This window comes from Opisthocomus hoazin, chromosome 18, assembly GCF_030867145.1.
Source record: "Opisthocomus hoazin isolate bOpiHoa1 chromosome 18, bOpiHoa1.hap1, whole genome shotgun sequence".
In the NCBI taxonomy this organism is placed as follows: domain Eukaryota; kingdom Metazoa; phylum Chordata; class Aves; order Opisthocomiformes; family Opisthocomidae; genus Opisthocomus; species Opisthocomus hoazin.
This window is the reverse complement of record NC_134431.1, coordinates 18255512-18394753: the sequence shown is the minus strand read 5'-3', so window position 1 is coordinate 18394753 and position 139242 is coordinate 18255512. Positions and strand designations below refer to the sequence as shown.

General features: G+C 51.8%; 4 protein-coding genes across 7 annotated transcripts; 2 read left to right on the top strand and 2 right to left on the bottom strand.

Moving 5' to 3' along the window:
* Window positions 1-5075: 5075 nt before the first annotated feature.
* Window positions 5076-25754, bottom strand: GMEB2 (glucocorticoid modulatory element binding protein 2). Of its 3 annotated transcripts, none has more exons than XM_075438882.1 (10): window positions 25640-25754; window positions 21407-21570; window positions 16744-16841; window positions 14377-14507; window positions 12329-12432; window positions 10125-10282; window positions 8429-8500; window positions 7727-7864; window positions 7102-7224; window positions 5076-6919 (listed from the first exon to the last, which is right to left on the bottom strand). In XM_075438882.1, the coding sequence occupies exons 2-10, from the start codon at window positions 21535-21537 to the stop codon at window positions 6279-6281; spliced, it is 1596 nt and encodes a 531-aa protein (XP_075294997.1). In that variant the 5' UTR covers window positions 21538-21570; window positions 25640-25754; the 3' UTR covers window positions 5076-6278. The 3 variants fall into 3 exon arrangements, with proteins under 3 accessions (XP_075294997.1, XP_075294998.1, XP_075294999.1); XM_075438883.1 differs by having other exon boundaries at window positions 14377-14504; window positions 25640-25753; XM_075438884.1 differs by lacking the exons at window positions 21407-21570; window positions 25640-25754 and having other exon boundaries at window positions 14377-14499; window positions 16744-16823.
* A 12625-nt stretch (window positions 25755-38379) lies between these two features.
* STMN3 (stathmin 3) lies at window positions 38380-50949 on the bottom strand. Its single transcript, XM_009945541.2, has 5 exons — window positions 50673-50949; window positions 40700-40795; window positions 40057-40232; window positions 39179-39370; window positions 38380-38470 (listed from the first exon to the last, which is right to left on the bottom strand). Exons 1-5 carry the CDS (start codon window positions 50689-50691, stop codon window positions 38411-38413), a joined length of 543 nt encoding a protein of 180 aa, XP_009943843.1. The 5' UTR covers window positions 50692-50949; the 3' UTR covers window positions 38380-38410.
* Window positions 50950-56781: 5832 nt separating this feature from the next.
* Window positions 56782-108193, top strand: RTEL1 (regulator of telomere elongation helicase 1). Of its 2 annotated transcripts, XM_075438753.1 has the most exons (36): window positions 56782-56833; window positions 57230-57347; window positions 58978-59176; window positions 59545-59638; window positions 60570-60651; window positions 61269-61329; window positions 61578-61653; window positions 62360-62444; window positions 63546-63611; window positions 65388-65541; window positions 65875-65913; window positions 66556-66634; window positions 67315-67412; window positions 68708-68763; window positions 72370-72444; window positions 73318-73399; window positions 76703-76835; window positions 76988-77101; window positions 79440-79480; window positions 81233-81318; window positions 82047-82124; window positions 82861-82938; window positions 84888-85031; window positions 85862-85977; window positions 86762-86885; window positions 87957-88110; window positions 89723-89877; window positions 92778-92873; window positions 94109-94319; window positions 95598-95735; window positions 96282-96398; window positions 98303-98545; window positions 100102-100278; window positions 100859-101044; window positions 101568-101671; window positions 107320-108193. In XM_075438753.1, exons 2-36 carry the CDS (start codon window positions 57246-57248, stop codon window positions 107392-107394), a joined length of 3918 nt encoding a protein of 1305 aa, XP_075294868.1. In that variant the 5' UTR covers window positions 56782-56833; window positions 57230-57245; the 3' UTR covers window positions 107395-108193. The 2 variants fall into 2 exon arrangements, with proteins under 2 accessions (XP_075294868.1, XP_075294869.1); XM_075438754.1 differs by lacking the exon at window positions 101568-101671.
* An 8218-nt stretch (window positions 108194-116411) lies between these two features.
* Window positions 116412-124652, top strand: TNFRSF6B (TNF receptor superfamily member 6b). Its single transcript, XM_075438679.1, has 5 exons — window positions 116412-116452; window positions 117058-117134; window positions 117645-118023; window positions 120152-120349; window positions 123737-124652. The coding sequence occupies exons 2-5, from the start codon at window positions 117093-117095 to the stop codon at window positions 124012-124014; spliced, it is 897 nt and encodes a 298-aa protein (XP_075294794.1). The 5' UTR covers window positions 116412-116452; window positions 117058-117092; the 3' UTR covers window positions 124015-124652.
* Window positions 124653-139242: the final 14590 nt, after the last annotated feature.

Below are 139242 nucleotides of genomic sequence, written 5' to 3'. Positions count from 1 at the left end.
CCCACACCAAGGTAGAGATGCCACAAACCCTGTCCCACACCAAGGCAGAAATGCCACAAACCCTGTCCCACACCAAGGCGGAGATGCCACAAACCAGGTCCCACACCAAGATGGAGATACCACAAACCAGGTCCCACACGAAGGTGGAGAAGCCACAGACCCTGTCCCACACCAAGGTGGAGATGCCACAAACCAGGTCCCACACCAAGGTGGAGATGCCACAAACCCTGTCCCACACCAAGGTAGAGATGCCACAAACCCCATCCCACACCAAGGTAGAGATGCCACAAACCCTGTCCCACACCAAGGTAGAGATGCCACAAACCCCATCCCACACCAAGGTAGAGATGCCACAAACCCTGTCCCACACCAAGGTGGAGATGCCACAGACCTCGTCCCACACCAAGGTGGAGAAGCCACAGACCCTGTCCCACACCAAAGTGGAGATGCCACAAACCCTGTCCCACACCAAGATGGAGATGCCACAGACCTCGTCCCACACCAAGGTGGAGATGCCACAAACCAGGTCCCACACCAAGGTGGAGATGCCACAAACCCTGTCCCACACCAAGGTGGAGATGCCACAAACCAGGTCTCACACCAAAGTGGAGATGCCACAAACCCTGTCCCACACCAAGGTAGAGATGCCACAAACCCCATCCCACACCAAGGTAGAGATGCCACAAACCCTGTCCCACACCAAGGTGGAGATGCCACAGACCTCGTCCCACACCAAGGTGGAGAAGCCACAGACCCTGTCCCACACCAAGGTGGAGATGCCACAAACCAGGTCCCACACCAAGGTGGAGATGCCACAAACCCTGTCCCACACCAAGGTAGAGATGCCACAAACCCTGTCCCACACCAAGGTAGAGATGCCACAAACCCTGTCCCACACCAAGGTGGAGATGCCACAAACCCTGTCCCACACCAAGGTGGAGATGCCACAAACCAGGTCTCACACCAAAGTGGAGATGCCACAAACCCTGTCCCACACCAAGGTAGAGATGCCACAAACCCCATCCCACACCAAGGTAGAGATGCCACAAACCCTGTCCCACACCAAGGTGGAGATGCCACAGACCTCGTCCCACACCAAGGTGGAGAAGCCACAGACCCTGTCCCACACCAAGGTGGAGATGCCACAAACCCTGTCCCACACCAAGGTGGAGATGCCACAAACCCCGTCCCACACCAAGGTAGAGATGCCACAAACCCCGTCCCACACCAAGGTGGAGATGCCACAAACCCTGTCCCACACCAAGGTGGAGATGCCACAAACCAGGTCCCACCCCACGCTCAGATGCCACCTCCCAGACACCCTGAAAGAGGATCCAGGAGGCCCCTCCAGCCACCCCCCTTCAACCCAGCCACCCCCGCTCCACCTGCAGCCCCGGAGAACCTTGGACGGGTTTGTCCATCACGAGACGGCTGGCGCAGGGCGCTCAGCCCGCAGCTCTCGAGGGCTGGGCGAAGGCACGGGCGCCGCTCGGGGAAGGCATCGCTGCGGCCGCGGAGGACCCTTCACTCACCGCGGGAAGCAGAAGCAGAGCCCCAGGTCCCGGCTCAGCAACGCTGCTCAGGCTGGAGAGGCCAGACGAGGGTTCTCGGCGATCACGACGCTTTCTGTGTCCGCGGGCTGGCACACGAGCGCTGCCCCGAGCGGGAAGATAGCGAGGAAGAAATGACTGCGATATCTTAACAGCGGGCAGCCTGGGAGGGGAAAGCCTCCGCTTCGGCAGGACGCTTCCTAATCAGCTGTGGCCCCGGGTTCCGCCTCGGCCGAAACAAAACAGAATCGAATGCCTTGGAGGAAATAAACCATTTTTTTCCTCCTGCCTGCGTGTCGGAGCTCGGCTAGAGGCAGCTGGAGGAACTTGGTGGTTATCAGCGCTGGGTGCAGCTGGGTCCGCCCCGGTCACGCCACGGACGCCCAGACTTTGGAGCCACGTCTCAGGCTGTGCCAGCCCCACGCGCGCACCCTGTCCACGCCGGGGACAGCCCAGCGCCGCGCGGCACCCCGAGGAGCGCTCGGCTCGGCTCCAGAACCACCCGGTGCTTCCCCAGCACCACCGGTGCTTTGCGGGCAGGATGTGATGGGCAGCGCGGCAGCCAGCGCCGAGTTCACTGTCGGCTTTGGGAGATGGAGATGGCACCCAGCGCCACGAGCAAAGCCCAGCGTCGGCCCTGCCACCCTCCCAGCACCGTGCCAGGATGCGGATTTTGGTGTAGGGGAGGTTTTCCCCGGGTTTCCTCTGAACAAGGGGCAACGGGCACAAACTGAAGCAGAGGAAGCTCCAGCTGAACCCGAGGAAGAACTTCTTCCCTCTGAGGGTGACGGAGCCCTGGCCCAGGCTGCCCAGGGAGGCTGTGGAGTCTCCTTCTCTGGAGATATTCCAGCCCCGCCTGGCCGCGGTGCTGTGCAGCCTGCTCTGGGTGACCCTGCTTGGGCAGGGGGTTGGGCTGGGTGACCCCAGAGGTCCCTGCCAACCCCGACCAGTCTGTCATTCTGTGTGATGCTGTGAGGGATGATGCTGCATCCAGCCACATCCAAACCCCATGCAAAGAGTGGAACAAATAAACCACCACCAAGTGACCTAAGCGTCCCTGGACAAGAGCAGATGCGCAGAGCCCATAAAAAGCAACCACTCAAAGACACCTAAGCCACCTCCAGCGAGACGCTGCTGCTCGGGAGGGGACGCAGAGGCTGGACTGGTGAGACTTCGAGGGCCTCCCCCCTCCACTCGGCACGCAGGCGGGATGGACAGACAGACATCCCTCTCCTGCTTTGCCCACCTCACCCCAGCACCCTTTCAAACTCAGCAGGTCTTTGGAGGCAACTCTGTCTCCTCACACCTCCAACGAGCTCCCTTCGCAACGCTTCCCCTCCTGACGGCCACATCCCAGGGCTGGGTTTGAAAACAAAACTCCTTATACGAGAAAACTGCCGAAAACCCCTGAAAATGCCAAGCTGCTGAAGCTACGGCAGCTCCTGCCCTCAAGAGAAGATGCAGGAACCTTCACCCAACCGCAGAGGCATGGAGGAGCCTCCTCCCCGTCCTCCACGAGCACCAAGGAGCTCGGTGCACCCACTGGAGCACCCAGTGCCACCGAGCCACGTCCTTGCCCACCCGGCTCGGTGACCACAGCTGGAGGGGCTGCAGGGCAGCCACCACGCCGGGGCAAACCCTCCACCACGCGCAGCTCCTCGAGGAAGGACCAGCCTGGCCGTGCTGTCCCCCTCCCCAGGGTGAGGAAGGAGTTAACCCTTATTTACCAGGAGAAAGTCAGCATAGACAAAGCTGGCCTGGCAGAAGAGGCAGAATTAGCCAATACTGGGTTGATTTACTGGTTTCCCTGGGGCTGTGACACACAGAACTAGTGGTTTCAGAACAACGACCCTGCGGGTAGAGAAAAGGGGCTTGGAGAAACGGGCTCTGGCTCCACATGGACACACGGCATCCGTCCATCTGCTGCCACGGCCGAGGGCCAAGCGTCCGCTCACAGCAGAGCTGCGGCGCAGCCAGCCCCGGGCTTCATCTCCGGGCACGGAGATGAGCTCTGAGCTCCATCCCCTGCTCCCGCGGTGCTACCCCGGAGCGCCGGGACACGCCGGCACGGCCACGGCTCCCACCTCGGCCGGGATGGAAGATCTGCGTGACCGCTGCTCTCACCCAGCCTGGTGGGGTGGAACCAACCCTTCCAGTCCCTGGAATTAGAAGCATCATCTGCAAAGAGAAGACAGTAACTGCTGTTATAGCATGAACGCGTTCGGGTAAAGCTGCTCCCACGCACGGAGGGAGCACTGAAATCGCTCAGACTCACGTGTCTGGCAGGGGCCGCACCAACGCCGAGGTTTTTCCTCCTCCCTCCAACAGGAGAATCGCCCTCTCCTAATGCAAAGCTCCGTTCTTCTCACAGAATCCCAGCATGGTCGGGGTTGGCAGGGACCTCTGGGGTCCCCCAGCCCAACCCCCTGCCCAAGCAGGGTCACCCAGAGCAGGCTGCACAGCACCGCGGCCAGGCGGGGCTGGAATATCTCCAGAGAAGGAGACTCCACAGCCTCCCTGGGCAGCCTGGGCCAGGGCTCCGGCACCCTCAGAGGGAAGAAGTTCTTCCTCGGGTTCAGCTGGAGCTTCCTCTGCTTCAGCCTGCGCCCATTGCCCCCCATCCTGTCACTGGGCACCACCTAAAAGAGTCTCTTCCTTTAACAAACCCTGAGGGTTTCTCCTCAAGTCCCACTCCTCCCAGCATTTAACCAGAGCAGCACCCCCAAACACAGCCAGCAGATTCAAACAAACAGAACCCCCCCCTCGTCTTCCCTGTGGTTAACAAACCCCCAAACGCAGCGCTGCGTCCCAGCCCAGACACTCCCCAAACACCCAGGACACAGCCGGAGCATCACAACGTGCCCGCGGTCCCCACCATGCTGGAGCACCTTCGCCCACGCGCAGGCAGCAGCATGAGCCCCCAGCATGGGAAGGACATGGATGTGTTGGAGTGGGACCAGAGGAGGCCACAGAGATGATCCAAGGGCTGGAGCACCTCTCTCACGAGGACAGGCTGAGGGAGCTGGGGCTGTTCAGCCTGGAGAAAAGAAGGCTCTGGGGTGATCTTAGAGCAGCTGCCAGTGCCTGGAGCGGCCGACAGGAAGGATGGAGAGGGGCTTTTCACAAGGGTGTGGAGCGACAGGACAAGGGGGAATGGCTCTGAACTAACAGAGGGCAGATTTAGATGAGATATTAGGAAGAAATTCTTCTCCATGAGGTGGTGAAACACTGGCACAGGCTGCCCAGAGAAGCTGTGGCTGCCCCCTCCCTGGCAGTGTCCAAGGCCAGGTTGGATGGAGCTCTGAGCACCCTGGGCTGGTGGAAGATGTCCCTGCTCATGGCAGGGCGGCTGGAACCAGATGGTCTTCAAGGTCCCTTCCAACCCAAACCGTTCTCTGATTCTATATGTGTGCGGTTACATCTAAATAAAAGTGAAAAGCGTGCTCCTGCCCCAACCCAGCCCCGCTTTGCAACCCCGGCGGTCGCGCCCAGCTGCAGAAATACAACCAACCAGCAGCGCTCTTCCAAAAAAATATTTATTAGCTCATTAAAGTGACCTGTCGGCGCTGCTGCTGCCAGCTCAAGTCTGTAGAAACCCCAAGACTCCCAGCACCCGACTCCTTCCAGCCGGAGACAGCGTGCCCATGGCTGCAGCCGCGCCTGTGCCCTGCGGCAGCGAGCCGAGCGGTCGAAGGAGTGCTGGGGGCTGCCTGCCCCGCCACGGAACGGCTGCCCACCCGCAGGTCGGGGAGCCCGGAGAGACACTGGGGACCAGGGACCGGCCCGATCCTGCACCAGGGTCACCCCTCGTTGAAGTAAGTGCAAGCTCCTCGGAGCGCTGCCGTTGCGCTCACCTCTGCGCCTTCAGCAGGACGTCTCTGCCTCACGGCACGATCTTCGCACCCAAAGGGCTTGGCTTAAAAATCACCATTTGCTTAAAAAAAAATCCCAAAGAACGGATTTTTTTCTTTTTTTTTTGAGAAAACTAGAAAGACACCCTAAGTCTTCAGAAGTGACAGCTCTTCCCAGCCCTCTGGGTTTCTCTCTCCCCACTCCTCCGTCCCCCAGCAGACCCAGGCAGCCCACCGTGACCACCGCCACGAGAGCTCCCGCCCGTTTCCACCACCCGAAGCCAGCATCCCCCGCAGAAGCCAACGTCCCGGGGCTCGCGCCCGCGCTGCCACGCAGAGCCCCTTCCCGGTCTCGATGACCGCACGCATCCCGGTGACAACCGGGGTCCCCCGGGCCGGGGAGCAGCCGGCTCCCCGGCACCCCCCGTCAGCTCACGCCAGGCCCCTCGGCAGCCGGGTCGGTGCCTGCTCAGCGCTTCGCCTGCTTCTCCTTTCGCGACCGCCTTCTCCCTGCCCTGCGCCCTGCTCCTCTAACGGACGCTGCTCCAGCTACGCCTGCAGACGAGGCAGGGCTGACGAGCTAGAACGGAGTAACTATTCCAAGAGAACAGGGGAGGAAAGCTTTATAAAAGAATTAAGCTTTTTTTTTTTTTCCTCCTCCAAACAGGGCACAGCATTTTGGCCTTTCCCTTCTCTGAGCATCCTTCCTCCCCCTCCTTCCCTCTGACCTGAACCTCCTCGTTACCGACGTGAGCTGCTCTGAGTCTCGTTAACCTGTGCCCCTCGTTACGCCGCTCCTCTTCCCGCAGCACAACCAGGGAAAAGGCAGTTCCACCCAGAGCGGCACGGCCAGCGTCCCTCCAGGCAAGTCCCCCTTTCACTTCTGCTCCGCCTCGTCGGCCACTGCGGTCACCTCGATGGCGGCGTGCTCGTCCCCGGCGGCCTCACCGGCACCGGACGGGACGGTCACGACCGTGCTCCCGCCAGGAGCCATTTGTGTCACGTTCTGGATGGTCGTGCCCAGTCCCGGCAGCGTCAGCAGCTGGAAGGGGCTCACCACCTTCACGACCGTGCTGCCGTCCTGGACCGCGGCCGTGCTCAGCACCGTCAGGTTGGAAGCGTCCGGGTGGATCTCCACCGTGCCGGGGAAGGTGGAGCCGGCGGAGGCCAGTACCGTGTACCCCCCCAGCAGCGGGGAGGCCGGGGAGCTGGCGGCAGGAGGCTGGGACGGGCTCTTCCCCAGCACCGAGGGCGGGAGGGCTGAGACCACTTTGCCGAGGGGAAGGCTGGCGAGCTGGGAGACGGGCACGCTGGGGGTGACGGCGAGCTGCGCCGGCTGGGACAGCACTTGGGAGGTGATGGCAGCTGGTCCGGAGGTGGCCCTGGTCAGCCTGGGACGTTTTAAAGGCGTGGGGACGGAGACGGGCGTGAGGGTCATCAGGACGTTGTTGAGATGCTGCGATTTGTGCTTCAGCTCCTTCGCTCGCTTGCGGTGCTCGTCACACTGCTGCTCCAGAGCTGGAGAGGGAAGAGGGCTGGCTCAGCCCGGACCCGGGACGAGCTTCCCAGGGACCACGGCAACGCCTGGAGCCGCAGCAGCCAGTCCCACCGCGGCCGGTTTAGCATGCACCAGCTTTAACAAAAACCCCACTTTCTTACACAGAGAGAAAACCCGCTGGCAGTGCCAGCACGGGCCATACCTGCCAAATCCCGCGTGTACTGCTCCCGCGAGCGATCCATCTGGCACTTGTGGCTGGCCAGGACCTTCTTGACCAGATCCAGCATACCGAAGTTCTGGACTACGTTGTTGAGTAAAACAGCATCTTAAAAACAAGACACGGATCTTTTGAGGAAAGCAAAATTCCCCTACGCAAAGTATTTCTGGCTTGGTAAGAAGCCACACGACAGCAAACACATTCAGCTGTGTTTCTGCGGGAGGGTAACGCAGGAGGCTGGGGAAGAGGAGAAGACAGGAGACGTCATGAGAAAGTGCAAGAGGTCACTGGTGTATAAACAGCCTTCTCCTGCTCAGCAGGGGTGATAAGAAATCAGCTGGCACGGTAGCTGGTTGCCACATCATTATCTGATGGCCTAAATTCCACCCCAGTTCCTGAGCCAAGCATTTGTCCAGCCCCAGGCACAGGGAATTGGAGAACTGAGGCCACCCAACGCGTCCCTGAGCACAGCCGAGAGCCCACCTGGGGAGCAGCCAGAAATGGGGTTTACTAATGATGAACTGTGTCCCTACAGTGCCATCCAGATACCCCTAAGGAGGAAAAACTCCCCGAGCCCCTCTCCCGCGAGCACCCGTGCCCAGGCCCTCACCACCCAGCTGCAGCGGGGGATCCTGCGCTCGCTGCTGCAAGCCCTTCATGGTCTCCACGAGCTCCTGGTGGAACTCGTGGATCACTTCTTCCAGGAGACCCGTGTCCTTCAGGCCTTGCCAGAAAGCAAAGGTGTCATCTGGAGAAAGAGAAAGCGAGGGAGAACCTTAAAATCCTCGGAGAGGGTTTCAGTGGTGATCTGCTCTGGGTTCCCCGTCCAGCCCCCCGAGGGTGAGGTCCTGCCAGGCTGCAGGCACAGGGTGCTGGGGCAAAGCCCAGCCGGAGCACGCACCCGCAGGAGGGCAGCTGGGCGAGGACTGCTTTCCCCATCCTCCATCACGCACAAGCAGGACACTGAAGCCACAGAAAAGCCCATTGCCCAGAGCACGCCAGAGGAGCAAGAATCATTTTATGACCCTCCTGATATTATTTTTTCCCCCCTACAGCCACATCAACCACCTGGCCGACACTTTGACACCTTGGGGCTTAGAAACAGTTTCACCCCGAGCCGACGCTGCAGTCAGACCGCACGCAGGCAGGACACACTGCAGCGCTGTGCTCCGGTGAGCGGCAAACGATCGATCCCAGGGGAGCCTCGAGCAGGGCCCCGTTCCTCATCCCTGCCCTTTCCCTCTTTCCCTCCACCCCCTCCATCCTCCCTCTGCCCCGGGAGCGGGGAGCCCGGCGGGATCCCAAGCCGTACCTCCGACGCCGGTGCTCCAGTCGCCGGCATCCTCGCACGTTTCTATGGTGATCGTAGCCGGGGATCCGTTCACTGCAACCAACAGCAAAAAAGAAAAGAGGAAAAAAAAAAAACAAACCCAAGTCCTGATTTTTCTCTGTATTTTTCACGGGGCTGTTTCTGAGGGAAGAACCCCCTCGCTGCCTTCCTGTGACTTCTTTTCGTGGCACAGGAGTGCTTTTATTCGCACGGAGCTCTCGAAGCTGAACTCGGCGAGACGCCCTGCGAAGCCGCAGGCGGTTGCTGTGCCAGCAGTACTTATTTTTCCATGCTAGAGTGCAATACCCCGGGGATTATTTCTGCAACCCTTGCACAAGAACACGTGCCCAAGAGCAGCGTTTCCCTCCCGTTCCCCCCTGCGTACACCCTCGTACCGCTTAGGGCAAAAGTCAAACAGATTCAGAGACTGATTTGTTTTTGCAATCCTTACAGCTTGCAGGACTGGGATGCCCGGAGGGTCTCCAAAGCCTCGAAGGGGAGAGCATCCCCCCGCCGTACGGGGATGGAGGGGGCCTCCCTCCCTCCTTCCAGCTCTGCCAAATCTCAGTGGTTTTGTTACCACAGAGCCAGGGGAACCGGTGCCACTGGAGCCGTGCGCAGGAGCGGGATGAGCCAGAGCCAGAGAGCCGCCGCGCTGCGCGGGACCTTTGCAAGGCTCAGCCGCTGCCATTGAATCCAGTGACTCCACTCCTGCATTCCGCAGGCTGCAGGGCTCTGGCTGGCCCAGGGCAGGCTGCCCGTGTGAGAGGCGGCTCCGTGTTTAACGGGAGGGCTCGGGACAGGCCGCACCGCGCATCGGCTTCCCACCCGCCCCAGCACCGCGACGCGGTGCCGAAGGCGCTCGGCAGAGCCGGCCCAGGGGCTCGCCCCGTCCTTGCTCTGCTCCCAGGCACTACCAGGAGCACGGGGCTCTTCTTGGCTCTCGGAAATATGAGTACTCAGAAAGCTTTCCAATTAAATAGTTGCCTGTAATTACACACCAAATGAAGTTTAGGGCTACAGCTGCGTGGCCACAACATCATTTAAATCCAGTTTTATAAGCTACATGGATGAGCGCAGATAAAAAAAATCTGTTGTATCCTCTGGTTCTCTTTAATCTTTCCTCAGACAAACCCGATAATAATTCAGCCAAGGAGCCTTCAATGAAAAACCCTAACCTGTTCTGAAAGAAGTCAGGTTCGAGCCGGGAGGAGGAGGAGGAGGGAGCCCTGCCCCAGCACCCTGCGCAGCAGGAGAAGCCGAGCTGATCCCTGCCTCCCCAGACAAGCCCTGCACACTCAGCACCCGACCAGCAGCGAGGACAGAAGGGGACTGTGTGGAGCAATGACTACCATGTTCTTACAGCTTAATTGCAGTCTTCTGCTTCAGCTACACAGTTTGGGGTAAGGCAGGAGGCCGGAAGGGCAGCTCTTCGGGTCATGCAGTGTTACAGAGCAACTAGGTGAGTTACTGCACCTCTGCCGAGACGCTCTAGCAGCGCCTCTGCCTAGCTCTGCTATGGGGAATCCTGCAACAGAGCAGGGAGAGAAAGCAGAGGGTAAAACAGCCCGCCAAGCCAAAGAGAGAGGCAACCCTCAGGAGCGTTGGCCAGGCAGCATTCGTCGTGCTTTCACGCTCCAAAGCCCCTGTTCAGGCTGCGGGGAAGGGCTGGACGTACCATCGGCGGAAGCGGGAGTGAGGGGGATGTACTCCGTCGATGTCTGGCTGGTCAAGGAGACCCTGGCTCCCGTCAGGTCGATTTTGGTGCTCCGGCAGGTGTTGGAACAGACCTTCGTGTGCTGGTAGAAATCCAGCTCTCCCGAGTCCATGATCTTCCTGCAAGACAGGGAGCAAGCCCAGGGACCGGCGCGTCAGCAGGGGCAGAGCGCTCCGAGACGCAGCTCCTGGCAGCCTCCAACCTTCTCAAAGTCCCAGATGAAAAGCAAACGCCAGGAGAGCAGGCGGAGGCAACAGTCCGAATTTCCCTTGGCAAGTCCCGCTGCGTACTGACGTTAGAAGCAGCATTAACTAAGAGTTAATTAAAACAGCATCCGCCGCCTGCTCCGTACTGGCCACACGCACAAATCCACCACCCACCCAACACTCCAGTGGTGGTAAAGCCTTTCAGGAGGCTGGGATGGGGAGGAAAAAGCCCGTCGTGCTGTAGCTGCGGTGAAGGACTGGAGCAGACTCGGTGTCTGGCCCTGCCCTGCCACGGCCCGTGCCCTCCTGTGGGACGGTGGAGGGGAAGCGGGACTTCAGCCCTCTGAAATGGTTCCTCTCCAAGCCCAACCCAGAGAGGATGGATTTTCTTAGTCCAAGAAAGAAAATCTTTGTCTTTGCCCCTGAAGCACTCAACGTGGGCTGAGAGGCTCCAGAGACACATGAGCTTTTCCCAAGGAGATATCCCTGTAAGACTAAACACACCTTGAGAAGCACTGGGACAAACTGCACTGCTCTCTGCGGATCTTCTGCTGGCTAGAAGCCCTCAGGGAAAACGCACGATTTAGAGCCCAAACACTGAGTTCCTGCAATGCCAGCGAAGCGGGGAGGGCTCTTCCCCGTCACCCTGGGCCATGCTCCCGTGCAGCAGTTTTACCCCTGCCCTGTGATGCTGAACAGGGTCCTCCTCCCTGGGGTTCCCTGACCTGTTCTGAGGACATCCCCTGCCTTTGTAAGAGCAACCCACACCTACTCCGAGTGTGCCCACGTGTCTGTGGGGCTCCCCACAGCAGAGGCAGAGCCACCCCGTCCTGCTGCCCTCCCACCTCCTGACAGCAGGGCAACGCTTGGCCTCCAAACCAGCTGGTTTCAGAGCTGGTCCCACCTCCCTGGGCAGGCTCTTTGCACAGGGGTCTGTAATTTGAACCAGGACCCCTTGCTGGGACTGATGAACTCCTGGTTCATTGAGGGAGGAACGAGAAGGTCCCAGCCTGGTCCCACCAGCACCATCCCCCCGTGCACGCCTGTGGCTTCCAGCAGAAGGGTCGGCTGAAGGAGATGGGCATAACCCCATTTATAAACTAAACTAAGGTCTCTCAGCTTAAGCAAAGGAGGTTGCAACATTGGCACATGTGATCTTTCCAGTCTAAGCACGTTGCCTCCAAAGCATCCCCAGGCTTTGCTGGACAACAACAACCTGAGCTGCCCAAGATTTGCTGCCATGGGCTGCTAGGCTTGCCTTCACACACTCCTCGTGAAGTTTTTTTTTCCTAGAAGGACCTGCCTTGCTATGCAAAATCTACGTGGAGCAAAAGCTGCTGGGAAGGAATACGGCAGATGCCTGCACTGAAGCAGAAGGATCCAGGCAAAGGCAAGGTCACCCTGTGACCAGAGTACAAAACCACTGACGAGTCCTGGGGAAAGAGGTGATGCTTTTTTATCCTGCCTACAGGCAGAGACAGGCTTTAATTAAATCACAGTCTCAGGCTGGTGTTCAAGCGACCACAGAAGAATTAAATTACTGTAGTTAAGACTAGAGAAGAGAAATGCTTGCATAAATAAGCTTTAAATAAGTCCTTAGCAAAGAAAAAAAAATAAAATGAACTGCTGTAAAGCAGACCTGCCGCAATGGGAGCATCAGTTGATGGCCAGACTGACTTCCATCTGGCGGGTGACACTGAGTGACCATTAAAACTTCCAGTCACCTTACGCCAGCTGGGAACGGCATTTGCTGCCCCGAATTATTCCCTAGGCACAAGGACAAAGCAAAGCCATGGGGCAGACCCCGTTTGGGGCCAGGCTGGTGAGACAAACGTTCAGGGGCCCATTCCCTCTCCCAGCAGAGAAAACTGTGCCAAAGGCTCTATCCCACCCCACCGTTCTCCCCCAGAAAGAAGAAGTCTCTGCTGTTGCTCTGCAGATACAAACGAAGAGACTAACCGGAGCATGATCCCGTTCATCCGGATCGCCCGCTTCCAATCCTTCAGGGTCGACTTGCCCGCCAAGTGGACAAACTCCTTGGGGCTAATTAGGTGATCGTCAAACTGCAAGAGGCAGAAGTGTGACATCAGCGTGACAAGCCACCAGACAACGCAGGCGTGCCCTGCCAGCGTGGGTCGGCAGCAGGGCCTGGTGGCATCTCCCGGCGCCCAGCAGCACAGCGGAGCTGCCTCACAGCCTCGACGTGCTGCTGAAATAACAGCACCCAAACAGACGGCCGACACACACTTCCCCACCCTAGAGAACACCGATCGAGTTGAAAAAATTAAAGGCCAACACTGCTTTCACGGGTGGTTATCAGCTGCTCAAAGCCAAGGGTGTGTGCAGCACAGAGGAGGTTGCTGAACGCCCAGCCCAGGCAGGACAGCTGGGAGAAACACAGAATCACAGAATAGTAGGGGTTGGAAGGGACCTCTGTGGGTCATCTAGTCCAACCCCCTGCCCAAGCAGGGTCACCCAGAGCAGGCTGCACAGCACCGCGGCCAGGCGGGGCTGGAATATCTCCAGAGAAGGAGACTCCACAGCCTCCCTGGGCAGCCTGGGCCAGGGCTCCGTCACCCTCAGAGGGAAGAAGTTCTTCCTCATCTTCAGCTGGAGCTTCCTCTGCTTCAGTTTGTGCCTGTTGCCCCTTGTCCTGTCGCTGGGCACCACTGGAAAGAGTCTGGCCCCATCCTCCTGACACCCACCCTTCAGATATTTATAAGCATTTATTAGGTCCCCTCTCAGGCTTCTCTCCTCCAGGCTGAACAAGCCCAGCTCCCTCAGCCTCTCCTTGTAGGGGAGATGCTCCAGTCCCCTCCTCATCCTTGTAGCCCTCCGCTGGACTCTCTCCAGTAGCTCCTCATCTTTCTTGAACTGGGGAGCCCAGAACTGGACACAGCACTGCAGATGGGGCCTCACCAGGGCAGTGTAGAGGGGAAGGAGAACACCCATGCCTCGTGCAAAGCATCATTAACTGCTCACGCTCCCACTAACGAGCAGGCTCGCAACGAAAGCTGCGCTGCCCTTGGTGACTTTTGGGTCCGGGGACACGCTACGCCCTGCGCAAGCCAGGGAAGGAGAAGCCCATTTGGTCTTTGACCTCCCGCTACCGAGCCCAACTGCCGATATCAGTGGCACCTCTGGCCTCTCTGGCAGCGCACGCCCACTTCCACGGCAAACCGGCTTTGGGGAGCTGGCGTACCCTGCATACCCCCTTCTTCTATCACCCAGCTGTGCCTGAACCCACACGCTGACCTAAGTATCAGGCAGCCCTCTGAAGAGCTGCTCTACAGCCCATCTCAGCAAGGATTTCCCAAGTGCAAGCCACCTCCTTTCAATGCCCACATCAACCAACGGAGAGCTCCCTCACCATCGCTGCATGAGAAACTGCTGCTCTGACCAAGCACGCGGGCTTCGGAGCAAAGAGAGGACGGATTTCAGGCAGCAGCACCTGTCCTCTGCCCCAGGGATGGAAAGGACCATCTCACCATCTCTCCTACGAAGGGCGAGGACCATCCTTTGGAAAGCCCTCTTGCAACAGAGCCCAGAGGAGAGACTCCCTCAGCAGGGCATTGTTCAGTCCCTGTACAAAGGCCAGCGATGGCTTAGGAGAGCGTTACTCATGGTATGTTCCTGAATTCATGCAAATTTTAACCATGAGTTATCCAGGACACAGCAAAAGCTCTTCAGCAGGTCCCCTACCAATAAGCTTCTCAATAAATGCTCAACTTTCAAACCGAGCAGACACTGGAAGTGCTGAAATTTCTCAAACTCTCCAATAATGCAGTTAAATTGAGGCAGCATCTCTCCAGCCAGGACTGCTCAACTTGGCTGAGAAGGCAAACATCAGGTACAACAGCACCAAGAACTTCCTCCTTCCCCACCACAACGTGGTTCTGATGCAAAGCAGCTCCCCAAAGCTCACTGAAACCAGGACAAGCCAGGTGAGCCCGCAACACGGACGGGGGAAGGCACGAGAGCCCAGCATTGGGGCCCTTGATTCTCACCTGCACACACTTCACGTTGATCCCAGGGCACACAAACTTTCTCCAGATGAGGTTGGCCTTGCTGTCCCCGCAGGTGATGGGGTAGACAATCTCTGCCTCCAAACTGTCCTCATCTTCAGCCATCTTCACTTCTCACAGGGAACAGAGGAAGGGACAGATGAAGAAGAAACGTGAGTCGCAGCCCCGAGGCACGCATACAGTGATAAAGCAACTTTAAAGTTCAGGATTAAAAGAAATGTAGACGATGGATGGTGGGATGGGCTGGGGTTTGTGGCCACCATTCACTTGCACGTTGCTACTAAAGCCTCCAACCACCCACATTTCTCAGGCAGAAGAGCGCAGGCAGATTTCTACCGCTCCGGCGCAGCTGAGTGGGTGAAATCTGAGAAGTCACTGGCCAGGGCTGAAAAAATTCACTTAATAAGAACGAAAGGAACGACGCTGTTCAGGTAATTGCACGTTCAGCTTTGGTTTCGGAGCGCAGCCGTTTCGCAGGCAGCTCCAGCCCAGCTGGTTACAGTCTTTGCCCTCTAAATTCACTTTTCCTTGCAACCAAAGCAGGTGAGTCTGCTGCAAAGCTGACATCCCCGTCGCAAGCTGGAAGGGCAGGAGCCAGCGCTGGCCAGACACAGGGCCTCATCCTGCACCAGGAGAGGGCAGCAGCCACCCAGCCACCGGCTCGCTCCCAGTCACCCAGCCCTGCAGAGTGCCGGGCTCCCCTGGGTGCTGGGAGAGCACCCCCAGGAGAGCACCCACCAATGCTGGGAGAGCATCCCTGGGGCCCCCTGGGAGAGCACCCACAGATGATGTGGACAGCGTCCCCAGGTCTCCCCAGGAGAGCACCCACCAATGCTGGGAGAGCATCCCCAGGGCCCCCCGGGAGAGCACCCACAGATGATGTGGACAGCATCCCCGGGTCTCCCCAGGAGAGCACCCACCAATACTGGGGCCAGCATCCCTAGGGCCCCCCAGGAGAGCACCCACAGATGATGTGGACAGCATCCCCAGGAGAGCACCCACCAATGCTGGGAGAGCATCCCTAGGAGAGCACCCACCAATACTGGGGCCAGCGTCCCCGGGAGAGCACCCACCAATGCTGGGAGAGCACCCCTAGGGCCCCCCAGGAGAGCACCCAAGGATGATGTGGACAGCATCCCTGGGGCCCCCCGGGAGAGCACCCACCAATGCTGGGAGAGCATCCCTAGGGCCCCCCAGGAGAGCACCCACAGATGATGTGGACAGCATCCCCAGGTCTCCCCAGGAGAGCACCCACCAATGCTGGGGCCAGCGTCCCTGGGAGAGCACCCACCAATGCTGGGAGAGCATCCCTAGGGCCCCCCAGGAGAGCACCCATGGATGATGTGGACAGCATCCCTGGGGCCCCCCGGGAGAGCACCCACCAATGCTGGGAGAGCATCCCTAGGGCCCCCCAGGAGAGCACCCACAGATGATGTGGACAGCATCCCCAGGTCTCCCCAGGAAAGCACCCACCAATGCTGGGAGAGCATCCCTGGGAGAGCACCCACCAATGCTGGGGCCAGCGTCCCTGGGAGAGCACCCACCAATGCTGGGAGAGCACCCCTAGGGCCCCCCAGGAGAGCACCCATGGATGATGTGGACAGCATCCCTGGGGCCCCCCGGGAGAGCACCCACCAATGCTGGGAGAGCATCCCTAGGGCCCCCCAGGAGAGCACCCACAGATGACGTGGACAGCATCCCCAGGTCTCCCCAGGAGAGCACCCACCAATGCTGGGGCCAGCGTCCCTAGGGCCCCCCAGGAGAGCACCCACAGATGATGTGGACAGCATCCCCAGGAGAGCACCCACCAATGCTGGGGCCAGCGTCCCTGGGAGAGCACCCACCAACGCTGGGAGAGCACCCACAGATGATGTGGACAGCATCCCCAGGTCTCCCCAGGAGAGCACCCACCAACGCTGGGGCCAGCGTCCCCGGGAGAGCACCCACCAACACTGGGGCCAGCGTCCCTGGGGCCCCCCAGGAGAGCACCCACAGCTGATGTGGACAGCATCCCCAGGTCTCCCCAGGAGAGCACCCACCAATGCTGGGGCCAGCGTCCCTGGGAGATCACCCACCAATGCTGGGAGAGCATCCCTAGGGCCCCCCAGGAGAGCACCCATGGATGATGTGGACAACATCCCTGGGGCCCCCCGGGAGAGCACCCACCAACGCTGGGAGAGCACCCCGGGAGAGCACCCACGGCTGCTGGGGCAGCACCCCAGGGCCAGCCGGCAGCTCTGCACAGCGGCGGCCGGACCCTCTTGACCAGCACCAGCGCAGGGCTGTGCCGCATCGGGGCGGTGGAGCTGGCACGGCACAACCAGGGGCTGCGGCACGGGCTGAACCTACCTAGGACCGCTTCCTTCAGATGCGTGGAGGCTGTGAAGGCAGCAGCAGCCGCAGCAGCCGCATTTTCCGTCTCCAGCGTGTCTTCGTTCATGTCGCCGCTGGTAGGAGAGACGCAGAGACAGAGTTAAACCGCGTGGATGTGCCACCCCCACACCCGACGCCCCGCGGAGACATCGCTTCTAAAGTCGCTGGGACTACATTTTCCCACAACAGCTAAAAGTCAGCTCTGGCTTTGAGAGGCTCGGCTCCATTTTTCCACACGGAGATGCAGAGCCCCGCAGCAGGCAGGACCGCTGCCAGCAGCCCGGCCGGCTCTGCCTCGCCCGCCTTTTCATCCCGGCCCCATGGAGCTGCCTCCAGCGCAGCCCGTGCTGGGGAGCTGGCGTGGAGGGATGCTGTCAGCACGGCCCCTCGCTCAGAAGTCGCTGCCAGCCTCTGGCAGCTTCCCCTGAGAAGATTTCCCCAGGAAAAAAACATGTGTGAAACACGCTGCTGCTGCCTGGGCAATGGACCGGCTGAATCCCCTGGTACACGGGACGCTCCCAGGAGGAAGAGGGGACCTCAGCAGCACCTCAAGGAGCCGCAAACGCGTTATAAAGGAGCTCAACAAACCCTAACAGGGGATCCGTGAGCAGAGACAACGTAACGTGAGCTACAGACCCTCGCGATCCAGCCTCTGAGCCTCTCACAACCCAATACACCCATGATATTAACTAACAGCGGGCGACAAGACTGCTCCCACCCTGCCCACCCCGGAGACCTCCGGCTTCTCCCGGCGCTTTGCCGACGGAGCCAGGCAGCCGGTCCTGCGCAGCGTCCGCACCCTCGCTGCTCGCCCGCTCCAGCTCTCGCTGCGGCGCAGCCCCGGGCCCCTCTAACGAGCTTCGGTGCACGCTGAGATGGGAAGGGCCCTCGGGGCTGTGATCCGGGGCGCGCTCCTCGCCCCGCAGCCGGGAGGGTCTCGCGTGAGGAAGCCCACGCTGGTGCCCTCACGGATCCGAGCGGTGCATCACAGCCGGCTCGCAGCACGGGCCGTTCCTAATGGGTTTGGAGATGGGCGTTTGGTTTCGTGATTGGAGATGTTTAATTACTGTAGGAAGCTTCTCCTGCAGGGGCAGGGGGGGACAAACAGTTCGCTTTTTACATCCTTCAGCACACTCTTCCTTAGGAAGTTTGTATAAGGAGAAAATAAACCTGAAACCTACCCTGGTTTGGTAGCACGGGTGAATTCAGAGCATGGCCCTAGTGACTCACTGGCAACCACATTTCCCACCTGCGGTACCACGGGGACAAGCAACTTCAAGAGCAACTGGTTTTTCCATCCTGGCCTCCTCACACGCAGCTCTGGGGTGGAACCGGAGCTTCAAAGCATCCCTCCCTTGCCAGCTGCAGAGCAGGTACCCGACGGGGAGCAGCACCCAGATAAGGGACCCGGTGTGGGTGGCAGCTCAGCCTCGCCGGGTAACCTGGGAGCTGCTGCTCCAGAGAAGCACAAGCTGAAGGCAGCCCCGGTTGGAGAAGAGCCTCTGCAGCTCGTCGTGACCGACAGCCCAGACCCCTGGGAGGGAAAGGCGAGGGATAAGGCAAAAGGACTCGGAACGGTGAACTGGGAGCTCACGCGTCTGCACACCGGTGAGTGTCACAGAAGTGGCTATTTGACACGAGAAAAATGGAAGAGTTGTAACCCGTTTGCTGCTTGGTTCTCGCACTTCTCCAGATGCGTTTGGAGAAAAACCAGCAGCACCACCTCAGCAGGGCGCCGGGGCTGCGAGGGGCAGCAGCCACCTCCGACGCGCGAAGGCCAGCGCTCCACAGCCCTGCCTCCGCCTGCCACCGGATCAAAAACCTCCACCCACGGACCTCGAAGCAACGCGCCAGCAGAAAGCCAGCACCTGAAACACAGCTTCCTCCAGGACGCCATCGCATTCGCACCGCTCCCAGAAATGACCAAAAGGCAGGACCGGACTGGGGGAAATAACCCAGCCCACAGCTTAAACCCCATCCTCCAGAGAAAAACCAACCAACTTCGAAAGCCCGTATGAAAAATCCAAGCAACTGCAGTCTGTGACTGGGGGGGAAGAGATAACCCCCAGACCAGGCGAGCTGCTCCACACTCCTTCCCCCATCCCATTCCAGAGGGACGGACTGAGGGAGAAGCAGGAGAGAACTCCAACACCCCCCGAGCCCCAGCAGTGCATCCCACCAAGCCGGTCCTGCCTGCGCCGGTTGCCATGACGAAGCTGGGGGAGGACGGCTCTCATCTTCCCCCCCAGGGAGGATCCATAAATCAGATGGGAGGAAGAGAAGAAAGCGCGTGCTGATAAAGCAGCAGGCTTGCGTCGCCTTTCTCCTCCACTCCTGCCTCCCCTGGAAACTTGAGAAGGAAAAGAAGCCTCCACCAGAAAGCTGCGCTGGGGATGCTGACCTGAAACACAAGCGCCCCGTCAGCGCGTCACGTGCAGACCCCTTCCAACCGCAGACGGAAGAGAAGAGCTTCTTGCCCATTATGACTATTTTCCCATTTTCCTCTGCCTTTTCCAGTCTGTCTTAAAAACACATGAACTAAGCCCTTCAGCATGGGTTGTATATATACACTTCTTTTAAAATAGCAAAACCATACCCAAAGGAGCACTAGGAAAAGGCACCAAGCTGAGTTTGGTTTCTAAGTCCCCAAGATGAGTTCAAAGCCGGGCTTTGACTGAGCCAAAGCCGAGGAACCCCAGCCCGTGCTTGCAGCCGCCTCCCTCACGCCAGCTGGGGCTGCAGAGGGAACTCAGAAGGAAAAGGGGAGCCAGCGCCGTGATGGCATCTCCCCGGGAGGAGCAGAGCCCGGCAGAGGCAACGTCCACGGCTACGGAGAAGCCATGGGTGGTGTGTGCTGGCGCCCACCCCCGCCAGCCCTGCTCGGCGAGGCGAGTGCCAGCCGGGCGGGCTTTGCTGCGGGAGATCCACGTCCTCCCCATCGACCCGCGGCCATCCTGGAGCAGGGGGAGCGAGGAGCCTGGCCCTTCTCCAGAGAGCCGCATGGAAAACCCGCCGGGAATGGCTTCATGCCCATAAGATGGGCTCTGCTCACAGCTGCAGCTGAAGAGAAATCCTCTTCTCCCCGCTGGCGCAGAGGTGTCCTGCTCCTGACCACCCAGGGGACACCGGGAGGATGAGCAAAGGTTTCCGAAGAAAAACAGGAGGGGAAATTAGAGTGAAAGGAAACCAAACTGATCGAGCCAGCCTCTGCCACGATCTGTGCTCCCAAACAACGCCGTGCTGCTGCACGTGGGTCGGCGGAGGCTCGGAGCCACATCAAAACCAGAAACTGCTCTGCATCCAGAAAGCCACATCCCAAGTTTCACACCTGGCTGCTCCTCCACTGCGGGAGCCGAGGAGGTCACCGCGGGCCAGAAAGCAAGAGGAGCAGAGCCTTCCCCCCCACCATCACCCACTCTTTCGGCAACGGGAAAGGCTCTCGGAAGCCCTCGCAGACCCGGGACGTGGAGGAGGAGCAGGGCAGCTCCTGCCCGCGGCATCCCCGCTGCCTGGCTCTCGCCCGCTCCCACCGCTGCGGGGTCCGGCTGCCTGCTCCTGCCCGCTAACGAGCTTTATACCAGCTACGGCAGAACGAGGGGCACGGTGCCCGGGCTGTAACAGCTGCCCCCCAGCACAGAAACAGCGGGGCACGTTTGAGGAAAGGAGACAAATGGGTGCCGTGGAGAGCAACCAGCAGCCGCTCGCTGCCCACTTCTTCCAAGGGCAGAGACTTCTGGATCAGATGAACCTGCCCGGATCCAGCTCTGGGGGAAAACTCGGATTTTCTGCCCACGTGAAGAGCAAAGCACTAAAATATCCCCAGGCTCAGGTACCGTCCTGTGAAAGACTGGAGAGAAGTAAAGCAGAGAGCCCATCGCTACACAGGCCTTCATGGTATGGCTGGGCACTTTGGCCGTGGGAGCACAGACCTGAGGGACCCACAGCTGACCAGACCAGAGCCGAGCAAACAGCAGCCCCGCACCCAAAACGCCAGCAGGAACCGTGCAAAGAGCGCTGCAGAAACCAGATCTATATTCACTCCGGGTTTTTTTTGGCCAGTGCCTCTGCATTCGACGCCGCGTGGCTTCAAGGCCACCTCCCTCCCACCCGATGCCAGCGGCGGATCCTGCAGCAAAGCCCCCCGGCCGCGCCGCGCTCACCGCGCTGCGGACGGAGACCCACGTCCCGCGGGCACGCAGCTCAGCTCAGCAGTCATGAAATAAACAGCAGAAAAAACACCGATTTAGCTACTGGTGTGTGTTCCAGCCAGGTTGCGTCCATTCCAACATCCACTCAGAAAAGGTATTTTGGTTTGGGTTTGGTTTTTGTTCTTGTTTTCTCCAAAACAAACTGCTGCTTTGCTTTTTATTCCAGGTAACGCCAGATTAAAACCACCAGTGGTAATTCAGCTTTAACAGCAAAAGCAGAGCCTGCTCTGCGAGCTCGGAGCTGTGGAGCCCACCGCCCTGGGTACGGCCCCGGGGGTCAGCGAGGACCTGACGAGGAACCGCAACTGGCCCGGGCATCGCCGAGGTCCCCACTGCGATGCAGGAGGAAGCAGGAGGTGATTAAGAACACCCAGCCCAGCCGACTGCGGCCACGGGTCGGGGTCTTTCAGCACGCTGACCCCGTCTCTTACCCGTGCTGGGACAGGTTGGTGGTGACCAGCACCGTCTTCACCTCCTCCACGCCGGCCCCATCCACCGCGCCGTCAGGCGTCGTCACCACCACCACCTCCTCCATGTGAACGCTGACGTCCGGAGTGGCCATCGCCGGGCGGGAGAGCCCTCGGTCGCCAGCCGCCTGCGGAGGAACGAGGGGAAGCCACGCATCAGACCCGCTCCCTGCCAAACTCCGTGGGGGACAGCGTCGGCGCGGGGGGAACCGGGGGCGAGGGGGCTGCGGGGAATCCGCGCTCCTCAGGGGAAGGGGATCAGCAAATCCCCAGCCGCTCCCTCCCGGGAGAATCACAGAATCGTGAAGGTTGGAGAAGACCTCCAAGATCATCAAGTCCAGCCGTCACCCCAACCCCCCCATGCCTGCTAAACCACGTCCCACAGGGCCACATCCCCACGGTGTTTGAACCCCCCCAGGGATGGGGACTTCCCCCACTGCCCTGGGCAGCCTGGTCCAACACCTGACCACTCTTTCAGCAAAGTAATTTGCCCTAATTAAAAAAGAGGACGCGGGGAGGCTGGCAGCCCAACACACGCTCCGCAGGCCGGGTGAGGGTGATGGGCACGGGAAGAGGAAAGAGGTGCGAAGGGGCTGGCATCGAGGGGCAGAGCCTGGGAGCGGGCGGGAAGCGAACAGAACGGTCCCGGCATTCCTGAAAAACCCTGGGAAGATGCTCAGCTTGAAGCTGCGCTTCCAAACGTGTTTCAGACTGTCCCAGAAGGATTTCGCGCCGCTGGAGGAGCTCGTCGCTGTCTCCTCCACGGCAGGAACGGGGATTTCCCCCTCCTCCGAAGCCACACACGAAAAAAATCAAATTAAAAAAGCACTTGGCAGAAACAAAGTGACATCTGAGAACTATTTCAAAGCGTGCGTTTCCAATAAATCCGCAACAGATCTCAGGCAGCGCTTTAAGCTTCAGCACCCACCCCAGCAGAGCCAGGATTTCATAAGCAAGAAGAAATCTGGGGGGGGGAAATAAAAAAAAAAATCCCTAGTTCACGCAAGGCCGAAGGGGTCACACGTCCGCGTGCTCAGCCCCACAGCCCCGGCTGCTCCCCAGCACAGGGTCAGGCCCGGGGGAAGCCCCTCTCTGCGGGGACACTGTCACCCACCCCTCCCGCCAGCTCACGCCCCGTGCCCGCTCCCCGGGGACTTCAGGTACCGGTAGAAGTAAAAGCAGTTTTAAGCCATTTAGGCAACAGGAGAGGTCGGCGAGGGAGATGAAGATCCTTCACCCACTCCCGCACGCATAAACGTCCTCCAAACACCCCGACGATCGCGGATGTCGCAAGGACGGCGCGATAAAATCGGCGTGCGCTGTCCAGAGCCACAAAACCGCCCGCAAATCGGGTCCCGACGCGACCTCCAGCCCTGTCCCACGAGCGAACGGCGTCTGCGCGTCGAGGAGGTGGCGACGGCAAAGCCTCTCCCGTAGCACCCACAGCACCGGAGCGGCCGCCGCAGAGACGGGGGGGGGTCTCACTGTGGGGGTGCTCCCATGGCCCAGTCCCAGTGCCCTTGTAGCACCCCGGGTCCGGCCGTCCACCGGGCCCCTCCACTACAGCCCAGCATGAAGCCACCAAAGAACCACAGAATCCCAGAATCCCAGCATGGCAGGGGTTGGCAGGGCCCTCTGGGGTCACCCAGCCCAACCCCCTGCCCAAGCAGGGTCACCCAGAGCAGGCTGCACAGCACCGCGGCCAGGCGGGGCTGGAATATCTCCAGAGAAGGAGACTCCACAGCCTCCCTGGGCAGCCTGGGCCAGGGCTCCGTCACCCTCAGAGGGAAGAAGTTCTTCCTCGGGTTCAGCTGCAGCTTCCTCTGCTTCAGTTTGTGCCCGTTGCCCCTTGTCCTGTCGCTGGGCACCACTGGAAAGAGTCTGGCCCCATCCTCCTGACCCCCACCCTGCAGATATTTAGAGGCATTTCGAAGGTCCCCTCGCAGCCTTCTCTTCTCCAGGCTGAACAAGCCCAGCTCCCTCAGCCTCTCCTCGTAGGAGAGATGCTCCCGTCCCCTCCTCATCCTCGCAGCCCTCCGCTGGACTCTCTCCAGTAGCTCCTCATCTTTCTTGAACTGGGGAGCCCAGCACTGGACCCAGCACTGCAGATGGGGCCTCCCCAGGGCAGAGCAGAGGGGGAGGAGAACCTCCCTCGCCCTGCTGCCCACACTCCTCCTCATGCACCCCAGGATCCCACTGCCCTTCTGGGCACCCAGGGCACGCTGCTGGCTCATGGTCACCCTGTCGTCCTCCAGCACTCCCAGTCCCTCTCCGCAGAGCTGCTCTCCAGCAGGTCCGCCCCAGCCTGTGCTGGTGCCTGGGGCTTCAGTTTTTGAGGCAGCGAGGAGCCGGGTGAGGACAAGGCGCAGGGAACGGGAGGGTTTGCCACCAACCGGTGTTTTAAGGCAGGTGGAAGGGGGCAGGGGCTCCATGGCCCCACGAGCCCCCCACGCAGGGACAGCAGCTCCCCGTGGCACCAGGATCAAATCCCGGCGGTGGTTGAGGGCAGATGCTCAGCCGCGTCTGGTTGAACTCCGGCGATATTTTTGTTGCTCTGTGCCTTTTGGGGTACGGAACCACAGAACCGTGAAGGTTGGAGAAGACCTCGAAGATCACCAAGTCCAGCCGTCACCCCAACCCCCCCACGCCTGCTCAACCACGTCCCGCAGGGCCACATCCCCACGGTGTTTGAAGCCCCCCAGGGATGGGGACTCCCCCCCTGCCCTGGGCAGCCTGGCCCCACGCCTGACCGCTCTCCCAGGACAGAAATTGTTCCCGATCTCCAACCTCAACCTCCCCTGATGCACCCTGAGGCCGTCACCTCTCGCCCTGTCACTGGGTACCGGGGAGCAGAGCCCAACCTCCCATCCCCGCACCCTCCTCTCCAGCAGCTGCAGAGAGCGAGAAGGTCCCCCCTCAGCCTCCTCTTCCTCAGCCGGAGCAGCCCCAGCTCCCTCAGCCCCCTCCCCAGCCCCGCTGCCCTTCTCCAGCCCCCCCATGTCCTGCTGGGGGTGAGGGGCCCGGCGCTGAGCGCAGCACTCGAGGGGCGCAGGGGCCCGATCCTGCGCTGCTCCGCAGCCCACCCAGGAGGGGTACCAGCCCCCCCTCCCTGCGGTGGTCTCGCTGGCGATGGCACCCGGTTTCGGGGCGCTCCGGACACCAGCCTGGGGCGCAGGATGAACCCTTCAGGCGTCTTTCGGGGCGGAACTGGGAGGGATGGGGGGAAACTGGGCTGAAAACGTGAGCGTCCGGCAGCGGCAGGGTGGGGGCTGGCGGGGGGCACCCCCGGCTCTGCAGCGCACCCACCCCAATGGGTACCCCCCCGAGGGGCTGCGAGGGGGCGGGAAAAAAGAAGAAAAAAAAAAGGGGGGGGGGAATAAAAAACCAGCAGAAAAAAAAAGGGGGGGGGAGATAAAAAACCAGCATCGTGCCCCTCGGAGAGATCTGTGGGGCTGCGTTGGGGGGCTGGGGGGGGCACAGGGAGGGGGTGCAGGGGGCTTCGTTAGGGATACGGGGGATGCACGGGGGGGTTCATGGGGCTGGGGGGGGGTTGAGGGGAGGACACAGAGAAAAGGTGGAGGGGGCTTCGCTGGGGGTGGGGGGGTACACAGGGTGGGGGGTGCAGGGGGCTGCGGGCGGCACAGGGAGGGGGCTTCGCTGGGGGTGCGGGGGGGGTGCAGGGGGGGTGCAGGGGGTGCGGGGGGGGGCACGGGGCTGCGCCGCGCGCTTTGCGGGGCTGGGGGGCACAGGGGGAGGGGGCTTCGCTGGGGGTGCGGGGGGGAGGCAGGGGGTGCTCGGGGGGGGGCAGGGGGATGCGCTGCGCGCTTTGGGGGGCTGAGAAGGGGTTCGCGGAGCTCCGCGTGGCGCCGCGCGGGCGGGCGGTGGGTGCTCCCCCCTCCCCCCCCTCCCGCGGCGGCGCGCGCGCTCCCGCCGGCGGCGCGAGGCCGGGGGGGGGGGGGGGGGGGGCGCGTGGGCGCGCTCACGCAGGCAGCGCCGGGCGCGCGGGAGGGAGGGAGGAGGAGGAGGAGGAGGAGGAGGGGGAGGAGGAGGAGGAGGGGGGGGGCGCGGGGCGGGCGGCCGGGCGCTGCCGCCGTCTCCTGCCGCTGCCGTAACGTCCTGACGCTCCGCAGGGACCCGGCGGCCGGGCGGCGCCTGCGGAGGCCCCGCGGCGGGCTGCGCGCCGGGCCCGGCGCTTACCTCAGGCCCGGGGTCCCGCGGCCCCGCTCCGGCTCCGGCTCCGGGCGCTCCGGCTGGGCGGCGGGGAGGGAAGGGAGGGCGAGGGGAGGGAGGCAGGGTTGGGGGGGGGGGGGGGAAAAAAGCGGGGCTCCGCCGCGCGCGGCTCTCGGCCCCCGCGCAGGCGCACGGCCGGGCCCGGCTCTCGGGACTTATTTCGCGGCGGCGGTGCGGCCTGTGAAATAGGTGCCGGGCCGGCGGAGTGCGCCTGCGCAGCTCCCGCCGTGGGGGATCCCCCGGGTCCTACGTGACACCCCCCGGGCCCTGTGTGTCCCCAAATGTGCCGGGGGCTCGTGTGTGCCCCCCAGGCCCGGGCACAGCTGCCCCAGGGGTACGTGTGCACCCCCCCCCCCCGCCCTGGCCAGGTGCCCTGGGGTGCTGGGTGTGCATTTCTCCCCCCCTCCCGGCGGGTGCAGGCTGGGGGTGCAGGGCAGCGCTCGTGGACACTGGATGGGGGCTGCGGGACTTTGGGTACCTGCTCTGCCTCGTACCCGTCCCCGCGGCATTTTGGGGTGTCCCGCATGCACCCCAAGGGCACGCACGTGCTCCTCTTTGCCCAGACCCCCTTGGGCCCAAGCCAGTGGCCAGGCCGTGCTGTGGTGGGACTTGGGGGAGGCACCAAGGTGTCAGCCATGGCCTTCCAGCTTCACTGAGGTGTCAGCCATGGTCTCTGAGCCTCCCCAAGGTGTCAACCATGACCTTCCGACCTCCCCGAGGTGTCAGTCGTGGCCTTCCACCCTCCCCAAGGTGTCAACCATGACCTTCCAACCTCCCCAAGGTGGCAGCCATGACCTTCCAGCCTTCCCAAGTTGTCAGCCATGGCTTTCCAGCCTCCCTGAGGTGTCAGCCATGACATTCCAGCCTCCTCAAGGTGTCAGCCATGGCCTTCCACCCTCCCAAGGTGTCAACCATGACCTTCCAACCTCCCCAAGGTGTCAGCCTTGACCTTCCAGCCTCCCCGAGGTGTCAACCATGGTCTTCCAGACTCCTTGAGGTGTCAGCCATGGCTTTCCAGCCTCCCTGAGGTGTCAGCCATGACATTCCAGCCTCCTCAAGGTGTCAGCCATGGCCTTCCACCCTCCCAAGGTGTCAACCATGACCTTCCAACCTCCCCAAGGTGTCAGCCTTGACCTTCCAGCCTCCCCGAGGTGTCAACCATGGTCTTCCAGACTCCTTGAGGTGTCAGCCATGGCTTTCCAGCCTCCCTGAGCTGTCAACCATGACCTTCTAGCCTCTCCGAGGTGTCAGCCATGGCCTTCCAGCCTCCCCAAGGTGTCAGCCATGGGGGCTGCTTGGCCCCCGATTTGAGAGGCCCAGTAAAAACTAACGAGATAAAGAAGCTCTCTGAGGACTCGGTTACCGTCCTTATCGGCAATTAATTATAAAAGGGGAGACAGAAGAGCTTGGTTTGCACCTGGAGGAGAAAGTGGCCGTGTCCGGGGAGGTGTTTACGTCCGGTGGCGGTTTGTCATGCCAGGTTTACTCCCTTACACTGGACACCCCTCTCCAACCAAGATGTCTGCAAGCTGTCCTGGAGCTTTGCAAGCTCTTCGGTGGGTGCCCCGCACCGAGGCCATGCAGCGACGGAGAGGTGTCGTTGTCCCTGGAAGGAGAGGGGCTGTGCACAGCACCCAGGGGATGCCATGCGCTCGGGCACCGTACGACTGCGCTCAGCGCCGGGCCCCTCACCCCCAGCAGGACATGGGGGGGCCGGAGCGGGGCCAGAGAAGGGCAGTGAGGCTGGGGAGGGGGCTGGGGAGGGGGCTGAGGGAGCTGGGGCTGCTCTGGCTGAGGAAGAGGAGGCTGAGGGGAGACCTTCTCGCTCTCTGCAGCTGCTGGAGAGGAGGGTGCGGGGAGGGGGGGTTGGGCTCTGCTCCCCAGTAACAGCGACAGGGTGAGAGGCGATGACCTCAGGGTGCGTCAGGGGAGGCTCAGGCTGGAGATCGGGAACAATTTCTGTCCTGGGAGAGCGGTCAGGGGTTGGCCCAGGCTGCCCAGGGCAGGGGGGGAGTCCCCATCCCTGGGGGGGTTCAAACACCGTGGGGATGTGGCCCTGCGGGACGTGGTTGAGCAGGCGTGGGGGGGTTGGGGTGACGGCTGGACTTGGTGATCTTCGAGGCCTTCTCCAACCTTCACGGTTCTGTGACGCTGCCGTGCTGCTGTTTGAGCCGGGGCCAGCGCTTTCCTGCCCGTTGCAGAGCCCGGGAGCCGTCCCTGAGCTGTTGCGTGTCAGCACTTGACGCCGTCCCGCGGCTCTGCTCGCCGGGGTTCGCCCCGGCCACCTCGAGCCCGGGCGGGTTTTGGTGTAATTTCTGCCATTTCTGGGGTCTCCCTGCCAGCGGTGCCCGGGCAGCGCGGGGTGCGAAAGGCGCGCAGTGATTTTTCAGGGAGGACTTTTCATTCGACCTTACCACATCGCACTTCTTCTGCAGGAGGGTGGTTAACGCGCTCTGAAAAAGGAAGAGCCGAACCAGAGGCCCCGAAAGTCGTGCACCCCTTTTCGAGACGCTCTCAACCTGTTTTCCTTCCGTCGGCTTTTCACGGCTGCTTGGCGAGTGGCTTTTTCTGCCCGGTGCTCGGCTGCGGTGGCCGGCCCGGCGCCTGCGCGCTTGGTCTGTTAGCAGCATTTCTTTACCTCAATTTGTAACGAACTCGTCTGATTGTGGTTTATTTAGCGCTTATTTCTTCTGAGATTCATCCTTTTCTTTTCCTGCCCTCCCCATCCAAACCATCCCCAGCCCTGCCCGGTAACCAGCTGCCAGCTCTGCTTCCCTCGTCTTCCTTTTCACTCTCCAGTTTACCCAGGCTAAATCAAAGTGGTGTTTCACAAGGAACTGTGCTTCTTTCCCCCTCCCAGATAACCCGCGGTGACCAGCAATGTTCATTCACCCGCTAGAAACGGAGACGCCCTTTTCCACGGAAGCCTCTCTGCGTCTCTGCCATCGCCGCTGCCGGCGGCTCCCCGGGGACCTCCCCGGCGGCTGCGTCCTCGGCACCCGACCGCGGCTGGACGGGGCAGATAAAGGTCCCTCTGCCCCCCGTGACCGGCTCCCGACGGCGCCCGACAGCAGAGGCAGCGTAAAGGTGGTAAGGAGGCAGCGAACCCAGGGCGATGCTGCCCTGCTCCACTTTTCCCAGCAGCCGGTGGCTCCTTGGAACGCAAACCCCTGCTTTTGCTGTCGGGCGCTGGGCGAGGGGAACCCCCCTGGGTCCCCCCAGCACCCACAGCCAGGAGGGATTCACCTCCTGGCACCGTCCCCGCTCCCCGCGCTGCCCCGCTCTCCACCAGCACGGTCCCCGCAGCCGCAGTGCCGGGGGCTTGCTGAGAGAGGACGGCCTCTGATTTTTCAAACCTTTAGCAAGTTTCTCAGCAAAATCTTTTATTTTTTCACCTGCCCAGGTGTGCTTTCACAGAATCACAGAATCACAGAATAGTAGGGGTTGGAAGGGACCTCTGTGGGTCATCTAGTCCAACTCCCCCAAAATCGCTGTTCTCAGTGACAGGACAAGGGGCAACGGGCACAAACTGAAGCAGAGGAAGCTCCAGCTGAACAGGAGGAAGAACTTCTTCCCTCTGAGGGTGACGGAGCCCTGGCCCAGGCTGCCCAGGGAGGCTGTGGAGTCTCCTTCTCTGGAGATATTCCAGCCCCGCCTGGCCGCGGTGCTGTGCCCCCTGCTCTGGGTGACCCTGCTTGGGCAGGGGGTTGGGCTGGGTGACCCCAGAGGTCCCTGCCAACCCCTGCCACGCTGGGGTTCTGGGATTCTGTGATTCTCATCCCTTCCCCTTGCTCAGACACAGCTTGAGCACTTTGTTGGGATCCTTCCCAGGGCGACTTGCGATATTTTGCTTTGCTGGTCTGGTTTTGATCTCGGAAGAGGCATTTTGGTGGGTGCCACAATCCGGTCCAGGGCTGCAGCATCGCGTCTCTGAGGCTTCTCGGTGCTGCCCGCAAGCGCTCGGCCCCGCGGGGCTGCACGCGTGGGCAGAGGCTCGAGGGCGGTGGGAGCGTCTCTGCAGCACCCACCGCTCTCCCGCCCGCCCTCGCCCCAGCGCGTCCCGTTCCTCTGCCGCTCTCTCCTTCGGATCACAAGAGGATGAAGGATCTGACTTGAATTAACCAGTTAGAGGGTGACCACGCTTGGTCTCTCCAATGTATCTCGAATTTTGTGGCGCCGAGGCACCGTGTCTATTTTCCTAACACAACCGCAGAGGCTTGACTTTGCTAAATTCACTTTATCCAGGAGCCCGGGTCAGTGGTCTGCAGCAAACCTCGGAAGGAAAGCCAGCAGCGCTGCGGTTGCAGTTAGGTCGCTATCTCTAAAATCAGGAAGGGCCACGCTGCAAAAATAGAATTCCTGTTTGCGCGGGCGGCAGCGTCCTGCGCACGGGTGGGAAGAGCATCGGGCGCGGGCTGCTCGGCGGCGGCGATGTCCCCAGCACCATCCTGCCCTGGCCATGAAGATGTGCCACCTCCTGCCTTCCCCTCGGCTCGGCTTCTGCCACCCTTCCCTCAGCAGCCGGGGAAGCCGCCCGGCCCCTGCCCTCGGCTCTCCCCGGGGGTTACAAAGCTCCCCGCGCTCAGCTGCAGCTTTTGGGGGGTTTCTGTGTGCCTGGCCCCAGGGCTGTGACTTGGAGCGGTGGCCGTGGGGGGCTCCCGGGTTTGGGTCCTCTCCGCTCCCCCCCACCCTGCCCAATCCGGGGGGAAGGCTGCGTCCTTACTCAGGAAAAGCTCGTTAAGCAAGCACTGGATTTCTTGTAAAAAAGAAGCTCACGTGTTTTCCAGAACGGGGTTTATTGTCTTTGTGATTGTCTGACACCTTTTCCACTCTTCCTCTGTGAAGACGCCGCACACCCTCACCTTCCCGGGAGCAGGGATGGCAGCAGCACCCTCCTTCAAGCATCTCATTATTTTTTTTTTTACTCTGAGAATGGGCATAAACTGGGGGTCTCTGCATCTCTTATGCTGAGTGCAAAGTACTCATTTAGCATACGGACACTTAAAGTCTCTTTCGTTCAATCTTTAGGTCAATTTTACATTTAATGCGTTTTGTCGGTATTCTCACGGCACAAAGAGAAGCCTGAGAACGAAAACAATCCATTCACGGAGAGAGATGGGCACGTCTGGTTTCATACCAAGTTTATTTCTTTTTTTTTTTCTTTTTTTTTTTTATTCATAATCACTTCTTTTGCACAACAACAACCTCAAGTTGACAATGAAATGCACGCGGTAGACCGAAGGGAACCGGACAAGGCTCTGTTAGCGATGGAAAGTCCTTCCACGACACCGTGCCAGCTCCCCACCCGCCTGCCCACCGGCACGAGCGAGGGTGGCCCGGGCTGCGGCAGGAGGAGCGAATCCTGCCCGGGAGGGAGCCGGGTGCTGAGCCCCGGGGTGCCGGCTCAGCCCCGCGGCCACGCAGTCACCTTCCAAACCTCCGCCTGCAGCCCCGCGCCAGGTTGTTCCTCGCGGGGCGGGGGGAAACGTCGCGCACCACGACTCGGGACTTTGGTACTTTCCATTTTCAGAGCGTTTTAGAGACACGGATGCGTTGGCTCTGCCGTGGTCCCCGTGGGGTTGGTGTCCCCTTCTCATGGAGGGGGGGAAACTGAGGCACGGGGGATGCCGGGGCCGGGGTGCCCAGCTGCCCCCCGCGCTCAGGTCCCACCGCCCCGGTGATGGGGGGGGGCAGCTGCCTCCCTGCACCCCGGGGACCACGCAGCACCCACACGCAGGCGTTGGCCGGGGTCTCTTCTGCTTTGCTTAAGGACAAGTGACTGCGCAGGTGGGGTTCCTCGGTCTCGCTGTGCCACCTCCTCCCTAGCACGGGCAGCAGGAGATCTCCAGCACCCTAAACAGCCGCTCCCCGACTCATTTCCCATGGTAGAAGAGTGTAGGTGCGTATCTCGCTTCCACGTATGCACGGCCGAGCGCGGAGCCGCTGCGAGGGGGGAAGGCAACGCCGCGGGACGGGGCGAAAGGAACCCCAGGAGACGGGCTCCGCAGAGCCGGGGCCGGAGAGCCACGCCGGGCTAAGCACAAGCGAGCAAGCTGAAGTCTACATTTTAACAGGAGCAGCGATACCGACCTACCCCCGAGGTGGGGTGCATGCAGTCGTGATCTGCCGCCGGCCCTGGAGGGTCAGCTCAAAGGTAACCCCGCGTCTGGGTTAGGGCAAGGTTTTTTAATGGCTCAAAAATAAGAAGACAAGGAACAGGCTCAGTCCAGCAGCGGTCTGAGGGGCCAGCACCCTTGAAAGCGCCCATTTCCAGACGGAGCCGAGCTCTTTGCCGTAAGGGATAACACGAGCACGGAGCTCCAGTGCGGGGTACGAGGCCAGCGGTCCCAGCTCTCGCGCAGCTTCGCTCAGCGCCCAGCCGTCGCTGCCAGCCGGGAGCTCACTTGGCTTCCGCTTCTCTGCCTTGCTCGAGTCAGGGGCCCTTCTCCACGAGAGCCCTTTGAAAGGTGCATGCATGAACGTGATAAATCACCCCCAGCTCATCTTTCCTCCCTCACGCCGCGGCGGACGCTCGCGGTCCGGGCAGGGATGCTGCCGGCCGCCTCGAGGACGCGCTCCCCACCAGCACGACGTCTCGTGCTCCTACGCCGCTGCGCAAGCGCGGCCGCCAGCTCCTTACTGAGCCCGGTTCATCGACATCTGTGGGAAGCAACGGAGAACCTCAAGCGCTGCCGTGGGGAAGGCGGCCCTGGGAAGCGGGGGGCTGCGCGCCGTGTCCGCGACCGCGGCGCCTGGGAGCGGTCCGGGAATGAGGCTGGGACCGTAAGGATGTTAATGAGGATACTTAATTAAGTCTCAACTAAGGCATGAAGTATGCTGCTGCACGCAACCGCTAGCAACCCTGGGAGATGGAAAGGCATGGAATAACCGCGACCCCGGACCGCGCCGCGTGCTGCCGGTCGGGCACGGCACCGCGGTAGCTGCTGGTGGGTGGGCACCCCGCGTCCAGCCGAAACCGCGGGAGCTGGGGCACGCAGCCAGAGCAAGCACACGTTTCCCTGACAGCGTCCAGTGGCACCGGGCAAACGTCACGATGCTCCCCAGCACCGCTACTGCATTCACCCGCACCGGGCAGACGTCGCTCTGCTACACCTCGAGCAGCTCCGTTACACCTCGAGCAGCTCTACTACACCTCCAGCAGCTCTACTACACCTCGAGAAGCTCCGTTACACCTCAAGAAACTCTGCTACCTCGAGCAGCTCTACTGCGCCTCGAGCAGTTCTACTACACCTCGAACAGCTCCGCTACCTTGAGCAGCTCCGCTACCTCGAGCAGCTCCGTTACACCTCGAGCAGCTCCGCTACACCTTGAGCAGCTCTGCTACCTTGAGCAGCTCCGTTACACCTCGAGCAGCTCCGCTACACCTCGAGCAGCTCTACTACACCTCCAGCAGCTCTACTACACCTCGAGAAGCTCCGTTACACCTCAAGCAACTCTGCTACCTCGAGCAGCTCTACTGCGCCTCGAGCAGTTCTACTACACCTCGAGCAGCTCCGCTACCTTGAGCAGCTCCGTTACACCTCAAGCAGCTCCGCTACACCTCGAGCAGCTCTACTACACCTCCAGCAGCTCTACTACACCTCGAGAAGCTCCGTTACACCTCAAGCAACTCTGCTACCTCGAGCAGCTCTACTGCGCCTCGAGCAGTTCTACTACACCTCGAGCAGCTCCGCTACCTTGAGCAGCTCTACTGCGCCTCGAGCAGTTCTACTACACCTCGAGCAGCTCCGCTACCTCGAGCAGCTCTACTGCGCCTCGAGCAGTTCTACTACACCTTGAGCAGCTCCGCTACCTTGAGCAGCTCCGTTACACCTCAAGCAGCTCCGCTACACCTCGAGCAGCTCTACTACGCCTCAAGCAGCTCCGCTACACCTCGAGCAGCTCTACTACGCCTCCAGCAGCTCTACTATGCCTCGAGAAGCTCCGTTACACCTCAAGAAACTCTGCTACCTCGAGCAGCTCTACTGCGCCTCGAGCAGTTCTACTACACCTCGAGCAGCTCCGCTACCTTGAGCAGCTCCGCTACCTCCAGCAGCTCCGTTACACCTCGAGCAGCTCCGCTACACCTCGAGCAGCTCTGCTACCTTGAGCAGCTCCGTTACACCTCGAGCAGCTCCGCTACACCTCGAGCAGCTCTACTACGCCTCCAGCAGCTCTACTACGCCTCGAGAAGCTCCGTTACACCTCAAGTAACTCTGCTACCTCGAGCAGCTCTACTGCGCCTCGAGCAGTTCTACTACACCTCGAGCAGCTCCGCTACCTTGAGCAGCTCCGCTACCTCAAGCAGCTCCGTTACACCTCGAGCAGCTCCGCTACACCTCGAGCAGCTCTGCTACCTTGAGCAGCTCCGTTACACCTCGAGCAGCTCCGCTACACCTCGAGCAGCTCTACTATGCCTCCAGCAGCTCTACTACGCCTCGAGAAGCTCCGTTACACCTCAAGCAACTCTGCTACCTCGAGCAGCTCTACTGCGCCTCGAGCAGTTCTACTACACCTCGAGCAGCTCCGCTACACCTCGAGCAGCTCCGCTACCTCGAGCAGCTCCGTTACACCTTGAGCAGCTCCGCTCCACCTTGAGCAGCTCTGCTACCTTGAGCAGCTCCGTTACACCTCAAGCAGCTCCGCTACACCTCAAGCAGCTCTACTACGCCTCAAGCAGCTCCGTTACACCTCAAGCAGCTCTGCTACCTTGAGCAGCTCTACTGCACCTTGAGCAGTTCTACTACACCTTGAGCAGCTCCGCTACCTCAAGCAGCTCCGTTACACCTTGAGCAGCTCTGCTACACCTCGAGCAGCTCTACTACGCCTCCAGCAGCCCTACTATGCCTCGAGCAGTTCTACTACACCTCGAGCAGCTCCGTTACACCTCGAGCAGCTCCGCTACCTTGAGCAGCTCCGTTACACCTTGAGCAGCTCCGCTCCACCTCGAGCAGCTCCATTACACCTCGAGCAGCTCCGCTCCACCTCGAGCAGCTCTGCTACCTCGAGCAGCTCCATTACACCTCGAGCAGCTCCGTTACACCTCGAGCAGCTCCGCTCCACCTCGAGCAGCTCCGTTACACCTCGAGCAGCTCTGTTCCACCTCGAGCAGCTGGCCCACGGACGAGGCGCTTCCCTCGGCGCGGCGCGGCTCGGCAGCGGTTTCCTGACGTTACCGACTCGAAACTCTCCCTGCACATCTGCCGGCGCGGGAGCTGACCCTGCAGCATCGCCTTTTCCGGCCGCGTCCGCTGTCCCTCGCGGCACCGACCCGATGGAGGTGAGAAAACGGGTTCCCCAGCGCTCACACCCGCGGGAAAACCGCACGCTGGGCTGCTCTCCTGTGCATTTCCCATGGGATTTTGTGCCAGAGAAAGCTCTGGCCAGGATAAGGCCCCACCTGAGATCCAGGCTGGCTTCAGGGAGGAGGAGGAGGAGGGTGGGCGTGGGGCAGCACAGAGGACCGAGGTGGAAGATCCAGGCAGGAGCCAAGCCCGGAGGCTCAGGAGCTGTTTGGGGAGGACGGCTCTCCCCAGCACAGCCTGCCACCACCCACTCCTCCTTCCGAACCCCCCCGGCTCCTCCGGCTTCTCCCGGGGCTGCAGGGAGCAGCCCGGACCCCCTGGCGCGGGGAGCTTTGGGTGAACACGTACCCCAATGGGAGCATCACCTCTGTGCCACCCCTGCGCCCTCCCTTCTCCTCCCCGCACGAGGAGCAGCCGGGCCCCGCTCTCACCGCCCTGCCCGCAGGACTCGGCTGCCTCCAGCTCCCGACGCCGCGATTTTCCAGCCGCTCTCCGCTCCGGCATCCCACCCCGCCGGCACCCTGCCTTCACCCGGCCCAGCCTCCGACTCCCGAGCCCCCAGCAGGTCGTTTCTCTTGGTTTAAACTCCTGCTCGTGAGTACAACATTTCTGATAATAATCATCATAATCATCATAATTAGTACTAAAAACAGTATTTACAACAAGCTCCAGGTCAGAATTACACACCAAGCAAACACTCAGCACCACAGAGAGTAGGACGGGGTTAATATCTCGCAGGTACCTTCTCAGATCCCACCAACGCGGGACACAGACATTTGACAGTTTCAACCATTTCTTACACACAAACATTTCATTTAAATTACTTTTAAATTATTTTTTTTTTTAAACTTTTTAAAATTTCTGGTCACTATATGGATGAGGTGATGCTGGCGGTGATGCCGCGCTCTACACAGATGCTTACCTAAGACAGCTGCTACTATAAACTGATCATTAGCTACTGTTAAGAAATTCAACCCTCAGTTTCCTTCCCTTTTCCCTCTTTGCTCTAAATCTTATTTTCTTTGTTGTCACTGACAGCGCTGGGGCTTTCTAACAGTCCTGTCCCCCCCCCGGCCCAGGTGGAGGGGTGTGGGGGTAAGGTAGCCCTTGCTCTCGGGAGCAGAGTCCCCCAACATCAACCCGTGGCCATCAAGGGATCCCTCCCGGCTCCGGCTGGGACTTCTGGGGAGATCGGCAAAGAGCCCCGGGATTTCAGCTCCAGCAGCTGCTGCTCTTTGGCTTTCCGTGGGGTTTCTGCCACCGCCTGATGCTTGCCCCTGGCCGTGATCAATTCTTTACCTAATTAGAACACAGGGCAGGCAGAAAACTTCAGCTTCTGACAAGACTCGGTGATGATTTCTTTTTCAGAGGGGAGGAGAGGCGAGGGTTGTCGCCTCTCGTTGTTCCCCGTGCAAACCCTCAGCTGCTCTAGGTCCTGGTGGCTGCCCGGCAGCGCGGTGCAGAGCACGGTCCCGGGGAGCCCCAGCCCGGGCTGTGCCCGTGCCCCCGCCTGCACCCCCTCTGTGCTGGACTTCTTCCCCAAAGCCCACCGCAGGAGCCCCTCCTCCCACCCACAGGACGGCTCTCCGGAGGCACAGCGTGCAGAGGACAGCGCCAATTACTGCTAATTAAACATCTCAGTGCCTTGGTCACCCCTTGGGTTTCTTCTGGGCTCGGGGAGGGCAGCCAGGACGGAGGGGCTGTCGCCAGGCAGAGGGGAGCGGTGCCTGGGGGTAAAAACCCCCAGACCCAGGCACCCCGCGCCATGCCCCGACACGCTGTGCCGCTCGGTTAAAAAAAGAACCACCCAGTAATCTCCAAGCAGTGGACAGGGGGGACCTCTCGTTACCTTCTGCCTCTAATGAGAGCAGCTTCCACCATCTCCCCTGAACAACCTCGCCGCGGGACCGCGCTCCCGCTGGGCTGAGGCCCCGGCACCGTGCCCTGCCGCTTGCCCGACGGCGGCCGCTCCTGCTCTCCGGGTGTGACATCTCCACTCCATTTCTCACGGCAGAGGCAGAGCTGGGGCACGGTGAGCAGGTCCCTCGCGCTGCGCGGCGGCTGCCTGGACCTCGGCTACCCCCGTGAGCCCTGGCTCTAGAAGACTACGAAGCGCGTGGGCTTTGACAGTCACCTATTTAGATCAGATGTTATTGCCAGGCTTGCACGTCCTCTGCTCATCCCTACCTCCAGCGAGAGACAACTTTTTCTTAAAAACAGGCCCTGAAAAGCTAAAGCTAGACGAGGAATGAGCATGGGGGCATCTCTTCACCCTGACTGCAGACTTGCTCCCTGCTCAGCTCCCTCTCGTCGCTCTGGAAATCCCAGGGTGCTGCCCGCGAGCCAGAGCTCCGGGGCTCCTCCGGCGATCTCCGGTCTCGGTGTCTGCCCTGCGCTGGCACCGAAGAGTCACGTCCATCCTCGGGAAGAGGGAAGGATGGTTATTCTGTTCACTCAAAGGCGATTTCGCAGCCGTGCGCTGTCTCTGTTGGATTTGCTTTCCCACTGGAGCGCAATCTTGTGTTTTGGGAGCGCTGGAGAGCCCGCAGGCTGCGCGCCCTCTCCCCGGGCTCCCACGGAGCCGGGGACGCAGTCGCTGTCTGCGGTTCTCCCGGGCTGCTCGGCCGAGGCCCCTCGGTCCCCGCTGTCACGGCGAGAGGGCGGCTCAGCCCAGGGGCTCCTCCGGCCCGCGGCCAGCCAGGGCGTCAGGCAGTGCCTGCTGTGACGGGGACCCTCCGGGATGGGCACCCAGCACCAAGCTCTGGGTGGAGACCCTCACCTCCTCTCACGCGGGCTATCAAAGGATCACCCAGCGATGAGGACTTCGGGTCACTGCCTGCCTGGGCTGGCTCTGGGGACAGCCATGGGATGGGGGGTCTGCACGGCACGGCTCCGGAGCCATCCCTCGCTCTCGTTCCTCTCTCCTACCGCTGGCAAACTCGGGGCTGTTCCCTGTTCCACCTCGGACACAGAAATTATCACTTCCTTCCCGTTATTCTGAAACTGATATCAGGCTCAGAGCAAACATCAAGAGGAGTAAAAGCCCCGGATGAGAAATCCGTATCTCCGTGACACTGCTGGTTGAATTTATTAATATCTTAATTTTTTTTTTTTACATTAGTTTAAGAAATATTTTTTTTTTTTAAAAAAGGACAAAACCCTCCAAAGAAGCTGTCTGATTGACTGATCGATTCTCTATTTCATGTGCACTAGTTGCTATTCTGCTCAGAGGTCCCTAGGATCTGTGAATCCCCACAAGTACTGACGATTAAGGATGCAGAGAGAGAGAAGCGTGTAGCTGGGGGACGAACACCAGGGGAGGGGGGGATGGAGAACCAAATGTCGCGTCTAGACAAACAAAATCAAACGTGTTGGTTGGGCGATTGGTTGGTTTGTTAACAGGAATCAGGTGCTAGATGTGTAGAAAAGCCCTTTATCCAGAGATCTCCTCCCGCTGTTCCTTGTTCCTGCGAACTTCAGCTGCGTGCAGTTCCTGCAAAGACGGGAGAGACGACACCAGGCTAACTCTTTCTGCTCTTGCAGTCTCTATTTCCCTTCTCTCCTGCACGCAGAATTTGCACCAGGCAAAAAGAAAAAAGCGACCAGGTTCCCACGTGACAGCAGATTATGCCTGCAAGGAGCGCAGCGTCTCTCTGCGGGAGCCTGGGGCTGATGCAAACCTACAGCGAACGCGTCCACAGCTCCCCTCGTCTGCAAAGCCCTTCGGCCCCGCAGCCCCCAGAGGCGGAGTGGGCCTGATCCTGTGCCTCTGAGCTTGCACTTACCAAGATCAGCCAGGCGGTATTTTCTGTATTGACCTTGAAGGACACATCTCCCCTCCTCGTGCTGCTCCGGAGCGGAGCTGCTCCACAGCCCGCTTTCCACCAGCAACGAAACGCCCGCTCCCCTGCGCCCATCTCTCTGGGACGACCATGAGGGTGGTGAGGCCCTGGCCCAGGCTGCCCAGAGAAGCTGTGGCTGCCCCCTCCCTGGCAGTGCTCAAGGCCAGGCTGGATGGAGCTCTGAGCACCCTGGGCTGGTGGGAGATGTCCATGCTCATGGCAGGGGCGGTGGAACCAGATGATCTTTATGGTCCTTTCCAACTCAAACCATTCTCTGATTCTATGACCCCACAGGGACCAGACCCCAAACCCCACCATGGTCATCGGCACCCAGCCCTCCCGCGGGGCATCACACTCGCCTTCTCGCGGAGCCGCTCCCTCAAGGCGGCGAGATGTGCTTCACGGATCTCCCTGCTCAGCTCCATCTTGTAGTTGAGTTTCTCCTCGGCCAGGCGGCTGAAGTTGTTGTTCTCCTCCAGCGCCTTGTGCAGCACCTCCCGCTCGTGTTCCCGCTTCTCCGCCAGCTGCTTCAGCACCTGCGCCTCCTGGGTCTGCCGAGGCAAGGCATTGGGAGAGGTCTGAGGCAACCGAAGAGGCTCTTCCAGCCTTCAACTCCCCAGAGAGGCTTTCTGAGCATCTCCTTTACTCAGACCCACGGAGCCACCCTCCTCCATCCCACAACGCTCTTGCTTGGAAGACACTTTGACACCTTTTTCCTGCTCTGGGGCAATGTCTGCTGGGTCCGGTGCTCCAGGCGATGCGACGCTGTGCCCGCCGGCTCAGCAAAACCGAGGTGACATGCGTGTGGGCACAGAGTCCCCTCTCGGAGTGTCACCTCAGTCTTCGAGTTATTTCAGCTTGCTCTCCTCTCACCCACCAGGTCTGGAGTTTAAGTCTGGTGTGTGACCAACTGCTACATCTCCTGCAGCACGAGCTGGCAAGACCCAACCTCCCTGGCAGGCCGCAGGCAGGAGGTCCAGGAGGACCCCATACTGCATGGCTTTAAGAACAGGAGGATGATGATGATGATCAAGTCCCATTCCCTGCCTAAACCAGGCTGCAGCACCTCACTCCGTGACTCCCACGTCTCACCTGAAGATTTATAGTGGAATATAACGCGAAGTGTAAACCTGCTGTTCCCAGCCATTTCAGATTGCTCCTGCTAAGCCAGTTTTAGGGTTTGGTGCAATTAGTACCCGGCACAGAAAGTCAGTGCTTCTACAGGACATCTTGTTACCTTCCTCCTCTCTTCTGCAGCCTCCAGCCTCCTCTGCAGCTCCTCCAGGGACAGGTCCTTCTTCTTGGGGGGGGAGGAAAGGATCGGGCTCTCAGGAGATAAATCTGACGGGGACTTCAGGATCACTTCGAAGCTCTGGCCTGATGCCCTCTTATCCAGCTGCTTCACCTCCATATCTTTGGGGGGGGAAAGAAATGCCAGAGGCTCTGTGGACCTGTGACACTCAGGAGACCATTCACCTGCAGGCACCGAGCTCTTCACGTGGGAATTAGGGTGTTCCCATGTCCTGACCTGGGTGATGCTGTTCTATCTCCAAAATTTCCCAATTAGTGAGCAGCTTCATCCCCCCCAATCAATGCAATTAGTTCAAATTCACAACATTACTACAGAAAGTTCACGTTGCTGTTAACATCTCGTGTCTCACCCCAGTACGAAGCGGACAGCCTCTGCAAACAGTTTCTTTCTGGGAAAATGTGGGTTAGATGAGTAAAATAAACTGTGAAAGGAGACTAAACCGAGAGCCCCGGGCTGGGGCATGGGTTGCTGCTCCGGGACGGGACAGCCCCGCGCTGCCGAGCTCCGCGCTGCCCGCAGCAGCAGCGTGCAAGCGATGCCGTCGCCGCCGCGGGAGCTGGGTACCTACCTCCGTACTGGTAGATGGTGTTCGGGTGGGGCTGGGTGTGGAAACAGGAACAGATGAGGGAGAGCAGAGACAGCTCCTTCATTTTCTCCTTGTAGGCTGAAAAATAAGAAGCAGCAATGAGAAGAGAATCTAACAGCAATGGCAGCTCTCTTGCATGGAGAAAAGCAGCAAGTAGACACAAGGAAATGCATTTGCAACTACCAGACTCCACGGAGGCTTTTCCAGGCCACCACAGCTTGCCAGAAGGTCCCCGAGGAGCATCTGTTCTCGAGCAGACTCCATTAGCTGCCGGTGCAGCGAGTGTCACGGGCAGACAGACAGTGGGAATTTACCACACCCAGAGGCGTGAGTTTCTGGGCAGGATTTTCCCTCCAAAGGAGCAAAACGCTGCAGCCCGTGTGTTTAACAACGTCAGGGCAGCTGCCCAGACCCTTTCCCACTCCACTTCCAGCCTCCGAGGTAAAATGACGCCCATCCACAGCAGGAAACATCGCTCAACCCCTGGCAAGTTCCTGACACTTCACAATTCAACATTTCTGGCATCAGGGTGAAGAGGCAAGATGCAGTCAGCTACGTGGAGAGCAGAGGGACATTTGAGCGAAGACACGGTTCAGGGGTGCTGCTAACGGGGGGAAGTGCTGCAACCCGACTTCCCGAGGTAGCTACTTCCCCGCAGAAGCAGCTTTGGGAGGCTGTAAGTGGATTCTGTCACCACCTTGGCCCACCCAGGCAGAGGTTGCTACCGGTCTGCCATCACAGTAAATGCTGTCCCCTGCAAAGGACAGGGAAATACAGAATTCCTTCGAGCTCTGCTGCTGCGAGCCCCCCGGTTTGCTCAGTGTTCCTGTGACGGGAGGACACATCGCAGCATCCTCAGCCATCACCAGCGCACGGGGCACTGCCCGAATGGCAGCAGCACCCACAGCTTGCAGTGGGTCTGTTTCTGGGGCAGTTGTCACCTATATTTTTGGAGTTTAGCACATTTAAGACAGCGAACTGTTAGCACACGCTTGACAAAGAACCTCAGAATAGAAGAGGGACCTGAAAACAGAGAGGTGCTCTGTCAGGCTGTCGGGTTCTTCATCACGTCAGTGTAACCCTCGCAGCATGGCTGCTATGTCGCAGGTCAGCAGCTGACGGCTCTGCGGTGGGTGCTGCTGTCTCACAGATGCTACCAGGCTCTGCCCTGGAGTGGCTGCTCACGGGACACCCAGGCACACAGGGACAGAGTCGTCATGGCTGCGTGTCCTGCCAAACCTGCCCTGAGCCTCCCCGTGCTGCCCGTCCTCCTGCCTCCACCACAGGGCACAGCCATTCTGGTGCCCAGCCTTGGCTCTGCCTCTGGATTTCCCACATGTCCTTGTGCTTCTGGTCTTGGTCTCCCTTACTGAGCTCCTGTTCCGATCTCCAGCCAGAGGGGAATCTGCAACCTGGCTGCCAAAGCCACCTTCATAGCAAGACTCTCCACCAGGCCAGGAAAGGGAAATCTCCAGAACTTTGTGATATGCAGAGCCATTAGACGCCAAACAATTTTGAAAAAAGTGTCACCCCGTGTACCGCACGCCCTCAGGAACACCTTTCAGATCTTCTCCTCTGCCTTCCCGCAGCTACTCGGGTGGGAAAACAGTGGTTTCATCTGCCTACTTCACACTTGCACTTATTTTTCCTCCTAGGTACAGAACTTCATCCTAATTAACACCCTCCTTCTGCTAACCCACAGTCCCCAAAGCTCAGATCTTTATTGAACATTTTCCAGTTTGCTCCACATTCTGATTTTAATACCCTGCCCAGTCTTGCTGTCAAATGTAAACCAGATAGGAACAGTTTACCTCAGCAGTGCCAGCCACAGAGCAGAGCATCTTTGATTTTGTTCTTAATGAAAAAAGTCTTTGGAAAGCCTCTCAGAGTGCCGTATCGTGCCAGAAGTCACGGCGTGCAGCAGTGAGCTAATGCATCTCATAATGTGCCGCCCGGAGCCCAGAGGAGGGCCCGCTGGGCTAAATGAGAGCCATTATCATTTAATAGAAACAAACCACGCACCGAGGTCTTTGCTCTACCATTATCTCCAGTCCTGGGTGAAACCAAGACATTAAGCAGATGTGCCACATCCCTGACCCACTCGTTTAGTTGTCTCCTAGCACTTGTTACAGAGCACAGTGCTTTGTGTTTCATTATTTGAACCTCAGCAGGTCTCCCCAGTACCAGTTTCATGGTCCTCTGCGTAGACGAGTGTATGCTGCAGTCCCTGCCTTTCAAGAGGTCTGTCATAGGGATTTCTGCAGCTGCCTCCATTCCATCGGGATCTTCCCTGCCCCACTTTCCCTTCTGTAGAGCAAACTGACCGTCCCTCTCCGTCAATTAAAATGAAAAGGAGCGAGAGGACAAAAGGACACCGCTTCACTGGGCTGCGGCAGGGCTTTAATGAGCGATGGAAGTGCTGTGCCTCCTTCTCCGGCACTGGAGCCTGCAGCTGCACCCCGGCGCCAGCCACCAGATGCCATCAGCAGCATGTGGGCACACGGGGTGGGGGAGCGGGGCTGGGCGCTGCCGGGGCCCCGGAGACCGGCAGGAAAGAGCCCGGAGACCCCCGACCAGCCGGGCAGCCCTCACGGCCGCGGAAACCCACTCCAGCCTCCCGCTGCCGGTGGGGGAGACGGGGAAAGCAGTGGGAGCGGCGGCAGCGGGTCGAGACCCCCGGCCAGTCCTGGGGAGATCCACTCAGCCCCCGAGCTGCCCCTCCGGCCCCACCACCCCGGGGGGTCCCCCAGCCCTGGAGCCACCCCTTCGGCCTCACCGCCCCAGGCACCCCCGACCCTGGAGCTGCCCCTTCGGCCCCACCGCCCCGGGGACACCTGGTGTGGAGCTGCCCCTCCCGTCCCACCGCCCCGGGGGGTCCCCCGACCCTGGAGCTGCCTCTTCGGCCCCACCACCCCGGGGACACCTGGTGTGGAGCTGCCCCTTCGGCCCCACCGCCCCGGGGGGTCCCCCAGCCCTGGAGCTGCCCCTCCGGCCCCACCTCCCCGGGGAACCCCGGCCCTGGAGCTGCCCCTCCGGCCCCACCGCCCCGGGGACCCCCGGCTCTGAAGCTGCCCCTCCCGTCCCACCGTCCCGGTGGGACCCCGGCCCTGGAGCTGCCCCTTGGCCCCACCGCCCCGGGGACCCCCGGCCTGGAGCTGCCCCTCCGGCCCCACCGCCCCGGGGACCCCCAGCCCTGGAGCTGTCCCTTCAGCACCACCCCCGGTGGGACCCCGGAGCTGTCCCTTCAGCACCACCTCCCCGGGGACCCCCCAAGCTGCACCAAGGCCGGGGGCTTCAGCATGAAGAGGGGGAAGGTTCGAGCCCTGAAGAAATCACCCTGGATCCACACCCCGAGAAATAACTGGACCCCTGAAAGCCCCCTGGCCTCTGGTCAGCGGTTACACCCGTGGGACGCAGAAGCATCCACAGTGATGCCCTTGTCCTCACATGCTTTCGATCTGACATGTTCCGTGACAAAAAACAGGGGATACGCGTGTCCAATGCACCGTTTGTAGGCTAAAATAAGAAAAGGCATCCTGTGAGGAGAGGCAGATCCTCCGAGTCGGTAAATAAACGAAGAAACATAACCTCTGGGTCACCATTTAGGAGACTGTGCCAACAAAGATCAAACCCAAGATCGGCTGAAGCAAGACTGCATCTCAACCACAGCTGCATCAGAAAGGGCACGCTTAAAACCCCCAAGAGTGAAAGATCAGCACTGCAAACCTCAGCACTAAATCGTATTTTGGAAGTACTCGCTCTCACATTTGCCAATAACTATACGGTTTGAGGACATATTTATGCCAGCAGACAAAACCCTAGGACAAACTCCTAGACAAAAGCCCCAAATCCAGTAAACAAAATCCATATTTATGCCAGTAGACAAAATCCAAGGTAAGATAGCTGGCTGCCTAGAATATGACATGGCCAACAAGTCCCTTCCAGGAAAGACTGTACGTCTTCCAGTGCACAAATGTACATATTTTAAGAACAATTGGACAGGAAATGGTGGACTTTTAATTTAAGCATCTATTTGCACCTTTTACTTCTGCCAAGTTAGTAAAAATAAATTCAGCTTCCACTGAGCAAATGTCGTAGATGTGTATAAATTCGTACGGCTACCTGACTCAGTTCCCAGGGGACTTCATGCCAAAGCACCCTCAGAGGTGCAACAAGAGCTTGGTCTCACTGACGGGCAGAGGATTAGGACAGGCTGCTCACTCAGGTATGAATTACTGATATTTTACATTTCTTTTTAGGCAAACACTGCAAGGGAAGGAGCAGTAGCAAGTTCATTCACTTTGGCGTGGTCTTCATCACTATGTCGCAACACTTCGGCGCTTTCATATCAGAATTGGGGTGAAACATTGCAAATAGCTGAGTGGTGTAAATTCAGAAGTGAATAAACTGTAGAAGGTGTAGAAAGCATATCAGAGTCCCACCCCGGGAAGTGGGGTAAGCTTGTATTTTGTTGGCTTCGTGGGACTCTGGGCAGTGATGAAGCTACAATCCTATCTAAAAAGGTGCAGTCAGTTCCTCCACATTTCTGAATCTGACCTTTAACAGCACAGTCGGATCCTGCTCTGTTTATGTTCCATTGCACACCCCATGCCACAATTAATAGTTATTGAATTTTTTTCATCTAACTTTTCTCTGCACTGTATATATTACGTGGGCAAAATTACTTTCTCCCAGTTGCAAGGAGAAGAAGTGAGATCGCCTGGGCCTTCACCAAGCCATCACGAGGGTGAGGGGGCTCTTGGCTTGCTTTCTCCCCAGCGACTCGTTGCCCGTGCTCCCTCTAGTGCTGTGCAGCACAGCCTGTGTTTCCACTCCCCAGCTGCTTCGCCCGAGCGCTGTACACTGCATTTATCCATGTCAAGTGTTTATCTCCGAGTCAACCCCCGGAGACACCATCCAGCTGCTCCCCGGCGTCTGCGGTGCAGGAGATGGAGGAACGGCTGGGAATGGTGCAGCGCACGAGCAACAGGAACCTCTTCCCGCTCATGATGTGCCTGCCCAGCGGGGCTCACCACTATTATTCATTAAAAAGTTCTGTTCTCTGCTTCCTTACCAGATAAAATTAAACCGCAGACCTTTTGAGCAGCTTGTCTTTTTGTTCGGTGTTTAATGACATCCAGCAAACCAGAGTGAGGCCATTCAGGCACAACACCGATACAGAGTCACTCGTAATGAACCAGAGGCACAGCAAGACTAATTTATGTGAATTCAGGCAATTTAAATGGATGAGACTGGATGTGCTATGTCTGATAGCAAGGTCAAAGGAAGGTTATTATGAAAAAAAATAATTTGGTTTGCAAAGATAACTTTGGAGAAGTAAAAATTGCTTCCATGAAGAATATTTCATCATGAAAAAATGAGAACTGTCCAATTATAGATGTAGTTAAAGCACAAACAGAAGGTAGAGAAGCCAGAGAGACAAGGAACCGAGTCCTTCAGCACAAAGACTGCAATGCCACACATAGAACAAAAGCAACCACAGTCCTTCATAAGCCTTGAGAGTACAACACTCTGTAGACATTCTCACCTGCTATGAATATTATCATAAAAATAATGGCCAGACCTTCACTCCAGCCTAACTCACATCTTCTTGTTCCCCAGCTTCCAAAAAGAGGTCAGCAGGAGAGCTCACACAACCAGCAAACACTGGCTTCAGACCAGCGGTTGTACCCCGCGCTGATGCCGTACACCATCTCAGCTGCCCACTGTGAGGTTTGAGGCCCAGAAGTTACTGCGGGTTCATGTGGAGTCATCCATGAGAACAGGCAGACGTGAGGGTTACTCTGCCTTCTGTTGGACATCTGCTAAACTATCACCCAGGAACGCTTTCCAATCACCGGGTGCCTTCCCCCCAGGTTTCATTTGCAGCTCATGAACGCCACGTCAACCCCTGTTATGCACAGCCAACGGATCAGCAAATCACTCGAGCTGCAGTGCTGAACGCCTGGGCTGCCCTCAGGGAAATAACCAGGGAAATGTCCTCTTCTGCGGGCTCAGCGAGAGGGAAAGGCCCAAGCTGTGCAGCAGAGAGCCGGCAGCCCGGGCTGGGCGGGTGACTGGCTGTCGGGAAGGAGAGAAGCATGGCCTGGGTTGCTTGATAAAGCAGAGGAAGGAGCCAAATGGAGGCACCTGTCCCAGAGGCTTTGGGGAGTTGGGGCAAACACAGGTTCAGACGGTCAGGTCTGGGTGAGACAAAGAGCTACAAAGGAGCTGGTCCCCAGGCAGCAGTTGAGCAGACAAAGAGAGGAGTCCAGTGCCATGATGTGCCAGGTACAGGCAAGCTGTGTGACCACAGACAGTCATTTGGTCTCTTTGGCTCTTGGATTCCTTTCCATTAACTGATGATTATCATACTTGCCCCTTATACAGTGGTGTTGTTTGGATAAACGCACTCAGAGAATGTAAGATTCTCTAGTACGGCACTAAACGTGCAGAGGTGCCTTGAAAGAATAAAAGGATTGTTTGGAAATATGCTGAGCAGCTCTTCACCCGTTGGGATGTGCCAAAGTGCTACAACACACGCACATGGCCTTTGGTTGCTCTCTAGCTCAATTGCATTTGTAATTTCACAGGCAAAAATTTGACCATCGGTTCAACTCCCCTCTAGACAGGAGAAAAATGTAAGCTCACACCTGGGAGAATCAAGCCCACATCAGTAGGGCAGCTGGGAGGGACTGGGCAGGCATCTTTCTGCCAGTTAATTTAGGACTATAGAAGTTTTGGTGAGCTTCAGGTCCCTCCAAGTATTTTCATCAAGAATCCTCAGCCCTGTTCACCCTAAGAAAGCTTGAAGTTGCAACCCAGCCTCCCGCCCACACCGCTGTCCCAAAGGCCTCATCCGCAGCCTTCCAGCTGCCACATCAGAGCACCACATCTCAGCTTCTCCTTCGCAGGAGGAGCATCTGTTCATCTGACAAAACAACGCATTCACCAGATCCGAACCACCACTGATAGGCTCCAAGAAAGGGCTCTTTTCAGATATCTAAAGGATCCTCATAGAGTCTACATGGTGCCATCAAAGAAGATATGATTTATATTTTAGAAAGAACAAATATTTTCCAAGGATTTAGATCCCTCATTTGGATACAGTGGGTAAAAAAAAAGAAAAACCTACAAAATTTTCTTTTGGCTTGTAAAACTGAAGTCCCAATACAATTACCATAAATTTCTAAGGCCATACAGACTCCATCAGCACCTGAAGAAAAAGAAAATAGTGCTTTCTTGAGAACAGAGAGAGATGGAGATCTTGATAGAAAGGACTCTGACTCTCCAGCATGGGCAGTAGAAGTGTCAGGATGGGACAATACCATATGGTGTCCACCAGTACCTCCAGAAAAGGGATTAAGGGGATAACCCAGACCTACATAAAGTCACACTGCTCTGAAATTTTGGTGTAGGAGGGGAACAACCTCGGGATCTGTCAAGGCACATTCACCATGCCCAGTCATGAGGCCGGGAATGACAAGCTGGTGTTTCCTCTTGGCTCCACCTTCTCAGACAGGTGAACGACGGAGAAAAGCCCATCAGGCTGTCACCTTACTGCATCATTTCATAATCTCATCTCTCTTTATTCAACCCAGATGCCTACAAATGGCAGGGAAAGTCGTACAGTCGTGCAGAGTCCAGCCCGACACCTCTCCTGCGGTCCACCAAAGCACAAAGCTCGGTGCAGATGCTGGGGGGAGGAGGTGCGAGGGCTCTGCCCCTGCAAGATCTGCCCGGCGGCATGGCCAGCACCGCAGCTGAGCCTGCACTGAGCATGTGCCGCCGCGTCCTCTGCTCTAGCACCGAACACGACCGACACCGCGGCCAGGAGAAAACGCCTGAGGTGGCGGGGAGAAAAGAGAGAGGGCTGCTGGGCTCGGGGGGAAGCAAACTCCCTTTCTTTTCATCCCCGGCATTTGTTTGTGTGTTTAAACCCCCCCCCCTGAAAATCTCCCCAAGGGGGATAAACCCCCAGACATCAGCTGCAGGCAATTGCAGCTGCTCTCCCTTCAGCAAGGATTTGCTTTTGCTGCAGATAAAGCAGAAAATAATGAAGAAAGCGAACAAGACTGTTTCCTTAATTTAAGGATTTGCTTGCCTTTTCGCCTGCCGTTCCAGGCTATTCTCCTTTCCTGCTATAGGTGCTATAGGCGACGGGGAGCTGCTCCCTGCAAAGGCAGCTGGGCGAGGCTCAGCCCCACTCCCTTCCTCAGCAAACATTTCCCTATTCTCTTTCCTCCTGCCACAGCACCGGTTTCCCATGACTTTCTACTCCTTGAAATTGTTTCTCTACTCGACCTGAGCCCCGAGGAAGCGCAGTTTATCTAAAGCACACGCTTATTCACGATCCTAAGTCTCCTTTGGCAGTAAAACTGCATCGTCGGGAAGCAGAAACATGCCATCAGCGTGGGGTGGGTTGGGAGGGTGAGAATGCACCAAACGGAAAATGCATGTTACGCCTATGCGTGTTTCAGCCGCCGCCTCGTCCATCTCAAGTTCGATGCAACCTTGGGTGAGATGGCTGGTAAGCCCGAGCCGTCCCTCCCACCCCCCCTCTGCTCTGTCGGGGAGGAAGGCAGATGGGTGGCACCTCCCGAGCGTGCGCTGCCGCACACGGTCGTTGAGACAGGGATACTCACAGAAATACATACAATAGCTGGGGATTTTCTACCATAGAGACACAATTTTTCAATGCTGCTTTACCATCTTTAATTGCATGCAAAGCCCACTCGGGATCAGCTGCACCCTTACACCCCCACCCCCCCCGTCACCCCACCCCTGCTGTCTCTCTGTCCCTCTCTCCTCTGCCTTTCCTGGTCTTTTAGAAGGAGAAAGGAATAGAAAACACGCAGCAGGAGACAGGGGCAAAGGCCAGTGGAAGAAGCAAGGAGTGTTGCCTGGTCTCCTTCTGGCTGGTTCCCTGTGGGGGGGGCACAAAGCACTGCCTGCTTTTCCTTTTTGTCTGCTGTTCCCGTTCAGCCCTGCATCCTCCAGGATTTAGCTCCCCCCACCCAAGCCCCTCTTTATGCACTGCAGAACTGCAAGAGAAAACTTGTTTTTTTTTCAGGGAAAAAGACCCTCTAAACACGCCCACTGTTCATTGTACCATTTCAGGCTTTTCTTCTCCTTCACCCGCGTTTCAGCCACCCGAATCCCTCCTCCCCAGTTAAACGGGGCAAGGCACCTCTTTCGGAAACAGCTGGACCGAAGAGGCACAGGACCCTCGGGGCAGACTGCCGCCCTGCAGCCGAGCCCAGCGCCGGGCTCCCGGGCAGCCGCCCTGTGATGCCCGATTGCTGCAGGAGGGAGGAAGGGCTTCCCTTGCAGCATTTGCTCTCACCCAACGCCATCAGAGGACCGCTCCCCTCAGCATCTGCTAAGGAAGCAATGCGAGCTGCGGAAGAAATCTAGGGATGGGAAGCCCTGAGAACACGCAGAAACCCACCCAGGTTTTTCTGCCTGGGTCTGGGGGGATTTTCTAGGTTACCATCAGTCTCTTGCCCGTGTCATTAAGGCAATACCTGATCTTCACGAAACAAAATGTAATTGCCGATTTCTCTGCATCCAGCTACAAAGCCTGCAGATTTTTTCTTAGGGAAAAAAAAAAAGCGCTGTATCATGTTACAAAAATAATAATTAATTGGCAGGCAGCAGCATCTTCGTATGGCACAATGTAACGCCAGCAATATTTTAAATTGGCAAGATTAGCACATGTGTATTCATATTAAAATAAAAAGCCCACCTGCTGTCTTGCATCAGAGGGGTGTGTGCACGGGGGAGGAAGGGGAACAATGCTGCCACACCAGCTGCCTCCTCATCAGAGAACCCCCCCGAAACCCACGCAAAAAAAAAGAAAATCCTCAGAATAATGATTAAAAAAATAAAACCTGATGGTTCATTGATGGCAAACCCCACTTTCCCCCCCCCTGCTAAAAGCTGCCTGTCCTACCTGAGACGGTGCTGGCCATGCTGCTGCGGCGGGAGCGGAGCGGGTGCTGGGTGCTGCGGGAGCGCAGGGAGCTGCGGAGGTGCTGCAATGCTGCGGGGAGGGAGGACTGACTCAGCTGGAGGGGGCTGCAGCCATCCGCGGCGGGGAGAGGCTGGAGAGCCCAGAGAAAGGGAAGGGGTGGAAAGAAAAAGAAGGGTCACTAGTTCAGAATATTAATCAGCGTATCAGGCCTCCTTTCCTGGGTGGTTTTGACGGCAGATCCCTCCCAGGCAAGACTGCCTGCCAGAAACACAGACCCACGGCGGGGGGGGCGAGGAGACACACCCAGCCTGGCTCTGGCAAAAGATGGTTTTTCCTCCTCTTCCTCCCTTTCTTGTCTGCTCTAGATGGGCTGAACTGCTTTTGCCATTGCTGAAAGCAGAAATAAGCAAATTCATTGATTTTTTGTTTTTTTTTTAAACTTTCCATTCCAAGGCAGCGCCCACCCGCAGGGCCAGGTCTGGGGTCCGGCTTAGCTCGGCTGAGGTGTAAAAACCCAAACCCCAGACCTTCCCGCAGCTGCAGGCAGACAGCGAAGGCAGGAGGTGTCCCAGACAGGCTCAGCATTTCTAGGCGTGGGGGTTTTTTGCCCCAGCACTGGGGCACAAAAGGGGCTGCGGTTGCAGGGGAAATTGCTGCAGCAGGAGACGAAGGGCAGAACGGAGCCTTCGGATTTCAGTGGGACTTCTCTGGGTTTCTCCCCCCGCCCCAGGCATCACGACCTCTTTTCTTTTCCTTTTCTGCTCAGTTTTCTGTCATTCCTATCATTTCCATTTGTGGCTGTTGCTAGGGGCCAGTGCATCTGTGCTTTTCGAGTATCACACACACATTTGGGGCCGAGGAACCCCCCCAGTGCCCATCGCCAGCTGCAGCCATCAAGCACGGCCGCCCAAACCCCACCCCAGGGCCTGCAGCTGCGATCCTGTGTGAGCCCGTCCGATCTCCCCAGCCTCGGGGCCCCTCGTGCCAGACGTTCTCCTGCCAGCTGCACATCCCCTCTGGCTGAAAACCCCCCACATCCCCCAGCACGCTGCAATGCAGACACTCCCAAACCATCCCAGCAGCTGCAGGGAACCACAGGCTGTTCGAGCGCTGCCGGCGCTCCGGCTTGGCCAGGGGCAGAACCCACAGGCAGCGCCTACTGAATTCAGTTAAGAAGACAGAGATTTCCCTTTTTTCCTAATTTTTTCCCCAATCTCCAAGTGTCCTAGTCCCTCAACACTGTATGTAAAGAGAAAAAAAATATTCTAGAAAATAACTCTGACTCAGAGTAATATTAACACTATCCACAAATTTTGAATGTGTTTGGAACAGGAGCTTTTTTATTATGGTTAACTGCTCCCTGTTCTGTCCCAGGCTTGTTTTGTAGTTGCAACCCCCTCTACTTTCTCCTTGGGTTGAATCTCCACGACTTTTTAGGTTCTCTTGAAGCCAGCAGGCTGAACTGTAGGTGTTTCAGAAACACGCCGCCCATTAACAGATGAAGGCACCCGAGTGCTGGAATAATTTCCCCTCTCTGTTCAGGATAAGCTTGGGCTTTGACTTACTCAGCAGACCTGAGAGGGTCTGTCCACCTCTCACAATATTCTGGAGCTTCCAGGCAGAAATCCGGTATGCTTTTTATTCCTTTTATTTAGAAAACAGTACAGAATGCTTCCAAGGTGCCACGGCACGTGTCCCAGTGCAATACGCTGTGTGAGAAATGGAGAGCAATGATTTATGTGGCGACGCTGCACACCATACGCTGTAGCTCCAGTATTGTTCACACTTTCTAGATAACCTGTCCCATAAGTAACACTCATGCAGATAATTCTGGATCTGTCTGTAATGCTGGGCGTTAAACCTTCCTTATTTTATACATAACTACCTTTTCAAGTTCTCCTTGATTTTCACCAGGGAGCACCAGAAGGCACTGGGGATTTTTTTCCAAGATGGGGGATTAGGGAAAATTGTGGAGTATTTGGCTAATGTGTCCTGTGCCTTCATCACTCATGACACCTGACCAGGCAGATTTTGATGGAGAAACAGCAAAGAAGTTGGGTTTGTAGCATGCACTTCTCTGACTACTTCATTGCAGATGTTTTCAACCTTTTTAACAAATATTCCTAGAGGTCTTTCGATACAGGAAGGATTTCTTCCAATAACTTGTACTTTCAACAATGCTGAAGACAAAAGAAAAACCCCCAACCTGACAGAAAATATTCTCCCTCCAACACATCCCAAGCCAGGGCCCCATAACAATCCTGTTTCGTGACAGGGAACATTCACCCAGGGCAGCTCACAGAGGAAGAAGGTGGGGTTGTCACCACACGGTCACAAGCCTGGCACACCTTTTATCACTGTTTGTGGCTGCAAGCCTGGCAGAAGCACGGCTTGCAAGAAGAAATACATGGGAAACCATTTCACCCAGTGACTAATGAAATAGCATTGAAAGATGAACGTGCTCTGGTCTGAAAGGAGGAGCATGCGCTGTGGTACGGGAGGCTCTGCCTCGTGGTACCCAGCCAATAGCATCGGCCTGAGACCTCCCAGTACCACTTGCAGTCTCCAGCTGGGAGAAGCTTCCTTTGTTGGCATGAAATAATAGTAATAAAAACTCCACATAAGGCAGCAGTCAACCCCTGAAATTGTAAAATAAGACAAGAGAAGGGAGAAAAAGAATTGCGGGAGAGAAACCAGTGACGGCAACATCAGCACTAACCCAGGGAAGCATTTCCCTCAAGGCAAGCGAAACGAGGGTTATTCTGGTGTCTCCTCTTCAGTATCACCACTTGAGAAAGGAGGCCATGCGGTACGAAGGATCTGCACCAGGCAGAAGGAGAGCTGTACTAATTCAGCCACGTAGAGGTGTAAAGGAAGCTGGGAATTCAGGTCACCCGAGGGTCTGCTCAGCTACAACGGGCACTGCGCGTACGTAGGGTTAGCAGTGCCAAGCCAGACGACTGAGCAACCACAAATGGTAAAGAGCAGCAAATGTTGAACACATGAAGCCGTGAACTCTGCTCTAGTGGTTCCCTTATGGCCTCCACCAAATCACTAACCCCATCTGCTTCAGTTTCTTCTTCTGTAAAACAGCTCCTTACTCGCCTTCCTAATAACAGGATGATTAGGATTAAAATTGGACTGTCAAAGAGGAAAGCAGTTTTATTTCCCAACAGTAAAGAGACAGAAAGGTTCTGGATTATCTGGATTCAAAGGAATCAAATAATTTTGTGGTCAAACAAAAGTTTTAGACTGTTGCTATGGGAACCACCACATCTCCTCAGAAAGACGACGAACGGCAACTTAATCCTCACCCATCTGAAAGGGGAAAAATCACCCTCATGCGAACTGCGGGCGTTTCACAGCCAGTCCTTGCTGCTCTTCAAACTCTTATGTCCTGTTCCTCAAGATTCTTGCTTGTCTGGGAGGAGAAATCCTGCCTAGGTGGCCTCTGAATGACAATGATTATTCGCTTTGCGTTTCTGCACCGTGCAAGCGGTCTGCTTGCCGGGTTCTCTGCAGTTCGGTTCAGCCCCTTACACACCCACTTCCCCACAGAGTTTAAGGATCATCATTTCCAAGGGTTTGCTTTTGTACACATTTTTTTCCCTGCAGGCACCACTTCCAATGACAAATAGCTCATCCAAGATCTTCACCACCCACTAACAAGCAAGCAGCGGAGATGTCCTGGTTCCTGCTGCCTGCGTAGCACACAGAGCCCGTTATGGGGGTAGGGACTGGACTCTGTGCTGCTCTGGCCGGTTTTTTTAAACCTCTCCTCTTCTCCTTCTTCCTCCCTCTCCGATCTCTTGCCTTATAAGAGGTCAGGGCTTATCCCACGGAGCCAGACACCAGAATGACATTCCAACTGTAAGACCAGCACCTCTATTTACCACGTCTGTATCCCGACATAAACAGATGCTGTAACTTCACTGAACCTTCACAATTCTTTTGCAGTCTTAGTAAGAAATAATTTTTTCTCTTTAAACTTACAAAACGTTGTTTTTTCTGTGCTCAGTTTTTAGAAGAAACTGGCACAGCAATGCTGAAGGCAGACTCGCCAACGCTGGCGCTGCAGCCTTGGTCAAGTGAGGTGAGTGGTGCAGAGGACCAGCCCTCCAGAAGGACACAGCACTCAGCCGGTGCTGACTCACGTTTGCCGCCGGGCACCGGCACAGCTGCTGACTCACACTCCTTTTTGGGTTCGGTAACCTTCCAGCTTTTCTTTCTCAGAAGGGAACACAGCTTCAATCAACATCACTTAAATAACTTAAAATAATCTGACTGGATATGCTATTGATACTACTCCTCAATGTAGGAAAGATCTATTTACAGGACATCATAATGACACAGCATTCCATATATTTACGAGGAGTTTCAAATCTTTATTCTCCATTATATATCAAACCTGTATTCTCCATTATATATCACCTTATCCCACACTCTCGTTTTACAATCTCTACAAAGTCATTTCTTTTGCAGCTTAATCTTGCACCACTAGTATCAAGTTAAAGGGTTCACAGTCCGGAACATGAACAAAAGCAGTGGTTACATTTCGCATGGAGTGCCATGAAGATCCGAAGGAATAGCTCAGTGCTCTCTAGCCCACTCGCTACAATTACAGACAGTGCACAACCCGGGCAAGTTCAGCTCAAGGTGTTTAAAAGCTGGCAACCCAAACAGCAGCACCCGTAAGCTCCCCTAACAAAACACCTGGAAGACACAGAATGTACCAGAGGTTTGAGAACAGATTACAGGATATACTCAAGTCTAAGGTCTGTCCCTTTTAATAGTTGTTTTTATTTAAATATCAGAACACTTCTACACTCAAACAAGCTGTGCAGCTCGCTAGAAATAAAGGCATTTTAAACAAGCCACATCCTGTTCCACATCTATGCAGTAACCATCTCACAGCGAGCAGCACCGAAGTACAGAGATGTGTGTAAAATATTCTCTTCCTACCTTCTTCTTCATTTAACTGCATAAAATATGGTTTTGCAAAATTTGGGGAGCCAAGAAAACCATGTCTATCTGTTTACTGAAACGCTTGAGCCTTACAAACTGAGTAATCCATCAATCCAGAGCAGTTCAGAGCTCACTACAACCACACACACGTGGAACCAGCCCTCAGCCCCAGCAAATGAAACGCCGACGCAGCTTCTCCTGGCCATGTGCACAGACACAGTGACAGGGAACTGAAGGGACACAGCTGTTCCTGGCCATGTCCACGGACACAGCGACAGAGAGCTGAAGGCTGATGAGGGATCGTGCTGAATCGTGCTGAAGCAAAGCAGGGAACAAAGGAGCAGCACGTTCATTCCTAACAAAAGATACCCGTCGGAATTCCCTACTGTTCTTAGCGCAGAAGCTACAAGGCTGAACGTAACGACACAGAAACCCTCTTATCTTAAATGCTGAGAGTTTCAACAAAGAATCCCGCAGTATTCTGCCTTCTCCTGTACGCAGTACCACTGAAGGGCGGCAGCTGCGCAGCACAACACAGAACAGCGTGCCAGAGAGAAATTCTGGTCAAGGGCATCGCTTATCACACAGGTCCCCTCAGTCGGTAGTGGAAGACAAGGGGAGCAACGCCAGCCCCGGGCAGCCCTCGCCCAGGCGCGCTCACACGCTCCGGTGGAACCGAACAGGGCTGGAGGCTTTAGAAAAGCGCCCGCTTTGCTACTTTTATTAACCAAATAGCCAGGCTTCTGCCTCTTCGGGCCCAACCTCTGCCTCCGCCCCGGGCACGGCTGGGGGAGGCGGCTGGCGGACCCGCGTCTGCCCGGGGGCCTCTCCCCAGGCCCGGGTCCCGCTTCCCTCCAGGCCCGGCAGGGCCCAAACCCCACCGGACTTGGTCCCCTCCTGCCCGGGGCCCCTCCAGCCTCCACAGCCGCTCACGAGAGGCGGCACCAGGCCGCCCAGCCCCGCCCACTCCCCACCACCCAGCCGGGCTGGGTCCCCCCCAGGCCCAGGCCGCGCCGCCATGACAGGGCCCGCCGGCAACGCGCAGCCTCCTCCCTGGCCCGTTCACCGGGCAACGCCGCAGCTCTCGCGAGAGCGTCGGGCGGAAGTGACGCACCGCGCTTGAGGGGTGGAGCCACGTGATCCAGGCGCGGGGATTCTGAACGGCGGAGCGGGAGGTGAGGGGCGGCTGCTGCCGCGCCGCCCGCCTTCCCATGGCAGCCGCCGGGCCGGGCTAGGCCGCACCGGAGTGGGAGGAGGGTCATGGGCCACAGACTCCGGGGTGCCAGGGACGCGGGCGGGAGGTGCCGGGCCGAGCCGGGGGTGCCGGGGACGCGGGCCAGACCGCACCGGAGCGGGCGGAGGTCCTGGGCCCCGGGCCGGTCCCGCTCCTCAGCGTCGCCGCGGCCGGGCCTCCAGCTCCCGCGCGCCTCCCGCTCGGGCTGCGCTGCGGGTCCGTCGGTAACGTCCCGACCAGAAACGTGAGGCGAAAACCGGGCCTCGTGGCGTTCCGTCGTGCAAAGGAGCGCGGCCCCTCCCGGCGCGGTAACTGGCGGCCCCGCGGTTCGTTGCAGGTGGCTGGCCGGGAGCATGCCCCGGCTGACGGTGCGCGGCGTGACGGTGGAGTTCCCCTTCCAGCCCTACGAGTGCCAGGAGGCCTACATGGCCAAGGTGCTGGAGTGTCTGCAGAAGGTGAGCGCTGCGGCTCCTTCCTGCCTGCGATGGAGGGCTAAGAACGAGGAGCTCCCGAAGACGGGAGACCAGTGGAGGGCTGTGAGGACGATGGGGGGACTGGAGCATCTCTCCTAGGAGGAGAGGCTGAGGGAGCTGGGCTTGTTCAGCCTGGAGAAGAGAAGGCTGAGAGGGGACCTTCGAAATGCCTCTAAATATCTGCAGGGTAGGGGTCAGGAGGACAGGGCCAGACTCTTTCCAGTGGTGCCCAGCGACAGGACAAGGGGCAACGGGCACAAACTGGAGCAGAGGAAGCTCCAGCTGAACCCGAGGAAGAACTTCTTCCCTCTGAGGGTGCCGGAGCCCTGGCCCAGGCTGCCCAGGGAGGCTGTGGAGTCTCCTTCTCTGGAGATATTCCAGCCCCGCCTGGCCGCGGTGCTGTGCAGCCTGCTCTGGGTGACCCTGCTTGGGCAGGGGGGTTGGACTGGGGGATCCCCAGAGGTCCCTTCCAACCCTGAACATTCTGGGATTCTGTGACTGCTCTGAAAAGAGGTTGTCACCATTCAAGTTGCCTTTTTGGTGTCCATATCCCGCCTTTTCCAAATCTTCCTTGACCTGGTTTTGCTTATTTTATATTTTAATATATTGTTATTAAAATCCCAGAGATTTGCAGGTGGCAGCCAGCAGAGATGTAGATAGGAACTTTCTACCTAGCTTGGGAAAAGGATGAAAAGCTGAGCAAGTAGTCCCTGTGTTTGTGCAGTCTGTCCTTAAATATCTGGGCTTTGGTTTTGTACTTTTAGCCCTTGGACTATTAGTGCAATTCATCATTTTATCTACAATAGGATAATCTCACCAATTTAATGTTGGATAAGAAAATGTTTTTTTGCAGTAGTTATCTTTATTCTGGAGTTGGTTAACAGATCTCTTCAGCCCTTCTTCTTCCGAGAGACCAGACAAGCTTGTTGTGGAAGCTTTGGTGTTCCACGTGGCTCAGCATTTCTCTGTGTCATGGGCAATGGTTTGGTTCCTTCTTGATACATTCTTCTTTGAAAGTAGAAGTGTTGTGAGCCTATCGTATATATATAAATTCTTCTGATACACTTGAACACGAATTGTCACAGCAGCACATGCTCCACTGCTAGTTTTTCTGCAACTTGTAGTATTGTTATGCACTTTAAAATTGTGACATCTGGTAGGACTAGGTGTTTAAATGTGCTTGCAAGATTTTCTGCCTAAACTACAAAGTGAGGTATGGTCTTAATTCTAAAGGAAACTGGCAGTCTGTAATCTAAGAGTCACTTTCTGGGGTTTTTTTTGTGGCAACTTCTAATATTTTCAAGTACTTTATGCTGAAATGTGATGCATTCTAGTTGCTGTAAGAGTGGAGAATTGCCTCTGCTAAATAAAGGATAGTAGCTGGCTCTGGGTTTTAGAGTGAGCCTCATTAACTTGATTAGAGGGTCCTACATGTCGTGCATTTATCACAGCCTTATGTGGGGTATGTGTGTGTTTCTGTTGTGCAATGTAGTTTACCAGTTAGTGACTGCTCTTTTACTGAGGAAATGTAGTGCTGTACAAAGACCTATTCTAGCTGAATCCCCAAATTACTCACTTTTCCCCTTTTTAATTTTATATCTCTTCAATAAAGAAGGTAAATGGCATTTTGGAGAGCCCTACAGGCACGGGTAAGACCCTCTGCCTGCTGTGTTCCACACTGGCTTGGCGGGAGCACTTCAAGGACACCATCTCAGCCCGCAAGATTGCTCAGCGTATGAACGGGGTGGAACTCTTTCCCGACAGACCCATGTCGTCCTGGGGCAACGCTGCCACGGATGCTGACAGCCCAGGTAAGTCCTGCGACGTTGCTGCTCAGCAGGGGTGGTACAGGAATCTTCATGAACACTTGCTTGTATCTGTCTTTTGTAAGAAGTATGTAATTGTAAAAGTCATGGAGCTATTGTTTAGCTGCTGAAGCAGTTTCACCATTTGATAGATTTTAAAGGTCTTTTACATGTTTTTAATTTTTCCTAGAACATGAGAAGCTCATTTAGCTCATTTTGTGTGTGTGAATAGATGACGAAATTTCTTGCTGTTTCTACGAGTCAAACTGTTACCATAGTACCATCTGCGAGGGGAGGCTAATAATATCTCTGGTTCTTCTTTCCGTGCTAATAATGTTTTTCTGCCTTTTTTTTTTTCCTCCTCTATTTGGCAGCTTATTACACTGACATTCCTAAAATAATTTATGCCTCCAGAACTCACTCACAACTTACACAAGTCATTAACGAATTAAAGAACACAGTCTACAGGTAAATATGATTTAGGATAATGTTCCTATTCAAAGAAAAGGTGGAGAAACTAGTCTGATTTAGTTATTGTTTGAATTTATGTGGGTGAATATATTAAAAAATGATGTCCAGTGAAATGTAGTTGTCTTAATGTGCGTGTATAGAACCTGGATTTCTTTGTTGTTGGGTTTGGGTTTTCTTCATACTTCACAGCTCCTCTTATTTCCTTTGATCATCAGTTTCCTGAATTTGGTCTGGTTTTGGTTCTTCACACATTTACTTATAAATTTCCTTTTTCTTTCCTTTTTTTCCCTCTGGGTCATTTCTTTAAGGCAGTGGGAAGCCATCACAAAGCTGAATTCCTTAGGCTGATGAAAATCTACGAAGAACTTTGTGGTTTTGCTATACCAGTGTCTGTCACAGTTGTCAGCGGTTGCTGAGCCAGTGAATGGACTGAGCTCTTTGGACAGGCAGTAATCGTTTGTTTATATGTTACTTGTAAAGATACAGCCTTGTAATAAGCAAAAAAAAAAAAAAGTAATGCGACTGTTTGTTGTACATTAGTTCTTGTCATAACCTTACTCGAAAAATCACAGCCAGCTCAGAACAGCTTGTGATAGGTGACGGGCCCCGGCTGATTCGGCTGACCTGCCATAACAGAACCCAGATTTTATAGTGGATGATGTAAGCTGGCACTCATTACCTCCTGCTGTAACCTGCTGCTTGTTACCCCCCAGTGCCGGGAGAAATGCAGTACAGCCAAGTCAGATAGCGTATGTAGCTGTTATGAGCAGACTCACTGCTGTTTCTGATTCTGACCCTTATTCTGAGCTCATCTATTTCTCCTGAACCTTTCACTTTTGATATATTACGCCCAACCTAGGCATGTACAACTGCGTTCTTCTTTCTCGCCTTATTTTTAACATCAATTTTGTGTATTTTGTTTGAACAGGCCAAAGATATGTGTTTTGGGTTCCAGAGAGCAGCTTTGCATCAATCCTGAAGTGAAGCGACAGGAGAGCAACCACATGCAGGTGAACACAGAGCCTTGAAAGCATGCACAGTGAGAACATGGAGGCTTTTTGGTTTGGTGTATGGTGTGTAATTCTGAATTCGGATGCTTCTTAACTCCTGGAAGCTGTAGGGAAAGATAATAGTTCTAACCATGTTTTGAGGAAACTTTAGTTTCTAGTTTTTCAAGTGCAAAATTTAATTCTGAATCTCTGGTAGTATTTTCCATCCGTAGAAGGATGTCATTGTGTGGAACATGAGAGTTAATAGTTTGCAGTTTACCTCCTGATCCTGCCACTTAAGTGTTTTTCAGGAGCACAGTAATTTCAAAACAGTGCTGCAGTGATTGATTTACCAGTTATTTTTACAAGTAATATGAAAGATTACTGTTTTGAAAAGTATTAGTGACAAAATTTAACAAAATTTCGTCTGAGCATTTGAGTGTTCTGTGCTGCATAAAAGAGAGCCTGACTTTTAAGGTGGACAGAGGGACACGTGATTTTAAAACTGAAGAACTGTGATTAGCGTTTATTCATTAGCTGGTGTTACAGAAGACTGATAGCTCTTCCCCCCTTTAAACACACTTTTCAGTGCTTGACAAGCTGTGCTACTCTTGGCTAAAATATTCTGTATTTTACAGATCTACATGTGCCGAATGAAAGTGATGGCTCATGCTTGTCATTTCTATAACAACGTGGAAGGTGAGTCTGGCTGTGGAAGTAAAGCACTATTTTTTGGAGAGGGAGAGATTTGCTAGATAGGTAGAGAAGTTTGGGAGAGTTGGCAGAATCTGCCTGTGCATCCATGTGTGTGTGTGTCAGTTTTGCTCTGTGTTAATGTCTTTCAAGAATGCAATGTTAGGAAGTGGATGAACATGGTGATCAGGGTAACAACAAATCTTTGTGTGATACCCTCACCTAAGCTGTGGTTGTAATGTAATTTTTCACAGAAAAGAGTACAGAGAAAGAACTGATTGAATCGATCATGGATATTGAAGACTTGGTCAAAAATGGAAACAAGCACAGGTAAATGATCCCCTCTGACCTTCCCCTCCCCGACTTGTGAAAACAGTGACAACTATTTCTCTGCTTGTTTCTGTTGATACCTTGGTATGAACTTGACCTACACTAAAAAAGCAGAACACTGATGAGAGGAAAGTGGAGTGGCTAAACGTGTTGCAGAGGCAGCTTCCAACAAGATCATGTGTGCACTAAAGCCTGAACTTTGGTTACTGCAGTTTTCACCATACAACAATTTATTTCAGTCTTTACTTGTGCGAAGACTGAATCGGGTCAGAGTCAGGCTCACCGATATCTTATTTCTCGCTTGAGCAGAAGCTGCCAATGTCATCTGACGTGACAAATGGTATTGCAGTTTTGTTTTGGATCTAAGAGGGCGAGGTGACTGGTTTGTTGAGATAAAATAGTGCAGCATTTACTTCTAGCCTAAAGGGGTGAAATGATCATGCAGTAATGAATGCCACTCTTTCTTCTTTAATTTCTGTTTCCTTTGTTTTGCTGAGCCACACAGCTAGGTATTTCTTTCTACGCTTCTTTTTCCTTGTGTTGTGCAAATAGAGCTAACCATCTGCCCTAAAATTAAACATGCTGGTTTCAGCTCTGAAAGTTGTTGATTAGAAACCCTTCAGAGTGTGAAACATAGTACATGAACACACTCTTAGTATTTCTGCAAGTGTTACTTTATAGTTTGTTTTACTTTTTTTTTTAACAGAGCTTGTCCTTATTATCTGTCTCGAAGCCTGAAGCAGCAAGCAGATATTATTTTTATGCCTTACAACTATTTGCTAGACTCAAAGGTAACATATATCTTTTCTTTTAAATACAATTGTTCTTCTATTTGTCACATATTGGCTTTTAGTGGATAAGCTGTGAAGAGCTGATGCATAGCAAGTGAATGCATTATGTGGTATACGTCAAAAGTAATCAAAACCCAGTTGAAATGCAAGACCATAGAGGATGCCCTTTAGTGTTTTTCTCTGTGAAGTTCTTCTTTCCCATTGTTAAGAAATATTTTTCTTTCTTCTTTTTTTGTTTGACGTCTTGCTATTTTTATAGAATTAGCTTTGCAGAGTGTGATGCCCTTGTTTGGTGATGTTCACCTCCTGAATACAAATCTAATTGAGGTACTATGCAGCGTTTTTGTTTCTGCAGCCAGCTACGTGATTTCTAGAATAAGGTAGCTTTCTCAGTTGGGACTGGACGTGTCTCTTGGAAATAATTGCTGGCTTTGTAAAAACAGCTGTTGCAAGAAGTTGCCCATATTTCATGGGTAGAAAATGAAACCTTTGAAAACTCTGAGGAGACAAATCTGCTGACATCTTCATGCAGTTTGGAGTAATTAATGAATTATTGTAAAAGCAAGATTACATCCCATTGTTACAAAAGGCAAAAAGAGCAAATGCTTAATAAATCAAAAAAGTAAAATTTTAAAAATATCTAACCACCTGAAGCAAAGAAGCATTGTGAAATGGAGTTATGTGGTCTGGTACTGTCGGGGGTGTTTTTGGAGCATCTCCTTCTTGCAAAGACAACACGAGCATAAATTTGTAAAACTAAGGCAAATGGCCCTGCTTCACACCCCAATCCTCCCAGATCCCGATCGGCAAAAACCGTGACTGAAAATAATTCTGATAAACTTGTGAATCCTAGTATAGTACAACTGTTTTTTTTCTTTATTACCATGGAATTTGTAATGCTCATAAACTTTTACATGATGTATTTTATCACCTGCATTTCTAGAGAAAAAATCCTGTGGTTTGTTTATTAGGTAGCCACAGCAAGTACTTGCTGTTTCCTTTAACACATTAAAACCCGAATCTGTCTCATGAGCTAATTTCAGTCAATCAAATCTGTATTTCATTGTGACCTTTTTGTCCATTCTCTCATTTGTCTTTTAGAGCCGGAGAGCTCACAACTTGGACCTGAAGGGGACTGTGGTAATACTTGACGAAGCTCACAATGTGGTACGTTGCTTCTGCTCTGCTGCCATTTTTCAAACTTCACCCAAAGAGAAAAATGGACCTTATTACAGACAGTCTGTAAAATCCAAACTCAGCTATTTCAGCTGTTAATGTTCATTATCATTACTATTTCTTGTTTCTGTGACAGTTAAAGCTTTGTAGTTTAATTAACAGTCTGTGATTTTTACAAGGTGGTAGTTTCTTCCTCAAGGGTGGATCTCCCAGGTTATGAGGGTGCTCATTTTCTTGTTTGGAGAGTTCTCTTCCAGGGTGTAAGAAATCATGAAAGATCCATTCTTGAAGCACAGCTGCATCAGCTGTCCAAGTGCAGCAGATGGCAAATGTGACTCTTGTAATATTTCCAAGTCTTCACTCATAGAACAAAAAAAGAAAAAGTAATAAAGTGCTACATTATGAGATCTTCTTCTTAGTTGGCTTGAAACTGCAGCCCTTTGCCTAAATAATGAAATGCGAAGGAATGTTTGAAATATGTCCTTTTTTTCCTGCCCCATGAATCCCAGTGGGATTTCTGCTAAACAGCTGCAAAATTTATTTTCTGATTGCGAATTCTCCTTTTGGTAAATGGGCCACTGGAGAGTGTCTATGTTTGACTAGAAAGAGATGCAGACTTGCGTCCGGTATGTGCTCCTTTCATTGGAATGTCTTTTTTTTTGTTGAAAAGCAGATGGAAATCAGGTCATGGTTGTTTGGATTTTGTTTAGAGGGTTTTGTTTTTTGTTTTTTTTTCCCTTTATAGTGTTTTAAAAATATTAGTTGATGCCTGCAGGCAGAAATTAACCAGAAGAGCTGTTCTAGAGCTACTTGTTTTGCAATACTTCTCCGATGGTGCTGTCTTCTAAGTGAAAACTTAGAAGTTACTCTGAAATGCAGTTGACTTCTTTCTGATTCGATTGTTTAGGCATGCAGCTAGTTCAACATTTTTTTCTTTATAGCTTATTTCTTCATAGATATTGCAGTCAAATTTTTGTGTAGGTTAGTCCTTACTACTTCATTCCTTAGGGAAGGTGGTTCTTTTCGTGAATGAAAATTTTGTGACAAAACAATGTGACTTATTTTCCAAGGTCACGGAGAGTTTTGTCAAACTTATCAGTTTGGTGAGTGTTCAAGCCATTCTTTTCTTTTTTAATAGAAAGTTATTATGTTTCCTTTCTTCTCTATAATAATGTGTGTTCTGGCCCAAATTTTACATGTGAATAATATGCCTTTGACTGTTTTTTTTGTTTTTTTATGTCCTCCCTTCCCTTTTTTCTTCATGTCCCCATCTCTGAATGCAAGATCATGAGGGGCAAGGACCACGTCTTCATACCAGCAAATGTAGGGATATGACTATTTCCTAAGAGTGTGAGAGGGACCAGGAAGGACAAACTGATTCTCCAACTAAAAAATTGACTATTGGACAGCAAGCTCTTTGGCAGCTGTGTGGGAGAAACAAAAGGATGTCCAGAAAAATCTATTAGCAGCAACAGTGAGAACACAGAGGAGGTGACACCTGTTAAAAACCAAAGGGGTCTCAGTGATGTCGGTGATTTGCTACTAGATGGGAGTTGTAGAATGTTGATAGTGTGGGAAAATCTGTTCAGAAGAAAGGATGCCTAGTAACAGTCAAAGTCTTCAGGTAGTCGTAAAATGTCCTCTGGCCTGAGCCATAGATCAGAAATGAAATCAAGCCTGGTTGTCTGGACTTTATCATCTATGAAATTGCCGGGGCGAATAGCACACTGAGCAGTCCAAATAATGCTTCCATTCCTTATATTTTAGGAGAAGTTGTGTGAGGAGTCGTCGTCTTTTGACTTGACACCCTACGATCTGGCTTCGGCAATGGATGCTATAAATGTCGTGTTGGAAGAACAAGCCAAAGTAGTTCAACAGAATGAAATAAATGCGGAATTCAATATGGAGATGGCCCATTCAGGTGCGCTGAGAGCCACAAACCACTGTTTCGCTGGGATTATATGGTGTCGTTAGCAAGAACTGGAAGATAATTTATTATAACAGTTTCTGGAAAATTGACTCATTAATAGATAAATTATCGTCAATTAGTAATCACTGCCAGACAAACATGAAAAGATTTGGCCAAATCAGTGTGCCACAAGGGGTCATGAAATAGAGCAGTGAGTGGAATACAGACGATGCCTTTCCATACACACAGTTCTAGCCATATCCATAATTTCTGAAAAGGCATAAAGAAACTAGAAATGAAACAGGCATGAAACATCCTCCTTGAAATCTTTCCTTTCTTCAACAGGACTGAACATGGAACTTGAAGATATAGCAAAGATAAAGAGTAAGGTTATTCTTTTGTATTGTTGAAAATTGCTGTTGAAACGGTTTCAAAACGTCAGCAACTATAAATGAGGTTCATGTAGCACTTCTGTAGACATTACTCATAACTGAGAAATTCGTGGGAGTTGAAGTTGTCTCTCTTTTCAGAGAATTTTGTGGAATGTTTAGTTACAGTTGTTTCCCAAGAAGATGAGAGATTTGGCAGATGGATGCGTTGCTTCCTGCGTTGCTAGAAGTTCCCTTGCTTTCTAACCTCGTCAGTGTGCTGGAATCGTATTAGTTGCATCATTCTGCTGGAAGAACACGATGCTACATAACCTTAATAGCAAAAGCTTGAAATGTCTCTTGTTTACAAAGCATTTCCAAGAACAACTTTCCCTGTCTATAGAGTTTTATATTTAGCTGACAAGCTTCCTCGAGGAATTGTCACGGAAGTTCTTAAAGTTGAATACGAATATGCAGAGGTGATATCTAGGAAATTGGGTTTGATCATTTTGATTTGTTTACAGAATCAAGAAAACAGCGAGGTCCTGTATTTGGTGACAGTCTTTGTAATAAAGTACATTTGAAAAAGAGGCTTAGATGTGTCTCAGAAGTGAGTTTCTGTGAACCCTAAACTTTTTCCCTCTTGGTTCTCTTAAAGAAATTCTTCTTCAGCTCGAAAGTGCTATTGATGCAGTGGAGCTGCCACCGAATGACAGTGGAGTCACCAAAGAGGGGAGGTAAATTGCTTCTCATTGATATGTTTACATGTTAAAAGCACAGAGGATTCTAGACCAGGTGGAACTGGGTCAGCTGTTAGGATTGGTACTGCTCTTCCAGTTTCTGGGAATAGTGTTTATTCAAGGTTTTGGGTTTCCTTAAATCCCCTGTCCGTAGTAATCATTATTTCTGGTGGAACTTCCTGCAAAGTGTTTCAAGAGTGGAAAATCCTGTGCTGCGTGTGTGCCTGTCAGGTGTTCTGAGCTGAAAGAAGCTCCTCACTCTGCTTCTTTCGGTTTCGCATCATGATTTAAACAGAGGTAGTAGTGCTGCAGTGATTTAGTTTCAGGTACCTCAGAGCTCTCCAAGTCTGTTTTTAATCTAATGCATATTGTAGGTTGTAAACAGATCGTGGAAATTGTATGCAAATCTGTTTCTAAATGAAGACGTGTTGTGTGCTGTAGAGAAATGATGGAAGATGTGAAGGATGTTGTCAGCATGCTTTCTGTCGTGACAATATTCGCTGTCTTTACAACCAAATACTTGTTTTTATTCCTGTAAATTTTTTTCTCATGGAAACAAGAACATGTTTTGCTACTAGATAGTGAAGTTGTTGTTGTTATAAAAGAGTGACAGTAATTGTGTCCTTGTGATTATTTGCAGTGTTTACCCATTTGTGCTTTTTCTTTGTAAATTGCAGCTACATCTTTGATCTGTTTGCAGAGGCCCAAATAACACTCCAGACCAAATCCTCACTCGTGGAGTCGCTAGAGCAGATTTTACAGTTTCTTTCAGGCCGTAAGTGTAAATTCATTAGTTGTTTCACGCAGACTTTTCTCTGTAATGTAAGTTATTGGAGGTTTGTGTTGTTCGGGGAGAGGAGGAGACAGACTGTGTTTGGATTTAAATTATAAAGCTTTAAAAAGCTGAAATCTGTGCCTGAGGACCTCTGTCTTTTTATTAAGACTTGCTGTGAGGTATCTGCTGGGAAACATTTTATATCTGTGCAACAGAACTAGTTCTGAGAACAGCTTTGTGTCAAAACCTGAGCGTGTGCCTACGTATGTGTGGATGTACGTGGGCATACCTGGATGGGTTTTGCACACAATACTTTTCCTCTGAAACCAGAAGGATTGTGGGGTGGAGCTTGTCGTTGTGCTGATGGCACTTTTAGTGTCTTGAGTTCTTCCCTGGTAATGGAGTTATGAACAGGATTATTTGGAATCACAAAATGTGGGGGATTTTTTCATGATGTAGCAAGTTTCTGTTCTACTGTCAGCACCTTGTTCTTAATTTGCCCTTCCGCAAGGAAAAAATCTCCAACTTCTACTTGTGCTAAGAAAATGATTTAGTGAGTTCCTACTAGCAGCCTCTTCAGGAGAAGTATTGAAGAGACCAAGCCTGTTCCATGCAGAGTAGAATGTAGACAGGTCTGCAAGTGCTTCCTTTGAGAACACATCTATCTCTTTTTATTTATTGTTGTTGTTTTTCCTCCAGCGTCTTTCTCCTCATAGGCTGTTTGCGCTCTGGCTTAACAGCTGCATCTCTTTATCGTTCCCGTGGCCAAATTCTCATCGTCACTGTGTTTCATATGATCTTTTAACTGCTCCTCTGTAGTCACTGTTGTAAGCATACTAGAAGCTCAGAGGTGGTTGTAAAGGGATATTTCTAGCTATAGCTAGGGTTGGTTTTGTCTCTCTGCAGAACAGGGTAGTCAATTTTTTATTTTTCATGAGACTAATATTAGTAGCGTGAGCTTTTGAAAAAAGTAACCAAACAGTTTAAGCATGCTTCTCTTTGTTTTAATTGTCTCCTTTCCAATTTTTAATGGAGAGGAGCCTCAAGAAGTTCATGTAGCTGTCTTGGATGCCAGCTTCCTGATGCAGCAGAGAGATGAAACTTCCCTTGGAATGCCAGTTGTACATTTCTCCTTGCATGTTGAATAACGATGAAAAACTTGAAATGATTTCTTTGTTTCAGATAATATTTGAAGTCATTGTATTCAGTGTGTTGTGCTCTCCAGGTAAGATATGGACATATACAAATGGATATATGTTTGTGCTGTAAAAGTAATCCTGCGTTATTCTCTCTAGGTACTGGGATATTTGTCAATACATCTGGATTGCATAAACTTTCAGATATTATCCAGGTAAAGAATTAATTCTGCTGCTATATAAGCCTGAAGGATGGAAGGGTTGGTTTAAAAAATGTGGAAAGACATTGGAGCCATTTGATTCTTGATTGTATGTGCACTTGTGCAGTGATGGAAGTCTGTGGGTTTTGAAGGAGAGAGCTGCTGCCTAATGGGATGATCTACTTAGTTTTTTGTTTGTTTTTTTTTTTTTTAACCCATGTTGTTTTCTTACAGTTTTGATCTTCCTTGTTGGAGATGCTTGATTTAAATGTGTCTGGTTTTAGCCTCCACCAGGTGGAGCTGGGTTACTGAGCTGGTTACTGTCTAGCAGCAATGTTTGGGAATATGAGACCTCATGGAATAATAGGACAGGCTGAGGAAAAAAGCAAACAAAAGATTATTTATTTGTATTTTTTCCATTTAATTATTAAATTAAGGTATCTGTAAAATAAAAATCTTTTCAGTGCCACAGGAGCTGAACGTGACGCTTGTGGGTATCCCCGTGGTGCTGTCAGTCCTCTTGTGCTGTGCACTTGCAAAACATGGATTATGAAAAACCTGGGCACCATAAAATTAGAAGGCACAGTGGGACAGCGGCCTGAAATTCAGTTCCTAGCTTTCCTCTGAAGTTGAACAAATTTCTAATATTCTTGAGTGATAGTCAAAAAGAGGGTAGTGTTTGGGCATCTTGAAGTTCAAACAAAACAGCATCTCAGCCGCAGTGTTACATATTGGAAAATCTGCTGACGCTTGGGATGAAGTTCACTGTGTTCCCAGAATTTGATGATTTCAGAGCATTATCTTGGCCTGAGGTACTGGGTGTCAGGATGAATTAGACCTTTTCATGACAGTGATGTAAGACCTTTACATCCCAAATACCTGTGGGTTTTTTGGATCAAAACGATCTTCCCCCCATCTTTAGTAGGTGGGTGATAATAATGGTGACATTTTAATGTGTGTTAGTCATTGCTTTCCTGTCTTGGTTTAAAGCTTTTGTTTTCCCTGTATTAAAAATTATAATTCAGCCACTGATGCAAGAAATTCCATGATATTTAAGTCTGTCATGGCTGGCAATGTTCAGTCTCTTTGTAGTTCTCTGGTTTTGTTCCACTCTCTGGTAGCCTGCCTAACAGATTGGCTGCCAGACTTTTTCAGAAATCCTTGATCTCACAGATCTTTTTTCTGGAAAATGTGCAATCTATGTTTATAGGAAGCACAGGAGTATCAAAAAAGGTGATAAAATAATGGACAGACAGGCAGGAGGAGAGTAAAATCTATGTAAGAACACAAATGGAAGAACACAGCAATTTATTTAATCTGAAAAGTGAATTACTTCTGTGTCCAGCTCTGCATTTGGCAGCAGCAAATGAACTCTTTTTTCCTTCCTCAGTATTCTTGCCTATTCCAGAGCTCTTGCTAGAAGATTTGTAATTAAATTCTTTTCTGTCTGGGTGCTGTAGTGATTGTGTACTTCAGTTTTCCTGTTTTGCTGAAGGATTTATGATATTCCCACTTACATTTCACTCTATCCGAGATTATTACTGTTTATAGGGTTTAGTGTCCCATTTAAGTAAACTAGAGGGATTAAATCATGTAGATATGAATTTAGCTGTGTTCACTAAAAGCCCTGTCCTGAGTCTTGGATTTTATTTATTCGTTTTGAATGACACAGCTCAGGTCTGTTTTGTCAGATGTACCAAAGTCTACTGACAACATTCAGGATGTCTTCCTGCTGATTGCTAGAAAATCTTGCAAAGAAGTAGTATGAATTGTTCAGTATTGTTGTTTTTCACCTAAGAATGTACTTGCTATCTTAGCTTAATTGTGAATCCTCTTCTTCTAGAATTGGAATTCAATAGAAAAGGATAATTTTTATAATTAAAAATTTTCCTATAAAACATTACTAGATGCTTGCTGGAGAACAGTCATCTCAAGTTAACAGAATAATTCCTATAGACGATTCATTTTTCTTACTTAATAAAACTTTCTGTGCCTACTTTGTCTAGTAGTAGCGTATGAAGTCACGTTGCAGCAGTTGTGCTAGTGGAGAGCAGCATACCTGTCCCAAAGGACACCACACAGTAACACCCTGAGTAAAACAAAAAATGAGAAATGTATTCAAACTTGGCAGACCTGCATGGTAAAGACAAGCTGTCTAGTTGCACTTTGACCAGTCCTGGTAGGTTTGCGATACTGAACTCGTCAAATGCATGGATGTCTGAGGGTGCATTCGCGGTGACGTACACAGTATTTCGTTTTTATAGCAGTGATTCAACAAAACCTCTGTGCATGTTCTGATGCAGTAGTAGCAATTTGTGTACGCTGATACCAGCATGACTTGTACTGGAAGGTGAGAGTCACTGTTCTTCTGTGGGGAAGGTGAGGTAGGTTTAACTTTATTTGGTTTCCAAAGGTTTCAGAGCTGAGAGACAAGAAGATTCAGAAGTAGAAGCCGGGTCTCCTGGTCCCAGTGACCGGAGCCCGTTGATTAGTGTGTGCTACAGGACTGAAGATAATTGTCTGTGTGCTCTTTTAGCGCGTGGGTAGGTGAAAGGTGACTTGAACAGCAGTCTCTTGCTGAAAGCCAAGATCCTTTTTCTGTTGCTGAGGACATGCACGTGGACAGTTATTGCAAGTTGTTTGCCATATGATAGTTTGTTGTCTTGAGATACTTTTAAGTAGGACTAGGTCACATTTAGAGCCTGTGTTGGTTAAATGCAGTGCTTTCTTGTTACAGAGCCTTGTCTTCAAGGCTGAATTCATAATGAGCTTGTTTTTATTTAGAATAAATCTGTTTCTTCCTCTTAGAAGCACATCCTTTTGTACATCCTGTCTTTTGGCTTTTTTTCAGAAGCTAATATTTCCAGGAATTCTACTTCTTTCTTTTTCCTCTGACTGGTGGAGAACATTTTTCTTGTTGCAACTAGCTGATATTCTTATGAGCTCAGATAATTCCTTTTAAATGTCTAATGAATTTTTGTTTAGAAAAATTAACAGAAATTATAAATATTTGAGAACCACAGCTGTTTTCATTGAAGTTGCAACGGAATGCCATATGTTTGAAAGAGCATCACCCTTAGTCATAAGACATCAGGAAAAGGGAGGAAGCATAACTCTGTGCAGAAGAGTTGATACAAGCTTTTAATTTAATATATGGACAACTAGGTATGATTACATGCTTGATATTTTTTTCTAAGCAGAGTATTATTAGTGTGCGGTATCATGGCTGAAATTTTAAACTGAAGGAATTAAAGAAGTTCTTTTACACTCAGTTGTGACTCTCTCTGATCTCGTGAACATGTGGTGTGTTTATGTTTATCCACAGCCAGGAGTCATGAACAGTGTGAATAATAATGCTGTCATTAATATCATTTGAATATATTTGGATACTGGCTTGCATTTTTTGGAGCAAGGACAAAGCCGTATGGTTAGCAGGAATTGCCTGTAAAAAAGGTGTTGAGTCAAGATCTCTGTGTTCCTTTAATAATAGGAGCAAGGAGACATATTTAAGGTTATCACAACAGTAACTTTTGTGGAGAAACTTCTCAGTGCAAAGATATGTTAGGGATTTTGCTGGAAACAGTTGTTAAATATTTCCATTTGTTTACATCTATTTTCCAGACAGTATTCAACATGGATCCTCCAGAAGGCACAACAGGTTTCAGGCCACATCAGTCGATATCTAAATATTACAAGGTATGGAGTCCTTTTAGTTCTACATTTTTCCTCGCTGACGTTTAATGTCTCTGCTTAGTGTGTCCAAGACTCAGAAGGGTGTGGATGGTATAGCAAATGATGTTGATAACAGGGAGGATATGTAAGTTCTTCAGAAGAAAATGCCACCAAAGGAACTGTTGTTAGTTTAGGTTCCAAGGAAAAAGGGGAGTAACACAGTAATTTTTAAAGAAACTCTAAAATGTAATTAAGAATGTGCAGCAAATGTGAGTTGTTGAAAACTTTGATACAGCATATTATGCAAGAATTGATGTGTTCTTCCAATAATCTGTTCTCTTGACTTTAGTTGGGCCTGTTACCAAGCAAGGACAGTACGGCCACTGAACCTCACCCCTAAAGTCTTTATAATTTATTTAGAGTTTGGAACTTAGGGGCTGTGATGCTATAATGAATTTTAGGAACAGATCTTTCTTAGGTAAAAAGTAACTTTCATATTAAGTTTATGATTTGATACTATTTTTGCTGCCAAGTGAAGCAAGTCTTTCTGACACAATAGTATTTTTTTTGTAGTATGTGTGTTTTATTCTGGAGGACATTACCCAAATAATTGGGCTCTGTCTCTGCTGAGGGCAGCCCATGAAAAGCTGCTCCCATAACCTGACTCAAAATGGCTGGCTAAATGGTGATATACTTCTTTGCTCCTTGTTAGATACCTTATGAAAGACTGGAAACAAAATAGGAAAGACAGACAGGAAATAATATGACCTTGCTAACACTATAAAAGTGACACTAATTATGTTAACTACCCTTAATATGGGCTAACTTTTCTGAGGGGTGGAGTGCAAGTTGATTCCTGTGGCTGTCGCTAGAAATGTTTCTGTTATTTTCCTTCAGGTACACATTCATCTGGATAACGGTAATCAGAAGAAGAAACAAAGGACTGATCTCTGGAATTCATCGTCTGCAAAAAGACAAGGTACAGAACTCGGTCTTCGGGAGGCTCGTGCAAAAGCTGGATTGAAAACTGCTCCTTTCTGATTCAAATAAGAGAAAACAACCGGAGACGTCCAAATCTGCATTACTTCACATTTGTGAGCAGGGAGTCCTCTGGCAAATTTTGGAACGTCATTGTAAGATTTTGAGTGAAACACCACTTACATTATCTTAAATATTAAAAATGACTGAGGAATCAGGGGCTGAGCAGAATAACTCAAAGAGGGCACGCTCCAGATCTGTCTATATGCAAAAGATTTTGGTTTTGTTTTTTTTAAACCCAGATGGCTAGTGTTCCTCATAGAGCTGGAGAGTCTTAAGCGCGTGATTAGTAAGCCTTGTTGCCATGGTCTGAGTTAAAACCATCGGTAGGTGTGGGATTGGGGAAGATTTTTCTTCCTTCACTCAGTTAGCAGAGAACCAGTGGGGGTAGTTTGGTTGTAGGGTTTTTTTGGTCATCTTCTGTAAGATAAAGAGATTTGGAGCATTAGTGTTACCCCAGAGCTCTCTTTCTATAGAAAAGGGTAGGTTTTTTAAGGCTTTGGGACTTTAAGGTTGAAGAATTCTAGCATACAATGAGGCGAGGAGGTGCTTTTCACTTTTAAGTTACTTCTAAAGGGGAGGTGGCATAAGCAATTACAATATAAAACATTCTTGTACCGGTGCTGCTTTGGGCACTGCTAGAGTTCTTCTAGTACAATTATTCCAGTGAAAGAAAATCATCTCCATTATGGAACAATTGCTTGTTTTGATGTGGAGAAAATCTTCAGACCAGTGCAAGGATGGGAAACCCTGCTTCAGGGTTAACGTTGAGGTGTATGAAATATTCTGTTACCCTTGTGTATTTCAGTATAACTGGGTTGTGTAAAACACAAAATTAGTGTTGCTAAGGCTGCAACTGCCTTTTACAAGAAGGAGATTCATGTACAGATATGATAATGAAAATGTGTGCCAAAGGTTTTAGAAGAGTACATTTCATGAAAGTTCTTAATCTCTGTTGAAATTACTCATATGTAGTGGAGGAGTCATAACTGGTTGGGTCAATCTGAAGCTCTGTAGTGAAGATTCATGTGATGTGGCAGAGGAAGAACGTTTGAGAATGTGAATCCTTAGCCAGAAAATGACACACCAGCTAACAGCCTCAGGGGAGTCTTACCTTCTCTGAGATATGACCTTTTGTTGAGCAACTTCACAAGTTCTTACGGGCGTTTTGTCACTTCTTGATAGTTTCAGCCTCAACTCTACTTTCCACTAGTTCTTGTTCAACTGAGAATTCGCCCTCTCCTTGTCTCTCTCCTCCTACCTGTTTTGTTCCTTATGCTCTGCTGAACTTGGTATCTGGAACTACCTCAATATAACCATGCTTCAAAACAACATATTTAGATGAAAAGAAACTTGGCTTCTGAATCAAAGGCTTATCCTAAGGCTCCTATAAAGGAACACCAAGCTTGGCTTTGTTGGACTCCAACATTCATTCTTTCTGATTTTTATCTTCTTTTAATAAATACAGTTAGGTGGAAAACTAAACATTTTCTGCTTAGAGAAGACAGATGCAGATCCCTTTACCTCAGGATTATTGCATAATTTGGAGGGTTTATACACAAACCCAATACAAAGCAGTTGCAGAATTCTTCTGTGGCATAGTAGACGCATAGTGATATATTTGCTTTTTGAATAAAAACAGTATTTGCAAGTACCTATGCAACAGTCTGGCAATGTGTTGAGACTTGCACTATCTGCAAACCTGGCAGAGGCCAGACAAGACTGATCAAGTCTCCAGCTTCCTTAGTGGTAGAGCAGATTGGATAGAAATAATGCAAACCTTTTAAAAACAGCTGTTTTTGAAGGGTTTTGTGGAAATTACTCACTGAAGTGTAATTCTCTACAAAATGGAATTGGTGAGAAGTGGCATAGCTTGGGATAGCTGATGAGATTGCTGCCCTAGCAGGGTTAGAGAAGTGTGTTTCAGACTGAGCGTTGACAAGCCAAACGCGAGTCGTTCTTGTCCTTCTCTTCTAGGGCATCCCGTATCAGCATCATTTGCTTTTATGCTGGAATTTCTTAGGCTCCTAAGAGAAGTGACTTTGCTCTTGTCTGTAGATACTTACTGCCCTGTCCATATGCAGATCCTAACTGTAATTTGCACCGATTCTTAGGGTGAATTGAAGAGATACAGAATTTGCTACATTTTGGGATATGATTCTTCTAGAATCTGGACATTGTCTGGATGGATTTGGCCAAATGAGATGGAAGTATAAAACTTTGCCTTAAAATAAATGTTCTCTTGTAATTCTAAGCAGCAAGTGACTCACTGGGGACATATTACAGGGGATTTCCTGAAACTGTCAGCTCCTTTTTGGAAATACAGTCTTTGAATGAAGCGTGTGCATTTAAGAGGTGCATGTGATATGTGAATGCTAGATTTTTTGTTTTAACTGAAACTAATCATGCAAAACAGAATCAGAAACAGAAATAAAAGCTAATATTTTATTTGGCTGCTCTTGTTCTTGACGTAGATGATTGTTTCGTTCCCTTGTTCCTTTGACTGCCTCTGAAAAGCCAATGCTAAGTTTTCAGCAAGACAGCAATGGTACAACTGTAAGCTGAGACATGAAAGAAATGAGTAGTGTGATGTATCCATTTTTCTCTATATACTTTCTGTCGATAATTTGTAATATGCCAAATTTGCAGCATCACACACATTGTATATCCACATCCCACAAAAGATTTGAGCAGAAGTTGAAAAGTTTGGCAGTTGACTGGGAAAATAGAAAGTTTATTTGAAAGGTTTATAGCCATGGGAAATTCCTGATGGAGCAGGGATTCTTCTCTTCAAGCAAGAGCAGGGGTGGAGATTATTTTTTTGTAACTTCAGTCATTTGTCCTTCATCCCAGTATTCTGCAGTTCTTCTACCATGCATCCATCCAGTTGTCCTTGATAGCAGGAGGTAGATCAGTGGATGGAGCACTGGGTAGTTTTATCTGCTCCATCTGCCTGTTTCTTGAGGAAAAAAGATCTGATGCTCTGTCTTTTCTGTAACCATATTTTGATGAACAGTATAACCTACATAAGGTGCGAGGGAGCAATGACCTTTTAAACTATATTTTGAGCAGGCATAGTAATTGAATCTCAGAAGGACCAAAGCAGAACATATCATACATCTGGAATTTTAGCTTCAGATGCTGGCCATTTTACTTTCAGAAGTTCAGAGGCAATGTGCCAGTCATATTCTAATTTTTCCACTTACAGACTTGCTTCTTAGTGTTTTCTTGTTATCTGATACAGGAAAGACCTTGAGCTATTGGTGTTTCAGCCCTGGATACAGCATGCATGAGCTTGTTCGGCAGGGAGTCAGGACAATTATCCTCACTAGTGGGACTCTCTCCCCCCTCTCATCATTTACAATGGAAATGCAGATGTAAGTACCTAGATGTGTGAACAGTACCATACTGAAAATGCATAATCTGCTCTCGTGATTTTAGGTTTTATCTTAGGATTTTGGAGTGTTCTGGACTGGTGGCCAGTAGGGAATCATACGATGACTGGGATCTTGCTTTTGTGTTGCTTTAGCCCTTTTCCTGTTTGCTTGGAGAACCCTCATGTTATCGATAAACACCAGCTCTGGGTTGGGATCATTCCTAAGGGACCTGATGGAACTGTGCTTACTTCTACCTATGAAAGAAGGTAATGAACTTCCAGGTGGAATTCTGCTTTGAAGTCTTGGGTTGGGACGTTTTGGGTTCTGCTTCCAGGAGAGTGCTAGTGAAATAAGTGGTCTCTGTAGTTCTTTTCTTGGGTAAACACTGTACTGAATAACAACACCCTTTAACCACTACTGTCAAAAATTTAGACCTAGAGGGCTGGAAGGGATCAAATGTCAGGGCACTGAGTGTATGAGTAGTCCTTAATGGCCCTGACCAGCCTCAGCTGTGACTGCCCCTACAACCATCACCCAGGAGCTCCACTTAAGGTCTGGCATAGGCCTTCAGTCACTGCCCAAGCTACAGGGCTGTCTGTCTCCAGCTCCATCATATGCATACCTGGCCATGGGCCCTGTGGATCTGACCCTGACCTACTGATTGACTTCCCAGTTTGATTTCAGACCTGCCTGTCACTATGGACCTGCCTCACCATCCCTGGGCTCTGACACTCCTTACTGTTACTGGACCTGCTCCTGGTGTACTGACTTGCAGTCCTGCCTTGACCTTGGACCTTCCCCATCACCATGACTTTGCACGATGATCTGGACTTGTGATTGAGCCTGGCTACTGCATCCGAGTCTTTCCTGCTTGCCTTGCTCTGTTAGTGTGGGCCAGGACCGTGGCTGACAAGACCCCTGCCCTGTATGCTTTCATGTCATGCTCGGATACCACCTCCCTGTCCCTTGCAGAGCAGTCCACCCTCACTGACATGGAGCCCCATCCCAAATTTCTTTGCTGAAGACTTAATTAATTTGAAACGTGACTGGCCTTTGCAACAACTATTTTTGTATTTAATGTTTGTCACCATGACCAGCTTCTCATTTACCTCTGCATTGCTTTTTTAAGGAAAATATATCCAAATACTTGTCAAGGGTTTCATCGTCGTTTCTCTTGCTTTTCCTCTGGTCTCTCATCATTTTGCCTGTGTCTTTGTGTTCTTCAGAGTAGACAGTGCTTCTGCTGCAGCTTCTGCTGCCAGCAGAATATGCTGCCAGCAAGAAAGGCCGAAACTTGATTTCATTGTGTATTGGCTTCTGTTGTGCTACATGATAGGCTCATTGGCATCTCTGCATGTAACGTTAAACGGCAGTTTCATGCTTTGGTGCACATGGCAGAAGGTTCTGTGCTTGCCAGTTCTCTGAAGTTACTGAAAAGTGGCATCACACTGGTGCTAGTACTGTGCTGAGGGGTGTAATCCTTCTGTAGTGTTTGGAAGTGAGGATCAGTACCTTGTGTGAGACACAAGTGTTCTTCCATTTAACTTTCTTCCTGCGGTACACACATTTTTATGTGTTGGCACGTTCTTAAATCTATTTCAATTTCAACATTATAGACAAACCCCTGGCTGAGAATTCTGTAACTTAGCCTGCTGCAGACCTGACTTTTTTTCAGCAATACAGGAAAAAAAAATAAAAATCTCAAAGGGAAAAATGCCAGATGTTCCGCGGAACTGGAAAGGGACTCAGCGACTGTAATTGATTTTTATGGAGAAAAAGTAGTCTGGAAAAACCTCAGACTTCTTTTTCATTTTCAGAAGCTTAGTGTGCCGTTTCGGTGTATTTTGTGGAATATACTGCCTTTTGAAGGGGGAAGGTGGGGGATCCTCCCCCCAAGGCCTAGAACACCTTCTTTTTGAAGGAAGGGAATTCACAGTGTTTGCTGTAGGTCTTATAAAAGCAGATATGTTTGGGTTTTTTCCTCCTGCATAGGTAAATTTCCTGGGAAAACAGTACACAAAGCTACAAGGCACTGAAAAAAAGAAACATAAAGGCATGAGAGAACAGGTGACTTTTATGTTTCTGCCAGCCTTAACTGAAATATTGCCCATTGCAGAGCAGTCCTTCAGGCAAAGCAAAAGTGATTTACTTGGCTTATGCCACAGGTAAATAATAACCATAGTAACCAAATTCACCCTTTTTGCACCTGCAGCCTCACCACACCTTATTCAACAATAATTATTTTAAATAGTTGTAGCATTACTCAGGCTTGGCAGCATCTGAAGACTTCTCTGGCAGAACCTGCACCCTTCAACTGTTAGTATTAATCATAAAACTCATATGGCTGCCCGTTTCCACTTGTTACATTTTGATAATACTGAAGCTTAGATCATCTTCAGTGCTAATAACAGGAATATTTAATAGCAATGTGCATTCAAGGTATTACTAATTTTGTATCCTTGGTATGGGTGCTGGCCACAGGAAGGAAAGGAGTTTGGAGCATGGATACGCTATTTGAGATGAGTATCAGAGGAAGTCAATATGTATGAAGAACATAGAAAAGGAAAGACAGTGATGTTCCTTGATTTTTTTTCTTCTTTGTAGGTTTTCAGAGGATTATTTATCTTCTCTGGGGAAGACAATTGGTAAGTGAAATGTGCGGATTTCAGATATGTCCTAGTGGACGACAGGTTAACCATGAGCCAGCAGTGTGGCCTGGCTGCCAAGAAGGCCAATGGCATCCTGGGGTGCATTAGGAGGAGTGTGGGCAGCAGGGCGAGGGAGGTTCTCCTGCCCCTCTACACTGCCCTGGTGAGGCCTCATCTGGAGTACTCTGTCCAGTTCTGGGCTCCCCAGTTCAAGAAAGATGAGGAGCTACTGGAGAGAGTCCAGTGGAGGGCTACGAGGATGGTGAGGGGACTGGAGCATCTCTGCTGCGAGGAGAGGCTGAGGGAGCTGGGCTTGTTCAGCCTGGAGAAGAGAAGGCTGAGAGGGGACCTTAGAAATGCCTCTAAATATCTGCAGGGTGGGGGTCAGGAGGACGGGGCCAGACTCTTTCCAGTGGTGCCCAGCGACAGGACAAGGGGCAACGGGCACAAACTGGAGCAGAGGAAGCTCCAGCTGAACCCGAGGAAGAACTTCTTCCCTCTGAGGGTGCCGGAGCCCTGGCCCAGGCTGCCCAGGGAGGCTGTGGAGTCTCCTTCTCTGGAGATATTCCAGCCCCGCCTGGATGCGGTGCTGTGCAGCCTGCTCTGGGTGACCCTGCTTGGGCAGGGGGTGGGGCTGGGGGACCCACAGAGGTCCCTTCCATCCTCTGCCATGCTGTGATTCTATGTGTTGTTGCATGGGACGTTTAGAAGTCTCCTAGAAGGAGATACACTGAAGAAGACATAATGAGTCAGAGAAAAGTAAAGGATTGCATTGCATATCTAAATGCTGTCTAGTTTTGTACTCTTCTGTTTGCTCAGGTAGCTGGCTACTGTAATTGCATACAAAAATGAGTCTGAGTCTTTGGTTCAGTATTTCCAAATTAGGAGTTCATTTTTATTGTCAAGTATTTCTGTTTGGTCAGAAGCGTGGTTCCTAAACATGGTCAGCAAATGGTACAAACTGGAAAATCAGGGCACAGAGGTGGTGCAGCTAAGCTTCATTTGCAGGATTGCAAGAAGTCAGTGCAATTTCTTGTGATATTTTTAAAGGCACTGCGTCAAGCCTGGCTTAAGTCAGCCTTTATTGTTTTTGTAATGTTTTACAAGTGTTATAGGACTACAAAATTTTAACACATGCGGACAAATAAGAGTATTTGTGTAGCTTGGCAGAGATATGATTGAAAGGAACCTGTTAAATCTAGAAGTGTTTGAAGGAAATGGAGGAGAATGCTCTGAGGAGTTCAGCTTGGCCTAAAAGGTGAAATTAAGAAAATGCTTTCACAAAATACCAGATTAATGTTTTTTCAGCAAACTGTATACTATTTGACTAGAAAACACTCAAAAGCAAGCTCGTAGTACCTCATCCATTGCTTTGAATCTTTAGACTGCAGTGGACAAAGAGTGGAGAAAAGGATCTGAAAGCAGATCCTACTGTCACAAGGGAACATGCGGCAGATGATGTTGTATCTCTTTCATCTGTAGCGTTTGGTGTAGCTTATAATATCTTTTATCCTGTTAAGTAGCTTTCTAAAGTGTAGTGTTAGGCACCGCTATTAAAGTTTATACCTTGACGACAAGATTATTGAAATGGTTTTGAAAATGAAACAATTTCTAATACATGAACATTCTTGTCACAAAAGTAGAAAAGATTTTGGAAGGAACCCGTGCCGTTATTTCTCCTCTGCAGTCTGTGCCCTCCATCCCGGGATGAAAATGCCCTCAGCTGTACGCTTGCCTATCTCGTTGCAGGTAACCTTGTGCGAGTTGTACCACACGGACTGTTGGTGTTCTTCCCATCGTATCCTGTCATGGATAAGAGCCTGGAATACTGGAGAGTATGTTTATTGCTCTGCCTTTCTTAGGTGCTTTGGTTACACGCGTCAGTTTGTAGCTATGCTACCTAACCGTGCTCATTAAAAATTCTTTGTTGAGAAGTAAATTATAAAATCTCCGAAGTAGAAACCCAGGTCAGGCTTCTTCTATTTTGATCACAATACACTGAAAGGTAGCATTGTAGAAAGCAAACCCAAAAGAATCTTAATATATTTTTTTCATCTGATCTGATCTCAGAGTTCATTTAATTTCACCAGCTTTCTCTCTGTTAAGCCTCCAAATTATAGTTGATCTAAGTGTTTCAATGCTTGGGGAAAAAAATCCCAATGTGAGCATTTCTCTTTTATTTTTAATTTGTAACTGTTGCAACTGTAACTTTTGTAACTGCGGTGCTCGTGACTTGAGTGTCCCTGGGGAGACTAGGTGGAACAGCTCTGTTTGGACAGAGGTGTCCTGGGAGGTGGGCATTGGGAACTTGCAAGTCGGAAAGAAAAGAAATGGATCTCTCGTCTGTGTAATGTCCGAGTTGCACCAACCGCCAGGAATCACTGCTAGTGTTGCTAGGGTTGCATTTTTCTGCTTCCATCTCTTCTGCTTGGCAAGAGAGGAACGGACTGTGTTGGGGAAGTCTGTGGTGACCACTCCTGAGCATTTCCTTTCTTGTGGGCACTTCTGGTGTCTGCTTACTTTCACATGGCTGTCTCTGATATGTTCGCTGTCTGTTTAACAGGAGCATGATTTTGCTAAAAGAATAGAAGAAGTGAAGCCGATGTTTGTGGAACCCAGGAACAAAGGAAGCTTCACAGAGGTTGATTATTTCCATTACATACCTGTAACATTTTCAGAAACTGTTTTTATGTTTAAATACCTTCTCTAAGATGTGTTTGGGTGTGAAACACCCAAATTTTGTCCTAGGATAGTATTAAAACTCTCTGAGAGTTTCTTTGAAGTGCAGTTCTTCTGTGCATCCTCCTTTTACTCTTTTGGCCAGTTGTGCAGGGTGCAGTCTTCATCTGAAATCCCGTGGTGTAACAGTGGCTAACACGCACGTGGACTGAGTAACTGAGATGTAGAAAGCTGTCACTTCAGTGGTCAGCATCTTGTAATGTTCTGCAGGCCACTCCCTCCCAGCCTGTCCGGCTTTGCATGCTAAGGAATTGTGCGGTGTTGTTTATTTATAGCTGCTCTATTTGGTTCTTGGAGTACATCATATCCTTGAATTGCTTTCCTGGTTTGCCTGTTTTACTCAAGGATCTGCAGAAACACAGGACAGTCCATGTTTTGTCTTTTCATCTGAAGTATCTGACGTGAATCTTTTATGCTTACCCAGATGTATTCTAGATTTCACAGTAGGATTTCACAAGGATTTTGCTAAGCAAATGGCTTCTCACATCTGCAATTAATGAAAGTAAAGAAAATTATACTGAGCCAAATTAATCGCATTTTAGATCTTAGTGTACAAGCCAAATTTAGCTAGTACAGGTTTCTGTTTATGCATATGCAAAGGATAATACCGTGCTTGCTTAAACTAGTTTATCTTTTAGGTAATGGATGCATACTATGATAAAGTTGTCTGTCCTAAGTCCAACGGAGCTGCTTTTTTAGCAGTGTGTCGGGGGAAGGTACTGTAACTGAAAATTTTTTTCATCTGAGGTCAGATTATGTAGTTGATGGGGGAAAAAACCCCATCATTCTGAATTTCAGTACACTTCTGTTCTATGACTGTAACTATATGTAGAGAAAAAAAGTAGGATGCCCTGAAGCCTCTTCAAAATTATGTCAAGTTCACATATGCCTCACTCCTGTTTTTATTAAAGGGAGACACCTTTGAGTTCTTCAAAGGACATGAGCATCGTATTTGTATTTCCTGTGGGCTGCTCGCCAAAAACTGAAGCAGTTAGATGAGAACATCAATTTTGAAGGAGAACAGAAGAAACATTTGTAGTTGAACGTGTTAGAACAACACTGCTGATAACCCAAAATATGGCTTTGCTTTGAAAAATTTGTATCAGCTTCAAAACCTCTGGACACATTTGAAGGCCTTTCATGTACATTTTCCAGCGCTGATAAATTGATTTATGATATCAGTGGAAATAATTGCAAAATCATAAATTACTCTTAGGGCTTTTTTGCTGCTGCTTACTGCCTCCCAAGAGAAGATTCATCTTTTGAACCTTCATTCCCAGGCTGCAAAGCAGCCATTAGGTCGGTGAAGAAAAGATGTAACACTTTTTGGGGGGAAATCTCAGTTGAATAGGCCTGTCCCTCCAACAGTAGTGCATTACCCTGAGCGGAACAGACTCTGTGGAGAGATTATGCTTTGCAGTAACACACAATTGAAGGACAGACTGTTTAGTTTAATGTAGTTTGATGTAGTCATAGGGTTAATAGTACGACTGCAGAACTGGAAATCTTTGAGAAGATAAACCAAGAGAGACATGTTGTCCAAAGCTCTAAAACTAGCTCCCTTCTCAGCCATCGCTTCGAGATGCCTTCCCAAGTTGTTGTGCAGTTTTCACATTGGCAGTAGTTCTAGCACGCATTTTGTGTTCTCTATTCCCTGAAAGAAACCCAAAAATCCAGTCCTTTTTATGAAGAGGAGATTCTGTCCCAGTTGCTGTAGTTCTTTTGCTACCTATGTCTAGGCCTGGGGTGTCTTTAAAAGTTCACAGGAATTTTCTTTCCTGTCATGGGGGGGGTGAAGGGCAGCGGTTTGGAATTTTTATTTTATATTAGTGTTTTTTTTTCTTTTTCTCTAAGCTTAGTCTTCTCATACTCTTATTAGCCTGGGGGATTTCCTTTGTGCCCAAGGCAAAAACATCCGTGAATCCAACTATGCGACTGCTAGCTCCAGATGGCTGGTAGTGCATGCTGTGATTGCTCTTCTTACTGGCAGTGCTGGCTGAAGCTGAGTAGAGCTGGTCCACTCACCCGTCCATCCCTGATGTTATATTGCATCACAGCTGCTTGTGTCGTGTGGCAATTCCCCTGAATTATTTTTTCAGTCTGTTCAACTCGGATTTTGTTCATTTGACGATGTGTTTTGCCAGCACAGCGTGAGTCGTGAGCATGTACAGGGGGCAGGAGTGACAAATACTTGAAAGTATGTAAGCAGCACAGCTGGTGGATACGACTCGATGCTTCTGAGCAGACTTCTGGTAGCTTTCCATTATTGCTTTGAAACGATTCTGTTCATTTTGAATGTCAGAGAAGATTTGCTACGTGCTTATCATGTCTGGTTAACAATTCAGGGTATGAGAAGTTTAAACAGAGGTATTGCCTGACACTTAAGACATCTTCTGAATACAGCTGTGCTGCTGATCCAGGAATAAGACATAGGTGTTCATGGTGCTGGCTGAGGTATGCTTTGTCAGGGCCTCCTAGAGCGAGAAGCTACGTAGAAAGTCCCGGTAATAGAAAGCAGAAAGTCTAGTTGAAACTATTCATAAAGTATTCATAAACTACACTTGGCTAGGGATTTAATTTAATAAAGAAAAAGGCCAATAACTGCTGAATTGCTCTGAAATGTCACTTCAGATCCTGTTGATAATGGAAAACACTGTCTCTTCAGGCCAGTGAAGGCTTGGACTTTGCAGACATAAATGGACGAGGAGTCATCATTACTGGTCTTCCGTTTCCTCCTCGTATGGAGCCCAGAGTCATTTTAAAGATGCAGTTCCTGGATGAAATGAGAAGAAGTGGTGCGGGTGCACAGGTAGTACTGGGCATTTCACTGTTGGCTGTTTGCAGGTTCCTCTCACTGTTTCTCCCTCTTGTCTCTGGATTTTGGCTTTTGTTGTTCTCCCAACCTCAGGGGACCATGAACACCCAGAAATCAAACAACCTTGGGAGTTTGTCACAAATGCAGTCACCTTTTTTTGATAATGTTAAGGCTTCCAAATTCTGTCTCCAATGACGTTGTCTCAATCAGTATAGGCTCAAAAAATCATATAATTAAAGTTTCAGACAAAGTCTTTGTGTTCATGTTATCCATATAATTTTCTGAGGAAATTATTTCATCCAGAGAGGAGGGTGGGCAGGAAGAATGGCCTGTGCTGACTGGTTTGGTGGTGGGGTTTTTTGGTTTGTTTTTTTTTGGGTGGTTTGGGGAAGTGGGTTTGGTTGGGTTTTGGTTTTTTGTGTTTTGTTTGGCTTTGTGTTTAGGGGTTTTTTTCTGTTGCTTCGGGCATGAGAATGAGTGGCATTATGAATGTAGTATTGTCCTGCAGGATAGCTGTTAGGTCTTAAATACAATGGTGGGCCTGCTGTACTGCCAAGGCTGTCAGTGAATCGTGTGCTTAATAGTCCCTCAGGTTGGGTATTACTACGTGAGTTTTCTGGGCACCGTAAGTCAGGTGTGATATTCAAGTCAACCTCTATTTGGTTTTCCAAGGCTTTTAGAGATTAGTCAGTAGATCTTGTTGGATACTATTGCTTTCTAAAGAATTAAAAAAAAAAAAAGTGACTAAAGAGCATGGAGAATACCTTTTACCTGGTAAATAATGTTAATTCCCCCCTCCCCCCCCCCTTTTTTTTTTTTTGCAGTATTTATCTGGGCGTGAGTGGTACAGTCAGCAAGCTTCCCGGGCTGTCAATCAGGCTATCGGCAGGGTCATCAGACATCGCCAAGACTATGGTGCCATCTTCCTATGCGACCACAGGTGAAACCTTGACTCTAGAACATAAACATACATCAACATCTTTATATTCCAACACGGTGCTGGTATTGTGTATAAAAATGTGCAGATGTTATTCTTTGGCATTAAGTAAATAAATTGTTTTACATAAGAGGTTGTATAATAATTGCACTACTTGAAGAAAGTAACTAGTTTGTTATTTTCTGCTGCCAAAATATACTGTCTTGGAGCTGCAGAAAGAGATTGATGGTATTAATGCAAAAGAAACCGATTTGTTGAATTTCTGTTGTAATGCTACTGGAAGTTATGTGATAATTAATAGCTTGTGGCTTTGCATATTCTCCATCTCTTATTTGAGAAGGCTGTCACCAGCGCTGCAGTTTTTTGAGAGGAGGAGGACGAAAATGAGGAAAGATTATATTGCTGAAACAATATAATCTATATTAACATTACATTAATATCCATTAATATAATATTGATATAGTATCTGTATAATAAGCAGCAAGAGTTTAACTGATAGCCTTCAATGCTGAGGCTTGACTGGGAACGGTGAGCATGTCACACTTCAGTACTGCTGTTGCAGAGTTAAAGGTTTTATGGATTAAAAATGAGAACTGGCTGATTGCATGGTGTCAACAAAGCCCTTTTCTCCCGAGTGAAGACGTCACCCCATTACATTTTCTGCACTGTTTCAATCTTTTGTTGTCTTGCTGCTCCTCACTTGTCCTTTTGGACCCTGATCTAGCTTTTGTTTGAGTCACGTCGGCCAACCTGGCAAACAGTTCTCTCCTTTTCCGATCCTGCACAGGTTCACAACTGGTGATGTACGAGGCAAGCTGCCTTCGTGGGTCCGTCCTTACGTAAATGTTTATGACAACTTTGGGCACGCGGTCAGAAGTGTCTCCCTCTTCTTCCGTGTTGCTCAAGAAATTGTGAGTGTCTTGAAAATTTGTTTGGGTTTTTCTTTTATTGATAGTGTCAGAAACTGAGAATACTAAGCCAGGTAAGATGTGTGACAGAGTCACTTGTCACTTCTAGACATTGGAAGCTTTACAGGAAAGAAGATATGCCTCATCTTTCTCCAAGAGTGAGCTGGGACAGGATGTGTTGTCGTGCTGTGCAACTCATTAGGTTACATCACAAAAATAACTTCCTTTTCCGGTCCCTCCTAAGTAAACATTACTTTCATTCGATGTTCTTCAAATACTGGAACTGATGTTAGCATCAAGAAGCTTTCTACCTCACCCTCAGAGAGAGGGTAGATGTGTGGAAGAATGAGTCAAACACTGAAATTTAAGTCTAAGCTGACTGGTATAAAGAGTGAGAGAAACCCATCGCTGCTTGTTACAGTTCTCACTGGGTCATCTCTACTAATATGGCTTCTCTCTTAGCAGTAAGAAGCTTTTTCTCAGTAATAGTTCCTTGATTTAAAAAATAATATTGTAAAAAGGACTTTCTAATTGACTGGAGAAAATCATAACAAGAAACGGGCTGGAATTCTTTGTCCCCAAAATGGAGATTAAGATTAAAATAAACATTTAAAATTTCACGTACAGACTTGGCTGGCTTCCTGGAATACAAGTTGTTCGAAATAATAAGCTACAGATGGATGATACTGGATGACTTGATGATCTTTTCTGATCATAAATGGGAGTTTCATGGTAAAAAAGAGCCACAACCCAATGTGCTTTGCCAGAAGGAGCCGTGTTGCAGGGATAATGTTAGGAAGCGATTGTTCTTTAGCAGGGTCATGACCCTCTTCTGGTACACAGGTCACTTAGTGCTAAGTGTGCTTACTACACTTCATCTTTCTGTGTCACTTTCTAGTTATTTCATCCTTTTTTTGAAAGCACATAAATCCAGGATGTGTAACAGTCTTGCTGTCAAGGGTTATTTGGGGAAAAGGAGAAGTGTTTGGGTTGTTTCTGGGATTTTCGCTTGCGGAGGAAGTGGAGTGAGTGGAAGAGTAGCTTTTGCCTACTGTAATGTTTTGTAAACTGCAGATGCCCGCACCCCTGCCACAATGCCCTTCTGGCTCTGCTGGGTCCCTAAGTGAAAGAGATTCGGCACCATCTACTTCATCTGAGCAGATCCTCTCCCTGAAAAAAGCCAAAAACTTGGACAACCATGTGGACAGTTTGAAGAAGAAAAGAAAAGGTAGGTTTGGGTCCTCACAGATACACTTTTCTGTTTTAAGCTGAAGCAGAAAAGGAGGAGCGAGAGACTAGAAACTGGCATGGGAGAGAAAGAAAGGAGTGCTCAAAGCCCAGTGTAAAAGTCTGATTGGAAGGGACAGAGCTCAGCATTAGAAAATGGGGGAGCCAGTTGCAACTACAGAGCAAAGAAGCAGATGAGGCCTGGAAGAGTGTCCCGCAGAACAGGGAGAGTTTGCTGGAATATCGTAGGTAGTTTAAAAGCTAGGAGCTGCAAGTCTGTTTCTGACTAACACTGACTTTCGTATGTCCTTTCATCCTGTTGTATAAATGACTCTTGCACAGTAATCTGACTAAGAAAACAGAAAGAGGGCATTGACCTTGGAACAAAGCAGTATTTTAAAATGTGTTGTTAGCTAATGCCAAAGAATAAAGTGTTTCTCATGTCAGATATTCTTTCGGAATGTTCCACTCTCGATTGGTTGCTGTTTTGGAGCCAAACAATGAAGTTGTGTTTAAAACCGTGGTTCCAAAACAGTTACGGCTGAGTGTGAGGGTGACTTCCCATTACACCTATGCCAGTGTGACTGCAGGTTGTCATTGAAAGGAGTTACTTTGGCCACCGCTTTTTTCTCCTTCAATTTCCAACCATGCACTTACGCTCCTTCCCTTGATTTGAATTCATCTGTTGTGCAACTGCAGAGCAAGCAGATGAGCTTGCCGAACAAATTTACCTTTCATCCCCGTGACTGGTAGATCCATCTCAAAGGGCGGGCTGGAATGTGTGGCTGGAGGTAAGGGGGAGAAGCTGCATGGCCTCTTTTGGTACAGATTTTCAGTTGCATTGCACTAGCTGTAGCGTCAAACTGCATCTGTAATCCTAGTTTTGGCTAAAGAGTTACTTGTACTGACTTTTTAATTTATAGCGTAATAAGCTTCCATTCTTCTCCAAGCAGTGACTTTCTTACTAACTGACTGTTGAAGTAGTTTCACAAAATAGTGGAAATATATTTTCAATGTACTTTTAGAAGTAACAAGCTGATACTAATTTAACACTACCTACAGCTCTAAATTCTTACATTTAAAACGAAATATACCTTGATCCTGATGAGTGAGAAGATGTATTCCTGGCACCTGAGGGTGACTGTGTCTTATAGGTATCGATACTGTGAGAATTGCAGGCTTTAAAAAAACTTGTTCTATTTAAAAAAGTTAATAAATCATATTTCCTGCCAGAATCTCTTAAAAACAGGAACTCGGTTTTGGGGAAATTCATAAAGCTGAAATAGTTAAACATAGACAACTGTTACAGTAAGACTTTTTTCCCATTGATCGTAAGCCATTTTTTGAGGTTAAATATGACCATCACTTAAGGAAAAGTTTGAGAAGTCCACCAGGTTGTGGTAACAAATGCTTGAGCAATTTTAGGCATGATTAACAAAAGCAGTCTTCTTACTAAGTCGTATAATGCAATTTTGCAAGATGTGGAAGATTAAATAAACCAGCACATCTTTTTAGATTGCTATGTAAGATTTTGAGGCATTACTAAGTCAAAAGAAAATGCAAGAGAGAATGTGGAATGTTAATTTGTCATCTGTATTACGCTGTGATGCCAGTAAATGGAGATGGAGCATCCAGCCTATGTATGGAATACGAACAAGAGCTCGTCTCACCTCGAAGACAATGTACTGGGCTCTTGGACGCGCTGGAGCGCAACGAGAAGAGCGGCGAAGATGCAGAGGAGGAAAGTGACTTGTTGGGAGAGGAAAAGGTAATGGCAATGGTGTAGCAATATACTTGCTTATAAGCAAAAATTGTAGGCTCTAGAGCCAAATAATTTTGGCATTGATTTAAGAGTACTAGTTTAACCCTCTCGCTAGAAAAACTCACTGTAATTGGCTCTGGTAACTGCACGTTCTCATAATGAAGCTTAATCAAGAGTTTCCTTGTCACGTTCAACTAGTTGACCAACAGGTACATACTGGTACTGTGCTCCATAGCTGCTGACCACGTAGATTCCTGGAAGTTAACCATGCTCTGTGGAGAGCAGAGCTGTCCCAGAAGTGGTTGGTAGATACACAGTTCCTCTTGGGTGGAATCTGTGTTAGCACTTGCTATGTGACCAGATATTGAATTTCAAAATGGGTGGGGGGAGGGTTTATGAATTAAAAATTGCACTTCCAGATGCAAATCTTTGATTTGCCTCAGATAATGGATATTGCAGAGTTGCAGAATATTTTATATGAATCAAAAATCCATTATTGCGTTCAGATCAGCAAAGTTGCTTCTGTGCTGTTCATTTTCTTTCCTCTTGGATTGGTATTTTTAATACATCACTGATCAGGCTGTGTCCTTCTTGCTTTCCCAAAACCCTTGTTTGCTGTTGTTGGTGGGGAAGCTCCCTTAAATGCCTATCACCAGCAGGAATATTCAGCTGCTGGCTTGCAGGCGCAGTATGGCTGATGACTGGCGTCTGGACTCCAGGCACGCCTGTTGGAACACACCTAAGCTTAGGGGAAGAATGCCTGAGGGAAAGTGTGGAGGTGTAAGGACTATCTGGGGAATATCTGAGGAGGCCGAAGGGAGGTGGGTAGAGATGTGTACGAAACAGAGGGAATGTACAAACTTGGAGAAATGAACGAGGATTGTGAATATTTAACTTGTGTGCCGCCGATTGAGAAATCGGCTCCGTCACCCATGGGTCGCCACAGCACAGACACCAGAACGGATTCTGTGGAAAGCCTGGCACATCTCCAGGGACTCGGTAACTCAGCTGCAACATCTTGTTAACACAGCTGCACCGCTTTTGGCATAGCGTTTCCTGAAGTCGGATAAGCTGATGGTCCTAACGGCTCGCCAGTGAGCCAGCTCGTGTCCACTTTCGGTATGCAGCATTACTGTTCACCCGTGGCTTGGAGAGAACCTTGGGGTCATCCTGTGCTGCACCCAAATTGATGACCTCTGGCACCAGAGATCTGGGGAGCGTAGCCCTGAGACAATGCGGTGCCTGTGAGGGAGTCAGCTTTCCCTTTGAGTCTAGTATTGAGCTGATTTTAATAAGCGCTGGATTTGGACTGAGGATGAGGTTGGTGTGCTTTCATGTCTGTCGTCACCATCCATCATAGGATCTGTGTTACCGTTTTTTCTTTATCAAGGTTGTACTGTACCCTTGTTCTCTAAATAATGGAGATTTAGCTGCTGTCATTCCGAAACAATTTGCTTGGGGTGAAAAAGAGGAAAAGAAGCCTTTGTCATCCCAAAAAAATCAAAATACAAAAAATTAGTCTCTGAATCCATTTAAAAAATGATTTGACGGTTCCTCTCAATCAGTTTTCCTTGAGATATGCTTTATGGAAACGTGTCTTTTAGAAACCTTGTTTCTTCTGGATCGTGCTGTCAAGGTGGTGCCTTTACATAGTCCAGGATTAAGAAGGTGGTTTTGATTGTTTTTCTGACTTATCGCTTGTATCATAAATGTTTGACTTACTGCTTGTATTCCAATTCTTCATTCCATTACGTGATGCTTATATAAAATATATTTAAATGTGCACTTAAATCCTGGTCAGGCTTGTCTGGAATTCAGAATCCTTGCAGTATCACGAGTGCAGTGAAGGTTTGTATTTCTGAGTATCAGCATCCAACTCTACAAACTGGCAAATCTGAGGTTATTGGCTTAGGGTTTTGTTTGGTTTCAGCATTGTTGTTTTAGTTGTAGTTTAATTTGACTCTGAAGCTTTGTGATCTAAACAGACATATTTAGAAGCCACAGTGGAATATAGGAATACCGTTATGTTTCACTGGTTCCTCTCATAAATGAGCAAGACTTTTCTGTAAATGCACCAATAGTCTCATACTTGCTATAAAAATTATTTTATTGGGCAAGAGCAAAGAAATAAATCACATCACATACGTCCTTTCTCAACAGATATGTAGAAACCAGCTGGCAACATGGGGCTATCCTGCAGTTTCTGCTGCTACTTGGGTGATTGTTTTTAATGCGGTTGGTGCTGGCTTGACCTAGTATGGGAGACTCTGCTATTAAGCAATTCCACTCCTCTTGCTCATGCTCGCTCACTTCGCTTTTGGAGCTTTGTATATACCAATATTCCCAGTCACTGCAGTACAAGCGCAATTCTTTGTTACTGGGAATGGGGGATGCTAAAGAGCTTGTCAAACCACAAGAGTTTCTGCTACTGTCTCATCCCATCTGCCCTGATATTCTCTACAAGGCTGCTTAGGCTTCCCTCCTCAGTACCCCAAGAAAAGCCCGATACAGGTTTTCTTCAGAAGAGAAGTACTTCCAGGCAGGAAAGCGGAGGGACATGTGAGGCATCAGTTACACGTGGGTAGGTGTACACACTCAGGGCTACCCTGAATCAGTTACCTGTAAGTCCAGATTTGCTCCCTCAAGAATCTGCACCCTCGAGACCAACTTTGTCTTTAATTTCCTCTGTTTTGGTCTCTCTTTTTGAATTGTCCAGTAAGTGGTTACTTTCTAGAAACACTTATGTGACCCAGGCTCTGTTGCAATAATTTAGGTTGACTAGTTTCACTTCTTTGAATGGTGTCACAAACTGAGTTAACCTTTACTACTGGAAATAGCTAAATTAAATGGACAGTAACTTTGAAAAGCATTTTTGTACCTTGCTTCTTTTTTTTTAATCTTCACAGGCGCAACGTTTGTCAACACTTTCCCTTCAGTATGAGAAGAGGTTAACAGATGAGCAGAAAGGAGGAAGGAAGAAAATAAAGCTAGTCAGCAATACCGTATGTGTTTTCATGTGTCTGTGCCATCCCTTTGATCTGCAGACTGCTTTAATTTGAATTGGAAATTTCCAGGCAGACAGATGACTAGTGCCTGAACAAATATGGGTTTTCTCCATATTGTAAACATGCATCAACGCACATCTGAAATCTATTTCTGTCATGTTCTTACTCAAATCTAGATATCACAGACCCAATCAAGCACAGGTCCAGATAGGGCTAGTGGGTGAAAAGAATTGTTTTCTGGCATTGACTACCTTGTGAACATCTCCCATGGACCAGGTGTGGTGGGTGGTTTTGTTCTTTTTGATTAGAATAGAATAGTCCAGTTGCAAGGGACCTCCAACGACCATCTCATCCAGCTGCTGGTAGAGCCTCAAATGGTATAGCTGACCAGTTTCATCTGGGTAAGCGATCACATCCTAACCCCCCTGTGGTGGGTCATTGTTGTGTGTTATGTTTGCAGGTAGATGTTATTATTTTGCCCTGTCCCCATGCTCGGGCAATGCTCTATGCAGCTAGTTGCTGAAGAGCCACAATAGATTCCTGAGAATCCCAGCGGGGATTGTGTGCGCCAGCAGTTGTCCAAGGTGCTGTCCCAGCTGGGTGCCATCTGTCTGTCAGACTCCCAGTCACCTCACAGATGAAACTGATAAAAATAGTCATAGATCCTGAAGCTGATAGTAGTATCCAGGGTGCAAGGAAGGGAGCAGGTTCATTGCAGAAGGTGGTGTTCGCAGTTTGTTGCTATCTGATGTGATGAGTCAGCCTAGCCCTCAAGGTTTGGAGTAAATGTCATTTCAGTTATTAAGCCTGCTCCTAAGAATAGAATTGTGCAATGATACTTGGCTGCCTTCTCTAGGAATATTGCTCTGAAGCAGTCAGCAGAGAAGGTGAATAGCATTGCTGCTCTTCTGCGAGGGAGTGAATGCTCACAGATGTTAGAGGGACTCATGTTTTGGAAATAGATACAATGAGATATAATTTCCAGGAGGTAGGCCAGTTAGGTTTGTGTTTATTCCGTGGCACTGAAGCTGGGTTGGTTTTTTAGGGGAGGGGGAATAACACTTGGATATGGGGGTGGCTACCATAATTGCAAGAGACAGTAACCTGCTAGCTGAAAGCATTCATTGTTCTGTGTGCTGGCAGAACTGTAAACGTATTGCTTCCATCTGAATTCGTGCGAGACTAACTCCTCAAGTCATACTGTTTACTGAAAAGTCTTCCTGTCTTTGCAGCAAGTTGAGAAGAAAGCAGACCTGACGGAGCCAAAGAAGGCCCGAGCTACGCTGTATATCGCAACAGTGAAGGAGACCCTCAGCCAACAGAACTATGATCTCTTCTCTAAGGCTCTTCAGCACTACAAGAAGACAGATGACTTCCACGCTATGTTATCTCAAATGAGCGCTCTCTTTATAGAAGATGAAAAAAAGCATATCTTATTACGAGGTATGGTGACTTCCCTAGTATATTTGTGTGATGTGACCTTTGTATTTTAAATAGACTTGGGTATTTCAGAGGTAAGTGTTTTAAATTTGAGATACAGATCAGTCAGGATGATAATCATTAACTTTCATCACTTCATATTCCCAGATCACACAGAAAGTCTTTTCAATCTAATTATCATATGTTGGTTTGCATCTGGACAGGCCTGGAAAAAATCACATTCCATGGAAGCTTGTGTTATTTTAGACTTTGCCTAAAAGTAGTATAGCTTGTTCCCTGTGATTTAGGAGGTAAGATCAAGAGTACGGTTGTGTGAGTTGGATAGATGCGTTCATAAGGGTGCAGTCTTAAAGCGGTAAAGAAGTAGAAAATCTAAAGAAATTTTCTATTTAAACAGTGGTGAGTATAAAGCAAGTAATCTGGGCAAGCGTGGATAGTCTACTGGTTTAGCTGCTATTTTCTTGGCTTTAACAACTGCTTTGACAGGAGCTGGACTCCCACTGGCTTGTCTTCTGGTTTAAGAGAGTGTTTTCTCTGTGATTTTTCATTTCCCTCTCAACTTGTGAGCAAATGGGCAGATTTTTCCTGTGACATTTTTCATCTACCAAGATTAAAAAAGCATAGTTATGCATCTTGCAAATAGTTTAAGGTTAATGTAAGGGTTAAGGAATGGGAAGCTCAGTATGAGCACATAGTACTAATGGTAGCCACAGTCTGTTTCCCAATTTGCTGATCTTACTATATAAATAAGAAAATATTTGATCGCCAAATTAAGGCTGAAGTCTAGTTTTCAAAAGTGACAGGCACCTGAAACCTAAAGTTCATTTGACGTTTAGGTTTTGTTGTCAAGCATTTTATGGTAAGTGAAACGAGGTATAAATTTTACAGTACATCAGTTATTTAGAGTCTCAGCCCAGCAGATACTTTGGCCCCATGGTTTAAGAGGTGGCTCACGACCTTTTGCTGTGAGTACCTGTTTTGCCGAGAGGTAAGCTACTTCATATTTACAATGAAAAGATTATAGTTATTACTTACTGGTAATAATATTGCTGAAAGTTTGCATGATAGCTGACCTTTGTGTAACTTGTAAGTGTGCTTATTGTATAAATATTAGATAATGACATTTAGATTTTAAGTTATTTAGCTGCACTCTTTTATCTTCATGTTACCTAACCTAGAAGTCATGCCTTTGTAGGTTTCTGTGGCATTTATTACCTGTTGTGGACTGATTTATTTTTTTTCTTTTTTTTTTTTTCCCTTCTTCCCTCTCTCTAATGAAAGAATTTTACCAATTTGTTCGACCTCAACATAAAAAACAGTTTGATGAAGCATGTTGCAGTCTGACTGGAGTGGGCTGTGGCTACAAACCTGAGCACAGCCTCCTGCGGGAAGAGAGGGAGATACTAGCCAAGAAAATAGGTGAGGAGCTTGCTTCAGTGCTGTGCAGGCAGTTGTATCGTTTGATGGACGTTACCCAATCGTAGAGCAAGATGTGTCTAATATGTAGAAATGCAAGGATAGAAGACAATTTATTTTAATCAGTATTGAGTTAAGTCTCTGCTCTGCATGATCCTCTTGCCTGCCTTGCCGTGGTCATGTGCAGATGCCTGAGCATTAGTTACTGTAGAGTTGGTAATAATGCCGTTTTATTTCAAAAGGGGATTTTGCAGATCTGTTTAAATCATGAATCCAACATGTGGATTTAAAAACTTTGTGCGTGTTGTCTTTTCTACCCACATAATGCCACCAGAACTTTGAATAGAGGGTAATCGTGTCATCACAGAGCTTGTGAAATCTTTGAAACCCTGAGACAATAAAATCCTAAAAAAACCCTCATCCCCTCTTATCAGAGAAATACACCTGAAGATCAGGTGTTTTCAGCATGGAATGGCCTACTTTGAAATGCACCGTTCTATGTTCATTCTTCCCTAAGTTCGCTGTTAACAGACTGGTTTGATTTAACAGAAGAAAAACGGAGTCAGCAGAAATCTGCATTCTCAAAGGAGTCGTGTGCTCAGCTAAACCCTGGGCTCCACTTGAACCGGGGAGGAGTCCACTTGACAACAGGACTGAATAGTGCAGGTACCCTTCATGTTAAGTAAAAACACAGTCCCAAGGTTATACTTCTGGTGTTTCGTTCCATCACTGACTGTAAATTCTCCTGGTGGGAAGCAATGTTTTTTGTGTTCGTCTAACACAGTGGCTCGCTATCTGTTGGTAGGAGGAATGAGAATTGAGAATTTTCAGAAGCTTTGTACAAAATGAAACCCAAAAGCCAGTAGGTTAAATCAAGGTGGAGATGAAAGAAACCAGCTAAAGCCAGAAATTTGCCCTTGAGACTGACCTGGCACACGTCAGCGAGGGAAGGGGTGAATTGAGTCCAGGCCTGCTGGCTTTCCTGTTTGTCCAGGATTCATGAAAAAGAGCCATTTAAGGAATATCATTTTAGATTAGGTCACCATGAATCCAGGTGTAAAGAAGAAAACAGTTCCTGGTTTGTTATTGGCAATGTGAACACGCCTCGTGTGGACAGTCTGTTTTTTCTGCAGAAACAAAGACCAGCGAATGTATTCTCATAGCTGTACGTAACTTCTGTATGCATCCCTCTAATCTCATACCGTCCAGTATTTATCTTTGAAGTCAAAGGCTCAGTTATGATTTGATTACAGATTTTCCTGAGAACAACTGGGAATTTTTTGTGTTTCTCACAAGGAAATGAGTAGGATAGTTGGACAGCTTAGAAGTCTTTCTTCAGAGGATAAAGAATAGTCAAAGGCTAATCCTTCCTTAAAGAAAAATAAAGCCGATGTTTCCTGGAAGGCTTTAAAAGCTTTTCATGTATGAAGCCATGTTGTTTCTTTTGATTTGTTTTGCTGTTTTTGTATTTTAAGAACACTTCAACAAAACGGAATCCTTGGTAATTACAAAACGGAATCCTTGGTAATTATTTTGTCCTGAAGTCCATGAGGTTCATTTTTACACAAACTTGTTTCTGCTGAAAATAGAGAAGATAATAGCGATAAATGCTTGTATTATTTCTGTTGCTCACTCCTGAAGTAGAGCATGTTCCTGTGAAAGTGTCAGAAAGCCGTATGACATGCAATAATAGACACTGATTATAAAATTCACAACCATGTTTTTCCCCTTTCAGGAAACTGAGCTAAGCCCGTCTTTTAAAACTTCATTATCTTCTTTAACTTCTTTAAAAGTTCTTTAGTGAAGAATAAAGATCAAAATACCAACAGGTGTGGCAGGTTAATTTAAATCAGTTTCTTCATCCACATTTACATGCCTGTAATATGCAAAACAGAACTTTGTCCTCTAAAACGTATCAGAAACCAGAGACTGACTTTTGAACAGAAGCCCTCTTGGAGTTTAGCAGGGTGTTCACGGCCGCTCCCACCTTCCTTGTACTCCTACATTGCTCATGTGCTATCTCATGTGTTCTTTCAGGTTAGTTATTCCTTTTAGACATTATGTTTTCCTGCTGGGAAACGCACACACCTTTTCTCCTTTTATTCAGAAGGGGTGAGAAATCTGTTCTTTAAAATTGCTCTCAGCAGTTTACTTGCCCGTGTCTCAGGCCAGCATTGCTGGTTAAGCCATCTGTTTAAAATGCTTCTGCTCCTTCAGCATGGCACAACCCCTGGTTTATTGCTGACCTCCATGTGCCGTGTCTTCTGCGCCACCTTCTCATTCCCTAGTGACCGTCTGACACATTTCTCCGTTTCAAAGATTTAAAAGCTCCAGAAGATGCTAAGAGTGATCCCCAGAATTCATTTGCTCAGTTGTGATTCTTAGGAGCAGGTCTTGGCTCTGCCCAAGGCCGTGCCAGAGGGAGGAGCGGGGCTGTGCGGGCAGTGTTGGCTTCACCACTGTGAAGCAGCCCAGGAACCCCCTTCCCAGTGAAAAGAGGAGTCGATACAAAGCAGTGACCTGTTTGTGCGCCCCCAAGCCCTGCTCGCATGTGTTCTTTTGTTTCTCAGGGCAGAACACCGGTCAAGCTCCAAAGACAGACGCTGAAACAGCTTCAAGCTCGAGGAGAGATGCCCACCAGGTCCTCAGGTCTACTTACCTCAACGACGTGAAAAGGGCTTTGAACAAAAGCACTTACAGCCGCTTCTATGAAGCGTTGTTAGCTTACAAGAAGACAGATAACTACGATGCTATGATATCAGTGATAGCAGCCCTCACCACTGAGAGGCCAGAAGACTTTCATCTCCTGCAAAGTAAGGGATGTTTTTTTAAAATCACTTTTATTTAGCTGAAAAGAAGATGTAGGTGCTGTGGTCTCATGTGAGCAATAACCTTTCACTGGTCATTAGTCTGCAAATTCTTCACTTTTAGGAAAAACTTTCAGCTTTGGTAAACTTCACCTCTCCCACCTTTTTGGTTTAGCAAACCAGATGAATGGAGCAGCAGGAAAGGTGTGTTCAAGGAATGTCACTGAGAGCAAAAAATGTCAAGGTTATGCAATGCTGTCTCTCTTCAATGAGAAACTGTCAAAAAGATTAGATAAGACATCAGTAATTCCAGTCCTAACCTTCAGTCAAGCTAACTTCATTCAAATTACTTTATTCCCTTTTTTTCCTCAATGACTACAAGTGACTGCTCTCTAGAAAAGACAGTGCTGACTATTGAACTGACCTGATTTTGTTCTCCAGACCATGGATTGCTCTACTGGTGCTAAGCTGTTCGATCACTTCCAGGTTTGGGGATGAGCAATCACACTTGATTCACTGTTCTTCTACAGAGCTTTACCTCGGAATAGTTATGGAACTGTCAGAATTTAGTACTCTTATCATTCATAATAGTCTTCTAGAAATTTCAAGCTGATATTTATTTTCTCAGAAGTGGTTTGTTTATGGTTTTTTTCCTTTCATGGGTTTAATGATGAAAGTATTTAGGAAGCTGCAAGTTTTCAAAGTTTGAAATCAGGCTTTATTGTTTAAAAAAAAAAAAGAGGGAGTATATAGGGTTTTTGATTGCCTTGATGAAGAGATCTTGTCTTGTGCGGTGTCACACCTCAGTTCCACCTTCTCCCATGTCTCTGGTGTGAACTCTGCAGGAAATGATGCATACAGTGTATGCTGGGAAGTGCTTATGTAGTTTCATTTGCTGTTTTTAGGAAATAAGAATGAAGTATTCCATTGACCTTGAATAAATGTCGTAGTCTCCAAATTTTTAGAAAATAATTTTCTTCTGGTGCACTAAGTAGTCGGATTAGTCTTAACGCAGTGAAGAGTGGGAGGGAGATGAACTGTGCAGCACTGTGAGTCATAATCTTCCCCCAGGCGTTCTTTCTCACAGCCAGTATCTTTACTGAGCAAGTGTTTTGACCTCGGAGGCTTTTGTGGTCGTTGTCTGTGCTTGGCAGCAAGTCATAATTGGGATTTTTTTAGAATTTGTGTATATGTGTTGTGAATCCTTGTCAACCAAACAAGAATAAGAAATTTCCTTGTTGAGAAAGTCTTCTCAGATGCTGTGTATACATCCGATTTTGCTAGATCGCTTGTCAGGGGAAGGGCTGGATCAGGTATTTATGTTTAGCTGTAGAGAACAGAAGAATTTTAAGGTAAGTTGAGATCATTTTCAATACTAAATACTCATCTGCCTTCTGGCAGAGAAAACCCCATGATTAGAAAATAAACAAAACCATCAAGTGCTCCACCAATGTGAAGATACTGAGGAATACATATGAGAAATTGTCCCTTCCAAAGCAAGGAGTCTTCTGTGGTTGGGTGTTTATTTTCCTATGCATTTGACTGTGTTTTCCTTTGGACAGGGTTTTACATGTTCGTGCGCCCTCATCACAAAGAGCAGTTCAAACGGCTGTGCAGAGATTTGACTGGAATGGTCTGCGGCGAGGGAGAGAAGCAATTGCAGCAGCAGGGGCAAGGTGAAGGGAGCCCTCCGAGCCTGGAGAGCTGGTGCACTAAAGGAGAAAACAGCCACGCACAAGGTTGGGAATGGACACTTGTCTGAAGTTTAGAATCTAATTTATTATTATGGTGGGTAGTGTCCAGCAGCCTTAGCTGTGGGCTAGGGCCTCACTGCATTAGGTGTGTAAAGGAAGATCAAAGCAATTGGCCATGTCCAAAGTGTGGTTTTCGGTTGGTTTGTTTTCTTTTTGTTTTTAAAAAAAGGTGTAAGATAGAATACAATGTGAGATGGGGAAGTGCAAGGAAAGAAGAAAAAAATTAGTTATAGTGCCATTTTCTTTAAACTGTAAAGTGCGTTATGGGTGAAGGCAGAATTTTTGCAATGAAGTGAGGTGGGAGCAGGAGTGGATCAAGATCCGCTCTGTCTAGGAACCATTTCCACAGAACTATTTCAATATAAAGGGTCCATTTCAGTAATAATCCATGTGTTAGCATCAGAAGCTTCTGTTACCAAGGAGTATGGCATAAAAAAATAGTTACTCAAATTGTGATTTTCTTATACAATGAGAGCTTACTGAACTTACTGGTAATTGTGTTTTGTGGAGTCTGTGTGTTGTGTTCTGGATTATATTGTTTTGTATGTTTTTTTTTAACAACCAGATGCAGCCACTTCTAGGGGTGAGGCACTGGGGAAAACTCAGAGGAAGATTTCCTCCTTCTGCTTTAACCAGAAAAGCAAACTTGAATTGCCAAAGGCCAAAGGATCAAAAGAAACCAGTAACGTGAGAGCACCCACGGGCTCTGGAGCTGTCCCTATCTTCCCACTAGAGATGGAGCCGGAGTGTGGTAGGTATAGGTGAGATTTTGGATGTAATTCTCTAGTACTTGGGAATAAAGAGAAGTTATAGAAATTAGAATTATGCTGATGGTCTGTTAAATGATGACTGGTTCATGCCTATATTTGCTCAAGTGCAATAATGATTAGTGTGGTTTGCTAAGCAGAATTTGTACTTTCTGCCACTTGCATATATTCTCTCGAAGTATTTCATTGTCTTTATCGCAATGACGTAAGAGTTTCCTGAGAACTTGCGGATTTTTCTCGACAACTTCCTTGTAAAGCAAGGATGTAACCTCAGTTTCTAAATGGGGATCTGAAGCACCGAGAGACTGAGTGAGGTCATGTGAGAGAGATAATGTAACAGGGCCAGGTATTGCACTGCTCAGGTAGTTTATAAAGCTCATGGCCGTTGTTTTCTGGGCTGCACTGGAAACGAGTATGCATGAGAATTGCACGGGTGGTTACTGGAATTTAGTCATTTCCTCCCTCTCTTTCTCTCTTCCCCTCTCCCCACGCTCCCCTCTGTTCTAGGAAGATTCCAGTGCTCTAACTGCAAATCTGAGGATGATGTGCCTTTTAAATGTCCGTTATGTGACTTCACTTGCTGCAAAACATGCTGGGAGCAGTTCTTAAAGGTTATCTTGTTTACTGGTTTCAGTTTTTCCTGAAACTGCTGGTGAATTTTGTGCTTCCCAGGAGTACCACGTGGACAGCCTTGGAAACAGAATTCCTCTGTTTACAGAGAGAACGCCTAAATCCCGATGGAAGATTTGCCACCTGTTCCATTATTTTCCGTGTTCTGCACTGTGACTGGAGGCAGACCTCTGCCTGGTGCTGTGGTTTTTACACCTTTGCATCTCCTGCTGAGCTGCCTCCCCGTGTTTTCCCATCTAGAGCTATGCAGGCAACAAGCTGTGGAGTCAACTTGACTACATCTGAACCTTTCTTTTAATTTTTTTTTTCTTGCTTAGGTTCATAATTTTCCCCATCTAAAAACCTACTGTGAAGTGCCATTGTGAGATGAGGCAAATCAGGAACAGGCTGCCCAGGGAAGTGGTGGAGTCACCATCCCTGGAAGTATTTAAGATGTGTAGATGTGGCACTCAGGGACATGGTTTAGTGGTGGACTTGGTAGTGTTAGGTTAACGGTAGGGGCCTATGACCTTAAGGGTCTTTTCCAACCTAAATGATTCTATGAATCTGTGATTCTAAATTCATACTCAAATATCTCCTGTGTTATCCTGTCCTTTGGTTTTCCTGGCTGAGTAAATTGGTTGTTGAAATTCTTTAGGTAAGAGGATAGAACTGATCCCACAGTATACGTGTTTGGTAGCATCTTGCCCAACATTCAGTTCGGCAGCCAGCTATTGAGAATCTGTCACCCTGGGTGTGGAAGTCTTAATACCAGAGTTGAGTGGTTTGTAAACACTCACAGGTGATGAAGAAGGCTACGAATCAATGGAGCTCAGGAACCTACCGAATCGGTACAAAAGGAAAAGAAATTTCTTCAACCTGTGAATCTGAAAGCGAGTATGAAATAATCAGTCATTCCAAATTCCAGAGGAAGGTCTTTTTCTCAGGAAGGAGACACTGAATTGTGTCAGCTAAGCGTAGAAGATAAATGGTGTACTAACATCCAAATAGAACAGGACAACCAAGACAGACTTGGTCCAAGACGAACACGGGATAATGTCCAGACTGTTATTCTCAGACATGTATCTCCTAGAGGGAATTCAGAATAGCTGTTCAGCTGAGTTTCATCCTCAGTCTGCTCTGCCATATTTCTTTTAAAAATGTTAAAATCCAAAGTATTGGATTATAAGGAATGTATATAAGAAAGTACAAGAAAGCCAAAGGAAGGTGTCCCATGTTTGCTGTAGATTGGCCAGTCAAACCAGTTGCCTTGAAGAGGCATTACCACCGAATACTCAATTGTTCCTTTTATGCCAAAGTATAATGAGGATCAATATCTGACAGTTGACATACTCCAGTTCAGAAAAACCTCTAGCAAAGTCATGACAAGAATTTTACTAGCGCGTGTTTATAATCTTTGCTGCTTGAGACTTGAGCTGATTCAGGAACAGAATGAGGTCCCTGAAGAGTTTTTTTGGTTAGGCAAACATTTATTATCCTGTCGGGAGATTATGTTATCTCAGACCATAAAGTTTTATCTTACAAATGTCTGGGGAAAAATTCTCTCCTTTTGCCAGTAAGATGTAACTTGTAATTGTATCGTCAGCTTAAGAATCCACAAAATTAGAAGTCCTGCCTGTTGAGCAATTGTAGTGAGCTGTTCTGTGGTTTCTGTGTCTTGAAATTGGTAATTCTGAGGTCTGCTTTTCTCCTTAGCCCACAAGTTAATACGCATTTTCATAGGTCATAGATAACTCACAGAATTTGGTCAGCCTCAATTGTTTTTAATCACTCCTTCTTCTGATCGCACATCTCTTAGACTGGGGATTAAAATAGTCTGGTCTACTAGATCAGATTGTATTCCAGATTCAGGTACTTGAATGTGTCCAGAGGAGGTGGTGGAAGGGCTGGAAGGAAAGTCTGATGAGGACCAGCTGAAGACTTTATCTAGCCTGGAGAAAGAAGCCCGAGGGGTCACCTCATTGCTCTCTGCAGCTTCCTGAGGAGGGGATGTGGAGAAGGATGTGCTGAGCTCTTCTGCCTGGGATCCAGTGGCAGGACGCGTGTGAGCGGTTCAAAGCTGTGCTGGGGGAGGTTCAGACTAGATATTAGGAAACATTTCTTTACCAAGAGGGTGGTCAGACACTGGAACAGGCTTCCTAGAGAGGTGGTCGATGGCCCAGTGCCCTTAGTAATACGCTTTAGCTTTAGTTCAGCCCTGAAGTGATCAGGCAGTTGGACTAGATGATCATTGTAGGTCCCTTCCAACTGGAAGTATTTTTCCTGTTCTATTCAGATACCCAATGCAAAACCACGTTTGAGGAAATGAGTCATTCCCCCTGGGTCATTTGTTATTAATGACTTCCATATTTGCCACTTACCTGAATAATCTTGCTGTTTACAGTGAAACTTCATCCCACGTTGTACCAGGTGATGACAGGGGAGGAAAATAGCTGTGTTTTTCTTAGCACGGTGAATCAGAGCTTTGCTTTGTGGTAGCATACCACAGCCCTGTGAGGTGAATACAGTCTTACAATTTCTAAAGATCAGGAAAGACAGATACAGTTTGAGGCAAACAATCAGAACATAATAGCAGACACACTGAGTCAGAATAAAGGTCCGTCCAACCCAGCATTCTGTCTCTGGCAGTGGCCAAAAAAGGATGGCTAGGAAAGAAGAACATGGAAAGCATGAGTGATGATTCTTGCAGGTGATCTCTCAGTCTCAAAGCTATTTGCAGCACAAGAACTCCCTGAGCTAAAGGTTGCTTCTGTATATTAAGAAACCTCTGATGCATTTCTATCACATCGTCTGATTCCCTCTGTAAAGAAAAGAACTTGTCATCCATGTCCTATGGCAAGCACTTCCACAGCCTAACCAAACGTTATGTGAAGAACCATCTCATTGTTTGTTGTCATTTTGAACCAGCTTCTTGCTAGTTCAGTTTAATGCCCAGCTTGTTTAAAAAGGACAAACAAAATACTCTTCTGGTTCTCAAGAAAATGCACCATGGATACCCTGTCCTTCGTAAGTGCATCTTTGGAGTCTTTTCACGTACACCAACAGTGTGATCCATTTGCCTCCTCCATAGACAACATCCATCAAAATCCTTATGTCTAAGAATGGGGTGTTTTTCTTGCTTTGAACAATAAACTGTTGGGTGGAGGGGATGTAAGAAGCATCTCTTCACCAACTGAGACCTGTTGCCTTGCTGTTCAAGCACTTCTCAAGGCTCAGCATGACTGGCACTGTGGCCTTTGTTATGGAGAACATGAAACTACATGGTCTGGTCACCTTTTCTTACCTATGTCATACCTTTCTAGTGATGAGCAGTTCTCAGTATGCAGTAATGGTAGCTTGCTGGTGGTAGGATTGAAGTATAGTTTGGTTAATGAGAAGTCAAACAGCTTCTAGTTTGGGATATTACTTGAGGGCTGATGCAGAGGGACACTTCTCCCAGTGATGAGGCAAAACTGTTCTCTGCTAGTCGTGCAGATGGGAAAGAAGAGCAGCTTGGTTGAGAGCACAGGATTGCAAACAGGAACATTATTCCATGTTTCTCTGAAACCAGTCCCAGAGGAACCATCTCCTAACCCTTCCAGCCGCATTCCTGCCCATGCGTTGGTTGGCTGTAAAGACAATGGAGTCCATTCATGGCAAGGGCTGATAGAGGTGCCCTTACCAGCAGGAAATGAGCAACCCTGTTTGTTGTGTCTGAGCTTGGAACTCTCATCAGATGGCACTGGGCTTTGTCACCACTGACTGAGCTGGATTTGAAAACTCTTTTTTTTTTTTTTTCATTGCTATCTCACTGTGTTTTCTCAGCTCGGGGGCGCTTTGGTGCACATTGTCCTACGAGGAAGTGACTAACAGCCTATCGCTCAAAATGCAATGACTTGGGGTTTGCAAATTGTGGTGTGTTTTCTAATTTGTTATTTTACTGAAATAGCTTATGGCAGGGAGAGGCAGTGAATAGTTTTGGAATATTTTAGAAGCTTTTGCAGGAGCAGGCAGAACTCCCTGCGGCTGGAGGGGCATTAGAGGGATTAGTGCCAGTGCATGTTGGGTGATTTTCAGTGCGTTGGGGGAAGCCTGGCGGAGGCTGTGCCAGTATATGCTGCTTTTGGCATTAGTTTTCTGGGCAGAGGTCTATTGCTGCTTTGCAATCTCTTGTGAGGAAAGGCTGAGGGAGCTGGGCTTGTTCAGCCTGGAGAAGAGAAGGCTGAGAAGGGACCTTAGAAATGCCCATAAATATCTGCAGGGTGGGGGTCAGGAGGACGGGGCCAGACTCTTTCCAGTGGTGCCCAGCGACAGGACAAGGGGCAATGGGCACAAACGGAAGCAGAGGAAGCTCCAGCTGAACCCGAGGAAGAACTTCTTCCCTCTGAGGGTGACGGAGCCCTGGCCCAGGCTGCCCAGAGGGGCTGTGGAGTCTCCTTCTCTGGAGATATTCCAGCCCCGCCTGGCCGCGGTGCTGTGCAGCCTGCTCTGGGTGACCCTGCTTGGGCAGGGCATTGGGCTGGGTGACCCACAGAGGTCCCTTCCAACCCCTACCATTCTGTGATTCTGTGATTTATTCATGCTCTTTTTGCAAGTATTCCTTAGAGACCAAGTTATTCTCATTTAGACTATCTGTAATATGGGCAAATAATGTAAGATTTCACAGTTGATATATTACACTCAAAATTTTTAGAGCTCTTTGAGACTGTGTGCTGGAAGGTAACGTGAGTTTCCCTCTCCCCCTCCATTTACGGTATTTCAATTAACGTTTCTAGAATCAAAATACTAGTGCCCAAACCTACTTTGCAGTCGACATCTTTTGTTGCCATGATTAACTTCCGTGCTGTAGGGAAGCCTGCGCAGTGCCACTGATGTAGGTAACCACCATTTTAGCTTACTGAGCTGGCAATTTTCTCCCACGGACTAATTTTTTTAAAAAAACTTTACTATCTCACTTTTGAAATAAGCAGAGCATTTTAGTTTTACTAGTAATTTGTGAGATATAAAAAGAACAGTTGAGGTTCATCTGCAGGTCAAATTGCTCAAGACCGGACTTTAAAATTGAAGATTAGCGAAGGAGCAAACTGAAACCTGGGTGGAGAAATGGTTGCCTCATGTACCCAGTCTTCTGCTGTTAACTGAGAAAGGTGTGGGGTGGTATGAAGAAATAAATGGACTTGATTCCCCTGCAGAACTCTTGGTCATGACCATGTGTGTCACCGATGTCCTGGTATGCCCTGGAGATCACTCCCTTCTCTGTGCAAGAGGAAGCAGGACTTCAGGGAACTCGTTCAGCCATCTTACAGGATTTTACTAATAACGAGTACATCTATACTTCACAACAGCTGTTGCAGGCTCTGTATTTCCTCATTCCTGTATTTTAGTCTTCCAGATATGTCATGGTGGTAATTAATCCAAGAAAACTGCTGTAAATTTGTTGCTGCTTCACTGGGAGGCTTTCTTTTTCCTCCTTTTATTACTAGCAGTTCAATAACTGACTGCACAGTAACACTGCATTTATAAAGAGTAGATCCAATGTCTTGGGGACTGTCAGATGGCTGGCGTGGCTTATGGTTCATATTGGACAATTGCAAACTTGACAGAGAAATTTAACACGTTATCTATGTATTTTGTTCATTTATTTATATAGATGGTGAAGAAGTGCCCAGGGTGCCACAGTGATGTGAAGAAGCAGCGATTAATCCAGGTTTTCTTCTGGTCGTAATCTCACCGACAGAAAGGCCAAGGACTTCACACCAGCAGAAGGAAATATCTGCACTCTGGCTCCCGAGCTGAGCGGAAGCAGGGTGAAGGTTCATTTAAATATCTTTGATCCTTGGCTCTGGAGTACATGCTGCGCACCGACACGTATCATTTCTTCCTGCAAAGGTGATCAAGGCTGAAAGGTCTCTATCTCTCTTTCACCACTGGCGGGAGACAAAGCAGAATGTTGTCCTCTGCTGGAACTACAGGTTGATTTCTGGTTTATATTAGCCTGTAAATTCTACTGTGGCCACTCTCAGGCTGAAATTTTATATCCTGGAGGTGCCTGTCATTCAGGGGCCCTCCAGGTAGCATCAGCTCCTGGAAGAACCCTAGCAATAGTACTACAGTGGAACTGGGCTGGCCACGTGAGGCCAGACTACCCACCACGCACTGGTGTTCCTGGAAGGAGTGAGTCACGTTCACTGTTTGCTGTGTGGCAGAGCTGCTGTCTCCAATAGCAGAAGATACGGAAAGGATGATTTTTTTAAAAACAAATTCCAGTGGCTGGATAGTGAGCTGTGCACCCCAAGGCCTGATTCCTTCCGTTGTGCTGGGATTTTTTGAAATGTGCTTCTAAGGAGGCTTTTTTTCTGCTGAGGACTGGTATTTCCATTGTGCCTGTGTTATCTGATGTTTGCTTTCCAAGAAGAAAAAGGAACTAGTTGATTTAAAACTCTAAAATAAATCAAGTTAGATGGGTGTAAAAAGACCTCCTGAATAGTTCCACTCTCTGTGAGTAGTGGATATAAGTGGTTAACCTGAAAAATTGTGTCAATTTTAAATCTTCAGTAGCTCCTGTAATTTAAATGATAAATAAAAAATTTTTGTCTTCACTGGGGTTTGTTTGTTGTTGTTGTTGTTTTAAACCAGATATGAAAACATTGGGTATGGAGTCCCAATGGCCCTGGTACGGGTAAGTGGAGAGGTTTATCCTGTGGTATTTTTGACACTTGAATATTTTTCTGTGGCAAAAATGAGCAAAGGATTGTAATCTCACTTGCTAATTGGTTTTGGGGTTCCTGCAATGACAGAGACACTTCATATAGCATATGTTTTCAGAATTTTCTGGGAGAATGTATTGTTTAATAATTTTAGAGGTGGTTTTATCCCTCAGCCTGTAGGTGGATTTCATAACAATGGAATTTTGGAAAATTTTATGTGAATAACTGATAAAATTGAAAGGTGAGCTGCATCTTAACAAGAATTTCAAAGGTTTTTGTTTTCCCTGGTTATATAATTCAAAACCAGTGTCACTTCGAATAAATTAGTTGCTGGGATATTGCTCCTCATTGAGAAATTTCTTTTTTCAGGTTGGAATCCGCTTCACGTATAAATGGCCGAGCAGTGTGTGTGACACCGTGCCTCTCGCGCATGACAGTGTCCGATAACGTGTGCGTATTCAAGTCGGGGCTCGCTGCGGTCAGGCTACCTGAAGAACAAGAAAAGTGCTGTTCTTGGTTGGCAGTGGAGCAGGAACTTTCTGTACTTCATTAGCTAATCATTAGCAATAACGAAAATTTAGACAGGAATGAAGGTAATTTTGGTCTAGCATATATTCTGGCACGTTTAAATCTGTGAATGAATTTCACCTTCTATTCACGTATCTATTCAGTGCACTACTGATGGTGGTTTACAGTCTGAAAACAAGAATAAATAATGCAGAGAAAGCCCTAGATATTTTAAATGTAAGTGGGGAAAAAATTATAGAAAGATGTATCCACGTGTATATATGTGTTGCAAAAATGATCAGAAAAAGATTTGGAGCGATGGTGTCAGGAAGGCAGTAACGTTAAACTGCTGTCCTTCAAGAGGACTCCGAGTTGTAGTGTGGTGACGGCGTTGCCTTTAGTGATGGAAAAAGCTACTTTTTGCTGGACTGAAATCTTGCCAGAAACGTGGAAGAAGACGGCTTTGTTTTCCCAAAACAAACCAACCCCATACCTGAAATGTGCTTCATTTTATTTGTTGGTCAAGGGTTTTTTGGTTGAGGTTGCACCGTCACAAGTTGTGCCCTGAGTGTTCTTTACCATCGTTCGTTCTCTTTTGCTTTTTTAACAAGTATAGCAATAACTAGGGCGTTGCAGAAGTTTAAAAAAGGAAAGGAAAAAAAAAAAATGATGATGCTCTCGGGGGAAAGGGGGAAAGCCGATCGGGCCAGGGCCGATGTGTTGCAGCCGGCAGCTTTGGGGCCATCTGAATTCTGCGTGTGGGGCAAGGCTGGCAGCTGCTGCCGAGCGGGTCCCTGTGACTTCGTTTGGATGCTGGCTTTGAATTCTCGGTGCGTTCTCTCGGCCTGGCCAAGGAGTGGAGTGGGAAGTCTAAGCGCAGGCTGAAGGCTGGGAGCAGTGAGCAGGAAAATCTTGCTTGGCAGTAAGAGATCAGCGCCTCGTCTGCTCTGAAGACCTCTCCCTGGCGAGAACTGCAGCTTACTGCTTATGCCACTGGAGGGAAACCACAGCATGGGACACGAGCTTCGACCAGAGAGGCAGTGAAGTGGTGGCTTTGGTTAGGTCTGCCTGCTGGAAATTATCCGCTGTGGACTGCAGGAATGCTGCAGGATCCAGCAAGACTAACTGAAATGCTTCAAAGGTATGTGTGATTTGCTTGGGGACAAAAATTATTACGCTCTTTTTTTTTTTTTTTTTCCCCTTCAACTAGAATAGTTTCCTAGCTGTGCTTTTGCCCTGCCACTGGAGTTGGATTAGTTCTGGAGACTGTTCCTACCTGGGAATGTTCCGTTGTTAGCGAGACGGGCAGAGGAACTACGTTACAGGTATCTTGGTGCCTTCAAGAGGTTCACGTGTTCCTCCTTTTACTCCTCAGCAGCTGGATCACCTGGCTGCAGACTGGCCTGTTGCGTGCCTTCAGTGGCCGAACCCACCCTGACAAGCTCTGAAACAAGACCTCAATGTCCCCATCAATGAACCTGCTGTTGGCACCTGGAATTGATCTGGAGCTGGTCTGGTTTTGCTGCTGCGTTCTGGCGTGGTGGGGATTGCACCGCAGCGGGGCGGGACGTCTGGTTCCCTGCTGTCAGCGTCTCGGGCAGGACGAGCGGCTGCCAACGCGTGCTGGGGACGGGAGAGCGTCCAGCCCGCAGCAGGTTGGCCCTGTCTGCGGCCGTGTCTGCTCATCGCTTGCTTTCAGTTTACTAATGCTCAGAATTTAACGATTCTGTCATTCCTGACCTACCTCGGAGACGTTTGCTAAAAAGTTATGCCCATCAATTAACAAAAAAAAAAAAGGCAAGCTGCTGCAGCCCTGACCAGTGGTGAGCAAACGGGCTTCCATGTGGCACTGTCCTTCACCGGGTTTTACTGTAAACCTAGAGGAACTCTCTTGGGGGGGAACACAGTCCTGAGCGTGAGGGCAGGTGTCGAGGTCTCTACCCGTGCAGATCACTTGGTGTCAGGGCTACAAGGATGGTGAGGGGACTGGAACATCTCCCCTACGAGGAGAGGCTGAGGGAGCTGGGCTTGTTCAGCCTGGAGAAGAGAAGGCTGCGAGGGGACCTAATAAATGCTTATAAATATCTGAAGGGTGGGGGTCAGGAGGACAGGGCCAGACTTTCCAGTGGTGCCCAGTGACAGGACAAGGGGCAACGGGCACAAACTGAAGCAGAGGAAGCTCCAGCTGAACCCGAGGAAGAACTTCTTCCCTCTGAGGGTGCCGGAGCCCTGGCCCAGGCTGCCCAGGGAGGCTGTGGAGTCTCCTTCTCTGGAGATATTCCAGCCCCGCCTGGCCGCGGTGCTGCGCAGCCTGCTCTGGGTGACCCTGCTTGGGCAGGGGGTTGGGCTGGGTGACCCACAGAGGGCCCTTCCAACCCCTGCCATTGTGATTCTGTGAATAGCAACCCCGTGACCTGTGAGGAGAGTGTTTGTGCTGGGGTTTCCGGGGCATCCTTCCCCGGTTTCTGGCAGCGGTGTTATCTGACCTGTGGCCAGACCTCTGGCCCTTCCCCCTCCCAGCTCGCCAACCCCTGCCCAGTAGCCGAGCGCTGGGTTGACCATGGCAGGTTGCTCAAGAATCGCTTCTCAAAGGGCCACGCGCACGCATTTCCACTCCCCATCTTCCACAGAAACGTTCAGAAGCTCGTGTGTCACCCAATCCTGCATGACCTCAGTGTGGTCCCTCCTAAATATGTTTAGAGTGCTGCTTCCTCCCTTCCCCCCCCCAGCAATAAAGCTGCTTCCAACGAAGCCTTGGAGAGGGTCTGCGGGAACCAGCTGTCGGGACGTGCCGCAGACTGCGATCTGCTGTCGGCTTGAAACGAGCTGAACTTACAAGAAAGAGCGACAGTGACAGCACATTATGTATGAGGACCAAAAAGTGAAAACAGGAATTGTTTCAGAAAAATCTGCGTTGCTGTAAGTGTTTAGAGGAACTGATCCAGGCTGAGTGCTCAGGGGGAAGCAAACCAACCATGGACACTCCTTGCTGATTTTGAGAAGCAAATGACACATGAGTTACAGGTCATGAAGCAAGTAGATATTAATTGCTCTTTATTGCCCCTGCCTTGCCGTGCTATGACTGTACCTGGGATATTGTCTCCAGTTTTAGTGGTGTGTCATTGAAAAAACTTTTCCCACTGTTTTTCCCCAGTAAAGCTGAAAGGACTCAGGAAAGAGACCAAAAAAAGCAAAACTGTTTTATCAGGAAAGACACGAACCGTGTCTTTGCTTGGAGAGGTGGCTACCGACGGAGAGCGAGGGATTTCTTTGCTTTTCAGATTTTTCTCTGAATATCAGCAAGAAACCTGATTTTGCCAGAGCAGTGTCGAAAAGCAGTGCTGCTGGACACCCTGCAGCTCGCAGAAGGGTGAAATGATGCCGTGTGGGGGAAGTGAAGTCAGAGCCATGAGAAGATCAGGCTGAATTCCTTTTCGAAGCGATCTCCACAGGTCAGAAAGGCAGTAGGGACTCGAGTTGCTGCTTCCCAGCCATCCCACAAACCCGTTCCGGGAGGTTCGTTGGGGCGAGCAAAAGAATAGACGGAAAAAGATCAATCGTAGGTGGTGGTTCCACCCCTCTTACCTCCCTAAAAGAAGAGGTTGGTAGGGGAAGTCGTTGCTGTCCCACTGACATGCTGTCCCATCCACTCTCTAGGAATATTAATCTGACCAATTTTTCTCACTGTTACACTTAGAAGGACAATAATTGATGCTAATGCGTTGTGGTACGGTGAGGAGCTGCGTACCGGAGCTTCCTGGTGTACTGTGTCCATCCCAGCAGTTATGACCAGGACACAGGGACATCGGAGGTGCCACCCAGGATGAGCCACCTACGCTCACCCCGTACAGCTTGTGGGTTCCTCCACCCCTGAGCAGGTGTCAGCAGGCCCTCTTTGGGGGTTTCTTTCAATCTAAGCAGAATACTGGGGGAGACAGGGAAGAAACGAGGCCGTTCAGATTACTTTTGAGTAATGCTTTTACGACTGTCACGGTGTGACTGTTCATCACTTTAACCAACTCACGAGTTTGCAAAAGGCTGGATGACCCGATTGCTGTTGCAGCTTCTTGGAAAAGTCTTGATGTGTCAGCAAGAGGGCTGCTACCAGGCTGAAGAACCATGTGAAACCCACGGTAGGAAAATGGAGACCAGCTTTCTGCCTACCCAAAAAGGAAACGTGCTGCTGGGGCACCGAGGCTGCCCTGAAATTCCAGGCTGTCCTCGGACGGGGCAAGCCTCGGGCAAAAGAGGTCTCATGGAAGCTCTCCAGCCGGGCACGCTGCGGTGCCAGGACTCATGCATGGTTCAGACTCGTGGCGAGTTTCACCCAGAAGAAACATCCTCGAGAGGACGTGCCTCAGTCCCAGGGGAGTGCTGGGAGGTTAACGGATACGGGTGATTACCGAGGTGATGCATACTGAGGGAGCAAAGCCCCAGTAGTCCTTGGCTCAGGGATAATGTCAAAAGATGTTACAAATCATCAGGATTACTCTGGGGAGTTGCAAATGACTGTGACAAGCCAGCAGTGAAGCTACATCTATTTTAGAGCAGCCCGTAGTTAGATGGGTAGGGGCCTCACCTGCTCTGTGTAGGGTGCAAACCAGGGCCGTGCCCCCAGCTTCTTCAACAGCGCTCATGCACCCACAAACTGACCCCCCTTAGATTCCAAACCCTGACCCCCCTTAGGTTCCAAACGCTGACCCCCTCCTTAGATTCCAAACGCTGACCCCTCCTTAGATTCCAAATGCTGACCCCCTTAGATTCCAGCTAGAGTCGGAGTTTCTTCTTGAACCATGCTGGGTAGAAGCTGATCTTACAGGAAGGAGCTTTGGATTCCTGCTGACCATCAGGGTTCGCTTCTCCTTCTGAGCAGCAGCAAACTGGGTTTGATTTTCTTTCTTTGTAGGTTGTGTGTTTAGCTCTTGTAGGCTTGATCTTTAACAGGGTTAAGAATGAAGTCCAAGAGATTGACCGCCCAGGACAGGAGAGCAGACCCAGTGCCTGACCTCTGGAGGTGCGAGAGGCTCTGTCTGGTGCTCAGGGGTTCATGCTAAGGAGCGACGTGCAAAATGATCTGGCTGCTGGGCCCCGAGGAGAGAAACCTCCCCGGCCTCTCGCTTCTTCACTGCGGCTCCTTTACATTGCCGGAGAATTTGTGTTGGCTTTTTGAGCCAACTATTTGGTTTTGGCTATTTGTGAGCGCCTGTTCAGAGAGTCCCTGGGAGAAGGAGATGCTGCTGGAAGATGAGGGGAGGCTGCTGGGGACGGGTGCTCCCTTCCCCAACCACAAGTCCCTGAGCCCCAGCACACGTTATGCTTCAGGACACCTTCTAGATGGTGTCTGGGTTTAAAGAAGGCGCTCAGCCCTGGGCTGTTTACACCAGGTAGTATTAACAGGTAGTATTAACGCAACAGGCGTGACCATACATGGAGGGAACAAGTGTGAGGAGAATATCTGGGAACGCTGAGGGCTGAGAGATGAGGACAGAAGGAGCCCAGTTCTCGCGAAGGAGAAGGGTTCCAGTGCAGACCCACAGCTCGGTCACATGTGGAACAACGCGGAAGCACGTCAAGAACGCCGCTCATTGCGGCCTCTCGGCGTGAAACGGCGTACGGAATTTTTCCAGATTAAATTTCCTGCAATTCCATATCTGGTGTTCGATGCTCGCGACTGCTTAGGGGCCTGAGCTACCCCGTAGAGCAGAGGACATGTAAGGGAATGGGAGATGCTTGAGAAAAACATGAATTGTGGCAGCCGCCGCAGGAGCCTGCTGAGAGGACGTCGGGCTGGCTTACGCAAACAGCCTGTATTCCTGGTGGGCAGCTGTATTCCTGCCTGGAATTCCCTTCTGGCAGCTCAAACAACGGTGGAACATTTGTTTGGAGGGGCAGGAGAGGGTACCGAGTGCTGCTGCGTTCAGAGGCAGCGGCCGGTGCCCTCTGCGCCGGGGGTCTGGGGACCAGCGAGGCCGCCAGCAGCAGTTCCACAGAACACAGCTGGTGGGAGGACATCTCGGACCCTTCGGTGGCTCCCCAGGGAGAAGCTGTGCACGTAACACGAGTGTGTTTATGGGCTGGCTACTGCCTTCAGACCGGTCTCCAACATGGTTCTGTTCCCAGCACGCGAGGCTTTGCCGGCTGGTGGTTGTTCTCCCCGTGTTACCTCATGAGGTGACATGGGTGGCCATGCTTTACCGGTACAAAGCCCACCACGTGGGGTTTCCCTGGTGGCAAGCTGCCGTTCAGCATGGCCCGCTGGGATGGCAGAGCCCTGCCCGAGGCTGGGGGGTGGCTGGGGGTCCCGGAGCCGCGGGCTGTGCTGGCAGGAGGGGCCACGAGGAGTTTGTGGCCCCGGAACCGGCGGGGTTCGTGTGACGGGCAGCGGCAGCAGATCACGGCACGCGCTCGTGCCCTTTTTGCAGATGAAGGTGGCAAACCGTGACGTTCACGGGGCTGCGGTACAGAAACCAGCGGATTTCCCAGCCGCGTGCTCTGTGCCTTCGGATGTGATTGGTATCCAGGCGTGTTTTCATCTCTTCCATTGGCTGAAAAATTTAAAAACAAGAAAAAAAAAGCTAAACTTCTTTCTCAGGCACCTGTTTGGAACCGGTTGCAGCTTTTCCCGTCTTCTCTGCCCTGTGGCACCGTTCCACGTAGGAGAGAGTCTCTGGGAGAAAATGAACAGGCGAGTTGTCAGGTACGGAGCACGCTGGGCTCGGCAAGGAGCTCTCCTCCTTTTACACCCGGGAGTAGGTAAATTCCGTGCTTTTCCTCCTCCCCGCTGTGCCTGGGGAGCAGGGGCACCAGGGCAGGTAGCCGGAGCGGGGGGACGGCGAGCTCTCCAGCGTTGCCTTCCTACCCCGAGAAGCGCTCTGCGGCGGTGCCCTTGGATTTTCTCGCCTTCGGAGGGAATCCAGCGAGACGGGGCCGCAGGACAGCGTGCACGAGCCTGACGTATTTAAGCAGGGGTAGGGCGAGCAGGCACCGGTAAATGCCCTCCCGCCTGGCTCTGCTGAGGCCAAGTCCCCTTCCCACCGGTCCAAGGCTTACGGCAAAGCGTCGCTCGAAGTCCAGCGCTGACCTCCTCCGCTGCTGGCTGTCCTTGCCCCACTGCAGGTGGTGGTTTACTGAGTGTTTTAGTGTCCTGGCTGGAGTCAGAGGGTCCTCCTCAGCACTCCCCTGAGCAGAAGCTCTGGGGTGGCTTTGGGGATGCATTGCCTACCCCCTGAAGATGCGTGAGAGCCCTTGCGCTGGGTGGGAGCAGGGATGCGGTCCCACAGCAGAGCCCCCCACGCCGAGCCAGGGGTTTTGCTCGGGTTCTCAGCTGGAGCAGCCCCCCCAGCCCTGATTTCACCGCCTACAGCCCCAGTGTAGCTGCGTTCTGGGGGGGCCCAAACCGAACCCCCCACCAGCGAGCGGCAGACGCTGTGACGGGGAAGTTCTCGAGCATTTACAGCTCGGGAACAGGGCGCTCACCGGGGGATTTCCCTGCCTTTCCCCAGCCAAAAAACCAGCCCTGAGCCCGCAGCAGAGCACCGAGAGCTTGGGGCTGGGCCCCCCCCCGCGCAGGTAAACCCGCTCCCAGCCCCGAGAGCTGCGGGGCCGCGGCCGGGAGCGGGACCGGGAGCGGGCGGCGGGGCCCGGGCGGGGGTGGGGGGCCCGGGGGGGGCCGGGCGGGCCGCGGTCGCTTGCGCAAGAGGGGTCTTCCCCGCGGGCTGGGGCTATAAAGGTGGTGCCCGGCCGGGGGAGCGGCACGGAGCGGGGCGGTGAGGGCCGCGGTGCGGGGCGGGGAGCGGGCTGCGGGGCGGGGAGCGGGGCCGGGACGCGGAGGGAGAGCTCGGCCGCTGCTCGGGGTCCCGGGCTGGGGTGGTTTTCCCTCCCTCGAGCGCTTACGCAGCCGGGGCGATGAGCTTCCCACCGGCGAAGTTCGCCGCCGCGCTGCGAGGCTCCCGCTTCTCTGTCCCCGCGCTGGGGCCAGCCGGCGTGCGGGAGACCTCAGCCTTCCCCGACAGCCCCGACCCGGCGCTCCGTCCTGCTGCTCGGAAGCCGGACGGCGGCGTCGGCACGGCTGCGACCGGGAGCAGCTCCAACCCAGCCGCTGTCCCCAGAGCCGATGCCAACCCCTGTCCCCAGAGCCGATGCCAGCCCCTGAGGAACCCTCTCTGTCTCCCCAGGTTCCTGGTCGCAGCGCTCGGAAGCCCTCGGTGCTATGCTACCCTGCCACGTGCCGAGTCCAAGGCATCCATCCAAGGTAAGGACCCGGCTGCTCGTCAGGCTGGGCTCACGCGCTTTGGCGGGGAACGGGAGGGTGAGCGAGGCTCCGCGATGGGTATCTGTGTTTCCAAAAAGGTTTGGGGTTCCTATGGAGCACCCTATGTGTTTGCTAGCTTGGAAAACTTCCCTGCTGCTTCTTGATCTGGGGTGGTCTTACCCCAGATGGTGGGGGGGTGACTGGGGTGGAAAGAGGAGGAGAACGTGCTGGAGCTGCTTTTAGTACTGAAAGGAGGCAAAGGGGTTGCGGAGGCACCACGAAACGGGCTGGGGAAGCGGCGTTTGGGAAGGGGGTGTTGTCACCGGGGAGGGACGTGGGGGGCGGCCGCCGGTCCCCGGTACCGCCGCTGCTCTGGGCCTGGGGCGAGCGTGAGGTGGGAGAAGAACCCCTTGGATCTGCCAGGGTGAGGAATTCTGTAGCGCAGCAGCCGCGTCTGCTGCTTCTGCCTCTGCGAGAGGACGAGCTAAGGGCTCGCTGTCTTTGCCGCAGCGGATGCTTGCCCCTCTCCTCCTCTTCCTCGCTGAGCTCGGCTGCAGCGCCCAACCCACTTACCAATGGAAAGATGCTGTGACCAGCGAGAAGCTCACCTGCCAGCAGTGCCCGCCGGGGACCTTCGTGGCACGGCACTGCACCAGGGACAGGCAGACGGTCTGCGAGCCCTGCCCGGATTTGCACTACACGCAGTACTGGAACTACCTGGAGAAGTGCCGGTACTGTAACGTCATCTGCGAGGAGAAGCAGGTCGAGGTGCAGCAGTGCAATTCCACCCACAACCGCGTCTGCCAGTGCCGGGAGGGCTACTACTCGGAGATGGAGTTCTGCATCAAGCACTCCGAGTGTCCGCCGGGCTCCGGCGTGGAGAAGCTGGGTAAGTCCCCTAGCCAGGCGGCCGCAATGTGGGTGCTTGCGAGCTCTCGCCACGTCCCCAAATCTCCCCTGGAGCTAAAAATCGAGGAGCAACACAGCGGGCAATGATTGCCCCTAGCCTGAGCTGCTCCCCTTGTGCTCACCAGCCCAGCGCCGGCCTTGCTGGCATCTGAAACCGCTCCTGGCTTCTTTTCCAAATGATTTATTAGGTTTTCCCCCGGCTTTCGCTTTGAAAGCCTTTGAAATCCCCCAGCGCCAGGCTAAAGGGGACGCGGCAGTCCTGGTTACCTGCTTCGCCTGCCGCAACCGGCAGAGCCGGGCCGTGATTCACCCGTCCCCGGCGTGGCAGCTCGCCCTGCCGGGGCTCTGGGCGGGTGGAAGGGTCCCAGCGGCTCCCACTCCTCCGTCAGCTCCCTGCTCCTCGCAGGCAGGTGGCCGGGGAGCGGGGAATGCTGATTGCCTGGACTGAAAAGGGCTGCTTAGTGATGCCAGGGCAGGGCTGATGCGTGTGTGTAGCTCTGGGGCTGCGTTTTGCGGATTTTATTGAGCGGTTTGGAGAGGCTGTGTTTACAACGTGAACTGGGCACGTGGGCAGGTTCCAAAACAGTAAAATCAGCCTTGTGTCGGTTCACATCTGGGGGAGGGTCACCAGTCCGAGATTCCGTCCCCTGGCAAGATGGAAGTCACGGGAGGCTTGAGGGCTCTTATTTTCCCACCGTTTCCCCAGCACAAATTTACCTGGTCCCTTGGTTGCCCCCATTTGTGCCTGTGCAAGCTTTCTAAAAATACAAGTTGCTTAAGAGCGCGTTTGCCTCTCACGCTCCCCAAATCACCGAGGACCGGGCTCCATCTCCAAAGCACAGCTGGGCAGCACAAAGCAGCGTGGGCAGCGTCAGCAGAAGCAGCGTTACCTGGCTGCAGGCTTCAAAGCGTTGGACGTCCTTCCGTGTGCGGCACAGAGGAGCTCCGGGCTCCCGGGCCGGGTGAAATCCCTGCGGTCGGCAGCTGATGCTCATGGTTGAGGTTTCAGGGTTTGATGTCTCTGCAGGGCGTAGCTGTGGCAGAATGCAGGGGTGCAGCGGAGGGTGAGCGAGGTCTGCGAGCGGCGCGGGGACGCCCTTTGAAATTCAGCGTCCGCTCTGGCTGGGGGGGTTGGCTGGAGGGCTGAGGAGCCGTGCGAGCAAGCCGGGGAGCTTGAGGAGAAACTAATTTTTTATTATTGTTTACTTTTTACAAACGGCTTCTTGTGCAGGGAACCCCCCCAGGGCCAGACACCTGCACCCCCAGCAAGGGCTGAGCGCCCAGCGTGGGTAGGCAGAGCCCGGGGGCTGCGGGCGCTTCTGTCCGTCCGGGGCCGACGTGGACCCCGCGACGGTGGCGCGGCGGGCAGACCTCGCTGGCTGCCAGGTCGGACGGGTGCTCTGACCCACGGGCTTCTCGCGGGCTTCTCGTGGGCTTCCCATTCGCAAACATGGACTGGGGTGTTGGGGCCGGCAGCTGGGCTGACTGGGACTGCTCCCAGTAAAGCCAAAGCGATGGCCGAAAGCGTGACGAGGTCGAGAGCTCGTTCTTAGCTAGGAGGAGATGAAGAGGAGATGAGGAGGGGTGACATTTGCTGCTGTCAGGGCCGTTCCCCCTCGTCCCACGGAAGGTGCGGGACGGCCGGGTGCGATCTCGCCGGCGTGGCACCGTCCCTGTGCAGAAGCAGCGGGTCCGGCCGGGCGCCGGGGTGGGGAACTGCCGGGAGCTTTCACCTTCTCAGCGACTTTTACTTTCACTTGGCCAGGAGCCTCCTGACTCCGCCGTGAATCAAAGCGCTGGTTTGGCACCCGCCTCGCCCAGCCCCAGCCCACGCCTCCGGCCCACGACGTGGCCCTTTTCGGTAGCAGACAAGATCTCTCCCTGTGCCCGGAGGCCGGTGACCGTTTGCCAGCGCGTGCCGCAGGCTTTGGCGTGGGAGATGACCGGGGAAAGCGCGGCTCTTTGCCCTACGAGTGGGTGCACGGTTCACCGGGGAGCTGCAGGCAGTGGCGGTGGCCGGCACTCTTTGCTCCTCCGGCACCATCCCCAGCTCCCACCCCTGCTGATGTCCCCCCGGGCTGATGGTCCCCTTGCCTCCCTGCGCGCAGGTACCCCCTTCGACAACACCCAGTGCCGTGCCTGCCCCCGCGGCTTCTTCTCCTCCTCCAACTCCAGCACCAAGCCGTGCCAGCCGCACCAGGACTGCGAGCAGCAGGGGAAGGAGACCAATGTGCAGGGCAACCAGTACCACGACACCCTCTGCACCAGCTGCAGACTGGGGAGAAGCAACAGCACGCAGGGACCAGGTGAGCCGCGGGCGGGGGGCCGGGATGCCGGCACCACCATGCTGCCAGGGCCAGAGCCGACTTTCTTCTGACTTTTTTCTACTTAGATGCAAAATGAGCTTGTAAAAGTATGGCGTGATCCATAATTAATAGTAATTATGGATAAAATGTAGGCTGTCTGCTGTCCTCCCCCTCCAGGGTGGGTCTTGTGGGGCAAGGGCAGGGTGCGGGGCTTAAGCAACGGCCACTGCTCACCCAGCACCCGCGCAGGCTCCTTGCTCAGCGAGAACAGCGAGCTGGCAGTGAAACCCCGCCAGTTCTTACCAGGAACTGGGATAACTGGGAATGCTGGGACGTGAGGACAGTTTTGGCAGGCGTTCAGCCGTAGCCAGTAGCCGGCGGTGATAACGGGTGGCTGGCGGCCGCGTAAACAGCCGCGGCACGACGGGCTGAGCCACCCAGCTCGGCTCCTGGCGTGCCTCCCGCGCTCGCTTCTCCCCGGCTCCCGGCCCCTTTCCCAGGGGGGTTTTATGGCGGCCGCAGCCTTGCCTCGTGCGGGTTGAGCGGGGCAGAGTCCAGGGTACGTCGGAAGCTCAGCGTAGGGTGGATTTGGGCTTGTTTGGTGAAAAGTAGAGCCACGGTGTCACGGGGAGAGCGCGACGGTAGCGCTGAGCCCCGGTGGAGGCTGTCGGCTGGGTGGGAGCTGCCAGCGGGCACGGAGAGGGCAAAGGAGCGGGGGAGAGCGAGGGGCTGGCTCCGGGGTGCTTTGTACCACGCGCCCCGACACGTCGTGGGGTGCGAAAGGGACTGAAAACCATCTGAAGGGCCTGGTGTCGGCTGGGGTGAGGCAGGCAGCCGCTTCGAACCGCCCGCTCTACCCTGAGCATCCCGCCGGGATACCCGGGGGACAAACTCAACGTGAGTGGTCTGGGTGGCAGGGACCCTGCGCCCTTGGGCTTCAAAAAAGGAAAAAAAATCAGTCATGGAGCCATAGACCAGCTCAGGCTGGAAGGCACGTTGGAAGCTCTTCTGGCCCAACATTTCATGGGAAAGGGAGCCCGGATGAGATTATCCGGCACCCTGTCCTGAAAAACCCCAGCGATGGGGACTCCCCCCCTGTCCTTGGGGAGGTTGTCCCAGTGATCGACCCTTCTCAGCGTAAAAAAATAATTTCTCCCATCACGATGAAGCTTGAGCTTCAGTAAGAGCTGCTCCTCCACGGCGAGGCAGCCAGGAGGCCGTTCCCCCCAGCACCCTGCCCGAGGACCTCCTGCCTTCCCATCCTCTCCCGGCACCGGCAGCGCGGGGCGTTTCTCCTGACAGAGCCTGACTCACGCCACGAGCTCCTCGCCAGGAGCGTGCTGCCAGCGGAGAGAGGAGATGGGAAGCTCTGTCGTCAGCGGGACGCGGTCCCGGGGCAGGGGGAGGTCAGGTGAGAGCAGCGTCAGCAGCACGTGTGCTGCGGCTCATTAGGTAACGGCACCCGCGGCCAGACAGGGCTTTCAGCTATTTATAGAGCGAGAGGAAGCCCGTGAGCAATGGGAGCCGAGGGGTGTTTTTAGCTGTGGTTCCTGATGATTTCACTCGGGAGGCGTGCGGGCACCTGACTTCCTCGCCGCTGCGGCAGCAGTCGCAGGAGAAATCCAGCGTAAGCCCTGGGTTCGCAGGAGAGGCAGAGTCCGGGCAAGCGAGCCCGACCCACCCCACGATGACCAGGGAAACCGTTCCCAGTTTATAATGGCGTAAAACTGGGCTGGTCTCTCCCTGATTGAGTAATCGTTTGGCCTCGGTCACTTGAAGGTTGGTTCCAATTTCATTCCTGTGGCTGGGCACGCTCCGGCGGTGCCTTAACCAGCTGGGAGCAGGTCTGCCCGACAGCCCTGTTCTGGGGCTGGTCCTGTCCCAGGAAAGCCCTGCTCTGGGGCTGGTCCTGTCCCAGGAAAGCCCTGCTCTGGGGCTGGTCCTGTCCCAGGACATAAAAATCCACCTGGGAAAACAGAAACCTTCAGGAAAAATAACATCTGTAAATAGTTACTGCGATGACTTCAGTTTTTCTGGAGTTTCCCTCTTCCTCTGCTCCCCGTCAGGGAGGAGCATGGAAAAGGTGTATTTACTTTATTCAGTTTTACAGGAACTTTTTCAGTTTGTTTTTGAAATGCCCTGTACAGGACGGGCCACTGCTGGGAAATCCAGCCTGCGGCGAGGGCTGGCCCCAGCCTTCTGGGGTGGCTGGCTGGCAGGGATGGGCCTCGGCCAGTGAACGATGCCATGTTTGGTGCTTTCCTCCTCCTTCTTCCTTCCAACCTTATTTTTCCACTTGCAAAACGCCGATTCTGACCTGCTTGTCCCACCACACACCTGCCGGCAGCGCGGGCCGGCTGCCCTCCCGCTTCCCCCCTGGCTTACAGAATCCCAGAATCCCAGCAGGGCAGGGGTTGACAGGGACCTCTGTGGGTCACCCAGCCCAACCCCCTGCCCAAGCAGGGTCACCCAGAGCAGGCTGCACAGCACCGCGGCCAGGCGGGGCTGGAATATCTCCAGAGAAGGAGACTCCACAGCCTCCCTGGGCAGCCTGGGCCAGGGCTCCGTCACCCTCAGAGGGAAGAAGTTCTTCCTCGGGTTCAGCTGGAGCTTCCTCTGCTTCAGTTTGTGCCCGTTGCCAGGCGCTGCCGTGTCCTCGGACAGGAGCTCGTGCTCTGCTGGTGGGCAGAGCGGGGCAGCTGGTCCCCAGCTCGTGGTCACGGCTGGCCGCAGCTGGGTGAGCTAAAACACCCTCCTGAATCTGGAAGAGGGGTTGTGAGAGGCTTCCCAGTAGAGCTCACTGGGCTGGGACCACTGGTCCAAGCCGCGGCTGGAGAGCAGTGCCCCGGGGAGGACAATGTCCTAGGCTTATCGAGTGGTTTGGGTTGGAAGGGACCTTCAGAAGCCATCCAGTTCAAGCCCCCTGTAACGAGCAGGGACATCTTCAACTGGATTGGGTTGCTCAGAGCTCCATCCAACCTGACCTTGAATGTTCCCAGTGATGGGGCATCGACCACCTCTCTGGGCAGATGTCCCATGGGGAAGCTCGGCAGGGCTGTGACCTGCTCTCCTGGTGTCCCACGAGAGGCTTGGTAGAGCAGTGACCTGCTCTCCTGGTGTCTCATGGAGAGGCTCGGCAGGGCTGTGACCTGCTCTCCTGGTGTCCCATGGAGAGGCTTGGTAGAGCTGTGACCTGCTCTCCTGGTGTCCCGTGGATAGGCTCAGCAGGGCTGCAACCTGCTCTCCTGGTGTCCCATGGAGCGGCTTGGTAGAGCTGTGACCTGCTCTCCTGGTGTCCCGTGGAGAGGCTCAGCAGGGCTGCAACCTGCTCTCCTGGTGTCCCATGGTCACCATCCCTCTAACCGACAGGCGGTTTTCTCCCACCAGCTCCAGGAGACGAAGACTGTGAGCAAGCCATGATAGACTTTGTGGCGTACCAGAACATCCCCGTCAGAAAGCTGAAGCGCCTGCAGCAAATCCTGGAGCGCTCGCCGAAGAAGCAGGCGCTGGGGACCAGGGCGGCCATCCAGGAGAAGTTCAGGGCTTTCCTCACCCAACTCAAAGAGGGCCCCTACGAGGTCGCCAAGGAGCTGCTGGACGCGCTGCGAGCCGCCAAGCTGCACTCCATCGAGGAGAAGGTCCGCGCGCGCTTCCTCCTGTACTGAGAACACAAACGGAACTTTTGGGGTGGTTCTTGGGTTTGTATTTTTTTTCTTTCTTCCGTGGCTTGATTAATTTATTAATCTTTCCAAACCTAACTTGAAGTGCGCCGTTAAGATGAGCGATGGGTCAGAGCTGGAGCGGGCTGCGGTGGGTCCCGCGCCGCGTGCGGGAGCGTCGCTGCGCCCGGGGCGGGGTGCTGGGAGCTGCAGCATCCCCGCACCAGCGGCCGGTGCCGCTCCCGGGCGCTCGCTGGGTGCCGGCCACCGATTCTCCAGCGCTCCGCAAGGGTCAATATTTTATCAGAAGAGAAACGTGCAGCCAGAGTCATTTTTTCTGGGGAAGAACCCAGCTCCCCCTTTTCAAACAACTGCCTGGCTTTGGTTTAAACTGAGCATTTTTGGTTTTGTTGGGGGGTATCTTTAGTTTTTTAACAGTATTTCCCACAGAGGATTCGCCTGTGTTTTCTTGTCAAACTTCTGTGTTGAGAAAGGAGTTTTCTGCTGAGGCACGTTGGGTGCGGGGTGCCCCCGAAGTCACTGGTACAGCTGGCTTTAAATTTATTTCTGAACTACCTGTTTTTGTACTGTGTGTGAGAGATGTTTTCTAAAGAAAAAAACCAAAGAAGTTATTTTATTATACAGTTCTCTGTCACCAGCGTCCTTTCCTAGTCTCATTCGGAGGAGAAAGGTGGTGTTGTGAGTCCCAGACCATCGTCTTCTGACTCCGCTTACCCTTGCTTGCTTTTGGCACGTGCTTCACCCCATGAACACACAACATCAGCCATCACGACAGGGTGACCATGAGCCAGCAGCGTGCCCTGGCTGCCCAGAAGGGCAATGGGATCCTGGGGTGCATGAGGAGGAGTGTGGGCAGCAGGGCGAGGGAGGTTCTCCTCCCCCTCTGCTCTGCCCTGGGGAGGCCCCATCTGCAGTGCTGGGTCCAGTGCTGGGCTCCCCAGTTCAAGAAAGATGAGGAGCTACTGGAGAGAGTCCAGGGGAGGGCTGCGAGGATGAGGAGGGGACGGGAGCATCTCCTCTACGAGGAGAGGCTGAGGGAGCTGGGCTTGTTCAGCCTGGAGAAGAGAAGGCTGAGAGGGGACCTTCGAAATGCCCATAAATATCTGCAGGGTGGGGGTCAGGAGGACGGGGCCAGACTCTTTCCAGTGGTGCCCAGTGACAGGACAAGGGGCAACGGGCACAAAATGGAGCAGAGGAAGCTCCAGCTGAACCCGAGGAAGAACTTCTTCCCTCTGAGGGTGATGGAGCCCTGGCCCAGGCTGCCCAGGGAGGCTGTGGAGTCTCCTTCTCTGGAGATATTCCAGCCCCGCCTGGCCGCGGTGCTGTGCAGCTTGCTCTGGGTGACCCTGCTTGGGCAGGGGGTGGGGCTGGGTGACCCACAGAGGTCCCTTCCAACCCTGACCATTCTGTGATTCTGTTATCACACAACACAACAGCCCCCCCGAAACCGGCCTCCGCGAGCCACGGCGAGGCTGGAGGCCAGCAGCAGGCAGCCGGTCCGCGCTGGGATTTGCCACCATGAAAGCTCACGTCTCTTGGGTCAACCCAACCGCAGCACCCTGAGCCCCAGGTCTGGCCCCAGACCCGAGCGGCCGCTGCGGCGAGTGAAGAGGTGCTTGGTCAGCCAAGAACCGAGCCTTGGGGCATTTCTGCTGACTGCAGGCAGGGTCTTTTTTTAAGCCTTGCAGATGTCACGTAGGGAAGTCAACACTGGTGACCCTTTCGGGCATTTTCCAGACTGTAGCAATGATGACACAGAGCGTACATCTTCTTCCTTGAATGAGCTTGGCTTTTTTATAGCTCTTTTTCAGTTGAGTAGTTGCCAGGAGTAGTTTGTGGTTCAAAAGATGAATATTTCCCCCCAGCTAGGAGCTGTGAAAAGCACTCCGAAACACGTGCTCTGTGGAAGTGCCCCCACGCTTCCTCCGTGCGAGGAAGGCTGATGCAACCCAGCACAGAGGGGATCTGAACTTCCCCTTGCTGCCCACAGACACGTCCCGGGCTCTTCCTGCTCCAAGGACAAGCTGTTCAACCACGGCGGGCTGGACGAACGGCGCTGGTCCTGGGGGCAGAGCTTGCCTTGCTCCTCACTGCTGTGGAGCTCCGGAGCCCCTGGATGTCTGCTCACACCTGCCTGGCGCTGCAGACTTGCAAGTGGGGACCCCAGACTTGCAAGTGGGGACCCCAGACTTGCAACTGGCTCACCCCAGTGTGTGGGCTCTGGGGATGGAGCAGTGCAGTGATCCCAGCAGTGCCCTGGGTCAGTTCAGCCAGGGGCAAAGGGAAGCAAATGGCTGAAAAGCAGCAGAGGGGACCCCTCACTCGCTCCTCTGCAGTGAGCTGGGACTGGTCCTGGCAATCCCCCCGCAGCTTTGCCAAGCCTGGCCTTGAAATCCTACAACGGAGGCTGCACAACCCCCCCACTTCCCAATGCTCCCTTATCGCCGCGTCTGATCTCTGCTCTGCTGAGCTGCTCCATCCCAGGGCGCTTCAGCTCAGTCCCCAAGCGTCACTTACTCCAAGTCCCTTGGCAGCAGCGAAGTGCCGATGGCATGGTCCAAGAGCATGGCCATCATGCCCAGCTAGGGCAGGAGACGAGGAGGGTTTCCATCACAGCGCTGTGAGAAACGAAGCACTGCTGCGGCGCGGTGCCTGTCCCCGAGGCGGAGGGCGAGGCAGGACACCCAGCGCTGACGGGTCGAAGAGCGGCCGGAGCGGCCGGCGTTGGCCCCGGCTCCTGGAGGCGCCCCTGTCCTGGGGCACTGCAGCGAGTCCCGGCTCAGCGCTGGGGATTCGGTGTCCTTGGCCTAAAGGAGAACAGGAGCGGAGGGCTGTTAGCATAGGAACTGCCTCCTGTTCCTCGTCTGTGCCATCCTGGCTTCTTGAAAGACACATTTACCATGGGAGTTGGGGGAGAGGGAGGGAAAACGAGAGTGTTATTGGCAAGAAGCTGATCATCGTTGTCTTGGGTGCTGGTTTAGCTGGGTGGTTTTTCCAGAGGAAGCGGTGCCTTTTCAGCGTGTTTTTTGTAATAACAGACCTCAGTCCTGGGATGGACGTGCCCGTGGGAGAGAGTCCAGCGGAGGTCTACGAGGATGATGAGAGGACGGGAGCATCTCTCCTACGAGGAGAGGCTGAAGGAGCTGGGCTTGTTCAGCCTGGAGAAGAGAAGGCTGAGAGGGGACCTCAGAAATGCCCATAAATATCTGCAGGGTGGGGGTCAGGAGGACGGGGCCAGACTCTTTCCAGTGGTGCCCAGTGACAGGACAAGGGGCAACGGGCACAAACTGAAGCAGAGGAAGCTCCAGCTGAACCCGAGGAAGAACTTCTTCCCTCTGAGGGTGCCGGAGCCCTGGCCCAGGCTGCCCAGGGAGGCTGTGGAGTCTCCTTCTCTGGAGATATTCCAGCCCCACCTGGCCGCGGTGCTGTGCAGCCTGCTCTGGGTGACCCTGCTTGGGCAGGGGGCTGGGCTGGGTGACCCCCAGAGGGCCCTGCCAACCCCGACCATTCTGTGGTTCTGTGATTCTGTGGGGCACTGCGGCTGAGCTCGGGTCTCAGGACACCTCGCATTGTCCTTGGAGCTCAGAGTCACAGAATGGTAGGGGTTGGAAGGGACCTCTGTGGGTCACCGAAGCTCGTTGACCTTCTCACCAGCAAGGGAAAATCTGGGCTGTGGGCTGGAGGCTTCCAGCGGCTGCGCAGCGAGCCAGGAGGCAGCCAGCTCGGGTCCCCGGGCTCCCGGCTGAGCTGTGGCTGCTCACCGCGGCTGCGCGTGGCGGGGGGCTCCGCAGGAGCCCGGGTCCGACCCGGCACCGGCAGAGGTGAGAGCGGAGCGGCTGCGGCTCAGCCACGCTCAGTCCTGTGCTCGTCTCCCCACGCCAACAACGCCGAGCGATGCCAGAGCCCGGCGGCTGACAAACACCGACCGGGCAGCGATCCCCACTTCTCCCAGCCCAGGAGACATCTTTCCTGCTGAACACCAGCGCAGTGGAGAGGTGTTTATGGTTTTTTTTCATTCGTTTTGGGGTTTTTATTTGACATCATGAGCGCTCTGTCCCATCTGGACGTCGCTCTGCGCAGACCCTGTGTCCACTCAAAGCAAACGCGGCAGCTGCTCTCGCAGGCTGGCTCCCACCCGGAGGTTCGCAAGCATTGAGGTCCCACCACTGTGACTCTGAGGGGTCCCGCACCCCTGGGCGTGGGTGGTGCAAGGGTGAGGCGAGCCCCCCGGCTCCGTCCCACCCTCCCGAGACGGGGTGCCTTGCTGAGCCCCCGTGGCCCTCCCGCACCGAGCGTGGGTCCGCCGTGGCCGACCCCTCCTTGGCGGGGAGACGCTGGGTGGCTGTCACCCCGATTGCGGGGAAGGGGCTGCAGACCTCAGCTCGGGAGAGGCCGGTTGGGTCACCGGCGCTCCCCAGCCGGGCTCCGACCAGCTCTGCGCTGCCGGGCTGCCCCAGCACGCGGGACCCTGCCGCCAGCCCCGAGGGTCCGGGGAAGGCAGGCGCTGCCCTCGCCCCCCGGCAGCTCCCCAGCTCGGTGCTGGACCTCTCCCCAGCTACCTTCACTGTGGTTTATCAGCAGTGCCGGACCTCTCCCCTGCCATTTTCACTGTGGTTTATCAGCAGTGCCGGACCTCTCCCCAGCTACCTCCGGCTGCGGTTTATCCACAAAGCCAGACCTCTCCCCCGATACCTCCGGCTGCCGTCTCCCCCCGCCCCAGGTCCTCTCATGGAATTTCTGCACAGCGAAGTTTCTCCTCGCACGGGTTTGCAGATAACGTGACAGCGAGGGAGCTTGCCGGTGAGTGCCGACATTTATACCAGCACCCAGGCGCCCCAGCACGCATCCTGCTCGGCTCCCAGCAGACGGGCGGTGCTGGCAGAGCCGGTGAGCAGCGTGCGGTGCTGGCCCCAGCCCTCCCCGCCAGCCCCCTGCTCTGCTCCCACCGCCCCCCGCCCAGACCATGGCAGGCGCTGACAGCCCAACCACAGATTAATCATAAATTTAATTAGCTGAACAGGTGGAATAATTTAAGAGGATTAAAAACCCCTTTTGGTTTTCACTGAAGTTTCCAGCGCTTGGAGAGAGAAGAGGAACAGCCGGCAGCGTGAGCTCCTTCCTCGGTAATTTAAATGATTGATTTCCTTATGAGCTGTGGCTAACGACAAGAACATGGTAACACTGAAGTGTGGATGCAGCTCTCTCCCGGGGGTGACTCAGATATTTAGCCCACAGACGATAATTTTCCCAAATGCTATCAGCACTACACAAAAAGCCCACGGTGTTCTCCGAGCTGGGCTTCCCTGTCACTCTGTGCTGTTAAAACGGGGCGGGAGGGGGAAATAAATCCCACAAAACCACTAGTTTACTCGGCACGGCCGCGCGTCACGCCGGTGCCACGGGCTCTCGCCGCAGCCAGGTGTGGCCGTGAGTCAGGGCAGCAGCGGCTGCCGCAGCCGGCGCAACGCCGTCGGCAGAGCCGTCGGGGCACGCCGCGCTCCCGCGCAACGGGAACACGGCGTGTGCCGGCCCAGCGCCGCGGGGTCCGAAACGAGGTGAGGTGGATGATTAACGTTAGCTGAAGGAGTCAGTGGGAGTTTCTGCGGTGAGGTCATGTGCAGCTGGCTCACGCGTCGACGTCGCGGAGCCGAGATTGCCGGAGCGAGGGGGGGATTTTCCAAGGTGTGCGGGGGGATGCCGGGGGGATGCGGCCAGCGCAGACTTGCAGTCCCGCTTGTCGAAACAGACTCCAGCCAGCCCTGGCCCTGGCGTCCCAGCCTAACCTCAGAAACAGGAAAATTCAGTCTCCAGGCAGGTAAATTCAGACTCCAGACGGGTAAGTTCGCTCTTCTGCCGCAGACCTCCCTAGGTTTTCGTTTCGCCAGAGGCAGCTCCTCGCACCCTGCCCTCCCGCAGCACTCGGCGGTGGGCTGAGCCCTGCAGACGCTGCCGGGGACAACTCGGGGGGTGCCAACGCACACCAGACCTGTTCGAATTCGCCCATCGCTGTTCCAAAGAGGCACCGATTTTATCGTCTTTTGAAGCACCCATCTTTTTTATCTCCTGCTCGTAGGTTCGTTCGTCTGCCTGCAATCCCCTGTGTTTCGTGCCCAGGCTTTCCCTGCCGAGACTCGTCCCTTGCTGCTGCACGTGTGGCATCTGCAGCCACCCGACGACGGGACTGAGCTGCTCCGGTGCCATCGCTGCCCCGTGCCGGGGAGGCAGAGGCGAGACCGAGGAAGTCGGCCGTGTCCAAGAGCAGGAGCGGAGAGAGGCAGCTGGAGGGTGCAGGGCAAACCACCCCGTGCTCAGCGCCGGGAGACCTGAACTGGGGTGCCAGAGAACGTGACCTGAGAGGGGACCCCGGGCTTGGGCAAGGAAGCGGGTGCTGTGGTGCTGGGGACAAAGCCACCGCCACAGCCCCCCCAGTATCGCAGCACTGGTGACGCTGCCGCGATGCAGCACCAGCTCTTGCTCAGCCCCACTATTCTTTTCCAGTCCTCCTTCGCCGCAGGACATCTCCGTGCACACTTATTTCTGAGCCTCCCATGGCCTTCAAGGGCTGAAGTCTCAAAAGAAGCAAGAGAAGCAGAGGTTGCATCCCTTTTTTTACAGAAAACAGTGACTGCGGTGCGCTGACCCGCTCCAGCGCGCCGGCTGCCCGCTCTGCCCACGGCAGGTCTCACCTCACAGCACCCGTGGCCCCGTGGCCGGGCTCTGGTTGCCACCAGCCTTGGCCACATGTCTGGGACCAGGGAGGTGCTTTTCCCCCACGGGGTCTCACCTCATTCCCCTGCCCTCGTTTCTTCTCCTCCTCATTTTATAAATCCTCTTCCCTTCCGTGTTCAGGGAGCTTCCCGGCACAGCCGACGTGGCCGGTCCCAGCTGGATGCAGGGGAACCGAGGACCGGGCAGCCCCGGGCAGGTTGGTGTTGGTTTGGCACGCCGGGTGAGGAGACGGACCAAGTCCTCTTGGGCTGAGCGTGGCTCCTCATAGCCATTGATCTGCACCCAGCCAGAGCTGGCTGCAGCTCTGCCTCTGAATCACTCTTCCTCACATTTAATGAGATGAGAATTTTTGCCTTGTGCCAACCAAACCCAGAATCTGACTGATAAATCCTTTCAACGAAAATGTACAAACCTCGATGAAAGGTTTGGATGACAGGGTGACCCTGAGCCAGCAGCGTGCCCTGGGTGCCCAGAAGGCCAATGGGATCCTGGGGTGCATGAGGAGGAGCGTGGGCAGCAGGGCGAGGGAGGTTCTCCTGCCTCTCTGCTCTGCCCTGGGGAGGCCCCATCTGCAGTGCTGTGTCCAGTGCTGGGCTCCCCAGTTCAGGAAAGATGAGGAGCTACTGGAGAGAGTCCAGTGCAGGGCTACAAGGATGAGGAGGGGATGGGAGCATCTCTCCTACGAGGAGAGGCTGAGGGATCTGGGCTTGTTCAGCCTGGAGAAGAGAAGGCTGCGAGGGGACCTTAGAAATGCCCATAAATATCTGCAGGGTGGGGGTCAGGAGGACGGGGCCAGACTCTTTCCAGTGGTGCCCAGCGACAGGACAAGGGGCAATGGGCACAAAATGGAGCAGAGGAAGCTCCAGCTGAACACGAGGAAGAACTTCTTCCCTCTGAGGGTGCCGGAGCCCTGGCCCAGGCTGCCCAGGGAGGCTGGGGAGTCTCCTTCTCTGGAGATATTCCAGCCCCGCCTGGCCGCGGTGCTGTGCAGCCTGCTCTGGGTGACCTTGCTTGGGCAGGGGGTTGGGCTGGGTGACCCCAGAGGTCCCTGCCAACCCCTGCCACGCTGGGATTCTCTGGAAGACATGAATGAAAAGGAAACCATTTGGTTTGTCTGTGTTATTCCTAGTAAAGAAGCTCAAACACGTTGGCAGCCTGATGACCCTACAAGCGCTGCCGAAGGGTCCGTGCTTTGGAGCCACGTCTGGCCTTGGGGCACAGTGCGGGCTGGGCTTCACTCCCCCCTGCCCCTTCCCTCGCTGCCCAGCCGCCCGTGTTGGTCCCCAAAGGCCCTTTCCTTCCCCTTTGTAAAATGTGACGAGCGTTCGGAGCTCCACATTTCAAAGCTCTTCAGAGGTCTTTGCAGTAAGCGTGTTCCAAAAAAAGCAAATTATTGCTGCCTGCCGCTGTGTCAGGCAACAGCACCTTTCATCCACGCTCGCCCTAGGTACATTCAGTCATTCAGGAGCATGTAGTACCCAGCAGACTTGTTCAGACAGTGCTGTAGCACCAATTCAACGGTTAAAAAGGGAGCTAAAAAACACCAGCATGAAACTGTATTTATTAACCAAGCCTCGGATCCGGTTTCTCGTGGCAGTTGCAGAGCACAAGCCTGCAGTTTCCACTTCTTCCCAGCGTTTGCTTCCAAGCGAGTGTCAGGAGGACAGCTGTCCTTCACAGACAAGCTTTTTGCCCTGAAAAGCTTAAAGTTCTTGTGCAGCAATTTGCCCAGCAAACCGGGTCCCATCTGAAGCGCACTGCTCCTGTCTGTCCAGCCAGCGTTTGGCTCCCCTGAGCTTGCTCCCAAGAGGTTTAGCCCATAATGCTCAGGTCTGGGCACTGCCTCCTCTTAGCTTGCATAAAAATAAACATATTCGTAAAAATTCTGATGCCCTTTCGCTTACATCAGTTTTCTGGGAAGCACGGTCAGGAAGCTTGGGATGACCACAGCTCTACCATACAGAATCACAGCATGGTCGGGATTGGCAGGGCCCTCTGTGGGTCACCCAGCCCCACCCCCTGCCCAAGCAGGGTCACCTACAGCAGGCTGTAGAAGACCTTGTCCAGGCGAGTCTGGAATATCTCCAGAGAAGGAGACTCCACAGCCTCCCTGGGCAGCCTGGGCCAGGGCTCCGGCACCCTCAGAGGGAAGAAGTTCTTCCTCGGGTTCAGCTGGAGCTTCCTCTGCTTCAGTTTGTGCCCATTGCCCCTTGTCCTGTCGCTGGGCACCACTGGAAAGAGTCTGGCCCCGTCCTCCTGACCCCCACCCTGCAGATATTTATGGGCATTTCTAAGGTCCCCTCTCAGCCTTCTCTTCTCCAGGCTGAACAAGCCCAGCTCCCTCAGCCTCTCCTTGTAGGGGAGATGTTCCAGTCCCCTCACCATCCTCGTAGCCCTGACACACACCACCACCCTCGCTGCTCCGAACCGCAGGCGCTCCCTGCGTTACGGCCCGGGTCAGCAGCTCACAGGAGGCTTCCCGAGGCAGCTGTCTGCTCGGCCTTGAAAAACAACGGCATTTTCCAGCTTACACAACGGTTAGGGAGCGGGCTGGCACAGCCCGCCGCGCCGACGTGACGAAGCAGGGTTGGAAATGAGGGACCCCACGGTGTCACTTGTGTTGGGGGGGGGGATCAGCGCCCCGGCTGCGGCGTGGGCTGCCCGTTGGCCCCGCTCCCCCCCAAAGACCACCAAGCATCCAGCGCCCCGGGTACCAGCAGCATCCCGTCCTCAGGCTGGGGCTTTCCCAGCAGAGCAGAGCTCCAGCTGTGCCGTGGCTTCGCTGTAAGCGGGGAGCGGAGCCAGGCGACGCGATCATTTTTCTACTGAAGAGCAGGGAATGACGCCTTCCCAGCTACCGCTCCGAGAACATGAGCTCAGCGAGGCTGTGCGCTGGGTGGTCCGGGTGCTGCTGCCGAGGCTCAGGCGTGTGGACATCGGGGCGTTTTCGACTCTGAAGAGTAAGGAGTAGATAAAGGCTTGGAGAGTTCAGATTGGCATCAGGGACACGCTCCGATGTGCTTGTTCAGGCTCCGTCAGACCATACAGGTTCTCCGGGGCTGGTTTCTATTCCTGTCTCTCTGCTTCCTTCTGTGATACTGGAGCTTGGGGGGGCGATTTATTGGCCTTCTCACAGTCTTCCCAGAAGTAAGGCAAGGACTCTTTCGTTGGGAAACTTGGAAGATAAAAATAGGAATATCTATTTCCCCGCTTCATGACTCTGAACCTGAAAAAACAAATCCGCTCTGACAGGATCGAACCCAAGTTCTTCTTTCACCCAGTTTCGCGTGTGATGCATGGCCATGACGTCACGTCACGCAGGAGCAACCCAGCCTGTGATTCAGCACCTCTTGTTTACAGAGATTCCCCAGCCCTTTGCTACAACAACAGTTGCACTCACGGGGTATTTACGAGGTCTCTCGCAGCCTGCGGCGTAGGCTATCTTGTGATCTTCTCCTGGCACGGAGATGAGCTGGCAAAATTCCCACCGCACCGAGGGTGTGGGTGCAGACTCGGGCAAAGGTCTGCTGTTGGGAGTGTGGTATTCAATATATGCGGGTATTACACGTAACTGCAAATATCTCACGTAAAAATAAGCCTTGCTTGCGTCAGAGGAGCCAAACCTTTCCCCAGGGCAGGACAACCCTTGGTGTCTCACAGGTCGTCTTGCTCCCCGACAGAGAAGCGCATCTGACCGGGCTGTGGTCCCCAAACCCAGCACAGTCCCGGGGTGAAACACGGGGGCTGCCTGCGAATTCGTTTGGCGGCTGCTGGGTAGGCAGTGAGGATGTGCTATTTGCAACACCAGTTCCTGGGAACAACAAATTCCTTATTCCTCTTTATGACTGCCTTATAGAACCCTTTTTTTTTTTGTGGGAGTGTGACTCAAATAAAAATTGCTACAGCAAATCTACAGATGAGATGGTATCGGGTTATTTAACTTCTGAGAACTAGCAGAGGACTTCCTGGCTATGAACTGAACTGGGACACAAGCAGGAACACAACAGAAACAATTCCACAGGTTTCTGTTTCAGGAAAACATTTAAGGACACACTTCATTCTACAGTGAATGTAGTTTATCCTCAGAGCTCGTAGTACATACTGAACAGAGACAGAATCACAGAATGAATCACAGAATGGTTGGGGTTGGCAGGGACCTCTGGGGTCACCCAGCCCAACCCCCTGCCCAAGCAGGGTCACCCAGAGCAGGCTGCACAGCACCACGGCCAGGCGGGGCTGGAATATCTCCAGAGAAGGAGACTCCACAGCCTCCCTGGGCAGCCTGGGCCAGGGCTCCGTCACCCTCAGAGGGAAGAAGTTCTTCCTCGGGTTCAGCTGGAGCTTCCTCTGCTCCAGTTTGTGCCCGTTGCCCCTTGTCCTGTTGCTGGGCACCACTGGAAAGAGTCTGGCCCCGTCCTACTGACCCCCACCCTGCAGATATTTAGAGGCATTTCTAAGGTCCCCTCTCAGCCTTCTCTTCTCCAGGCTGAACAAGCCCAGCTCCCTCAGCCTCTCCTCGTAGGAGAGATGCTCCAGTCCCCTCCTCATCCTCGTAGCCCTCCGCTGGACTCTCTCCAGTAGCTCCTCATCTTTCTGGAACTGGGGAGCCCAGCACTGGACAGAGTACGTCTTAAGGCTGGACCGGGTCAGAGGTTTGAGTTAGTTCCTCCAAACGTTGAGCATGACATCCGCTCAGCTGACGGATGTCCGCTTCAAACGACGAAGCCATTACTGAATAACGCCGTGCCGCTCCCGATCAGGGCCGCAGCGAGTGCCGCAGCCGCGGGCAGCTGCCCGCCCACGCGTCACGTCCCGGGCCCAGCCGGCAGCAGGCGACCCTTCCCGCGAGGAAGGTGGGTTTCGGCAGGTGGGTTGCGGCACTGGGGTCTTCCCTCGGGTGTGCTCAGTCCCCTCACGGCCGCAATGGTGGGGAGCCGCTGTTCAGAGCCGGCTGGATGGAGGAAGAGCAAGCAGTGCACTGGTGGATGGTAGAAAGACAGTACCATCTATGGACATGCACCAAAAGAGGTGATTACACATGAGTTACTAGTGTTAGCAAAGATTACTACATATTCATCCAGCAAGGATTTTGTTTCAAGGAAAAGATGCTTCACCCTGTGAGTTCCTAAGCCAATCTATCTTCTGCCTCATCTTCACAACCACTTCTGACAGCAAGTGACAACATGACTGTGGGAGAGGTGAGACTGCGGCGGAGACAGCCTCAGAAAAGGACGTGGGGAACGTGGCGTTCAGCAGAGCACGCTGCAAACAGAACTGACATTTGGGAACTCGTTTGGAAGCAGCAGCCTTCAGCCTGAAGGAAAGACGGCGAAACCGAGGACTGGGGAGATTCCTGCTTCCAGAAAGTGATTTTATGTATTTTAAAATAAATGTCAGGCAGAATCCCACCACTGAGTAATTCACTGCAAATGTTCCTCCTCTTCTTGTTTCCACTTGACGAGCACCCAGTTTATGGGAGAAACTGAGGTCATTTTTTTCCCCAGTGCTGTTGCGTGCTGTGCTGGCCGAGTGTTCTGCACCAGCCGGCAGCCATTTTCCTGCATGACGTTCTGACTGCTCTTAGTACCAATTTGCTTCTTTCTTTCACCAGAAAATTTAATCAGCGCTCCCTTCCGAGGTAACGAGTGCCACGGGTGAAGGCTTGTGATCACATTTAGCTGCGCAGATGAAGCTGTGTGAGAGCAGGCACTACTGATAGCTGGGACTAGATCCTTGTCAAGTGGTTTTGGACATAAAACAGCCGAAGTGCGCACAGAGAAACTCACGGAAAGCCCCCAGTAGTTGTCACAGAAGCTGTTTTCAACAGAGGAGCAGAAAAACACTCTTTAAGGGATTTCAGCAGCACAAGAAACAAAAGCGAAGGGCAGTGCTGCAGGAAATGCCTACGGTCCAGCAAACTAAATAATGTGGGTTACAGCCCAGGAATGTTTCCTGCGGGATTTCCAACTTGTATAAAACTCCAGAGTGAAAAAGCACCTGCTCCAGTTTCGCTGGTGTCCCTTCTCCTGCTGAGAGCGCAGCAGAGGGCAAAGGCTCCTCCCACCTCTCCACCGCCTCTTATCTCCCCAGAGATAAGATTTGAGCCAAATTCTATTTGAACACTGTGCCAAAAGGGACTTTTGAGAGGGCATCCAGCCTATAACCTGTCTCTGTGGCAGGGTCAATTCAGCCTGTTTTTCTGGATTGTCCAAATTGCTTTTGGGAAACCTGTAGACAAAAAACCACTTGGGAGTAATTTCTGTCAGTCTCTGAAAATGGCCCCAAGACCGAAGGCAAACTCGGTCTGCGGTGCTTCGTTTGGTAAAAGCCGAGGAGCGCGAGCAGAGCGGCAAGCAGAGGCATCACCCACTTTCTATTCTGTGTGGACGCTGCTGTCTGTGGCTGCCCAGCCAGTTACCATCTCCATTAATCAGATTTTTTAATTTAAAGGGATAACGGTCAAGACCAGTGACAGTACCACTCTTTGCCTTTCTTAGCAGATCCCTCTGGAAGTTCTCTCCTTGACCTAACACCACTTGCCAGCAGAGAAGTCCCAGGACACTGTCTCAAAAAACAACGAAATGCCCAAATCGACCCAGAAACCTTCAAGCACTTTGATCCCGGCTTTTAGCTGAGGACTGTTGTAACCTCACATTTTCCAGACCCACAATGGTACCTCACAGTTAGTTATTCATGAGCACACACTTCTGGAAATCATGACTAACCAGCAGTCTCATGCCCAGCTAAAACATCATCACTGAGGAGAAGCAAACTTCCAGCCTTGCAGCAGAGTGCCCTTTTGCTTGCGATGGCAAAGGCAGATCCTCACCTCGAGCAAACTGATGGATCAGCTGGATGTGCTGGTGTACAAATGATGTTAGAGAATGTACCAGCAAAACCACAGTAAGATCACAAGGAAGAAGAGACTAAAAATAGCTTGATTAGGAATAAAAAAACCTTAGAGCACTCAGAAGGCTGCTAAGTTCACTTCTACCAGGCTGACTGCAGCTGAGCAGAGTAGGAAAGGTAGCCAGGGACATATACCCAATACACACCTTCTGCTCACTTCTTCACCTTGCTCTGGAACAGATGGTACTGGCCAGAGCCTTAAATAAGATGTTGGCCTTAGCATGAAGCTGTGTCTGATTTGTCCTAGTATTTCCCCTGGTTCTGCAGAACAGGAAGTCATGGCGAGTGGGATGAGATCTGACAGCAGCATCATTGAGCAGCAGGCCACCAGGCCGCTGCCGCAAGGCCAACACGTCACTGTCGCCTTGCTCTAGGATGGGATTAGGTAGCACCAGCAAAAAGTGCTGCCACTCAGTTCTTCTGTGCCTTTCCCTAGTTCCAAATGAAGACGAAATTGCCGCCACGTGGACAGCACTGTGAATCCACAGAGCACTCAAAAGCCTTACAAGTGGGGTTTGTGGTTTTTTTTAAGGAGCGCTCTTGCCTCCCGCTGCTAACAGCAATGTTTGCATAGGAGGGAAATGCCAGGTGGGTGAGAGCAAGTTAATCTTCTGCCAATGTTCAAATAAGGCAAGTAGAATAACTACAACGATTTTTAGAAACTTCACTTTATCTCAGTGTAAAGCATGCTGAAGGAAAAACTGATTACTAAGCTCAGATGAATCTGTTTCACTTTGGGAAGATAAAGCAGCTCTTCAGAAGAATAAATTGCTGTCAACAGGCATGGGCAAAACAGGTCTATCTCGAATGTATCAAAAATGTGAAAAACTAATTACATTTGCACTACTCGGAAACATCCTCACTTTGGTTGGAGGTCTTGCAGGGAGCTCACTTGCAATGCAAAAGCATTTTAAATAAAAGTCCCTGCTTCCTGTAAGGATTTAAATAAGGCACGAGTCTAAAACATGAGAAGTTATTGCTTAAATACTGATCAAAATATAAAATAGTTGTCAGTTACCAGCGTATCATCTTAGACTATCCCAGTGGGATTTTTCTTTTTTAGTGGAGCTTACGCACTGACTGCCACCCCGTTTCAGAACGCTTTTCCGTGTCAGTCTGGTTCTACCCCACGGGTCTGTGCCGAGGCATCACTCGCAGAACAGAGCCGCTTACAGAGCCTGAAGCCGCAGTGAAAGCGACGGCAGGAGGAAGCCATCAGCAGCCTTCTGCAGCCATTTATGAGCACATAGAGCAGACGCAGCCGACTCGGCACGCCGTTGTCTTTGTGCTTCATGTAAGTAACTGCAGGGCGGGCTGTGCTTGCACAGCAAGATCTTTATCTTGCACCTGTCCGCTGATGAAGCTGAATTCCTGCGCTGCAGTCATGCTGCAGCACGGAGCACACACGAAAGCAATTCAGCAATTGTCTGGACTGTTTACCTGCTGGGCTTCCCCAGCACTCAGGAAATCTTTCCACAGTATCGGGTAGGTACAATCCATCTGTAATGGTGGAGAAACTCGAGCGCGGAGCTCTTCCCGAAAACAGACTTCGGGAGCCAAGCAGCTGCATCTGTG

Bases quoted from the DNA above. Each gene is read 5' to 3' on its own strand.
- TNFRSF6B (XM_075438679.1), top strand. From the start codon at position 117,093: ATGCTACCCTGCCACGTGCCGAGTCCAAGGCATCCATCCAAG. The intron at 117,135-117,644 runs GTAAGGACCCGG...TCTTTGCCGCAG, and splicing joins GTCCAAGGCATCCATCCAAG to CGGATGCTTGCCCCTCTCCT. The intron at 120,350-123,736 runs GTGAGCCGCGGG...TTCTCCCACCAG, and splicing joins CAACAGCACGCAGGGACCAG to CTCCAGGAGACGAAGACTGT.
- RTEL1 (XM_075438753.1), top strand. From the start codon at position 57,246: ATGCCCCGGCTGACGGTGCGCGGCGTGACGGTGGAGTTCCCCTTCCAG. The intron at 62,445-63,545 runs GTAACATATATC...TTTGTCTTTTAG, and splicing joins ACTATTTGCTAGACTCAAAG to AGCCGGAGAGCTCACAACTT. The intron at 96,399-98,302 runs GTACCCTTCATG...TTTGTTTCTCAG, and splicing joins AACAGGACTGAATAGTGCAG to GGCAGAACACCGGTCAAGCT.
- STMN3 (XM_009945541.2), bottom strand. The intron at 40,233-40,699 runs GTAGGTACCCAG...CCCCCCCCAAAG, and splicing joins CACCATCTACCAGTACGGAG to ATATGGAGGTGAAGCAGCTG. The intron at 39,371-40,056 runs GTAACAAGATGT...TTGCCTCGGCAG, and splicing joins CTGCAGAAGAGAGGAGGAAG to ACCCAGGAGGCGCAGGTGCT.
- GMEB2 (XM_075438882.1), bottom strand. From the start codon at position 21,537: ATGGCCACTCCGGACGTCAGCGTTCACATGGAGGAGGTGGTGGTGGTG. The intron at 12,433-14,376 runs GTGAGAATCAAG...TGCCTCTTGCAG, and splicing joins TCAACGTGAAGTGTGTGCAG to TTTGACGATCACCTAATTAG. The intron at 7,865-8,428 runs GTACGGCTTGGG...CTCTTTCTCCAG, and splicing joins CTGGAGCACCGGCGTCGGAG to ATGACACCTTTGCTTTCTGG.